The 107,045-nt window shown below is 41.5% G+C and overlaps 3 protein-coding genes across 12 annotated transcripts; 2 read left to right on the top strand and 1 right to left on the bottom strand.

The window, feature by feature from the left end:
• Positions 1-12,733: 12,733 nt before the first annotated feature.
• col18a1b (collagen type XVIII alpha 1 chain b) lies at positions 12,734-55,978 on the top strand. 3 transcript variants are annotated; one of them, XM_028955133.1, is made up of 39 exons: positions 12,734-12,874; positions 24,725-25,257; positions 25,519-25,608; positions 27,233-27,310; positions 27,861-27,903; positions 28,259-28,323; positions 31,500-31,526; positions 31,631-31,837; positions 32,464-32,490; positions 32,878-32,940; positions 33,497-33,580; positions 33,702-33,752; positions 33,844-33,957; positions 34,039-34,083; positions 34,167-34,211; positions 36,199-36,339; positions 36,633-36,701; positions 36,778-36,804; positions 36,888-36,986; positions 37,070-37,105; positions 37,685-37,777; positions 42,698-42,733; positions 42,850-42,909; positions 43,012-43,089; positions 43,235-43,270; positions 44,866-44,919; positions 46,477-46,542; positions 46,690-46,755; positions 46,850-46,883; positions 47,089-47,105; positions 47,199-47,324; positions 47,833-47,989; positions 51,836-51,897; positions 52,021-52,146; positions 52,227-52,256; positions 52,339-52,569; positions 53,391-53,588; positions 53,745-53,860; positions 54,345-55,978. In XM_028955133.1, the coding sequence occupies exons 1-39, from the start codon at positions 12,796-12,798 to the stop codon at positions 54,544-54,546; spliced, it is 3,711 nt and encodes a 1,236-aa protein (XP_028810966.1). In that variant the 5' UTR covers positions 12,734-12,795; the 3' UTR covers positions 54,547-55,978. The 3 variants fall into 3 exon arrangements, with proteins under 3 accessions (XP_028810966.1, XP_028810965.1, XP_028810964.1); XM_028955132.1 differs by lacking the exon at positions 12,734-12,874 and adding an exon at positions 19,705-20,110; XM_028955131.1 differs by lacking the exon at positions 12,734-12,874 and adding an exon at positions 20,174-20,725.
• Positions 55,979-56,307: 329 nt separating this feature from the next.
• On the bottom strand, positions 56,308-79,449 carry slc19a1 (solute carrier family 19 member 1). 6 transcript variants are annotated; one of them, XM_028955138.1, is made up of 12 exons: positions 79,101-79,449; positions 78,511-78,561; positions 78,382-78,421; positions 77,262-78,147; positions 77,073-77,170; positions 67,913-68,014; positions 66,593-66,987; positions 65,780-66,279; positions 60,656-61,373; positions 57,527-57,719; positions 57,100-57,241; positions 56,308-57,011 (listed from the first exon to the last, which is right to left on the bottom strand). In XM_028955138.1, the coding sequence occupies exons 8-12, from the start codon at positions 66,032-66,034 to the stop codon at positions 56,811-56,813; spliced, it is 1,509 nt and encodes a 502-aa protein (XP_028810971.1). In that variant the 5' UTR covers positions 66,035-66,279; positions 66,593-66,987; positions 67,913-68,014; positions 77,073-77,170; positions 77,262-78,147; positions 78,382-78,421; positions 78,511-78,561; positions 79,101-79,449; the 3' UTR covers positions 56,308-56,810. The 6 variants fall into 6 exon arrangements, with proteins under 6 accessions (XP_028810971.1, XP_028810970.1, XP_028810972.1 ...); XM_028955137.1 differs by having other exon boundaries at positions 67,930-68,014; XM_028955139.1 differs by having other exon boundaries at positions 66,593-66,984; positions 67,930-68,014.
• On the top strand, positions 79,133-93,301 carry fam171b (family with sequence similarity 171 member B). 3 transcript variants are annotated; one of them, XM_028955135.1, is made up of 8 exons: positions 79,133-79,442; positions 82,105-82,338; positions 82,560-82,652; positions 82,804-82,962; positions 85,252-85,422; positions 89,762-89,878; positions 90,057-90,174; positions 90,312-93,301. In XM_028955135.1, exons 1-8 carry the CDS (start codon positions 79,295-79,297, stop codon positions 91,510-91,512), a joined length of 2,241 nt encoding a protein of 746 aa, XP_028810968.1. In that variant the 5' UTR covers positions 79,133-79,294; the 3' UTR covers positions 91,513-93,301. The 3 variants fall into 3 exon arrangements, with proteins under 3 accessions (XP_028810968.1, XP_028810969.1, XP_028810967.1); XM_028955136.1 differs by having other exon boundaries at positions 82,560-82,691; positions 90,111-90,174; XM_028955134.1 differs by having other exon boundaries at positions 82,560-82,691.
• The last annotated feature ends 13,744 nt before the right edge of the window (positions 93,302-107,045 follow it).

Below are 107,045 nucleotides of genomic sequence, written 5' to 3'. Positions count from 1 at the left end.
AAGACCAAGGTTCAAATCCCACTTACTACAATTGTTTCCCTGAGCAAGACACTTAACCCTAAGTTGCTCCAGGAAGACTGTCCCTGTAAATGTAAAATGTAAATGTATCTCTCTAGTATTGAAGTAAAGGATCTAGGATCTCATTGATGCAGGTCTCTCATTCGATTTGCATGTAGATAATATCACTAGGATTGCATTCTTTCACCTTAGAAATATTGCAAAAATAAGAAACATCATCTCAATGCACAATGCAGAAAAGTTGGTCCATGCCTTTACATCAAGGTTAGATTACTGCAGCACATTGCTGTCTGGATGCTCTAGTAGGTGCATGAGTAAACTCCAGCTAGTACAGAATGCTGCTGCCATAGTTCTAACTAGAACTACCACATCACCCCAGTCTTACAATCACTGCACTGGCTACCCATCAAATTTAGGATTGTCTACAAAATCCTACTTTTGACCTATAAAGCTCTAAATGGTCTCGCCCCAAAGTACCTGAGTGAACTTTTAGTTATTTATGACAAACCACGCGCCCTGCGATCAATGGGTGCAGGGTCACTACTGGTACCTTAAGTACAGAAGGTGACAGCTGGGAGCAGATCCTTCTCATATAGAGCTCCGCAATTGTGGAACCGCTTGCTGGTCAGTGTTCGGTACTCAGACACAGTCTCATGTGTTTAAATCTAAACTGAAAACACATCTGTTTTCTCTGGCCTTTTCTTAAAGTCACAGACACAGTGTCAATTATTAGGTCCACTTTATCACACAGTCACCCTGTTAAGCACAGACAGTGTTAAATTCACCTTAGTTAGGCTGTCCTATTTAGGGTACCGGACCACTATTACACAAATATACCACTATAACCACATATATCAGTATCAGTCGTACAATGCCACTGTCTGCCGCTGCTTCTGTTTGTTTTCTCCGAGACACTGAATTTTACATTTACATTTACAGCATTTATCAAATGCCCTTATTCAGAGCGACTTACAATCAGTAGTTATGGGGACAGCCCCCCCCCCCCTGGAGCAAATTAGGGTTAAGTGTCTTGCTCAGGGACACAATGGTGGTAAGTGGGATTTGAACCTGGGTCTTATGGTTCATAGGCGAGTGTGTTACCAACTAGGCAATACCTGATGCTTCAGGAACTATTTTATAGAGGCGGTGGTAGCCTAGCCGGTATGGAAATGGACCTGTAATCAGAAGGTTCAAATGCCGATCCGCCAAGGTGCCACAGAGGTGCTACTGAGCAAAGGCACCATCCCCACACACTGCTCCCCAGGCGCCTGTCATGGCTGCCCGCTGCTCCCTCAAGGGATGGGTTAAATGCAGAGACCACATTTCACTGTGTGCTGTGCTGTGTCACATGTGACAACTAATCACTTTCACCTACAGTTTCAAAAAGACATTTGAGGTCAGGAGCAGCAAGTACAATGCAAGGGATTTCATAAAAATGAATGTATTCTGACCGAAATTGGTCAACAATAATTTTGCAATTCCACGGCAGTTCCATTGAGGGAAACAGCACACTGGAGACACAACATCTATGTTCGAAGTGGGTGTGGGGAAGGTAAGATTGGCTTAAACTTTGGCTTCCGTCGTGACCCTGACCTATCTCCTTAACAAAGTAGGTCCGCAACGCATCTTGCTTGAAATCAGTGGCCAAGGTCTGCATGTGCTTGGACTAGGTGCATGAATAGATAAACACATCATTCCAAAAGGTCTTGCACTTCTGCACCCCAGCAAGCACTTGTAGTAGGATCATTACATAAGCCAAACAGCATCACAACATATTGCAGGAAGGGGTCCATTGTGACAAATGTCAGCAGCTTGGGTTGTTAATACCACTTGCCTATAGCTACACAGGAAGTCTAGTCTTCCATTCTTGGAAATTCCGTCTTAGTAATTGCATTTATATTCCTCTAGGCCATACAAAAACAAAATGTTTTAGAAATTAATGGACATCATTCCATCTGTTTGTGTCCTTTATCTTTCTGGACATTTTTTCCATCACATCACGAGATCACAGGCTCATAGTCATTTTGCCATAGTCATTCTCTTAGGCTGAGCAATATTTAAAATGAAATTTCTATAGACTGTGTCTTTTATTTACCCCTAGTTTGCTCTAAACATTATATGGCTGTACTTGTATGTTTCTCCAATCCATCTTCATTTATATAGCACATTTTAACAACTAAAACAGTTTCCAAAGTACTCCACAAAAAGACAGAAAACCTGAGTAATATAAACCTGAGTATCTCTGTCCTGGACTCTCTTTGAGTTTAACATTTACATATGTCTAAGCTTTCCCATGATTAACATCCAAATGTAATTGGATTTCATCTAGCAAGAGCTGATAAGTCCAAAGTTCTTACAAAAATTCAGGAGTATTAAGGAGTTGAAGAAGCAGGGTTTATATTATTCCCCTGAACAATATTACATTGCTGTCATGGGTAAGTTATTTTTTTGTACTTAACTCTTCTTTTGACATTGATATATTCAAATCAAGCTCTTTATTTATCCTGTAAAGGTCTCAGAACCTGAAAGGAATAATGGAAACCACACAATGGATCACTACCTTCTTTACACACAACTTGTGTGCTTGCTGTAAAAAGACTGTGGGAAGAGAACAGAGTGTAAAAAACTCTTTCTCCCTCCACACAAAAGCACTGTATTCAACCACTCCAACTTGATGTTACCTGGCAGAAAGAGGCACGGCACAATAGAGGTTAAAAATGAACAGTTTCTAATTTATTAACACCAGTAAATTATTATTGCAGTTACATGTGAATATTGTATGTAAAAAGGTACCAAGGTTACAGAGAAAACAAAAATGTGAAGAAAGAGTAAAGGGAGAGAGAGAGAGAAGCCATCAGAAGAAATGAGATGATAGAGCAGACTCGAAAACGGGAAAATCCGGTTTCGATGGAAAGCCAGCTGGGAAAGAAAAGAAGTCCCTTTCCCACATGTGAACAGACCTTTATAGCCCTGGCCTACAGGAAGTTGTCACAGACCAATCAGAACCTGTTGTTTCTGATGTCACGCCCCCGGTGCCTCCCATCTGGGGAGGTCAAAGAGAGTGGGCGGTCCCGACGGCCAACACCTCACACGTTTGGCTCGGGGGCCTCCCGTCTGGGGAAGGCTAAGAGGGTAGGCGGTCCCAACGGCCGGCAGCTCACACATTCGGCTCGGAGGATGTTGTAGTGCAGTTTGACAAAGGGATGCAAAAACTGAGGTGTTGAATCTCTATGCACAACAAAGGCACAGGAATATAATGTCTCCAAGACCCTCCCTGGTCAGTTGGGAATTCAAATGTAGCCGATAGTGGTGGTTCTGTGTCCTTTATGATCTTCAGGCGTCTGATATCACCCTTGCAGTGAAACCTGCCTTCTTGACATAGATCAAACACAGCAGCATACATAGAATATTCAACTTGATCAAAAGCTTTACACACTTGGTTGGGTTCTTTGTCTGGAGTCTGAAGACTTGGTGGGGTTCATTGTTCGGAGTCTGATGAAGTCAAAAGGTTGTAGTTTTGCATACAGATTGTACATGTAGAAAAAACAGTGTTCATTGTACATTAAAACCAAACCAGAAAAACAAATGACAACAATGACCAGATATTGTAATGCAAGAACGTGTAAATATAGTGGGAGGCTAAAAATGATATCAGGGAATTCATAAATCTGCGAATTAGCATCGACTGACCGAGTCCAATCAACAACAGTGGCCGGAAAAATAAATACAAATAAAAAGTCCCGCGTGTTGTCATGTGATTAGAGAAATACACCTTTATCACTAAAAGTTATTATTTGAGTTTATGGCGTTGTTGAGGTGTTCAGAGAGAAAAAACGTTTCACATAAATATAAATTCTGATCCTAAACATGTTGATCATACTGAACAAAGTGTAAACTATGAATTTTAACAGTGCAATTTCCAATCCCTGTTATTATCAAATTGTTCACCGTGAGACATGGTTTATGATGTTCAATGTAATACCGGTAATCTAAAATGTCACAAATCTTGGTTATTACTGGTTACAGTTTGGTTTGTGAGTTCATCTATTGTGCCAGCCATAACTACATGCTAAATTGTTAGTGATACAGTAATTAGTCTATGTTCATTTTATACTTGTCGGAGTGAATCTGGATTTAGAAATGCCTTGGTTTCTACGGTCCTGGGCTTTTTAGGATATTTAGCACAGAGATTCTATTCCTCGCTATGCAGTAAAATTCAGATAAAAAGACTATAGATCCAAAGTCCCCTACACCACTACCCATCAGACCTCCGTCCTTATTCAATACCACCCCTGCCTATGTCCAACCTCATCCACTGTCACAGTGGAAACCACCTCTGCTTCTACTGCACCTATGAGCATGCTCGTATGCAATAGTCATTCTTACTTTAGGAGCAAGTACCCATCCTATAGTGCAATGTCTCTTTAAAGAGTGATATGTTTATTGTGATATTTTAATAATGTAGTAGTGGAATCCTAGTTGAAATGTCTCTATATAATGCCATTTTATCCTCCTGGGAAACAGCCCATTGACTGATTATGGGGCTGCTTCCTTAACAACTAGGCCATCACTGCCTCCCATTAGGCCACCAGTGCCCCAATTAATATATTAATAATTTATTAATATATTAATAATAATATCAATACATATTTTTAATCCTATGTATTTATAAACGTTTCTATCGTGTGGGTCATTTATGTATTTGTGATTGAGTGGTGTGTGTCCTTGTGTTGTGTTTTGTCCTGTGGGTCATGAGGAGGAAGAGGAATTGATTGTTGTGTTGTACATTTGCACTTCTTGGTGAGTGCAGCGAGGTATGTTTGTTTATTTTCAAAATGTATGGTTATATGTGGATGTTTGCGTGCGTTTTAATACAGTTTTCACTATGCTATATAGGAACATATATTGGATTTTTTTTCATGAACTTTGAATAAAGCAAAGAAAACTTTAAGCATCTGTCAGGATCCAAGGGTAGCTACACATCCGGAGGAAGAGGCTTCCGGAGAGTGTAATAAAGGCTTCTCCAGTGTCACCTTCTGCTGGACCCATTCACCTTTTATCGAGTTTGTAGGAGAAGTTGCTGATGGATTGGGGGTCCACAGCAAGTGTTGTCCACGTTTGTTGGAAAGATTAAAAAGGCTGAATTTTGGCATCATTGTGCAAGCATCTTTGATTTCTCTATAAGATTATACAGTGCAAGACAACAGAGAACTTGACCTGGCGACTGGATAGCTGAATATGGCATTCCAGGCATATTTAATGCTTCTCTTAAGAACATTCCAAAAATCTATGCATACATGGTGAATCACTATATCTCTCTCAGGTGAACACAGGCCTCAATATAAGCTTTAAAGTTGCAACTCATGCAATTTGTCAAAACAAGACATCTGTTTACTTTACAAGGAGATCTGGATTTATTTCCTCCCATTGTTCACCAACATTCAGGAACTTCAAGGCCATCTTCAGTTATACCTACATCGAAAAAAGTACCAACAATCACCAGGGAGAAGAGGACACCATCTACAGCTGAGAGAAGGTTCTAAACATGATTGAGTAAGATTTTGAACATAACAGAATAGAGTGTCAATATTTAAGGCACATACTTTCCAGCCAAACATTCCATAACAGTTAAACCCACATAAACTATGACACTATGAAATCATCTAATCTGTATTGGTAGACCACTGGGTCCATTGTTGATGTACACAGACATTCTTCCATAACTACTTGAGCCATCCAATCTGTCTCTGAGCTACTCTAGTTCCTGGTTCATTGTATGTACCAACATGAAACTTACAAAAAAGGGCCAGCAAAGCCACCAACACCATATCACTGAAATGTCAGCGAGGAAGTGCAGTGGCAAGGAATGCACATGCTCAGGTGGCATAACCCTGGTTTCTGTCACCATGTCACCATAGTGCCAGAGTGCCTCCACCTGTGTTTTTGCCTTGGAGGGGGACTCTGTCACAGCTTGGTGCTGCTTTGCACGATCAACCTGACAAGGGGCAGTGGTGTCCTAGCTGTTAAGGAAGCAGCCCCATAATTAGAAGTTTGCCGGTTTGAATCCCGATCTGCCAAGGTGCCACTGACGTGTCATTGAGCACTGTCTAGTGCATCTCTACATTCGTGGCCAAAGGTTTTGAGAATGACACAAAGTTTGCTGCTTCAATGTTTTTGAATCTTTTTTTCTGTTTTTTCTGCAGTGCATTGATGTATAATACAAGCATTACAAATTTTTAAAAACATTTTTTTCAAGACCTCTGTGTCACGACTACGGGCTTATGGGGGAAGGAAGCGCAGAGGTCTGACATGCTGGTAAGGGGATTTTATTAACAAATAAACAATAAAACACAATAAAGAATGGCGCGGTGGCCGAAAACGATTTAACTTAAATGAAGAACGTAAACAAACCCGTAGGCGTGTGGCGATTGCCAGAACTCAAAATACACTTGAACCAAAACCAGGTCAAGTTCGTGCAAGTGAAGTTCACGAAAATGCCGGAGACCCAGAAGGGGCGGAAACTTCCGGCATTTATGGGGCGTCAGGATTGGAGTCAGGTGTGGAGCCCAGCTGCAGGCAATCCTGACACTCTGCAATTCGCCTTGGCATGTTTTCAATCAATTTCTGTGACAGATCCTGACTGATGGCAACCCATTCCTCCATAATCAGTTCTTGGCATTTTTGTTTGTCTACGGGCCTCCTGAGGATTGACCACAAGTTCTCAATTGGATTAAGGTCCGGGAGTTTCCTGGCCATGGATCTAAAAATGTTAATGTTTTGTTCCTCGAGCTACTTAGTTGCCCCTTTGGCTTTATGGCACTGTGCTCCATCATGCTGGAATAGGCATTGTTCTTCACCAAACTGTTCTTGGATGGTTGGGCGATATGAAAGGTCTCAGGATGCTTTAGGGTTGGCACAAAACAGGACTGATGGCAGAAAACATCTGCCAGCTGGTCTGCACCATCTCCGAGAATCTTCCAGCCTTTAAACTGAGACCAAGACAGAGCAGAGACCAAGACTGAAATCAGATTAGGGCTAGAATAGACGTCACATTACTCACCTGTAGAGATCAACTGTAGAGAAAAAATGCATTGGTGTCATTACTCATTAAATATAATTCATGCTATCTTTTCAATTTAAAAATCCATTTAAAATCTCCCAGATTTGTCATAGTTACAAGGCCTGATGGAAAATAATTTTCTCACCAATCCTCTCGAGAACTTCAACACTAGTGAGTGCCATGTATCAAATCTTTTCTGCCACATGTCTGAGCAATTAATAACAACAAAACTCTACCATAACATTACTTCTCGAAGAAGGTACTGCAGCATCAGAGCCAGATGAAATGAGGTGAGATGTCTGTCATTCATTGCTCAGTCATTATTGCGATTCCTATCATTCAGACTTGGCCGATCCTCGTCTGTTCCTGTTATTTCTCGTCTCCATGGTAGTTGTGGCTTGTTCATATAGAAAAGCGGTGTAGATGACAAAGTTGACTTCAATGTGACTTTGAATAATAAAACTCAAACAAGACAATAACATCATCACGCAATGCAAAATGTGCCTGCCCTATTGAACAGCGCTGTCAGCTTTTAAAACGTCCGCATCAATTCTGCAAAAGCATATGGTGGTAAGTAGAGTATCCTATATATGCCTTTTTGCTCTTGTATCCCAAACATTACATTGCTCACACTGAAAAACTTAGGGAAACTAACATTTATTTTTAAATTGAAATGTACAAAGTATGCTGAAGTGAAAGTGAAGTGATTGTCATTGTGATACACAACACAGTACACGGTGCACACAACAAAATGTGTCCTCAACATTAACCCATTGGTGAGCAGTGGGCAGCCATGACAGGCACCTGGGGGGTGGGGATGGTGCTTTGCTCAGTGGCACCTCAGCGGTAAGCCTTGTTTGAACCAGTAACCTTCTGATTATGGGGTCATTTCTTTAACCGCTAGGCCACCACTGCTAAACATAGAAGGGAACAATGAACATTAATGAACATTATTAATTTAATTTTTAACAAACCTCCTTGCTAAAAAAAAGTCTGCAATCTCACCCTGCATACCTTTAAAATTATATACATATTTATAGTTTATTCCTGCACACAAAAAGGTTACCACTAACCCTTCTTCCTTTTCAAGATTTTAATTTGTATAAGGATGATATATTCAGGAATTTTGCGAATCTCTCAAATGAATTCCATATCTCACCCTCTCATCTATCTTGGTATTTTCAAATTAAGCACTGCATCAGATCTCTGTTCTTGTCCTTAATTACCTCCTACTGTAACCTGGGACAAGGTTTTCAACATAGATCCTTACCAGAAGTCACTTTTTCTAAGATTTGCAATATACTTTTATCATTTTAATTTCATAGCAACAATTTCCAGCTCACCAGAGTTAAGGTTGCTGGGAGTCTGAAGTGGAACTGGAAGAAATGTAAATGTGGAACCTCTTTAGTGTTTTATCTAAGATTCTCTCCAAGACTATAACTAACTAATTTCTGTTCTGCCCCTGCTAATAGGTGTGTGTCTAGCTTGGCAGATAAATAACAGGATCCCAAGAAAAAGCTGTGTTCCTTCCAAAGCTTTACTGGAAATCACTGTAACAAACGTAAAACTGGGTAGAATAGAGTAAAAAACTCTCTCTCTACACACAAAAGCACAGTATTCAAACCACTCCAACTTGATGTTACCTGGCAGAAAGAGGCATGGCACAATAGATGTTAAAATGATAAACAGTTTCTAATTTATTAACACCAGTAAATTATTATTGCAGTTACATGTGAATATTGAATATCTGGTTTCGATGGAAAGGCAGCTGGGAAAGAAAAAGTCCACTCCCCCACACGTGAACAGATCTTTATACACCTGGCCTACAGGAAGCTGTCACAGACCAATCAGAACCTGTTGTTTCTGACGTCACACCCCCGGTGCCGGGGAGGGCCGGCAAATGTTGCAATGCCGATCAACAAAGACATGCAAAAATGGAGGTGTTGAATCTCCATGCACAACAAAGGCACAGAAATGTCATGGCTCTGCGACGTCCCATCTTACACAAATATAGAACATATGCAGCATGATAAATTCACTTGGCACAATTAAATACAAAAAATAAACACAAAATGCTTACAGACAAATGGCTTCTGTTCATACAACACACGATAAGAAAATTTGCTCATTCAGTTACTTCCTGCAGGGTGAAGAAACTACCGCATCACAGAAAGTACAAACAAATCCTAAATAAGACATCATAGACCACTAGAGGTCAGCCTCATCCCATTATAGAACTTCTCCTCATATTCCCATATTTGGTATCCCCAAAGATTACTTTTAGCATAGTAATGCCCTGGCTTTTAATTCTTTACTAGTGGGACTTTCTTTTCTGTTGGAACTTCTACAACAACAACAACATTTATTTCTTATATAACCTATAATCACATACAGTATGTGTCAATGGGCTTTGACAGGCCCTACATTTGACACCATCTGCACACAAGTGAAATCTCCACAGAAAAAAACTAGGTGGCTAGATGCCATGTCCTTTCTTAAGCTAGAGAAAAATAAATATTCAGTGAGTGGTAACATTTCTAACAAGTGTCAATCCTTCCTAAACTTCTAGAGTTCTCTTTCTTCTTTGTCCCACTCCCTATTAGTATTATTACATTATGTTAATTATTGTTATTGTTGTTTTACTTTTTTTTTCTTTTGTTTCATGTAAATATATACTTTTTAGAACATTGTTTCAGTTATTGCTTCGTTATTTTTGTCAATAACGATCAATAAATATATTATTACAAAAATTCTGGCTGCCCATGTCAGGATTGACTGCAGCTGGGCTCATCACCGGTGGCCAATCCTGACGGCGCATAAAAGCCGGAGATTTCCGCCCCTTCATCAGCGCCGACATTCTAGTGAACTTTCGTGGACCTGAGCATGAACTTGAGTTTCTGTTTGGTGTTTTGAGTTCTGGCAATCGCCAAACGCCTGTGGGTTTGTTTTAGTTATTCCCCTTTATTTCCCGTTCCCGCCATTGTTTATTTGTATTTATTGTTTATTTCATAATAAAACCCCTTCCCAACATGTGCCTCTGTGCTTCTCTTCCCCATCAGCAAGCGGTCGTGACAGCCCACATGCTGAGCACGATTTATGTCAGTGGTTCTGAATGATCAAAGCCCTTCACATGCACCCACACTCACATGTCCTGTGCTTCTCAAAACCCACCCTGAATCCACGGCAAGTGGCCATGTGTTGGTTGCAGTCAAGGCACTACACTACAGCAGTGGAATTACTTACCTCAGGCCATTTGGTCACAGAGTGTGAAAAGATGTGGGAAAGAGGGAAGACAGACAACTTCTCAATACTCAACAAACAAGGACCCTGGCCACACTTCTGCTCTCTCTGGTAATCAGGTAGGGAAGAAGATGAAGAATTCTGCCATTCTGGTCTTGCCTTGCAGTGTCATTAGAATTTCAGAAGGTCTGTGATAAACAAAGCATTAATGTGACACTATTATTACTGTCAACCAGTAACAATATGAATACTAAGTATATTCAACATTTCAAACACTTTTTATTAGCTAAACATTCACTAGTTTTAATTTATGCATCTTATGAGTTCTTCAGCCAAACTTGCTGTCACATGATTCCATCCATGTGCCTGGGAGCAACACGGAAACAAGGTAACGTGACTCCTATAAATTGGCAAGTTGGCTACTGCCAGCCACTTAGTCATTGATTGACACACATCAACGAGACTCGGCTCCACTCTTTCTTCGAAAAATAAGACCGCTCCTGACCTAATCTTATCCTCTCTCCTGAACTCCTTCCTCTCGTCCTGTCCTAAATTGTACTCTAATACGACCACATCCGTGTGGTGTTGCGGCTTACGGCAGTTCGCGTTCGCGTAGTAAGTCGGAGGGAACTTACCTGCCTCCTTGCATCCCACTCACATTCTGGTTCCGTGGACCGTGACAAAAACATGTTTTAGTTATTTCACCTTTTTTTGTTAAGTAAATAACGCCACATGTGTTCATTTATAGTTTTGATGTCTTCAGTGAGAATCTACCAATGTAAATGGTCATGAAAATAAAAAAAAACACTAGAAGGTGCGTACAAACTTTTGGCCTGTACTGTATATGGGGTGGTATTAGCCTAGTGGGTAACACACTCGCCTAATGAACCAGAAGACCTAGGTTCAAATCCCGCTTACTACCATTGTGTCCCTGAGCAAGACACTTAACCCTAAGTTGCTCCAGGGGGACTGTCCCCTGAAACTACTGATTGTAAGTCGCTCTGGATAAGGGCGTCTGATAAATGCCGTAAATGTAAATGTAAATGTATATGTGAAGAGGGCAATTTAGGGTATTGCAAAAGCTATTTATATTTTCATTTCTTTATTTTAATCACTCCAATTTGAAGACAGTATTCCCTAAATTTCATAAAAACATTCTCTGTCACACCAGAGGAAACAAAACCCTGGATCAAGTTTATACAAACATGGCTGAAGCATATGCTGTGACCCCCCTCCCCCACTTCGGACAATCAGATCACTTTTCTTTGTTTCTCACCCCCAAGTACTCCCCCCTCATCAACCGTGTGAGGCCATCAGTGAGGACCATCAAAGTGTGGCCAGCGGGGGCTGACATCACACTCCAGGACAGGTTCCAACACACAGACTGGAGTATGTTTGCTTCACAGGCCACCTGTGGCTCTCACACGGACATCGACATCTACACCTCCTCTGTTCTGAACTACATTAACACCACTATAGACACGGTTACTACTCAGAAACAGATCACCACATACCCAAACCAGAAGCCTTGGATGAACAAGGAGGTGCGTCTCCTGCTGAAGGCACGCAATGATGCCTTCAGATCGGGTGATGCACAGGCCTACAGCATTTCCAAGGCAAATCTGAAGAGGGGCATCAAAAAGGCCAAGCACTGCTACAAACTAAAGCTAGAGGAATACTTCTCCAATGCTGATCCTTGACGCTTGTGGCAGGGCATTCAGGCCATTACAGACTATAAACACAGCAACTCAGCACCCACAACTACAAATATCCTCTTTCTGAATGAGCTTAACGACTTTTATGCTCGCTTTGAAAGAGACAACAAGCAACCTGCTGTCAAGATCCCCTCCTTTACCAACCACTCGCCCATCACATTCACCTCCTCAGATGTTTGCACTGAGCCGGATCAATGCGCGCAGGGTTGCTGGACCAGACAGCATCCCGGGCCGCGTACTTAGAGCATGCGCAGAGCAGCTCGCTGGTGTATTCACAGACATTTTTAACATGTCCCTCTTTTTCTTGTAAATATGTTCATACTTATTTTCATACCATCTCCTGCACATATCACTTTATGTATATACATAACTTATTTGACCGGTATCCTGCACTTGCTGCTTATTGCACTTCTGATTAGACCTAAACTACATTTCGTTGCCGTGTACTTGTACATGTGTAATGACAATAAAGTTGAATCTAATCTAATCTTTAAATAATTTGGTGTTCTATTAATATAATTTTTATTTGTTTGTATAATTAATAAAAATATATATTTAATGATATATTTATTGATTTAAATATATATTTAGTGATGAATTGAGAACACAAAGAACTGAACATATCTGGTGTTTAGGACCCAGGGGATTATCTGCAGTTAACAGCCCCCACCTCACACATGAAGACCAGCTCAAACTGAACATTATTCAAAAACGTTTAACATTTACACAACAATGATATAGTATTACAAATATAAGACTAAAATGCTTAATTTCTTCAAATATTTGGTGCTGGCATTGTGTCCCATGCTGATGGTATCAACTTCACCATCTCTGCAGACAGGTAAAACATGCGCAGTATTTTCTCTATATTTATATATATATATTTATATATAAAATGGCTTTGACTACTCCGTAAAATGAAATAAAAAAAATTTTAAGACAGAGGTAAGAATAATTCATTTCTCTTCAACAATGCACAGTTGAATTTTAATTAAGTTATTTAAATACATTAAAGTAACTTATCTTATCTTAATTCTTATCTTAATTCATGAATTTGTATCTGGGATAACAGTGTTTTCTGGTTCAGGGTAAGTAGAAATTTTGTAATTTGTTCTTATTTCATAAATATAAATACATTTTAATAAAAATGAATTGGTTAGTTGTTAAGTAGCAACCATAGTTTTTGTTCAGAGTTTCTATGTCTGGAGAGCAGTGGGTGTACATGATATTGCTCCAGTTATTATGAACATACACACAGTCTGTAGTGTCTGCTTCTGTCGTTGTGATGTTCAAATTACGTTTAATGTTTAGATTTATTGCTGAGTTTTCAGTGTATTGACTTGGAACTTGTACCTATACTTGGCCTGTATGACTCAGGACTGTTCAGATATTTTTACCATCCTGCACTATTCTGCCCGATCCTACGATCCTGTGTTTTAGAAGTTTTGGTAATATAATAAAGAGTTTATCTCTAATCCTGACAGGTAATGTGATTTTGATGAGGGGAAGATTGTCCAGTCTTGTGCAGCTTTATCCTAGGCTATGCCATAGATTGTTTTAGCTTGCATGCATTGTTAGTGTATCATTAGTGAACTCAACAAAGGAACAGATTTGGCACACAGATATCAGGAGGGTACATCAGTGGCATTCGCACGGAGGAACCGGTCTGTGTACCACAGGCCACTAAGTTCTGGTCCCCTCCCATTGGCATAAAAAGCCATGGACGGCTAATGGAAACTTACAGTTAATTTCCCTCAGACAGAGCAAATTCTCCTCACATCGAGAGCCAGAGATGATGGCCTAGGGCCAAAACTGTTCCTCTGAAAAGGCCTTTGAGAGCAGCAAGGTCAATTTTGTGGTTCAGAAGCTGAATGGACAAGGCTGTAGGTCTCAGGGCCTGCTGACTATGTAGGATGGGCATGATTGCATGGACACACACACTGTGATGTTAGCTCTGAATAAAACAGATTAACAGCATTGTTGCTTCCTTTATAAAATAATAATAATAAACTTTTCGAAACTTTTATTATTATTATTTTAGAAAGGAAGCAACTTTACTTGTCATTTACTTGTAATCAATCCGATGCCAAAAGTTGTGTAGCAGCATTACTGCTCTGTGCTTTAATTTAAAATTTAATTATCAGTCCTTCTGAACTACTACAGGATGGAATTGTAAAATGTCTGGTGATCTTTTGCCTGAAGATATTAAACAGCTGCCTGTCTCAAGACCACAACAGAGCAGTGGCCGCTCTCCCATTATCTACCACAACAATCATCTGATTGTGTCACTGTCCTGCTACCAGGCTTACTCAGACAGTAGTCACGTGTCACTCATTTTTAAAACAATGCCATATTTCAGTAAAGAAAGCAAAAAACCCCACTCATAAATACCAGCATATTTACCATAATCACATTGACACCGATGGTCTGGGGAGATCCCTGAAGGGTCACACATACCATAAATTAATGTGACTGGTCATAAACCATACAACATGGAAATAAAGACCGGTCTCAAAACCATTTTTTGTGGTCTTGTTTTATTTTGTCTGTCTTCTCTTGGTCTTGACTGGACAGTTTAGGACAGTTATGTAATATTTCTGTATTTAACTAAAATGTATTTAAGAGTGTCAGTGAACATTTGAGAGACAATGTCCATTGTCTATAATTCAAAGCAAGGGATCATTACATTGCCATTTTCATAGCCTGCCTGAGGCCTCTATTTGTGGTATAAGAGACTTGATATGAACCTCTTTCTGGTAACTCCCATCTCTTATTTTTTTCCATCAGACTTCATAACTGAGAAATCTGGGGGATTACAAATGAGAGACATATGGACAATATAATTGAAAAGATAAGATGCATTATATTTAACAATTAATGACACTTTACAGCGATACCTTTTGCTCTACAGTTGATCTGAGCAATGTGATGTCTATTCTAGCCACAGTTTGTTTTTGGTTTTGGTTCTGGTTTTGGTCTCAGTCTTGACCAGTCTTGGTCTCGGTCTCACCTTAATGTGGCTTGGTCTCGGTACTCTCAAATCTTGGGAAGTGTCCTGGTCTTGATACCCTCTGGTCTCAGCAATTTCTTGGTCTCGGTTTAGGCGGCCTTGACTACAGCACTAATGAAAATGAGACGAGGAATTATTTCCTTTCATTTAATTGCATTATTATTATAATGCAATATTTCTGTTTCCAGTGTCTCCCATCCGGTTGCACAGATGATGTCACATCCTCAAACCCAATTCACAGCATTATTTAGATTTCTGAATACTTAGCAGATGACTGGGAGAAAAAGACAAAGCAACCTTTGGACTGGGGACACATTAAACAAATGTCCTGCCCCCTTACATCAATTTTTTAGACATTGAGAATCATAAATAACCCACAAACTGAATATGGACAAGACTGTCATGGCTGCCCACTGCTCACTAAGGATAATGGGTTAAAAGCAGAGGACACATTTTGTTGTGTGCACCGTGTGCTTTGTTGTGTATCACAATGACTTTCACTTTCTTTTTAGATTTACTACAGTAGCTCTGTTTTTGAGCAGATCCATCCAGTTGCTGTGTCAAGTTTCTAAACTGGGCACACACTACGCAATTTTGCACTCGTGCAATAACTGTGGAAGAAACAAACAAATATTTTTAATGTGGTCTTGCCTACTTATCATGACTGGGACAACATTGAGAAAGTTAATTATAGTGGTAAATCTCATGAATGTTTGTGATTCCCACCTTTTAATTTATTTATTTTTTCTTGCATGTTTTGCTTTGTTTAGCATCAACTGTGATGTGAGTTCTTCATAATGCTTCTGTAGTGTGAGCAGTTGGGTCTCCAGGCATCAGACCATACAGTGTGCACACATAAATCGTGAGCTTTTTTTCCACATGCGATGTGTTCATGCAGTTTGAGCTGGGTGTTTCCCCATGACAAGATAACGATCCAGGAAAGTATCATTGTCAGCTTGTCTGTTGTATAGACCCAACTGTAGGACCCAGACACAAACTAAAGCTTATTCACTTTTGTCACGAGGCAAATTCGTTGACACACTTACAGACATACTGTGAGTGGGAGGACAAGCCGTCGTACAGGGAGAGGACACTGTATGAGCTAGGGAGGAGGACCGGAGGAGTTTGGTCTGTGAGGGGGAGACTGGTGGGGAGTGAGGATGGAGAGGAAGCCGTGGACATGCCACAGCACGGCGGGGAGTGAGTTCTGGATCTGTGGGAAGTACCGGGGCAGAGGAGAACTGGAAGACGGCGGTATTCAGGATGGTCCGGGAGTGTGGACTGGACGGGAGGATGTCTTGGGCGGCAGGAAGGTAGGGGAGCATGGGTTCACGTCTTAACACAAGGGGCTGGCAGACTCAAGGTCAGGGACAGGCAGAAGTCGTGGCCAGGTAGCTCAATTCTGAGTTCCGGTGTGGTTTCAAGGGGGTCAGGTAATTCTCAAAGTCGGGGGCAGGCGAATTATTTACATTTATCAGATGCACTTATCCAGAGCGACTTACAATAAGTAGTTACAGGGACAGTCCCCCCGTGGGGGATATTTAGGGTTGCCTTGCTCAGGGACACAATGGTAGTTTGTGGGATTTGAACCTGGGTTTTCTGGTTCATAGGCGAGTGTGTTACCCAATAGGTTTCTACCGTGTAAGTGAGCTAGCAGCTCTGGTGAGCGGACGGCATCTCTTCGGGGTCACCTGACTTTTATACTCAACGCTGCCGCTTTCATTTCCTCTTCCGGGTCGTTGTCTCCCTGGCTGGTCTGGCGCTCTCTGGTGGGTTGGAGGTGTGTTGGCCATGACAGAGCCCCACTCCTAGGCCCGGACCCTGGCGGTCATGGAAATCCAGGAGTAAGGCCGGATCCAGGATATCCCGCCGGGGACCAGGGCAATTGGGGTAGAGGGAGGAAAAGGCCTTGTGGCTTCTGGTTGTCGATTTTATGTGCTGCACAGGTGGAACAGGTGGTGGTGTACGCACACACACAAAGACAGACAAAAGTGAAGGTCTTCTGGCTCCCTCTCTGGGCTCTCCTGGACCTGCTCATGACCCTCTCGCCACCCGTCAGTGCTGTGTTCCACACTGTGGGGTCTTCCTGTACTGGCTAGTTCTGGGTGTGGGGGTGGGGCAGGGTTCGATCCATGGCTCGGGCTCTGGTCGATCACCCTCAGCAGTAGTAGTAGCCTAGTGGGTAACACACTCACCTATGAACCATAAGTCCCAGGTTCAAACCCCACTTACTACTATTGTGTCCCTGAGCAAGACACTTAATCCTAAGTGTCTCCAGGGGGACTGTCCCTGTAACTACTGATTGTAAGTCGCTCTGGATAAGAACATCTGATAAATGCTGTAAATATAATGTAAATGTAGCTCCAGGAAGTCCTGGATCATCAATTCCCACAATGTTGCGCAGAAAGATAGTGGAGCAATATAAAAATTGCGAGGTCTTTGCATCTATCATCAACGGTGCATAACATTATCCGAAGATTCAGAGAATCTGGAACAATCTCAAGGTCGTAAAACCATATTGGATGCCCGTGATCTCCAGGCATCCAATGACACTGCACCACAACCAGGAATGTTCGAAGTTCCTTTTGGAAATATGGCATGCCATGTCATCCGGACCAAAGAGGACAAGGACAACCCAACTTGTTATAAATGCTCAGTTCAGAAGCCTGCATCGCTGATGGTATGGGGTTGCATGAGTGCGTGTGGCATGGGCAGCTTGCATGTCTGGAAAGGCACCATCAATGCAGAAAAATAGATTCAGATTCTAGAACAACATATGCTCCCATCCAGACGTCATCTCTTTCAGGGAATACCCTGTATTTTTCAACAAGATAATGCCAGACCACATTTTGCATCAATCGCAACATCATGGCTGCGTAGGAGAAGGATCCGGGTACTGAAATGGCCAATCTGCAGTTCAGATCTTTCACCTATAGAGAACATTTGGCGCATCATAAAGAGGAAGGTGCGACAAAGAAGGCCCAAGACGATTGAACAGTTAGAGTCCTGTATCAGACAAGAATGGAAGAGAATTCCTATTTCTAAACTCGAGAAACTGGTCTCCTCAGTCCCCAGACATCTGTTGAGTGTTGTAAGAAGAAGGGTAGATGCCACACAGTGGTGAAAATGGCCTTGTCCCAACATTTTTGGGATTTGTTGACACCATGAAATTCTGAATCAACATATATTTCCCTTAAAATGATACATTTTCTCCGTTTAATTTTTTTTCTGTGATTTATGTTCTGTTTTGAATAAAAAATTAGAAGTTTGCACCTCCACATCATTGCATTCAGTTTTTATTCACAATTTGTATAGTGTTCCAACTTTTTTGGAATCCGGTTTGTAAATGCTGTAAATGTAAATTTACGGTTCAATCGGCCAAGGTGCCACTGAGGTACCACACAATACTCCCTGGGCACCTTTCATGGCTGCCCACTGCTCACTAAGGGTGATGGGTTAAATGCAGAGGACACATTTATTTGTGTGAACCTTGTGCTGTGCTGCAGTGTTTCACAATGACAATCACTTCACTTTCACCTAACTAGAATTGCAATGTTTAAAAAAGAGACTTCATTTACATTTATTTCATTTATCAGACACCCTTATCCAGAGTGACTTGCAATCAGTAGTTACAGGGACAGTCCCCCTGGAGACTCTCAGGGTTAAGTGTCTCTCTCAGGGATACAAAGTGGGGTTTGAACCTGTGACTTTGTGGTCTTCTGGTTTATAGGCGAGTGTGTTACCCACTAGGCTAATTCTGACTAAAATGCTCAGACCTTTAGTCAACTGAATCTTTACTAGACTAAAATGTGTATGGCCAGACAAAAAAAAATAGACTAAAACTAAAATGAACACAGACAGACTATAGAATCTATGTTGTTGCTTAATTCTATTTTACACAACTGCAGTTGGATGCAACATAAAGAACTTATATACTGGTGACAGTCAAAGGGGTATGTCCCAAAAGAAGGTCTGTGCTGCTTATCCAGAATTTTTAGTTTTTTTCCAGTAGCCAAGCCAAGCAGACCCCCACCAGCAGAACAGCTGCAGACAGAGAGTGCCAGTGTAGGCACAAACTGAGCTCTGGATAATTACCAGAGTTTTGACTGATGAGGTAACTCATCTCCATGGAGTTGTAGGATGAAGCATCTATCTAATCAGACACACTCTCAGCTGTTTCCCCTCATTCGCACTCGCAAGACCAGCTTACACCACATGAATAGACATATTGTAAGCAAGAAGGAAATCCTTGTGCTGAAATGCAGCAGTTGTTGAGAGAGTGCATCCACTTGGGTCCAGTATGGTTTCTTCCTTGCCTGCAGCAGAATTGTAAAGCATACATCTTAATTAAATTAATACTAAGTTATGGGTATATTGTAGCATAATAGTTACTTGTTACAAGGTCAATTAATGGACATAGTTAGTTTACTCTCTTTGTCTGGGTTATTCCATTCTGCACTGGTTTCTGTATAGGTTTGTTTAGTTATAGATCCATCAGCATTTGTAATAACAGTTTAAATTGAGGCTGTTTGGCTGTTTTAATGGTAACTATGATAACATGTTCTGAAACTCACCAGCATTTGAGAGGTGGAATTTTGGAGGAGGGATGTCACTGACAAATAATTGACCAATACTGGCCTCCTCCGGTTCTTCCCCTTCAGTGTCTGTCTGGATAGTGTGTGTGAATCAGACCATGCAAGTGTGAGTCTGCAAGCTTAGCTCTGAGCTTGCAGAAGGAAGAGTGCTGCCTGAAGACTTTATGCAACATGCAGCTCAGTCTAGGATTCTGCATTCTTTTGGCTCTATACACATGGCCTCTCCATTCCTGGCAAAGTCCAATGGCTCAATCTTCAAGCAAATCTATCAACACTTCAACTGAAAGAAAAAACGGGGCTTCAGCTGCACAAGTTAAGCGGTCTGTCCGTGATGGAGGAAAGTTTAAGGAGGACATCACTGGGGTAGGTGAAGAAATCATGGATGATGCAACAGGGGTCCAGAAGATTGTCCAGAACTGGAATAAAAACCTGAGTAAGATGCCAACCAGGGAACCAGGACAAGCCCAGACTGGTAATCACACCTCACAGTTGAGTGGGTCCTCAGAGTGGGGAAGTTTGATTAGGTCTGAGTCTGTGTTTGAGGAGTCAGTGTTGGAAATAGAGTCAGGTGGAAATCTCTTGGAATCCCTACCCAACAATGGTAGGGTTATGATGGATACAGAGTTGACACTAGGTGTCAGCAGTTATACACTGAAATGGAGCCCTCATTCTGCCAATGTGCCCAACTGGATGATGGCTGGAGGGACAACCGCAGAGCCCCCTCTGTGCCTGCCCCGCCACCTTGACTGGCCCTTCTGTGTATTGCAGGCCACATCTGGGTTTGCAGTGCCTAACTTTCTCAGTCACAACAGCGCTGAAGAGGTGGGCTTGGTCCTACAAGACTGGGCATGGCTCATAGGCTCAGGGTGTCATCGTGATTTGGAACAGTTTTTCTGCCTGCTCTTGGTGCCCCAGTGTGGTCCATTGGGTCCACCTCCACTGCCCTGCCGTGGCATGTGTGAGGCCATTCTGGATAGTTGCTGGTCTTCTCTGGACGAGAGGGGTCTGCCCATCACCTGCCTCTCTCTACCAAACAGTCTGCCCCATGAGTACCCCTGTGTATCTCTGTCGAGTTGTAACTGCAAAGGTAACGTGGTGTGTTTAGTAACTGATGCATGTGGTGCACTGCTGAGGGCAGTTTGGGCTGAGATTCATGTGGTCAGTGGATGCTTGTTTGGCTTTTTTTTCATTCTGCTTGGAAAGACAAGTTTGGGAGTTCAAAAGCATGTGTTGGCTGCACATGATAGAGTTAAGTTGCTTGCATGTATGAGAGTGCATGTTAGAGTGCTTATGTATTTACTATAACAATGGAAAGCCATCAAACATACACATTCTCTCTAATGAAATGTGAGCACTGTATGAACTGAATGTATATTTTACTGATTGTTCCACAGCAAAGTGGTAATTTACTGTAAACTAGGTGTTAACTTGCTGTAAATTTATGAAATGCTAGCAATGCCAATAGTGGTGTAGAGGCATTAGTTAACATGTAGGAGCATTGAGTATTTAACTGACCAAAATAACACAAGAGATAAGATATTGGAACAGGCAGGCCTGGTCTGCCTAATTTGCATCAACCGATGCTGATAGACACATCACCTTTACTGGTAGACTTAAATAATCTAGCCACAAAAATCATTTACATGCTTTCTTGCTGAGGCACCCCAGTGTCCCACAGTATCAAAAACAATGACTTTTACACAAAGTATTATTTTGAGTAATGTTTTTTATTTTCAAAAAAGTGAAGTGATTGTCATTGTGAACACACATGGAGCATTTAACCCATCACCTTGGTGAGCAGTTGGCAGCCATGAAAGGCTGAGGTTTGGGGTTTGAACAAGTAACTTTCCACCATCTCTCTCCCTATAATCAAATCAAGTATTTTTCTATTTACTCTAATTGTTCTTACTCCTGTACATTTAAGTAAAAATTCATCTAATCCTGTAATGTATCCAAGGGCTGCCAAACTATATCCTGCATGGCTGTGACACCTCTACTTAGCCTATAGTCCCTTTACCCTCAGCTTTGACATCATGAATTAATGAGGCTGTATGCATTGTGTTATGTGCAGACTGGAGGAAAGTCCAGGCCTCTGACACAACAATGAAGCCACTTAGCCTCTGCAGACCAGAGACATAAAAAAGGCGCCTATCCTTTACCACAGACATGCATGTGAATAGATGAATAGTGTTAGAACACAGTTTTTTTGCCAAGCACTGAGCTCATCTTTCAGTGGGGGAGATCCATGTCCTGATTTTATCTGTTGAAAATATAAATATTAGGCAGTAATGCTGGCATTACATTTGAGAGTTTTTATGGGCATAAAGTAACTTTGAATCTGACTCTACCAGGAGAGCCTATAGACCAGATCAGACAGATCAGCTCCACAGATGTCAAAATGTTTCCAGAACTGGTATGTTCCACTTCTTGTCTGTCTCTGCTGATTGAACATGCCCAGCTGTTACATCTGTGAGGGTCTATGAAGGGTCTAAGGGTCTATCTGGACAATCTAGAGAATCATTGTTTTGTTTCTGTACTGTCTATGTACTGTAGCTGAAATGACAATAAAGCTCACTTGAACTTAAATCAGTATAGCAGAGGTGTCCTCTTACATGACTGAGGGGGTTCTGCTTAGTTTTCACAAAGTGACTGCTTGTAGTTTGTAGATGTACAAACGTAGGTAGATGAATGAGTAAAATGACTGCTGTTTGTAAGTTGGAGGGGTATACCAGGTAGCCACTGAATGCTTGTAGAGAATTAGCCCCATTATTGGTCTGAAAACCTGACTGATTCTGACACAATGTAATACTGTATACAGTATATGTTGCTATGTGTAGTACACTGCATGTGAAAAGTTTGGATTCACCTACTCATTTATGAGTCTTACATTTAAAAAAAAACTAAAGACACATAACACATATGAAATAACACATGTGAGGTAATGTAATAAACAAAAAAAGCAAACAAAGCCAACAAAATTTTACATTTTTGGCTCTCCAAATCAGGGAGCTTTTAATGTGATGGCAGCATTTCACACTATTGTCTTTGCTTCACCGCCTTAAGGTAGACAACAAGGGTTTCCAACACTTCAGTTTACTCTGAAAACAATCTGATCATTCATTCATGTAAATTAGCATCTCATGAAGTGGCTTTTGATGATGACATCAGTGAACAAAGCAGCCATGAAAGTAAAAAGAGGCAAAAAACCCCATTAAACATACTTCACTTTCTCCTGATACAAAAATAGTATTTGATTTAGATTTTTCAAAATGGCTCCATATTAGTTTCCATAAGGCCTCCAGTACTGCTCGCCTGGTCTCTCCATCGCTAAAGGTAAAAGGAAAAGATTCATCTAAACTCTTCTTCGTCTTGGCCCCCCCGGCGGAATGAACAGCTCAGTCACTGAGAATTTTCAAACGACAGCTCAAGACCTTCCTCTTTAAAGAATATTTAGATTAACTTGTAACTTTTCTTATTGTCGAACTTGTGTACAGAATCTACAACAGAGTGAATAAAAAAAGATTGTATTCATAGTTGGGGGTCCTAGTGAACCGGAATTGATCTCTTCATCGATGGTAACTTGAAAGCATGTTGTAAGTCACTCTGGATAAGGGCATCTGCCAAATGCCGTAAATGTAATTGTAAATGTAGTGCAATCTTCTGACTGGTAGTGTAGTATATGGCATGTAGAGTCAGTGCTGCTGTTGCAGGTGTCAGGCCTGTCTTGAGAGACTGTGAGTAAAGACCCCCAGAGGGACTCACATCTGGACCACATAACCAGCAGGATAAACTTTCTCAGCTGCCTGTGCATACAAGAGTGTGTGTGTCTGTGAATGAACATGACAGTGTGTTTACGTGCTTGAGAAAGGGTGTTCATGCACTTGTGTTTGTAAGAAATCCAGAGAGAAATTGTGTGTGAATGGGTGTTGTCATGACTGCAGTCTACAGGAACGTGCTGAATGATTTCTGGGAGCGAATGGGGGATCAGGTCAGCTGCAAAAAAAAGTTGCCAGCCAGTAAAAATGGACATCTCGTTCCCACACAATTCCCAAATCAGCAATATGATTCATGGGAACTGACTTATGACTGAGTCGCTAATATACACTGTGCAGCATTAGTTTTTCTCCTTCCAGAGTAGACAGACATCAGGTGTGAAAAGTAATTTTAACAAGACACCAGAGGGACATAACCAAAGCACTGGATGCAACACTGTGTGTTGTTTTGGATGTGTTTTTTGGTGTATCTGTATTTCCTTGTTTTTTTATATTAAACACGACTGTTTCACTGACAGAAAAGAACAAATGCACTCATAAAGAAATTGATGATCATTATCTGTTTCATGTAACTGTTAAGTAAGGCACAATGGTGTAAAAAATGATTGTAAAGTAATTAACCAAGCAAAGGCTTTTGCCTTTTTGCTGGCAGTGTATATTCCAAAATTTGGGTTTTTTTTTCTGCTAGATCCTGTTTCACAAGGTTTTGTTGTATTTAAGCTTGAAATTGGCCCTCCCTCGTGGGGCTGAATATTTTTTGCAGAGTGTGGAAATGTGCACTATTAAATTTTCCCTCAGCCCCTGGCTATTTTGGGGTAACCTCCGAGAATTAGATGAGAGCTGTCTCATACATCTTGACTTGTACGCATCTTTGCATTGTACTACAGAACACTTGAGCTTGATGGCACAGAGAGCCTGTTATCACTCCCCTCCTGACCTGCTGTGTGGAGCTAAAAATAAATAAAAATGTATATTACCCTCCACCTGCAAAGTTACCCATCTAACTATTAACCATGCATTACTGTAAATACAGGCTCAGCTGGAGGTATAATCATTATATTAGCAGTATAATCAAGGCATCTGTTTTTCACACCCTAAAATGTTACAGGGTGCAGTCTATCTCCCGGCCAGGATGTGGGATGAAATATTAAGATCTGAGTGAGTTTTTTGGCTGTAGTGCAGGTAGGGAGTGGTCTGCCATCTAAACACCTGTAGACAGCAGAAACTGACCACAGTTAAAAACAGGGAAATGGAAATCTAACAACCAGGTTCTATATCAGTGAAGCTGACATGATGCTCTGCTCCACCCTCAGATCTGACACTGCTGCAGCTGGTGAAGGACCCCGAGGCAGTGGGTGTGGAGCAGGTGCAGGATCATGATGATCATCACCCCACACTATTGTTTAAAAGGAAGTCCAATGTAAAGCAGCTGGCCTCCACTGTGCTTGAGACCCCTTTCCACCGCGACTTTTCGATGCTCTTCCGACTTCGGCCAACATCCACTAAGGCTGCAACTCTGTTTGCTCTTACTGACGGCTCACAGACACATGTGCGTCTAAAGGTGGCGCTGTCAGCTGTGCGTAGAGGTCTGCGGGATGTGCTGTTCTTTTACACAGAGCCTGGAAAACCGGACACGCCGGTGGCCAATTTCTCCATTCCTCACCTGCCCAACACCTGGGTGCGCTTCGCCCTGTCTGTTCTAAGCAACAAGGTGGGCTTCTACACCAACTGCAGTCCCAAACCTGAGCTGGTGACATTCGGCCGCTCCTACAAGCCTCTGGATGTGGAGTCTGGTGCTGCCATCCTAGTGGGAAAAGACATAGCTTCCAATCAGGACAAGTACGAGGTACACGTTTCCTTTGTGTAACCACAGTATTTTCTGGAACAGATGTATTGACAGCATACAAGCAGATGTCCAGAGTAATTTGTGTATTACTGTAGGGATGGTATCAATATTTCTTTGTGTGTCTGTGTGTACTGACATCTATGTTATCTGACATATATTGAAAAAACAGGGCATTTGCAATAAATACAACATGATTTATTTATGATGATTCCTTCTTAAATTGCTGTTTTGTGCATGCTTGTTCATGTGTGTGTTTTACAGGGCTACATCTCAGAACTTAAAATCAGTGGAGACCCATATGCAGCAGAGAGGCAGTGCTACACATCATCAGATGATGAAGATGATTACAATGTGAGTTTACTGTGTTAACATTTTCCAGAGATCCTTCTAAAGTACTTAAAGTTCTTAAATCTGACATGTATCTATGGGAGGGATCATATTAGATGGCAGGCACATTTAACCTGCCATTGTACACCACCAATGGGGAATGGGGAACCTTCTTTTTAGTAGTTATGGGGAAAAAATATGCAAGAAACATATTTATTATTTTTATATCAGTTTTGAATCAGTTCGTTTGATGGATCTGAGTTTGTTTGAGTCACCTCTTTTTACCATCATGGCTGCTTTGTTCACTATTATCATCATCAAAAACAGCTTGAATGTTCAATAACATGAGTGAATGATAAGAAAATGTTCAATATAAACTTTCAGGACTGTTCGAAATCACCCTCATTGTCTAGTTTTGTAAGTACCCACCTATCAGCTCAACGACTGAAACTGATATGACATATGAAGGACTTGGCATGTATGGTGGTTCTCTTTCAAACATTTGCTCGGTATCTCACTATGGGCGTTTCCCATAGTGAGATACCTCACTCATGTTATCAGAGAACTGGGGTTATGTCGAGTAACCTCACATTCTCTTTCAAACATTCGCTCGGTATCTCACTATGGGAAACATCCATAGTGAGATACCTCACTCATGTTATCAGAGAACCGGGGTTACGTCGAGTAACCTCACGTTCTGGATGCTAAATTAAACAATGAGTAAACAACTCAGTATATGTAAGCTGACTCCAATATAGCTACCTAGGTTACTTATTTATATAGATAGTTGCAACGAAGAGGTTAATTGGAAAGAACTTGGGAAGAATGCCAAACTTTATATTTCGAAGTTATGGGGAATCTAAGAACTTTCCACCATGCAGATTTGCACTCTCTGACAGGTTGATCGCACCAGGGATAAAATAACTAGAACTTATAAGTCCTCTGCTTTTAACCCATCAGCCTTAGTGCGCAGTGGGCAGCCATGACAGGTGCCCGGGGAGCAGTGTGTGGGGACGGTGTTTTGCTCAGTGGCACCTCAGTGGCACCTTGGCGGATCGGGATTCAAACAGGCAACCTTCTGATTACAGGGCCGCTTTCATACCCACTAAGCCACCACTGCCCCTATAGCAGGAATGTGATATTTTAGATTTGTTCATCTTATGTGATAGAAGATATTGAGTTATTGGGAGTGAGATCAAACATGCTTGTATGTGTTGTCTTGATACATCAATACACACTGTACCCAAATCAATACTCTAATTTACTTTAATTATTATTACATAACCTTGTGTGTCTTATTTCATAGTCCTCTGTCTTTAATTTTGTTGTACAATGTAAAAAAGCCAAGACCCATAAATGAGTAAGTGTCCAAATGTTTGATTGGTAGTGTATATCGCACAATTACAACAGGGTTTCATGCAGCGTTTCCAGACATCTGGAATATTTTCTCACCCCAAATTATCTAAAAATGCACCAAAGCACACCCTAAAGTAAGAACATTATCTGAAAAAAATCTTACTGTACATAGAAAAATTATTTTTTCTATCTAAAAATGTAAAAACTTTAAATATTGAATACAGGTAAAAATGTAAATTTCCATTTTAGCATCTGTCTGTGTTTGTATCTGCATCTGTGTCTGCTCCTCAAGGCCTCAGGAAGTGGCAGTGGCATTTGGAGTGATTCTGAAGATGGAAATTATGAATCCTCTAGACATTCCAGACCTGATGTGAGCCTCCTTCTATAACATCTCTCACTCACTTTGTCCTGACTGCCAGATTCTATCCCAGGACACTAGGAGCAGGGCAGGGTCTCACACACACACACCATTTACTCACACACTTACAGACAATTTAGAGTCGTTAACTCAGCAAGTGTGCAAGTTTTTAGGTGCTGGGAGAAAACTGGTGATCTCGGAGGAAAACATCCGGCAGCACAGCCAGAGCAGGGATTCAAACTCACAACTTTGGAGGTCTGAGGCCCCCTTGTTAGCCACTGCACTAATGTGCAAACCCTTTTATTACATTATATGTAATTACATTATATTTTTGTATAAAAATATTTATAAAAAAACTGGAAACTAAATTCACATGGGAAGAATAAACATTTAAAATATTTACTGCAATTGATTTATGGCCCTTCAGTGGACAGTGTGGGAGAAACACATCACACACCCATTTTGTGGTTTGGAATTGTGCACCAGTTTAGCAGTGCTCCAAATAAATATGACAGAAATTTTTAATTACAAAAATTGTTTTCTGAAATCTCTCCCACTTTAGCTCAGCACTGTGCCCACCCTTCCCCAGCCTTCTCTGGAAGCAGGTGAGTCACCTGCTCTCTGTCACCATTGGCATGATTAAGATACTGTTGTAAACTAAAGAGTAAACTCTATTAAACTATACAAAACCTACTGCTCTAGAAGAGACAGAAATGCTATCTTGATCTTAGTCAAGACCAGTCAGCTTCTGCATTTCATGCTGAATGGTTTTCTTTTATTTGCACTATTTTTTAAATGACTGGTTCCAAGGAGTAATTTCATGATTATTTCGTAATTTATTTGGATCATAAGACGATGTTGGAGTGAAGAAGAGCTGTCAACTGAAGGAAAAAAATCAATGTAAACAGAATATATTATATTGCTTCTGGTGTCTGAACATGAGGTTGATCATTTCTGCAGGACCACCAAGAGGAGAAAAGGTGTGGTCAAATGGGACAAAGTGCTTCATATGTCATGGAGAAAAGGTGATCTTTTTACACAAATATTTGTCTAATGAGCACCTAAGTAAAAAGTATGAAAGTAGGAAAGTACATTTTATTTACCTTTAAATTTATTTACTATTGTCCAAAATACAATTTAAAAATGTGTATAAATGATGTGTGAAATATACTACAGAAAAAACATAATAAACAGATAAATTAACGGCAGCTACAATATAACAAAATGCCTGAGTAATTTAAGCCTTTTTTTAAAAACCTGGGTTAATGCTTGCTGGCAAGCATAGCTTTGGTCTCAGCCTGCAAAAGTAGGACAACTAAATTATGCTTACTTGATGACCTGAGAGCTCTGGCAGCAGACTGTGTGCGCAGAAGATTTGTAATTAATAAAGAGGCTTGTCCATTTAGTGCTTTAAAAACAAAAAGTTAAATCTGAAACTTAATCCCATAATTGACTAGAAGACAGTGAATATATGTAAAAACAGATGTCAGGCTGAAATAGAAGGAGGCTGTCTTTTCAGCCCAGATGGTCAGAACTGGAAGAGGTGCAGAGTCTGGTGCTGGCAACTGGTGCTATGGTACTAGGGAAAAAGAGGAAGACGGAGCCAGGCGACATGCAGCTGAAACTGGATCAGAAACAGGGCAACCCCACTGGAGCTGTAAACTCAGACTCAGGTAGAGTCAGGTGACAAGAAGGGACTTAGGGAGTGCAGTCAATACATAGACCAAGGAATGAAGAAGTGGCCTCAGGAATCATTGTAAGAACCAGTGGGTGGAGAAACTACATTGGGAGCTCTGTCCTTTTGAAGACACAGGTGGCATCTTTGGAGGCATTGTTTTTGTGGACATAGGCTGGTGGATATGATAGAACATGATGTCTAGTGTCTAGTGCTGGTGAGAAGTCTAGCATTCTGTTCAACTTGATGACTGATTCATATCAGTGTACAAAGCTATAAAATCCACAAGGTGGCACAATTTCCTTGTCTTGTCCTGCTGCTTAATCTCCTGTTTTTCTGCTGCCCATTGTTGCTTGTCTTTTGTGAATAACCTTGTATCTATGTTAGCTGCTGTTGCCATTTATTTAGACCTGAGGGTATTACTCCTTAGTTGTTTTTTAGGCTCCCTTGCCTGTTTTTGTTGTATAATAAATATCATCATGATGTGATATCACCAGGGGTGATAGTAGCCTAGTGGGTAACACACTCGCCTATGAACCAGAAGTCCCAGGTTCAAATCATAATTACATTGAGTCCCTGAGCAAGACACTTAACCCTAAGTTGCTCCAGGGGGGACTGTCACTGTAACTACTGGTTGTAAGTCGCTCTGGATAAGAGCGTCTGATACATGCTGGAAATTATGTGACCTTGTGCCTTTAGCATCCGACTTTGCAGTAATTCAGAAGTGAGGAATTAATTATGTGCATGAATAACTTATTTCAAATCATGAACCTCATTTCAGAGATTAGTATTAGATGAAAGAAAGCTGATTTAACTGTTAGATTGTCCTGGTGAAGAGAGTCAAAGATGGTTGATGTTGTCTATGTAGATTTAATTAAGATGTTACATTTGGTTGTCCGTGTCTCTTACACTCCTCACTCTCATAGTTTACTATCTTCTGTACCTTGAGCCAGCATGGCATGCTTATCAGACACTGTATCAGAGCTTGGCCTAGCAAGAAGAATGTTATTCCAACAAAGGACAGAAACAGACAAGAGCTTAGAGCTAAAGAAATGCTAAATGAAAGTAGGAAACCTACAGTGGGTATGGAAAGTATTCAGACCCTGTTAAATACTTCACTCTTAGTTATATTGCGGCCATTTGCTAAAATTATTTATTTTTTTCTCATTAATGTACACACAACAGCCAATATTGACACAGATTTGTAGACATTTTTGCATATTTGTTGACAAAGAAAAACTGAAATATCACATGGTCCTACGTATTCAGACCCTTTGCACTATATTCAGTAGAAGCACCATTTTGCACTCATAAAGCCATGAGTCTGTTTTTACACACCTGGATTTCGGGATCCTCTGCCATTCCTCCTTGCAGATCCTCTCCAGTTCTGGCAGGTTGGATGTAAACATTGGTGGGCAGGCATTTTTAGGTCCCTCCAGAGATGCTCAATTGGGTTTAAGTTAGGGCTCTGGCCGGGTTACTCCTTTGTTATTTTAGCCTTGTCCTTAGGGCCATTGTCTTGTTCAGCAGTCTGAGGTCCTGAGCACTCTGGAGGAGGTTTTCATCCAGGATATCCCTGTACTTGGCCGCATTCATATTTACCAGTTGTCCTGTCCCTTCATTTGCAAAACATCCAGGCAGCAAGATAAAGCTACACCATGCTTCACTGTTGGCACTGTATTGGACAGGTGATGAGCAGTACCTGTTTTTCTCTACATATATTGCTTAGAATTAAGGCCAATCTTGGTCTCATCATACTAGAGAATATTACTTTTCACCATCTTGAAGTACTTCAGGTTTGTTTTAGCAAACTCCATGCGAGCTTCCATCGGGCCACCCTGTCATAAAGCCTGGACTGGTGGAGGGCTGCAGTGATTGTTGTCCACAACTTTCTCCCATCTCCTGACTGCATCTCTGGAGCTCAACCACGGTGATCTTTGCATTCTTCTTTGCCTCTCTCACCAAGTGACCTTGGCCAGAGCTGTCTGTAAGGTCTTATATCAAGTCAGTATATTCAAGTCAGTATAATCAATCACAGCTGGACTCAAATGATGATGTCAAACCATCTCAAGAATGATCAGAAGAAATGGACAGCACCTGATTTAAATATATAACGGTCACAGCAAAGGGTCTGAATACTTTTCTTTGTTAATAAATCTGCAAAATGTGTTTCTGTGTTTTCTGTCAAAATGGGGTGCTGAGCATACATTATTGAGAAAAAAATTAATGTATTTTAGCAAATGGCTGCAATATAAACAAAGAGTGAAAAATTTGAGGGGGTCTGAATACTTTCCGTACCCACTGTTTATACTGTATATATGTAAAATAATACTAAATCCATCCAAAATAATACTAAATCCATTAGTTGGAGAAAACTAAATTTGAAAATAAAATTTCAACAATGCGCTTGGCTGGCTGGCATACCTGTAACTTGCATTTTTCTGAACCTCTGGTGTTATATAGCAGTCCTACTAACTGGTCATATGTACTGGATTTATCATGTGGTTTTAACTTTTGTTTTCTCAGGGCGAACGGGGAGAAAAAGGCATGAAGGTACATTTGTGTCATGATCCCTGAATTTCCACTGTTACATTTATGAAACACTTCATGCTATTCAACTAAATCCAGTGGCAATAATTTCTGCATTCCTTTTCAAGGGTTCTACGGGGACGGGCTATTCTGGTCAGAAGGGCGACACTGGACCTCCAGGACCTCCTGGCCCCCCCGGTCCCCAAGGTCCTGTAACAGAGACTGTAGGTGTAGGGGATGGGAAGGTGATACAGCGAGTGGAAGGGTCCCGGGGTCCTCCAGGATCTCCAGGAATACCTGGCATCCCAGGGTCACCAGGCCGTGATGGCACCCCAGTGAGTGTAGAGAAGAACTGGAAACAGGCTCTCTGCCTCAGAGATCACATTATCTAAGACAATGTACTGTACAGTCCATGCTTTGATCATATCCCTTGAAAAATACAGTAGTATTAGCTTAGTAAGATACAGTCTATTATCAACCACATGAATAGTGAAGTGAAGTGAAGTGATTGTCACATGTGATACACAGCAGCACAGCACACGGTGCACACAGTGAAATTTGTCCTCTGCATTTAACCCATCACCCTGAGTGAGCAGTGGGCAGCCATGACAGGCGCCCGGGGAGCAGTGTGTGGGGACGGTGCTTTGCTCAGTAGCACCTCAGTGGCACCTTGGCAGGCAACCTTCTCATTACGGGGCCGCTTCCTTAACCACTAGGCCACCACTGCCCCGAATAAAGCACATGTTCAAGAAAAACTGTCCCCTTTATCAACATACTTTGATCCAGGGGGAATTAACATGGAATTACTCACTGAATAAAAATAAAGGTTTTTATTGTGTTTCTATTCTATTCCCAGCATTATGTGCATTCATGCATAAATGAAGGACATAATGCATCAGTATTGTATTCGGTTTTGTATTTATTGGATATGGTGTAAAATATGGCTATGTTTTGATTCTAGGGTCAGCCGGGTGATGAAGGCAAAAAGGTGGGTTTTGTTTTGCAGAAACAAAGTAGAATTTGAGAGTCTGAGAAATCCACATCTCTAATGCCCTGCACCACCTCTGCTGCAACACATCCGACACACACTCGTTCGATCATGTCACCTGAGCACAAGCCAGGAAATCACTGGCAACCACACCCACCTAACACACAGCCAAGCACCTGTTCACTGTCTAATCGCACATTCATTTGGACCTCACACTCCCATCAGTCAGTGTCTGGTCTTATGTTGCATGTTTCTCTGTTGTTACTAAAAAGATTGTTATATTATAGTTTTCGTCCCAATGTTGTTTTGTTTCTTTTGTTTTTTATAAAATATAGTCTGTGTTGTTCTGCACATGGGACTGTTCAGTTCAAATACCTATCTCTTTAGGGTGCAGCAGGACCACGTGGTTTCACAGGAAATCCTGGGAACCATGGCATAAAAGGCGAGAAGGTGATATATCCAGTTCTCCTCTTCCTTCATGAACAATTATGTGATGGGAAAAAATGTGGTGGGTGAATCGTTTTGCATTTTTAGAAGGAGTGCTTTAAAACAATTACTGGGCCTGAAGCACCCTGAGAAGCAGAAAATCACCAAGTCCAATTACTTTCTTTAATTCCAAGAATGAGTTTGTTATATCGTAAAATATTGTTTGAACTGTCTGTTGTGAAATTGTTGCCCCTTGGTTTTAAGTATTGCATTCAGGAATTTTGGTACAGGACACATTATGAATAATTCTACAGAAATTGTTTTATAAGTTTAAATTGTTCACTTGTATGGAAAAAAACAAGAAGAGTACTAAACTGAAAATAGTCTTCAAAGACAGTCATCCGATAGACAACTGCTTCTCTCCATTGAACTTATTCAAAGTGTAGTCAGTCAGCAGGAGGATACACCTTCCTCTCCTCTCTAAATGTCAGGTACTTCCATTTGGTGCTCAATTGAAGTGAGTACTTGACCAATAACGTGTATTTAGTTCATTCCTTAGTTTTTTTTTTACCCTCTTTAGGGTGAGCGTGGTGAGGGAAAACCTGGACCACGAGGACCACCTGGGCCTCCTGGACCCTCTGTGTACTCAGAATCTGATAGACCAGTAAGTTCCATGTATATTTTCATTTCAAACACACATTATGTCCATCAGTATGCATATCTTATCATCTGAAAACGTAAGATACCAGTACTCTGATGAACTGTGTGTCATCACTTCCAAACAGACCTTTGTAGATTTGGAAGGCTCAGGATATGGTGATATGAGCAAACTCCAAGTATGTTGAATTAATATTGTTTGTTACACAAGTTACTATTTCCACAGGTCATTGTTTTAACAATTTTCAGAATAATTACTGACTTTTTAAGGGTTTTCGTGGACCTCGTGGACCTCCTGGTCCTCCTGGCCCGCCAGGTCCTGGAGTATGTAATTGCTCTATTGGTTTTGGCTATTCAGAGCAAAAGGGGAAAACTCGACTGACTGTAAGGACACTTTCTCTGAATGTATTACATATTTAAGTGGGAAATTAGATTCAGTATAGATAAATTAGATTATATTTTTAGGGACCATCTGATGTCCCTGGAGAACCAGGTCCAAGAGGAGAAAAGGTAAAATAAGTGTGGTGAAGCCTTAAGAACATCTCCCTACATATTTGCCAGAGTTAAATGCATTTTTTTCCTCTCTGATTCAGGGGGAGAGGGGTGCAATGGGATTTCCTGGAACTGTAGGGTCAAAGGTGAGTGCTAAGCCTTTGTGCAGTGGTGGCCTAGCGGTTAAGGAAGCGGCCCCGTAATCAGAAGGTTGCCGGTTCGAATCCCGATCTGCCAAGGTGCCACTGAGGTGTCACTGAGCAAAGCACCGTCCCCACACACTGCTCCCCGGGCGCCTGTCATGGCTGCCCACTGCTCACTCAGGGTGATGGGTTAAATGCAGAGGACAAATTTCACTGTGTGCATCGTGTGCTGTGCTGCTGTGTATCACATGTGACAATCACTTCACTTTATTCACTTTATTACACTTTATTATTTGTCAGTAGGTCACTATTACAACTTAACAATTACAACATGAAGTTTGGGAGTGGTTTGATGAATAATAATTACATTTAGAAACAGAGAAGACATAGATAAATTATTACAAGATGCCCCATGCAATCAAGACCAGTAGACTAGTACAATATGCAATATATTATGCACAAATCAGCCATAACATTTTTGCAGTTGTACTGCTGAAAAAGGCCACTGCCATCTGCAAATACTGTTTCCACAAATTGGTGTTCTTGGTGTTCTTGGTCCCAGCAGCATAGGTGGTACATGAAAGTACAATCCACATGCAGCATCCCACAGGGCTTTCATACACTTTCTGTCAAAAACAGCATTAACTTTTTGAGCCTGTCAGTGTTCCTTACATGCTTCACTGAACTTTAACCACATACGACCCATTCATTGCTACATCCATTTTCATTACATTTAAATTTGGGGAATTTAGCAGATGCCCTAATCCAGAGTAATTTATAATCAGAAGTTCTAGGGACAGTCCCCCTGGAGACACTCATGTGTTTTGCTCAGGGACACATATGTAGTAAAGTGGGGTTTAAACTTCTGGTTCATAGGCAAGCGTGTTACCGACTAGGCTACTACCACTTAGTGATTTGTTAAATGTGTGCACCATTTTAATGGCACCATACACATTTTGTAATTGACACCACCAGTTACTAGGGTGATGAGATATAATCAGAATCTTCCCGAGGCACCTTTTTGAGTCATAGTACTCAAAGCATATGTGGTTTCAAAACCAGGGCTACCCCAAGTTCTGTTGTCGCACCACTGAGCTTTAGGTGCTTTGGGTTACTCTCATTAACATTAGAAATATTTGTATTAGTCTCATTGTCAAGGTCTCATGATCACATATCTAAAATTCTAACACAATAGAGTTGAAGTTGAAGTTTATTGTCATTTCACCTATGTACATGTTAGACAGTACATAGTAACACGAAATTGAGTGTCAATGAGACACTCAATGAGACAGACAGTGCTAAACAGGTGAAATGAATAACACATGTGCAAAGTAAAACAGTGCAAATATTGCTGTGTAAAATGGAATGGGGAGCTGCTGACGTTGACTAGGGCTATAGTCGGGCGGTGGAAGGAATACTTTATGGAGCTCCTCAAGCCCATCAACATGAATTCCTAGGAGGAACCAGAGCTGGGATACCTGGGTATGGATTGTCCAATCTCAGGGGCAGAAGTTGCTGAGGTAGTCAGCTACACAGCAACACAGCTAGATAGCAGCGGAGCCCCGTGGGTGGATGAGATCCGTCCTGTGTATCTCATGGCTATGGATGTTGTAGGGCTGTTGTGGTTGGTTTAAGTATCTCTGGGTCTTGTTCACGGGTGAGGGAAGAAGGGAGCAGGAGACCAACAGGCGGATTGGGGCAGCATCTGCAGTGTTGAGGATGCTGAACCGATCTCTCGTGGTGAAGAAGGAGCTAAGCCAGAAAGCAAGGCTCTCAATTTACCGGTCAATCTATGTCCCAATCCTCACCTATGGTCATGAGCTTTGGGTAATGATTGAAGGAACGAGATCGCAGATACAAGCGGCCGAAATGAGTTTCCTCCATATGGGGACTAGCCTTAGAGATAGGGTGAGGAGCTCGGACATTCGGGAGGGACTCAGAGTAGAACTGCTGTCTGCAGTCTGCAATGTGTCTGTATTCTGCCTCTCAGGGAGCTTCTGGTCCACCAGGGATCCCAGGAAAGGCTGGACTTGCTGGACCACCAGGTCCCATTGGTCCACCTGGCCCTGAAGGACCTCCAGGGCCCTCTGGACCTCCAGGTCAACCAGGCCCAGTTTCCCACATTACTTATGTAAGTACCAATCTGGCAACATTTTAAATGTGATAAACAAATCTTCTTTCTTTACAAGTCCTCTTTAACACTGAAATATATTTTTTAAATAGTGCAGTCTTGCACTTGCACTTTTGTATGCATTACATTATTTACAGTATATAAAATAAATCCCATTGGAGTTTGGAACCAGGAATCAAAAAAGGGTGTACAAGTCTGTTGGTGTTGTTAAAAGGGTGAACCTAGAGGAATGGTTTGTGAGGCATTGCAGAATGCAGAGTCTACTTTCTATTGTTTTGTTTTTTTTTTTGCAGGAAGGCAATGGTTCTCGAGTGGCCTATGTTCATGGTATACCAGGAGACATAGGACCCCCAGGACCTGAAGTAAATATGACTCCCTTGTGCTGTCAACTGACAAATTGTATGACTCACAGTGATTGATAATTTTTTTTTCTTTCAGGGTCCTCCAGGATATCCTGGACTCCCAGTAAGAATGACTGTTGTTCTGATTTATATTTCACATAATTTCTAATGGCACATGAATACGGTCATTTATTCACCTATTCTCAGGGAAAACCAGGATTGCCAGGTATTCCAGGTGGAAAAGGCAGTGAAGGACCACGTGGCCCAGAGGGCTTTCCTGGAATGGATGGATTTCCTGGAAAAACTGTTGGTCTAGATTAAATATTTAGTTTTATGCTAGAATTTTTTGGGATATTTTTGCTATATGTGTTGTTTCTTTCATATTAAAGGGTGAAAAAGGAGACAGAGGCAGAAAGGGTGAAAGGGTGAGTACAGGAACTATTTACTAATTCAATACTGTACCCAGCATTGATGCTGAAAAATCCTGAATGAGCTGGGTTTGATGCTAGTACAATTTGTAGAGGGGAGCCTGCTTCAAGTAACACTAGCAGTATTAGTCACTATTATATGACTGTACAATACTATACAAGCATTTACTTTTAATTTGAGTCTTTTAATTCATATGGAATATGCATGTCCGTGATGTCTACAAGAGGTGAAAACGGGAAATGTATCCACACAAGGTGAGGGAGAGCCAGGTTCAGTGGTGAGTTTTGGGAGTGGGGTTGTGGAATGAGGGCTTTGGTTTCCATGGAAGGAGAGAACAGGAATGAGGCTAGCTTGAGTACAGTCTGGGGCCGAGCGGGAGGTTCAGGTCATTCAGGCATCAATGTACATAAGGGCATAAGAAAAACTCGTGGTCGATTAATAAGGCAAGGCTTGGAGATCAAAAGGCAGTCGATACGAAAAAAGGTGGGTGTCAATGAAAAAATGATTATCTGGTGTATTCATTAAACATTGATTTGACATGTTAACTCCTACTTACTGGTTTTGTATGCATGCAGGGAGACCCAGGTTACAACGGACTCCGTGGGTCACCTGGGCCCCCAGGCCCTCCAGGTCCAAATGGACACTTTGTCTACAACACTACTGACAGCGTGAGTTTGAATAATGAAACAAATAACCATACGCATACAGACTAAGATCCTGTTCACCACTTCGGTTAACATTTGATCATGGGTGGAGAGCTCTAGGTAGCCGCACATCATTCATTGAAAATATTCTGTGATCCAGTTGCTCAGAACACATTTATTTGGAATTAGATCTGTACATAAAGGTGATGTAATTGGTAGTATTGGTAGTAGCCTAGTTAACCCTATGTTGCTCCGGGGAAACTGTCCCTGTAATTACTGCTTGTACTGCATGTAAATGCATTTGCATAAAAAATATTAATATTCCACTGACATTCATTGATATTTAAAATACTTAGAAATACTTTCAAGTGGACCAAATAAAAATGATTTCAGAACTTTTAACTACAACTGACGTACATTGGACATCAATTGAATCAAATCTACAGATTAATCAAAACTGTAGTTGATACAGTAAGAGAGGACAGGTTTGGTGTAAACCAAAGGCCACTTCTGAGCAAAAGTACCTTATATGAATAGTGTAAGCCAGTGGTGGTGGCATCTATGCCGGTAGCCCAATGGATTCCCATAATGGCGGCGGTGTGTGTGGCCTTGCTGTCCTTGTCCCCGCTGGCGTGGGTTGATTCTGTAGAACCTCTGGCCTCTATGCCGGGCTTTTAGGATAGCTAAAGACAAGGACCCACCGCTTGCTGATAGGTTTGGCCTGATTAATGCAAGGTCCCTATCCTGAAGGATCTTTTCACATCGCATGGGCTTGATTTTAATACCCATGTGTGTTGTCCTTATATGCCCATGGCAATGGGCTTTTTAAATTGTATTGATTCTTTTTAATCTTGATCTTGACCAATGACTCTCATTGACTGACTGTATCGACTCCTCACCTGCAGCCTGTGTAAATTTTTTTAACCTTTTTATTGAGAGGGTCTCTTCCACTAGGGCTCAAATCTCTCCTTCTGCTCATGGCCCCTCAATCTCTGTTCCCGTTCACTGCCTTGCTGTCTTTGAAAAATTTATAGCCTGTGACCGTGAGCCTGTGACCAACAAGAGATTGTTGGTCGTTTGAAGCCTGCAGGGTCCCTCTTTGACTGTTGGACCAGTGGTTCTTGAATTGATCAATCAGAGTTTGTTGTCAGGTGTGGCAAATAAAAATTTTAAACATGCAGTAGTCCAACCTCTGATCTAACCATGGGCGTCCAACTAGTGTGGTGGGAATTTTCCCATCTGGGGAGCTGCAAATGAGTTGTCAAATGAGTTGATTTTCCAAGTTTATTTCACTGTGCACGGGGGGGACTCACAGTTTTTGATACCCATTTGAATCTCTTTAAAATAAATTTTAGTTTAAAATTATTTTATTTGCCTTTAAAGCCCTCCATGGCCTTATCCCATCCCATCCTATTTCTCTGAGCTGCCCCAGCCTTATACACCCTCTCGTCCCTTAGGTCACCCCATCAGCTGCTCCCGAGTATACCCAGAACCAAGCTCAAATTTAGAGGATATTAAAGGAGTTTGGACACAGGATCTTGGCGCTTACAAGAATCCAATTAAAGTTGGGCAGTGAAGCATGTTATGTCATGGTTTGAGGCTTTTTGATGCAACAGGACCTATTTAGGTCACCATCAGAGAATCCAGTGTGAATTCTTTATAACATCACAGGGTGCTTGAGGACAATGTGATACCCTCTATCCAGAAGTCGGTGTAGACCACAAAACAGGGATGTCAAGGGAGCTACTAAAACTCAAATAATCAAACAAAGAAGCAGAAACATCAATGACTGGACATGGACATGACACCGCAGAGTATGTTTATACATGTAAACACCAATGCAAAGAAGCAAGTCATCAAGGCAACATTAGACAAACACAAATCTCTGGAACATGGATGTAAAGGGCAAAGCACTGTATTTAAAACTCACTCATCTCATGTTACCTTTCATGAAAGAGGCATGGCACAATAGAGGTTAAAAGAATGGACAGTTTCTAATTTATTAACACCAGTAGATTACTATTGCAGACTTCCCATCTTACACGGAGCACCCAAGAAAGTCAGGTTCAGAGCAAACCTTTTGTTCCACTGGGCATGATAAGGGAATAATTTAGAGTCCCTGACATATTTACTTATTTGTTTGTTTATTTTACAAGAAATGGCTTGTTTTATTCCCAACAGCTTTTGTAATAATGTTTCTGTCAGGATTGACTGCAGCTGTGCTTATCACCTGTTCCCAATCCTGACAGCGCTTAAAAACCTGCATTCTGTCACGACTACGGACTTACGGGGGAAGGAAGCGCAGAAGCAGGACATGCTGGGAAGGGGTTTTATTATAACAAACAATAAATAAATACAAATAAACAATGGCGCGATGGCCGAAAAGGATTGTAACACAGGGGAGAACTAAAACTAACCCGCAGGCGTGTGGCGATTGCCAGAACTGAAAATACACATTCACATACGTGCACTAAGTCCACTTAAATGCCGTGCCTTCCGAAGGGGCGGAATTGTCCGGCCTTTATGCGCTGTCAGGATTGGCCACTGGTATTGAGCCCAGCTGCAGTCAATCCTGACAGAGCCCCCCCTCCAAGGGCTACGTCCTTGGAGCCCCAGCAGTACCATCAGTGGAGGTGGCGGGGTGGAGGGCAGCAACAACAGGGCTCCTGCCCTGCTGTAGCCTCCCCTTGGAGGACCCGGTCCCTCGGGCTGTCTCTCCGGCGTGGTCCCGCTTGGCGGCCCCGGACCCTCGGCCTGGCTCCCTGGCTCAGACTCTGACCGATCAAACTCTGCCCTCAGTCTCGGCAGGAAGTCCCGAAAACTCCTTCCGTCTGTCTCTCCCTGCTGCCAGAGGGCTGCGCCCCAGCCCCATGCTGACCCAGACAGACATGTGAGGATGGTGGTGATCTCATCAGTGTCTGCTGCCCCACTGAAGGATCCCGGGGCCATTGGGCTGTCCCACATGGGGCTGGGCACGTCGCTGGAGATGGTGGTGGGTGTGTGGCATGGAGGCGGGTGGAAGTCCTGTCCAGCAGGCGGGGGCGCTGGTACTGAGCTGCCATTTCGCTGGGGAACGTCCGGCAGAGGGAAGGCAGGTCGGCGACCGGAGCTGGGAAGGCGTAGTCCCCGCAAGGCAGTCCCGGCAGCACAGTTGCTGGCTGGCGACCTCCCGTCGCCCTCTTCCACCAGTTGTCCCCACACTGCTGGGAGGGACGTGGGGCTCCACGGACCTTGTGACGATCTGGGACGGGCACACTGTCTTCGTCACTTTCATCGTTGTCATCCGAGTCTCCCTCGTCTTCCTCATATCCCCGGAAGTCAAGTGGGTCATCACGGATGTCGCGACGATCTCGGACGCACGCAATAGGCGGAGCCATCCCAGCACCGACCGCCCAAAGAAAATCCACGTCATCGCCGCTTTCGTCATCCGTGTCCTCCCACCGGTGACTCCGAGGGTCGTCCACCCTGCGGACATCCTGAACCCATGGCGCGATCAGTTACCATGGGCAGTACTCTGGCCATTCGGGCTGGAGCCTGCCCATCTCCTCGCTGGAGGAATGCTGCTGTGGTCATGGACGGGCGCGATGGGCGGAGCCCAACTCGCGTCTCCCGTGCTGTCGTCGTCGTCATCGTCCGTGTCGTCCCAGTCCACGGGGAGCCTGGCCAGCAGAGCGCAGAGTTCCTGGCTCGACATGGCGAAGATCGTGGGGGTCGCATCCTCTGCTCTCGCTGCCTACGTCACTTCCTCGCTGCTGCCGACGCCACCGTCTTCGCTCCGTCCACTCACCTGCCGACGTTGTCGCTTCCGGGTTTCGCGAAGTTTCCCGGGGGTGACGTCGTCACGCGTCACCACGTACCATGGCTTATCGGGGAGAAACCGCTGTCCGCGTTCGTCGCGCCGGGCTGCGTCCTTCGCGGCGTTTCTTCTCCTCTGCTTCTTTCCTCTGCGCTTTTGTCGGGAGGGACGGCATTCTGTCACGTCTACGGACTTACGGGGAAAGGAAGCGCAGAGGTCTGACATGCTGGGAAAGGGGTTTTATTTATAAACAAACAATAAACACAAAGAAACAATGGGGCGGTGGCCGAAAACAGTTTAACTTAAATAAAGAACAGAAACAAACCCATAGGCGTGTGCCGATTGCCAGAACTCAAAATACAGAACCGTGCACTAACGTCCACGAAAATGCCGTCCCTCCCGAAGGGGTGGACATCTGCGGTTTTTAAGCGCTGTCAGGATTGGGTACAGGTGATAAGCAATAATGACTAATAATGGATCAATTAGGTCTCAGGTGTGTATAAAAAGAACCCCAGTACACTAGACCTTCACATCAACTGCAACTAGACCTCTGCAAACATGCCCAAGATTCACCCTGAGACTAAAGTGTTGATTATCAAGAGGCTGAAGACCAGATCCACTGCTGATATGGCAGACACCTTCAATGTGTCTCAGCATCAGGTACAGAGGATAAAAAAAAATTTGGAGATACTGGAGACATTTTTGACAAGCCCAGGTCAGACAGACTCTGCAAGACAACTGCTTGAGAGGACCGCATGCTGGCTCAAAAATCCACGAGACCTGGTCACCTGAAGTCCCTCTCTCAACCAGAACAGTTTGTCGGATTCTTTTCAGAATATTCTGTTGAATTACACCACAGTTGCCGAAAATATTGCAGGAGACCTACTGGAGCTAGCATGATAAGCAAGACTTTTGTCAGGGACTGTAGTGAGGAAGCTTAAATATAGGCTGGTAAAGTAGGATATTTAAGAACTCATATGGATGACAATTAAGGCTGACAAGTCAAAGAACAGGTTGTTACACTTTGTCAGAATACCAGATACACAATTAATCAGTAAGTATGCCTAGGTTGCATATTTAAATAAATTGCATATGTACACTTTTTAGCATTGATTACATGTAATCTCTTGTATTCCAATGGTTTGTAGGGTCATCCTGGTGTTTCTGGGCGCCCTGGTTTCCCAGTATGTATTTTCAATGACATCCCACTCATTTTTCAGTGTTCTGTGTATTTAATGTTTGTTATATGTGACACTTCAACACTGCATAAAAATGGAATCAAATAACAATATACCAACAGGGACCTATTGGACCAAAGGGTGACCAGGGAGAGCAAGGCCCACCAGGTCTTTCATTTAAGGTACAGTATTCTCTCACTGGTTCCCTGAGTTATATGTCACTGGGCTTGTGAATATTGGTCAAACCAAGCACATTATTTTATGGTGCATCCTTTCATGTGTAGGGTCAGAAGGGGGAACCTGGTGTAATTGTGGGAACTGATGGCTCTCCCCTCTACCTGGAAGGCTTGAGAGGACAATTGGTGAGGAGGTGGTCTCTGGATCACCTGTTGAGCCACAGTCACACCAACAAAATTTTATGTTTATTATGAATATTTATCTATATTTTATAATCTATATAATATAATTAGCACTTAAAGGCATTCTTGCTCTTTTGATCTTGTGTAGGGTGAGAGGGGACCACCAGGACCTATGGGACCTTCAGTAAGTCATAACAGAGAGCCCCTCATGTCATGTCAAACTGCCAGCATGATTGGAATGACGTAGATCCTTCTTATTTTATTATTATTATTAGTTATAATTTTCTTGTTGCAAACTATGAGTCATTTTGGATAAAAATACACTACATTTGTCACTTTGACAAATGTAATGTAATGAAATGTAACATACCATCCCCTGGGCACCTGCCCACCATAGAGTGCACACACACACACACATACATAATTCACTCACACACACCTACGGTCAATTTAGTCACCAATCCACCTAGTGTTCATGACTTTGGACAGTGGGAGGAAACCATTGCTAGAGCATGTAGAACATCCACACACACAAGGGCCGAGCCGGGATATGGACTAGGTCTGAGGCCACATTGCTAACAATCACACAACTGCTCAGCCAGTGTACAATGCATGACAGGGGGCTCATGGGAAAAATTGAAATTGAGCATGGTGGATTGTCACAATAGAGCCCACTGAATGTGCCTGTGTGTGTGTGTGTGCGTGTGTGTGTGTGTTAGGGGGTAATTTCTCATCCAGATCCAAATTTCAGTGAATAAACAAGTTTCAAATTATAGAAACAAAATAACCTCTTATACCACTTTGGCGTAAGTTAACTACTTTCAGTGAGTACATAATGATATAGTGTGGAATGTCAGTTTAGACAGTGTTAAAAAGCTCAGGAAATCTGACTTCTTTAATGTTACAGTTGAAAAGCATCGTTCCCACACACTGCTCCACGGGTGCCTTTCATGGCTGCCCACTGCTCACTAAGGGCGATGGGTTAAAAGCAGAGGACACATTTCGTTATGTGCACCGTGTGCTGTGCGGTGTTTCACAATCACTCCACTTCACTACTTCATACATTATAATATATACATAATATATCCAATTTGATACAAATGATAGTTCTAAAATACAGTATGATCAGTAAACTTGTCTTTGAAAGACATGAATATATAATTATTTAGAATATCAAATTTTTGCAATGTAAAAAGCTTGCAAAATGGATTGCATTGACCTTGTTAATCTGACTCCATTAATTATTATCAATATATTTGAACTATGTTACCTGGACATACAGAGGCATGGTACAATAGAAGTTACAGGAATTATCAGTTTCTAAAACAGGTAGATTACTATTGCAGTTACATGTAAATATTGTATGTAAAAATGGCACCAATGTTACAGAAAAACCCAAATTAAATCAAATGAGAGAGTTAGAGGAAGACAGAGAAAGCTAGGAGGGATGGAGCCTGGACCTGGAGAAGTGGGGGGGTGGGGTGGGGGGGGTGGGGGGTATGCCACAGACCAATCAGATTGGACTTAGATGTTTCTGCCTTGTCCAAGCAGAACTTCTGATACACAAATACAGTGGTCATCCACTCTCCACAAGACTTTTCCTGTCATGGCACCTCAGGCCATTTGTTGGCCTTTTGGCACCTTGGTAATACTTGTTTCTGAGCGGAAGGCCACAGCTTGGAGATAAAATGGGTGGTCTTGATGAACCTGGAATTTTCCATCTTTTTCCCCAATTATTGCTATTTTAAACCATAATTGATTTTGTCTTAAATCTAACAGGGACTGATCGGCCCCTCAGGAATGAAGGGAGAAATTGGAATGCCAGGCAGACCGGTAAGAATTTTAGCACATATAGTCCCTGACAAAAATCTAGTTGCTTGTGCACAAATTGACCTCAAGTGCCGTTTAAATATATTTCACATCAACTGCAACTAGACCTCTGCAAACCTGCCTAAGATTCACCCTGCCTAAGATTCACCCTGAGACTAAAGTGTCTAGGCTGAAGACTAGATCCGCTGCTGATGTGGCAGACACTTTCAATGTGTCTCAGCGTCAGGTACAGATGATAAAAAAAGATTTGAAGAGCCTAATAGACATTTTTGACAAGCCCAGGTCAGGCAGACCCCGCAAGACAACTGCTCAACTACTTCCATCTCCACATCAAAGTTCCTCAAGGAGAAGAAGATCAAGATGCTCTAGGATTGGCCAGCCCAGTCACCAGACATGAACATCATTGAGCATGTGTGGGGTAGGATGAAAGAGAAAGCATGGAAGATGAAACCAAAGAATATTGATGAACTCTGGAAGGCATGCTTTCTTTGCTATTTCTGATGACTTCATCAATAAATTGTATAAATCCTTGCCAAACTGCATGGATGCAGTCCTTCAAGCTTATGGAAGTCATACAAGATATTTAATTTGAATCTCACAGCACCACTATTTAATTTGCTGACATTTTTGTATTTGCAGTAAATTTGTTCAATTGCTGCATAGGTGACATCTTTTGATTAAATGATAAATCTTTTTTTCAGTGAAACTAATTCATTTCATTGAACATTATTTGGTATGGTTTTAGCTTTTCATATCATCTATTTCTAAAACCAGTCGATTAAGTAGCAGGTGTTTCTACAAAATAGACTTTTGTCAGGGACTATACTACCTGTTTTTCACTTTTTTTTGTATTTGTCTGTTGATTATCATCTATTAACTGTTCTCATCATAATCTCACCATTGTTCATTGTTCAGTTATCAAAACAGTGACACATTACTGTTAACACAAGATAAGAGTTTTTCCTCAAAACGGTTCATGCATTCATGACTGAGAGTTCTCTTGCTTTGATACAATTGTGCAATGGATTAGTTAATCAAATTAATTTAAACTTTCATGTAGCAACAATATGTATTACTTATTTAGTCCAAAATCACAGACAGTATGTCTCAATTGACTTTAACAGGCCCTGCAGTTGACACTCCCCACCCTTTCTGCACCCAAGGAAAAAGGAAATACTAAACTTCTGGGGTATAGTGAGAATGCAGTAGTTGTCAGTGCAGGGTTTGTAATGATTTGTCAAAGAGAAACAGTTTGTAATGGCAAGATTGTTAATTGAAAGGAATCTGTCCATGTTTGGAGGCATTAGACAGTGCAGAGTAGGTTATAGTCCAGTGTCCTGGTCCACAAAATATGTCAGTTGTGATGCTACATCACCATATTTTCACCCAATGTGGAGTGTTTGCGCCTCCATCTTTGCTGTGGCATTTCAGAATGCAGGACTGACTTGAGGTTCATCCAACATCCAAGGCATAGACAGCAATGATCAGGGAAAATCGTGATCGTGAAAACACGACTTTAAATATATATGATGCTCTGCCATTTTTCCTTGTTGGATGTAGGGTCGCCCTGGATTGAATGGGAGGAAAGGAGAAAAGGGCGAGGCAGTCAGTGGCTATGTCCTGCCGGTTAGTCCTTTATTTTACACCACTATGATTGATACACCACTACGATCGATCAATCGATCGATAGATAGATTCATTCATTCATTCATTATTTGATTGATTGATTGATTGATTGATTGATTGATTGATTGATTGATTGATTAACTTTAGGGACCTCCAGGACCTCCTGGCCCACCTGGACCTCCTGGGCCCACTGTGCCTCTTGAGAGGTTACATGTGAGTCAACACATAAACAAACAAGATTACTGTTGTGTTTCAGTGTATGGATTCACTACTATCACCCTGTTTTCTTTCACATCTGCCTTTTCAGAGATATGAGGATGATGCATCAATGTATTACAAAGGTAAGCTTTTTCCCAATATTTTTGCTCATCCCTATTCAATTCCTGTACAGTGACCAGTTTTAACCCTCCCCACTGGTACCATAGCAACAGCTCTATCAAATTGTCTGATGCAGCTGGTGTGTCTGACTATAATTCAACATCTGGTTGTTGTATTTGCCTATAAAACCATCTTTATCTTTTTGTCTGGGTCCCCTTGGTTATGCAGACATCTACACTTTAAAGGTATATCTGCCTGTTCTTTTTTTTTTTTTTTTTTAAGAAAGGAATATAAAACTGCAGGAGTGAACTGCTATGTGTATTTTTGGATGCCTGCAGAACCAGTTGAAAGGTGAAAGGGGAGAGCTTGGTCCTAAAGGGGAAAAAGGAGAGCCAGGTGAAACCTACTACAGCCCTCGATATGGCACAGTAGGACAGGGTCCACCAGGTCCCCCTGGACCTGTGGTGAGCTGGTTTTTACTTTCAAATAAAACCAATCAAAATATTTATATACTGCACCAGGGTGGTAGTAGCCTAGTGGGTAACACACTCGCCTATGAACCAGAAGACCCGGGTTCGAATCCCACTTACTACCATTGTGTCCCTGAGCAAGACACTTAACCCTAAAATTGCTCCAGGGAGACTGTCCCTGTAATACTGATTGTAAGTCGCTCTGGATAAGGGCGTCTGATAAATGCTGTTAATGTACCATACATTGTTGTGAATGCAACTTTCATTCAAATTTTATTGCATATGTTGGTGAACGTGAAAGAAGAGGAAGTCTAGAAGCCTAGTCTCTGCTTGTTTTGCTCTTTCTGCATGTGTAATCCTGCATGTTTGTCATAAACTTGTCATAGCTAAAATTGGACCAATCATCACTTGGCATAGGTCACAAGCTAAATTAGTGTATCACAGTAATCATAGTGAGTGTTTGATTAAAAAGGTTGTGAGATGATATCTCCTTTCCTTGCAGGGCCCAAAGGGGGATTCTGTGAGGGGTCCTCCAGGTCCTCTGGGCCCACCAGGATCTCCTGGAATTGGTTACAATGGTCTGCCAGGAAAGCCTGGCCCTCCAGGTCCTCCAGGGCCCCCAGGGACATTACTTCCTGGAGCATATCGACCTTCACATAGTAAGTCATACTAAACATATAGTCATATGAAAAAGTTTGGGAAGCCCTCTTAGTCTGCATAGTAATTTACTTGTCAACGTAAATCAAAACAGTGGTATTGTGACGCCCAGGGGCTTCTGTGCTCTAACATCCGGTGCTGTTGCACCTGATTAGGGAGTCCTGATCAGTCCAAGCTGTTGCCAACTAGGCGCGATTGACACGTGGGACTCCTTAAAAAGCAGTAGTAAGCAACAGGTTGTTCCTTTGGTTTTTTTCATCCCTTTGTAACTTTTCCACTCTCCTTCGGGTTTGTTTCTGTTTGAATAAAATACCCTTTTCATCATCAAACTTCACAGATGTGTCCAAACATGAGAAAAGTCACTTTGTCTTAATCTGAAGATTGACAGCATGAGATCATTAAAGCAAGTGAGAAGATCTAAAAATAAACATTGTTCTGTTTCATGGTTTGGAGGAAGGAACAAAAAGATGTCAGTGGTTTAAAATGATTCATTCCTGTGTACTCCTGCTTGTCCCTCTGGATTGTGGGAAGGATGGTGTTGAACGCACTGCAGAAATCAAAGAACACGATTGTCACAGTTCTCTGATCTGGAGACTGTTGGGAGCTCTGTGAGAATTATGTTCTTTGATTGCTGTGTGTCGGACACAGTGCTGCAGTACGAGATCCCCACACACTTTTTTCTTCACCATCTACACTGCATACTTCACAACCCCACCAACTGCTTCCTACAGATGTTCTCTGATGACTCTACAATAGTCTGCCTCATCACAAAGGGGAATGACAAGGAGTAAAGATATCTGAACCTGGACTGTGTGGACTGGTGCCAGCAGAACTACCACCAGATTTACATTAACATTGCTTTCATGTTACCATCAATGAAGTACATTTACATTTATGGCATACATGTGTGTGTAAAAACCAAGACCTTCTGCACATACAACAACAATAAACCATGGTTCAGTCCCAAACTGCAGCATCTTCGCCAGGCCAAGGAGGAGGCCTACAGAAGTGGTGACAGGGTCCTGTACAAGCAAGCCAGGAACACGCTGACCAGGGAGATCAAAGTGGCAAAAAGAAGCTACTCTGAGAATCTGAAAGAATGTTTCTCAGCCAACGACCCTGTGTCAGTCTGGAGAGGCATGCGAGAGTTCACCAGCTACAGACAACACCCACCCCCTGCTGCAGCAAACAAAGACCTGGCAGAAGAACTTAACACCTTCTACTGCAGGTTTGAGAGGGTAAACAGGTCGGTGGATGATGTAGTGAATATGGGGCTGCATTACATCCTGCAACATCTCGACCGCCCGGGAACCTACACCAGGATCCTGTTTGTGGACCTCAGCATGGCGTTCAACACCATTGTGCCTGAACTCCTCACCTCCAAACTCTCCCAGCTCAGCGTGTCACCTGCTACCTGCCAGTGGATCACCAGCTTCCTGACAAACAGGAAGCAGCAAGTGAGGCTGGGGGAGATCACTTCTGGAACACGGTCCCTCAGTACTGGTGCCCCTCAAGGATGTGTCCTCTCCCCACTGCTCTTCTCCCTGTACATCAATGACTGCACCTCCAGAAACTCAACTGTGAAACTCCTGAAGTTTGCAGACGACACCACTGTCATTGGGCTCATCCAGGATGGTGATGAGTCTGCACACCGATAGGAAGTTGAGCGGCTGGTACTCTGGTGCAATCAACACAACCTGGAGCTGAACACGCTCAAGACTGTGGAGATGACGGTGGACTTCAGGAGACATTCCTCAACATTGCCCCCCCTCACCATATCAGACAACCCGGTGTCTATTGTGGAGACCTTCAAGTTCCTGGGCACCACCATTTCCCAGGACCTGAAGTGGGAGACCAACATCTCCTCTATCCTGAAAAAGACCCAGCAGAGGATGTACTTCCTGAGGCAACTGGGGAAGTACAGTCTTTCACAGGAGCTGCTGATCCAGTTCTACACTGCGGTCATTGAGTCTGTCCTGTGCTCCTCCATCACCGCCTGGTATGGAGCAGCCACTAAACAGGACAGGATCAGACTGCAGCGGACTGTACGGACAGCAGAAAGGATCACCGGTGCCCCCCTGCCCTCCATCCAGGACCTGTACCTCTCAGGATCCAGGAAAAGGGCAGGGAAAATCATCTCAGACCCCTCACACCCTGGTCACAGGCTCTTTCACCTGCTGCCCTCTGGCAGACGTTATAGAAGCCTGCAGTTTCTTCCCCCTGGCCATCTCCCTCCTAAACAGCTGATACTGTAAATCACCTCCATCATTGCACACTGCACTTTATGTTCACTTGTATATAAGATTTAGTTTGATTTTTGCCTATTTATTCATAAAAAGTAGATATAGCTATTTATAAATCACAAACAATCCACAACTTGGACAATAACACCACACCCTTGCACATTGTTGTTATTGTTGTTGTTGTTTTTTTTCCAACATTGTACTTGAGAGACACCATCTACTGGAATCAAATTCCTTGTATGTGCTTGCACTTACTTGGTCAATAAATATGATTCTGATTCTGATGTATCAGACGCCCATATCCAGAGCGACTTACAATCAGTAGTTACAGTCCCCCTGGAGCAACTGAAGTGTCAAGGTTAAGTGTCTTGCTCAGGGACACAATGGTAGTAAGTGGGATTTGAACCTGGGTCTTCAGGCAAGTGTGTTACCCACTAGGCTACTACCACCCTGTGGTAGTAAAAAGTTTTGGTTCACTAGGAGAGTCCAGATCAACACTGGAGCTGGTGGTAGACTTCCACAGGCACAAACATTCTCCACTGCAACCACTAAACATCCAGGGTATGGACATTGAGGCTGTGGAGAGCTACAGGTACCTTGGTGTTGCTGAAAAATAAACTGGACTGGACTCACAACTCTGATGCTCTCTACAGAAAAGGGTAGAGTAGGCTTTACCTGCTGTGGATGCTCAGGTCTTTTGGCGTGAAGGCTGTAGAGGAAATTTTCTCCACCCAAGGAAGGAAGGTGCGTACAACGGAAGAAGTTTCCAGATGAGTTTATTGAGAAGATCTCTGTGCACGCTGCAGGATGTTCTGAAAAAAATCTCCTCTCTGTTCTCTTTTTATTGTGGGCAAAAGTGTGTGGCGCCCTAACCCTAACCCTAACCCAACTCCAAATAAGGCATGGAGTTTCACCAAATGACAACCTGTTTAATCTCAGATAAGAGATGAGAGGGGGGTTTCCCGGCAGGTGGACTAGTTTTGTATGCACACAGAGATAACAGAACTCTACTCCTCCTCACATCTGAACTTTGAGGTCATATGCAAATGCAGCCCAACATTGAAATACTGCACACATAGTATATATTAAAATAACATAATTCCATATAAGCATAACTAATTTTCATTGATGTAGACACTTTTCCTTCACAAGGGCCCACTCCTGAAGACCTTTTATGACACTGTGGTGGGCTCAGCCATCTTTTATGGTGGGGTCTGCTGGGGAGATAGCATCTCTGCTGGGGACAGAAAGATACTGAACAGGCTGATTCGGAAGGCCAGCTCTGTTGTAGGATTCCCTCGGACTGAGGGATACTGAGAATGATGAGTGGGAATGGGACTACCTGTGGGAAAACTTCATTCAGCTGAAAGACAACAATGACTGGTGTGATCTGAAATAAATGACTAAGGTGGATGAGGAGCTTACGTGGGCAAATTCTTCTGGTCCAATGCCTGTTTGTCTGTTTACATTTTGTTCATTACATGTTTTGCACTTGTGCTTCATCAATGGCAAACTTTTTCATATGACTGTACAGTACATACATATATAGAGCCACTCCTAGTATGAAAATACTTGTGTATTAATGAATTCTCTCCTGTGCTCAAGCAATCAGCATTCCTGGACCTCCAGGTCTCCCTGGACCGCCAGGACTTCCTGGACTAAGTGGTGTGAGTTTTTAGGTCTCTGCCTCAACTGGGGGAGGATCAGCATTTCAGTTCTCATTTTCAGAAATTTTCTCTAAAATATAGAAAATGATGTATATATCATGTCATTGTGAATATCTTCCTTAGGTCATGGTTCTGAGAGACTTCAATAACATGCATTCCACAGCACGCCAGCCTGAGGGCACACTGGTCTATGTCATTGAAAACACCAACTGCTATATTCGAGTGCGAAACGGCTACCGTCAGATCCTGGTACAGTGTTCAGCCCAGTACACTTGCTCTGGGTTTTGTCAGTTAAAATTTTTTTAACATGGCTTTCCTTTTCTTTGCAGTTGGGTGATTACCAACCCTTTTCCAGTAGTGTAAGTCAGAAAAATTATTGTTATCAAATGCATTTTGCCTATACTCAGGCAAATAATGATGACAAAAGCTGTCTACTCACAGATTGCAGCATTCAATCCACCACCTGTACATGTGGGCTCTGCAACCAGAATCCCATCTCCGGCAACATTTCACCCTGATGGCCAGCAGCCCATTCCGCATGATTACACGTGGTTGGCACCACCCCCAGACCACAGGGGACACCTTGATCTTCACCAGCCAAATACCGCTTACCACAGGCCCAGCACACCCCAACTACATCCCCAACAGCACAAACACTCAGCAGGACCTGCGGTGAGAAACATTAATTTCCACGTTCATTAAATCACCCATTTATGCCAAATCCACCCAAACTCCAATTTCCAACTTCCAATTTCCCACCAAGCACCTGCATGTCAACTAAATCCAAAGACCTTCCTCTTTTCTTCATTTTCAGTATCCTTCGCCCAACACACTCAGTGTCTCTTTTCTGATTTGTCACCCTTACTGCAGACCTCACACTGTCCTCATACATGTCCTGCACCACTTTTACATACTGCTCTGCCACTCCTGACTTACAAAACCACAGCTCCTTACTGGGTAATCTGGTATATGCTTTCTCCAGTTCCCAAAGACACAGTGCAGCTCCTTCTGACTATCTCTGAACTTCCTTATCAACACCCTGAGAGCCAACATAGCATCTGTTGTGCACTTTCCTGGCATGAAACCATAATGCTGCTCATTGATTATCACTGCTCTTCTTAACCTTGCTTCTTCCACTCTTTCCCATAACTTTATGATATGGCTGATTATCCCCCTGTAGTTACTGCTGTTCACTTAATCTCCACTCATCAGATGTCCTCTCACTTTCCAATTTGGTTATCCACTGCCAGCTCTCCTAAACACCTTAATGCTTCCACAGCCTTTCCATTCTTTACCTTCCTCAAAGATGTTTTTACTGCCTCTTTGTAAATTTCTGCCTCATCCAGGCTTTTCTTTCTCTCATTTTCTTCACTAATCAGCCATTCAAAGACCTCTTTCCATCTGCTCAACACCCTCTCCCTGCTTGTGAGCACATTTCCAGTTATCACCTGCTGCATATATATATATATATATATATGTTTTTATATATACAGTTGCACCTGATTGCCCTAAACTCCCCCCAGACGGGTGACTTAGGGGGCATCAGGGGAGTGGACCACCAGTGCTTTCTGCAGGCACAGGCTGCCGGAATGAAGGGGACATTCCGGGCTTTCCTGTCCTCCCGGCTGCAGGATCTGTACAGCATTGTGCGCAGGACTGACCGAAACCTGACACCCATTGTCAACCTGAAGGTCAGACAGCCAGGTTATTTTAGTGAACATAGCACATTGTACACAATGTGCACAAATCTTAAATATAGAATAATCTCACCAGTTCACCAGTATAAACTTGCTGTTTCATGAATCCATAATCTACTTTGTTAATATCAGTTTATTATCTTGTTTTAGGATGAAGCGCTTTTTGACAGCTGGGAATCCATATTCAGTGACACAGAAGGCAAGATCAGGAAAGACGTGTCCATTTACTCATTTGATGGAAGAGATGTCCTCACTACAGATGCCTGGTGAGTCAAATTTCATTAATTCATCCCATATTTGTACAGATGTGAATATTTAAAATAATAATATAGAATATAAATATAATGTGGTCCTGTGAAGTGAATAATATAGTGCAGCTGACAGTGAGTGGGATATATGAGGCGGCAACTTTGACAAGGGCCATGTCAAAGTTGACTAGATGGCAAAGTGATGTCAAGATGGCTCAGTCATTGAATACTTCAGAAAGTAAAAAAAAAAATCTTAAGGGGGAAGTACATTTGGGTGGTGTGTTTCTATACAGTCCGGTTAACATATAGGAGTGAGGGCCACTGAACGATAGTCATTCACAGACCTTGCCGTTTGTTTTTGAGACAGGAATAATGGTGGAGGATTAGAGGCAGGGAGGGACTGTGGCCTGTTCCATAGAGATGTAAACAGGCTGTTGAAGACTGCAGTCTGAAGACATGTACATGTGTAAATGAATGAGTAATCATTGTGTTTTTATTGAAGGCCAGACAAAATGGTGTGGCACGGCTCAAGCGGCCGTGGTCAGCGACAGACTGACAACTATTGTGAGACGTGGAGAACATCTAACCGGGCAGTGACCGGCATGGCTTCATCTCTCCAGGATGGCCAGCTTTTACAGCAGAAGTTTCGTAGCTGCTCTAACTCCTATGTGATGCTGTGCATTGAGAACAGCTTCAGCCCCTAGCAGCAAACATGTCCTTTCACATGTCTATCAGAAGGCCAAACCCTCTCAACATTGCATCTTGTGAAGTTCTGTCTGAGAGTCAGTATTCTTCTTGAAGGTTATCTATCCTGGAAAGGGCACACAGTGTCCCCACCTAGCACTTCATCCCAGCAGATCTCTGCTGTTTTACTGTCCACTGAGTGTATGTGTGAGTTTAATATGACATAGTGCTCTACATATATCCCAATGGAGAGAGTTCACCAATGAACCCAACACTTTTCAAATTTTTAGGAAAGTTCAGTGCATCTAATTTGTAGATTTCTATTTTTATGTGTAATCACCTACATCTATCATCTATTTATATTGATATCCCTTTACACTTCTGTGAAACAAATTTTACTGAAAAATTGTTCACAATTTTAATATTGTAATTAATCTTGGCACATGGCACATCCTAAATTCCTTAACATAATACACCTTTCAGTGTCTAATCAAAACCAATCAATTCACCACACAGTTTAGTTTTCCCTGGACAGTAGTGTTGTAAACTTTCAGATTCAGTGGTTCACTAATGAGAACTTAGTCTCATGTCTTCTGATACCCTGGTAAACAAGGTACACTGTTTACAGGAGAAAGGGAGGAGATGGTCATTGTTATCACTGGGTGTGTGAGACATATTGTAAACAGTCCAGACAGAAAATTATTTTCAATTAAACCATTATAGTTCATCTAGTTTTCAGAAGAAAAAAAAGAAATTACTGGGCTGTAGTCGTTTTCTCTTCTCGAAGATACATAACAATTTGACAGTCCTCTTGTTTATTTCTGTAAATTCATTAAAAATATCCTAACATTAGTAAACATGCTACAAGAATTATGGGAGTAGATTTGGCATGAAATCTCTTGCATGAGCATGAGAGCTTGCATGAGAGTTGGACAGACAACTACACATGATCTTAAGTCCTGTATTTGCACTGCTGTACACAGTGGATTTGTGTCATGTGGTTTAGGATTATTAAGGAAGTAAACTGACAAGAGCTGCTATGGAACCACTTTTTATTAAACAAAGACTTGTGTAACCTCCAATATTCAACATGATTGGTGAGCCATTGGACCATTATTCATTTACTCCAGAGGGTCAGTTATGAAGCATGAAATGTTTGATGCTGTGTGAGTGTCTGTAGAAAGAATCAGCTAAAAGAAACGATGATGCCTGCAGCAAGAAGATGGCCTAGGGTGGCAGTGACATGTCCTATGTTAAAGGATGAGTCGGGTGGTTATAGCTGGGTTCAGAACTCATTCACCATGTGAAGTTTTCAGTGGTGATGTTGTCTAATGACCAAAGATACAGGCCTGTGTTTTTTTTTTTGGTTTTAATATAAAATTAAAACCATGTTAACATACTTAACTCTTTGTTTTTTGTGTCTTCATAAATAAATGTTTTAGATGGAAAGTATTTTGGTTTGGTGTGCATTTAATACTTGTAATACTATGTGCTTATAGCACAATTTAATAATACTGAGTAATACTCAGGATGGCATTTACCTTGAATTTTGACTTGCAGTTGCACTAGTTTCAGATTAACGTCAAGTTCATATTTACCCAGTAAGTAATGTACTTTTCATCCTGATGAATATGACCCCCAACTTTACACTTAATACACAAATCAACAGCACTTCTGATGCTGAAACTATACCTGACCCTAGTGTTTAGTCAATCCTCAGGTCAAACATACTCTTCACTAATGTTTCAATTACTAAAGGTGTAAGATAATAAACGGCAAAATCTATTTAAGTGCTTTATTACGTAAAAATGTAAAAATACTATTAATCAGTGCGCTCATACTTGTTCATATTCATAAAAACAGAGATACAGTTGTAAATATTAGAGATAACCTTACAAAAATTACCATAACTAATACATTTTTTAAATCAATGGAACAAAATGGAATTAATTAACAAAATGAGTTAGTAGAACACAACCTGTGTGAATAGGCTTGAATCTTTAACAGATTACAGTGCTGAGTGAAGATCTTAATCTAGTGATGTCTCATGCCACTCTCACCATCTTGGCATTTGCAATTAAACAAATCAGTAAGTTTGCTCCAGCCAATAGTTCCATCAAACCTGTCCCTTAAACGTCTTCACAAACGTTTCATTTTACCTTCTTTCTTCACAAATAACAAAACTCAAAACAAAATCTTGTTCAACTCCTACATTCATTTAATACACTGATTATCCTATGGCCAATACTGCAACTGTCCAACCAGCTGTGGATGTTGCGAGATCTCATGCTTTAACCCCACTTCCATTTGGGACAGCTTCTGGCTCCTGGGGCTCTCTCGCCATGGGGCATAACTCTGTAGGCATGGCCTCAGGTAGAGGGCCACCTGATTGTCGCTGATGACGGAAGTGTCTGGTGATGACAAACACTGAAGCCACAAGGTAGCTCAATGTCAGCAAGGCAAAGTAGAAGAAGTAGACGAGAAACTAAAGAAGGGGGAAAAACAGGTTTAACAGGAATAATAAGGTTTGTTACATTTATTGAAGATGCTGAGATGTCTGTCTGTTTCAATACCTGGGAATCCACTGGTAAAGCAAGACCTCTCTTGTCAGCGACAATAAGTGTGATTGTGGACTTCAGGATGGTGGACAGGAAGGTGTTTATTCCAAAGACCAAAGCACACAACTCTTTGGTAAGAAAGGAGGCAATCTGAAAACTGAAAATGACAATATGAACCAAAATTATCAAGCAGCTAAGACCAGCAGGAAACAAAACAGAGATCCAGGCAGTCCAAACACAAGTTCATTATCTCCAACTGAATACAACACTGGATCTTAAATGCCTTTCAGAAACATCATCCTAAGGATCTGCATCCCTTTGAGGAATCATTCAACAGCACTGAAACTGAGAATTAATTCAATTGCAAATTGGCACAGAATTTCAGAAAGACATGATGACATTTAGTAAATTTCAGCTTGTCTTATCTATGTCATTAACTTACATAGCAATGGGCACAAGGAACTGGTAGAAGCCCCTGAACAGGATATAGGACAGGTAGCAGACCCAGATGTTTGTGGTGGAAACCATCACAATCAGGAGGGCACCCATGGTTGCTGTTATCACACCGATTACCAACTCGGACCAAACATTCCAGCGGATCTTCACATAACCTGCTGCAAATGACATAATTGCACCTGCAGCGAAATTCTGCAGTTTAGTCAATCTTTCACTCATGTTTAAAGTTAAATTGCATTGAACAGAAAGCTTTATCCTGTTCTGCCAGATCATGATTCTCATGTAGGACGCATAAATCATTAATGCAATAAAACAGCACACACAAACTTACCTGCATTAAGTTACACACACTACAGCGGAGAATGTGATTCCAGCTTTTAGGTGCTAGACTGTTGTATAATATAGTGTGTTCCAAGAAAGAGTCCCTTTGGGCTGAAGAGGCAGTTGAAGAAGCATCATATACAGTATAGTTATTTCTTCTTTATGTTTGTAATAATGACCGGAAGGAGCAGTAAACCCTGAATCACATCTCAGGCACAAGTGAGGCCTAGCAAACTCGCTGCATCCATGCTATCTGCTGCCGATTCCCCACCGGCTTCACCTAATTCTGCTAGCCTCTATGCAGCAGGTGATATTACATTGAAGCTAGAGGTTTTAGCCTTGGCGGACGTCATTAAATCTAAACTTCAGAAGATACCCACCGAGGCTCTTACAGCTATCATTCCCGACCTGCAGACATTGATACCGGAATGGACTGCAGACAAGGTTGGAAGTACAAATGGCGTTACTGAAAGAGACTGCAGGAGATGTGGAGCACACCCTTACACTTACTTACGATGATATCACCTCCATTAAGATACAAGACCTTACAGCTACGGTGTCCCCAGCTGGAGAATAAATGTGAAGATTTAGTGGCCAGGTCAAGATAGAACAACATTAGAATTCTCAGCGTGCCAGGAGGCCCTAATACTGCCACCGCTGCAGCAGATGCGGCCCTGATAAAGGAAGCCCTGAACTTGGAAAAGGAACTCTCGACCAGTCCCAACACAACTATATCAGACCCAAAGGCAATCCGCAACCCTGTACGTTTGTGGCCAAGTTACATAACTAGAGTGACTGCACTGATATTTTGCAGCATGCCAGGCAGCAGCGACCGTAACAATTAAGGAGGTGACCATCCATACATTCCCTGATTACACTGCAAAAGAAGCCTGTTCACAAGCAGATTTTGTTCATAAATGAGGGAACCAGCGGGAACCACCTTTTTTGAATATGCATTTGTTGATTCTGGGAGGTGATCTAAACCGTGCTCTTGATCACTTGACCACTGTCGTCCTTGGGCTCTCTCTCAATCAGCCATGTCTAAGAGGTTTTCTGAATTTGTGTCACAGTTTAGCAAAGGAATCCTACTTCCAAACAAGCCTGCAGACAAGGTCGGATTTATAGCCATGGCCATAGACAAGGCGTCACGGCAGATTTCCAGCAAACCACCCAGCGGTTTTTGTAAAATAAAAATAAAATAAATAAATTTGATCTGAAAAGTACAGCTCAGACCTCAGTTTTCATTTAAGACAGTCTAAAATGCAGCAGCACTCGAGAAGCTGCAGCTTATCACGCTATGCCACAGACTCAAAGAAAAGGAATACAGCAAATTGGCATGATGTGGGTAATCCCTTTCACCTGCTGGTTATGGGCAATTGAGACACGCCCATGTTAACTTGTGTTGGGTCACATTTTAATCTAGGGCCCTATGCTTTCAGTGATGCAAATAAACAAAATCCGGCCACTTACAGTCAATAACTCATATCAGAAACAGAAAAAAAGACACTGAGCTCTAATCAGGCCTAAAAAGTTAAACCCAACCCAGACTGACAGAATCCAACCTGACAAGTACAGCTAAAATACTTCTAGACATTGCTCAAGTAAACACTGGGTCATCCAGGTAGCCAGGTGAGGGGCTGCCGGTGAACCAGCAGATACAAAACTGAAATGTAATTATTGAAACCAGTGCTAATTGGTATCAAAGTTGATACTAAATTTTAGTATCTATTAACATCGGAGAATTTATTTTGACAACTCAACAAGCATGGCAATATTCTCCACATCATCGTTCAAGACTGAGATCAGAAAACGTAAGCATGCTCACCTTTAAGCTCTTTTAATTTGTGAATTATTAAAACGCTAATGTAAACAGGTTTAACATTATTGTCACTGTATTTAAGTTAAGGATTTGGGCAGCAACAAATGAGCTGTTGTATACAGCAATTTCTTTTTATTTTATTTAAACATTTATACTAACTTTCTGAAAAGCTGCAAGTTGAAAACCTTTATATAATATGTCTGTGTGCTTTATAAACACACCTCAGAGAATTACTTGTAACACAATGTAAATCCAAGTCAAATCGAACTGTCCACTTACGAAGAACCACTGATTGACAATCAATTTCACATGCTGTTGTGACAACAGGTGGAAACTATAGCCAATTAGCAAAATATCCCCAATAAAGGCGTGGTTCTGCAGGTAGTGACCACAGACCAATGCTGATGGTGCTTGGACTCTAGTGGTGACCACTAGAGACTGAGTCTACAACCCACACAAGTGGTTCAGCTCATCCAGGATGGCACATCAGGCAGATGGCAGTCAAGGTCCACACATCTAGTAGGGATGGTTATGGCCTACTGATGAGCGGTGCCTGGTTTCCTCCAAATGTGATGCCTGGCATTTATATCAAAGAGTCCATTTTGTTTATCATGCTCTGAGAGTCCTTCAGGTGCCTTTTGCCAAACTCCACTTAGTGGAGTTGGCTGTTGTGCCCTTTATTAAGGAGTGGCTACTGTCTGGCCACTCTACCATACCGGTCTGATTGGTGAATTGCTGCAGAGATGGTTGTCCTCAGTCCACAGATAACCATCAAGTTCTTGTCTTGTCCTGGCTATGGTCTTTCTCCCCCGACCGCTCCCCAATAGGCCAGTATAATCAAAATCTCTCGTATTGGCCAAATTTATATTGCATTCTGTTTATACTATGCAGTTCTAATTACATCTAAGTAAACAGAAACTTAGCAACATAGAAATGACTCGGCGAAATAAGGGTGTGGTATACAATCACGCTCACCTAGTAGGTTGGAAGCAGCCTCCACTCCACCGTTGTAGACCTTGTTGTTCTCAGTCTTCTTGTTCCATAAGATGTGAACATAGAAAACCACCAAGTAGTAGCCTGCAGAGTTTAGCACCCACCAGATACTCCAGAGTCTCAAACTGGGCACCCGAGGCACATTCTTCAGCTCCTTCAGCATTTCCATGAATGCAGTGGAACGAGTGCCTCCACTAGGAGACCCTAGCTTTACCTGGCCCAGCTTTTGGTGCTCCTCACGGCACTCTTTATTGAAGAACATACTGCGTTTGGGCCACGGCAAGCAAGTGGACTGCAGCAAGGCCACAATGACAAAGCCCAGTGACACAGCGCTCAGAGTCGTATAGCTTACGTTTCCCAGTGAGTAGCACAGCTGTCCCATCACCGAACTAGTGAAGACACCCAGGAGCACCGATGAACGGGAATATCCAGCCACACGCTGGTATAATGATGCTGGCACCAATGAGAAGATATAAGAGGAATAAGCAACACGGGCAGCCATAGTAATACCATAGAAGAACTCCATCAGCTGCATTTCGAGAAGTGTTTTGCCCAGCAGCAAAATCAGCCAGATGGAGACGTAACTCATGCTCTGCAAGATAAGGACTGGCTTGTAGCGCAGATAGTCGGTTAGCAAGAAGATGGGAACCAATGCCACCATGTAAGAATATGGCAAGACTGGGCTGATCTCATTGGTGACCTAAAGAGAATTAAAAAAAAATTAATAATTTTTTAGTTCTTACAAAACCATCTCACTATCCTACAATCCAATATAACATCTGCTATTCAGAATTTTGTGTATATGTCAAATGTACAGGTGGGTGGGTGAAATTCCTTTTCAATAAATATACAACAAGCAAATAGAATGTTTTATGACACAAGCTTTTGGATACAGACCTGAAAAAATAAATTGGTGTCAGTTTGAATGTGATTATTTGGCACCTGCAGCAGCTTATGTTCAAGTGGAAAAAATTGGGGAACCAGAACTGCCACCAGTGTAGTGGGAAATGTGTATAAAACATGTACTATAGATCAGCATTGCATAAAAAAACCACCCACAACCCCCACACATGTGCATTCGTTTAGACAGATAGATTCCTGCTGCTTCATAGACTACATTCACTACAACAATTTTCAACAGGCACTGCAGTGTGCAGCCGCTCCCTCCAGCCACCTGGAGGATCCAATATTTACATGAGAGACACCCTTTAAATATGGCAACGGTGAAAGCAGCTCCAACATTAATTCTATAGCACCAAGCTTGCTAGAAAATCTAAAAGTGCAAGAGTACTATATAAAGTATTTTGGAACGGGAAAAAACTAAAATATCTGGACAAGCCTGTTTGCAGGAACTACTTTATAGTTGTCACTATCAAAGTGAGCAGCAGGACAGGTATAGCAAAGCATTTGAAAGTTTGAGAAGGGAGTAAAGTTGTTGTTTAAACATAATATGAATATTTTAAATGCCTCTGAATACTGAAGTTAACTATAAGAATGGCCCTGTATTTGATTCTCTCCGCATTTTACAATTACGTAATTGCACAATGTGCATATAAAAAATATTCTTATTAAAAGGTACCATCCTTAGTATCAGAATATAGTTTGAAATTTCAGTAACGTGACAAGCCTGATAGTGTTACTAGTTACTCAAGTAACATTTTGAAAAACTGTCTTACTCTAAAAATATGTTTACAATGCCATTCTTACTTCACCATTATACAGCACCATTGTGTAACACTCGACTTGTTACTTTTTTAAACCATTTATATAAAATCACATGATATCATTACGGAATAAAAAATATCATGTTCAACTGTCTCAAGTGTTAAAACCAAAGGTTACAGAAAGAATAGAGAATCCCTGTCTTTCCTATTCACCCTTTTAGTGTTCGTAAACATTTTGTTAACTGGGGCAATGCCAAATAGACTTCTTTACATTTTCTGTAGAGGAAGGCATTGGTTGTTGTTTTATTTAATATATCAATGTTAATTAATTAGCATATATAAGATACACTGAGATTAGTACAAATTCTACTTTAATAAGTTATTATTATTAGGAAATACCAGAATTAGCAAATTCATATTTTTGTCGGTTTGAATACATTGTTTCTGAAAACAAGCAATAAAATTATTTATATATAAATATTATGATTAACGCTATTCATATTTGAGAAAACAAGCAATACATTTTTTATATATATATTTTGATTAACGCTATTCATATTTTTTTTGACTACCCACTAGGGGTGTTGAGAGGGGTGTGGACAATTCTGCATTGATGCTGTGCAGAACACAATTGATTATATCATAATGACATTGCTTGGTAATTTTGTCGTTGCGGTATAAAAATTTTAGTTAAACAGTAGTGACTGCGTGGTCTGAGTGCAGCACAATCAACGCAAGCTAGGGTTCAGTTTGTGCCTTCGAAACACACACATGCACACACACAAAGCAGGAACAGAGGAACATTAACATCTTACCGGGAGCTTAGAAAACCAGGTCTATATCTTGCGCCGACCTTTAGGTCTGAAAGCAGCCACCTGAGACTACGAATGTCTTAACCAATGTCTTTTTATGCCGTTGGTGGCGCCGGGTTAGCACAGACTGAACATGGTAGTTTTTCTGTTCATTGGAGCAAATCGAAGTGTGAACTATTTTTGCAATAACCTTGTACCCAATTTGAATAGTTTACCTAAGTTTATAATATCCTTTAATTTCAATGTATGTATTTATGGTGATTCTCTGGGAAATGAAACAAAAATGCAAAATTTTATTTAAATGCATTTAAAAACACTGATGGTTTTGAAGACATTTGAAACTTAGTACTGGCTATCATAGGTTACAATTAACAACTTTTAGACCATTGTGATCCCATGAATCACACAATTTGGTCATTTTAGTTGCAAATATTGGTATTGCATTATTTTAGTTGACACCCATTATACATTGAAATATTTGGTGCAATAGTTTTGTCTGAATGCTTCTAGAGTTCACAGATTTTTATTGTTGGTTTTAACAACTAGTTTTCTGTCCCGTGCATCACATGGCAAGTTTTCAAACTGCTTGTATAGCTTTTGTCATAACTTTATATAGAACTAAACAGCATGACAAGCACTAAATAAGTCACACTTGTTCATTGTTCTGACCACTAGATATGGGGATAAAGCATATATATATATATATTATTATTTTTTCTATTTAATAATCACTATGAGCTGAAGTGAAACCTGGAAAATTCTTAGCGTAGTGGCACCTTGGTGGTTCCTTCTGATTACGGGACTGTTTCCTTAGCCGCTTGGCTTGCACCACACCACAGCACACAGTGCACACAACGAAATGTGCCCCTGCATTTAACCTATCACCTTTGTGAGCCGTGCCCACTCTTGCTGGCCTGCATGCATGACCTTACGAGTCATACGAGTTCTCGATTAGGTTTGTGATCTTGGTGGGGATTCCATAGTGTTCCATTAGTTGCCCAAGTCAATAAAGATCATATACTGGGGTGCGTTCCATTCGATAGACTGTTCAATGATGCTGCGTACTGTTGCTTTGTGATCTGTGCATAAACAAACTTTTCTAAATCCTGCTTGCTGGTCCAGGAGCCTCTGGTCTGTATTTTCCTGAATACAGTTATAAATGACCCAATTAAAGACCTTACTTGTCTTTACTGGTATCAATCACTAAAAGAAATACTGTAAAGCCACCACTTTACTTTTTCCCCCCCATTTAATGCATGGCACACTAGGCTTTTAAATTCCATATCAAAGATGGTACTCAATACTATTTTCGATACTACATGGGGAGGAAAAATCAACACAGGAACTTTTTAATAAGTTTTTAATAAATGAAGAATATATTTAGCATATTTTTCAAAAAGGTCAGAACGCCATATAAATATAATATAAAATTAATAAATAAAAAGATAAATAGATACCAAACAAATTAATAAATAAGTGAACTAATACACTTAATACATTTATTTTAATGTTTTTGAGTCAAAAATCACCACTCGTCAATTCTCATGCCACAGAAGTGAAAAATAAGTGCAATTAAAGCTGCAACCGAGCCAGAAAATTTAGGTTTGGTCCAACAATGAGGCCCAACAAGAAAAGCTTTCTAAAAGCCTGGCTTTCTTTATGAACTTTTAAATAATCGCCCATGGTGAGCAGTGGGCAGCCATGACAGGGACAGTGCATTTGCTCGGTGGAACCTCAGTGGCATCTAGGTGGATCAGGATTTGAAGTGGCAACCTTCTGATTATGGGGCCGCTTCCTTAACCGCTAGGCCACCACTGCCTATGAGCACTATACTCAGTTTCACATCCTCAGCACGTTCACATTTCTCATAAAAAAATTATGATTATGATTGTTGTGTCTCTCGTGTAAACATACAATCCTCCAAGTAGCCAGGTGGTAGGGGCTCCGCCCGCAAAGCCTGTTGAAAATTTCTGTGAAGCGCAGAAGCAAAACTGGAATTTAAGTATTGACACCAGTACTAATTGGTATAAAAATCGCTACTAAATTTTAGTATTGATTAATATCTGAAAAAATATTTTTTACAACCATATCGCACACTCAATTTCAGTAGAGTACAAAGATGCAAAGTATTCATAACTAATGAAACAATTTGACAATCCCTTAAATTTCACCCCTTTTTGAAAATCCATTCTGAAGACAAAAGATTAAATGTTAATGACTAAACCTGCAGCACAGGGCTAAGTCTGCCTTGTGTTGCTTGGCAGCAGGTTTAATCCAGTCACTGCTGACCCGATTAACAGGAATGTGTTCCCTGTGCTCTGACAGACTGACCTTTAACCCCCAGTCCTTCCAGCTGAACTAATAAACAACAGTCCCAAAACACATTTTTCAAACAGAACTTGCTAATGTATCTTTTTTTTTTTGTTTGTTTAAATCCAATGTGATTGTTCTTTCTATTATTAAATCAAGAGAAAATTGATAAATCTATTAGAATCAGACAAATGCTAACTCTACTGATCAGGAGTAAAAACAGATGACTGCAGAATGATTCAATGTTGTATTGTGATATAACCTCATAAGAAATCGATTGTGAAGATATGAGACTAGCATGATGAATGTACAGAACCTACCTGAGACTCTGTAAAGTTCTTCTCAGGGCTGAGAAGGTATGGGGTGATGAAAGGCTCGCCAGGTTTCAGCTGCACCATAAAACCATAGAAGCACAGTAATACCACTGACCACTTCCAGGCCTGTGACTGTGTGCCAGGGTCAGGTTTGGATGGAACTACGACAACCTCCTCTGTATCTGGTAAGCATCCAGGATCCTCTTTATTAAGCTCCATGTTGGATTCATCTCGGTCATCACCTGACACAGCTTCCACCATGTTCTACACCACAGCTAGATCACACAGCAGTAACAGTCACTTCAGCAAGGTCTTCAGCTTTTAAAACACCTGCCTGTTCACAGTGAGTCTTTCAGATTTCAAGACTAAACAGCCTACTCATCATATTCAAAACTGCAGATGAAAGTGTCCAGATCTGGGCCAGTGGTGCACCTATGGTGTTAACCTTTGGTCCAAGTAGTGAGAAGAAATGTTGAGGACAAGGATAAGCAACCGAGCTCATGTACCTGAAAGACACGACAGAAATGCTGGATTACAAACAGAGCAACACGCGATTTGGGAGAAGAAGAAAAAAAACGACAGCGTAGAGCACACAGGGAACAAGTAAATACGATGTGTGCTGAAAAGCAGGATTATTACCAGTCATGTGCGCTCCTACAGCGCGGCCACATAGTTCAACCCTAGTTATACTTTTGGCTGGGGACGTGAACACGTGGAACACAGAGCCCATCGGACAGGCCAAGTGGACGCTCGGGAAATGCTTTCATTAGTAAAGGTGAAGCAGAGCGATAGAAAGCAGACAGAAATCGGTTGCGTTACCGGACTCCTTGATCCTCTGCTCCCGCTCGGGTCTGGTCAGCTCAGCATGGCGCTGCTGCCGCTGCTGCTGCTGCTTCTGTGTCATTCCGAGGCGGAGCTTCCTGGCACCGCGAATGACCGAGCTCAGAGACGCGACACTGTGCGACTAGTCTCTCGTTAATTTTCAAGAAAGGCGCTCAAGCAAACCTGGCGTCACGTGCCAGGCGTGTACGCGTGGGCCACACGTGGGTGCTTAATGGCGGAGCTGCGCGCCGCCACGCAGAGCACTGACGTACGTGTTGCAACGTTCGCTACTTTTGGTGGGGGGGACGCATCTCCGGGGTGGTGGGTGTAGTTCCGAAAAGAGGTCGGCAGCCGCACTGGGCATCAACAGGATGGTTACGAGATCCTCCCTACTGATGTAGAAAAGAAGGGCAGCAGAGAGCGGAAGAGTAAAAAATCTAGTGCCACCTAGAGGGAGCACTTCAGTTTTACACGTCTCAATGTGATCCTTATTTAAATAAATTCTGAAAAATTGTCCTGTAGTAACCAGTGCGATCCTAGTCCGTTTGGTGCCGGACTTTTGCGCCACGTACGGCTGTAACACCGCTGACCATATAAAACGTCTAACATTTTATATATAGTAACATATTTTATTATAAAAACCTGTTGTCGAATTAAAACAAGTAATGTTTTTCTTGTCCATTTCCTATTTGTTAATTTTGCACTCCAGTATCAACGCCCATCCTCCAAACCGAGGATCACCCCAATGTAAATGAATAGACACTTTAGTGCACACATTCGGTTTGTATTTTATTCTGTGGTTTCGCAAAACCCATAAAAGATTAATTGACATAAAGGGCTCGTATTGACAATATTATGCATATGCATGTATGAATGAAATGTGCTTTATTTGGATGCATGAGGGTGCCCTTGCTACCCGCAAATAGAGGGAATAGAGGACCAATTGGTGGCCAGGCAATCATGAGCATTATGGGCGCGCACAAAAAAAATTGGTGATGCCAATTTTCTTATATTCTGATATTAACAATGGATTGTCCTTTCAGATGAAACATGTTTCACTACAATTTAATATACATACCTATTAATTATTTATTTGCACAAGCTACATACTATTTAAAATTTATTTATTAGAAAGTCCATCACTCCTCTTTGATCCGTCACCTTATCGTGGTGGAGGAGTTTGAGAGCCCTAATGATCCAGGGAGCTATGTTATCTGGGGCACTTGGTGCCCCTGGTAGGGTCTCCCATGACAAATCGGTCTTAGGTAAAGGGTTCAGAAGACCTTTCATGGAAGGAACAACAAAGAGCCAGTGTACCCGGCCAGGAGGATTACCGGGGTCCCAGGCCTGGGGTTGGGGCCCGTGAGCGAGCGCCTGTTGGCCGGAACGAGATTGTTGATACAAGGTGTCTGGGAACACCTGTAAAAGTGAAAGTGAAGTGATTGTCATTGTGATACACAGGAGCACAGCACACGGTGCACACAGTGAAATTTGTCCTTTGCATTTAACCCATCACCCTGAGTGAGCAGTGGGCAGCCATGACAGGCGCCCAGGGAGCAGTGTGTGGGGACGGTGCTTTGCTCAGTGGCACCTCAGGGGCACCTTGGCGGATGGGGATTCGAACCGGCAACCTTCTGATTCTGGGGCCCCTGCCACAGATTGCCTCCCTTGACGTCATCGCTCTTTTTAAAGGCGTAGTCACTTCTTCAGCGCAACAGAAGCTGCCGCTCACTGTCACTTTTTTCTTGCTTTAAGAGTACCCAAATTACTTGTTTGTAGTGGTGTCCCACAATTAAAACCTTAAGATCACATTAACGAAAACCTGTATGTCGTTACAAATGTGACAGTGAAAACTTCATTTGAACGCTACGGTACTGCTTTTCCTTTGGCCAACGCTCGATTCTGCAAATAGTCAGGCAATTGATTTACTTGAATGATGTTTCGCACACTTTGCTGAAGTCATTTGGCGGAAATATTTCTGCTTTTCTGTCGTCTTTTAATATAAAACGGCGATTAATTTTATGGCAGGCTGCTGTGCCACAGAATGCCCCCCCTGCCTAACTCTGGCTGGGAATGTCCTACAGACACCAAACTTGCACCACTTACTCATATCTCTTCCTCATTGATGCTACAGAAATTATTTTGAGCTGGGCTGCAAGGAAAACAATCTAGGTGAGGGGGCATTTCATGGCAGGCTGCTGTGCCACAGAATGCCCCCCCCCTGCCTAACTCTGTCTGGGAATGTCACAACTGTGATTGGAATTTACTCTAAGATTTATATGAACTAAATAAAACAAATACACAGAAATAAAAAAATGCTTTTCCAATAACTTTGTTGTTAAGATCAATACAATTTACAATATCATCATTGTAAGAAACAAATTTTGTACAGTAATAATTAAATTAACACTTCAGTTTTTTTTACAATCATTAAACAGTTAACACAAAAATAATTAAGGAAAAAAAAAGTTACATACTCCAAGCAACAAAACAATAAATAACAATAATGTGCAGTTATTATAAATTAAATTTTTTAAAGTGCTCATGCTATTTACAAGTTTCTACAGTCTTGATTGCTAATGGCGGGTGCATTGCACACTAATCAGCTGCATGCTGGGCACAGGTACTCCTTGTCCACTGGAGGATGCTGGACACAGCTTACATGAAACCACCGTTTACAACTGTCACAGCAAATCTGGAAAATAAGTTTGAAAATAAATAAATAAATAAAACAAAAAAAAACATTTTCTGAGATGTATTGAAATCTGTGTCTACTCTTTATACAGCAGAGTTGATGTGTACACTAATAGTATACCATGACTGAGGTTTAAAGAATGTATTGCAGAGAGTACCCTGAATTAGCAAAACAGTTGTTATACATATTTACACACACTCGCAAACATACATATTTATGTGCGTTTTAATAGCATTTTGGTCTGCATTACACATAGGGAAATGGAGAGTGACAGGAAATGGGAGGGAGAGACAGGGTGGGATGACATGCAACAATCGCCACCCAAGTTTTTACCCATTGTGAGTCATTTTACCCAAGTTACCCATTGTGAGTCTCTATCCTCACTACCACAATAATAGCACATGCTGCTGAGATTGTCTGCAAAAACAAGAAGTATATTGTAAACATTTAATACTAATAAATGTTTATTAATTATTATTTCTACATACTCTATTAAAATCCTAGATTGTATTAAGTTGGTTCTTGTTAATTTATGTCTGAGATTTAGACAGAATGGGATAATCTATGACAGAGAAGAATACATACCAGATTCCCGGAGGAGGGTGGTGGCTATATCCAGCCTCATTTTGTTTACCTCTTCCTCGGTGGTGTCAAAACTTAAAGTTTCACCGATCAGAATTTTTTCTGCAAACTGAAGAGAAGTTTGATTGGTATAACTTAGAAGCACTGAATAACAAAAAAACTTTAAAAACTTAAATACTGTACTAACCATTAATGCCAGGACACCACAAGGTACTGTGTCTTGCTGGAGATAATGAGGCAGGGTGCTGCATGACCACCTTGAAATGTTGTGGCCCCTTCTTCCGCATAAAGGCTCTGACAAATTAATACAAAGTGAAACACTTGTGAACATGCTGTCATATGATAATTAGCTTTTGGCTTTCATTAAGGCACCAGAGAGAGCCAAATTTACCTTGTTGTCTCCTCACATCTTTTCTGATTAGTTGCTGTTTTTCCCAAAGGATCCAAAAACAGGCATCTCTTCTCATGTGGATACAGAACCTGTGTTTGTAAAATTTGAATATTACATTTTCAGGCATTAACAAACATTAAGGTTTTTACACAAAGACCTACTAAATAATTCCTTTTTCACATTTTTAGGAAATATATCTTCCTGCAAGAATGCTGGCATGTACATATGGTATTCTTCAAAGCTCAGAAATATAGGAAGATCTAGCCAAAACACTGACTCCCTGTGGAGGGTGACAAAGATATTGTAGCTATTGTATTGCAGTACCCACTGCCAAAAAATCTAAGAAATCATGATTGCATATGTTCAACTGATCAGCTAGGTTTTTTCATGTGCATGATTTATTAGCTCTGTATAAAGATGGATTAAATACCCATCCCAAAATCTAAATGTCCTGTCCCTTGTAATCTGTTGCATATCTCATAAAGCATTGAAAAGGTGAAAAAAATTCAAATATTGTCATCAATTCATTTATCTAATAATAAGATATGACTGAAGCAAACTGAGTATCTTGTTTCATCTACACTAACTGAGTGATACCATTTGAGACAGTGTAATTCACAAATGGCAATCTTACTATCAGAATCCAGTGATGGTTGATAAACCCCACAATTACATCATACTTCATTGGATCCATCTAAGATTTGATGAAAAACATCATTATTCTTGCCCTCATTGAAAACAAAATTGCAATTGCTCAATCATGTTCCACTACATACAGTCTGGACAGGTTTCTATCCCAAATTGCTGTCATGGCAAAGGAATCGATGACAGCTGCCTGCCATGAAATGCCCCCCACCTACAATTTCTTCCTTGCAACCCAGCTCAAAATAATTTCTGTAGCATCAATGTGGAAGAGATATGAGTAAGTGGTGCAAGTTTGGTGTCTGTAGGACATTCCCAGACAGAGTTAGGCAGGGAGGCATTCTGTGGCACAGCAGCCTGCCATAAAATTAATCGCCGTTTTGTATTAAAAGACGACAAAAAAGCAGAAATATTTCCGCCAAATGAGTTCAGCAAAGTTTGCGAAACTTCATTCAAGTAAATCAATTGCCTGAAGGTGGCTAAAGTATTTGCAGAATCAAGCGTTGGCCAAAGGAAAAGCAGTACCGTAGCGTTCAAATGAAGTTTTCACTGTCACATTTGTAACGAAATACATGTTTTCGTTAATGAGAACTTAAGGTTTTAAATGTGGGACACCACTACAAACAAGTAATTTGGGTATTAACTCATAGTCTTAGAACCAAAAAACAAAACTGACTCGCCAGAGCCGAGACCAGGCAGCAGACAGACCGGCTAAACCGAGCATCTGCCATTTGCGTAGAGTCGCCACCCAGCGTGTACAATATTGACACTGTGTCTTTACCTCGCTCTATTAAAACAAGAGATTATAAAAGAAACATTAATAATAAAACTCATAAATATGCTGACACTGTGTCTGTTCCACGGGCTGGACGGGGTGTCTGTTTCAGCAACTTACTACCCGTTACTATCATTCCTTCTGAACGTACCACCAGCACCCCCGGTATAAGAATAGGATTATTAAATGTTAGATCCCTTACAACTAAAACGCTCAACCTCGCTTAACTGGAAGAGGAGGTGGCATCGCAGTAATTTATAATGATAACCTCGGTATTACTCATAAACCCGGACATGGATTTAACTCTTTTGAGATCCTACATACCAATATAACTCATGTAGTCTCACAAAATTAAAATCCTAAATTCATTCCATTGATTACAGACCCCCTGGACCTTATACTGAGTTTCTTAGTGAATTTACAGATTTTGTCTCCAAATTAGTTGTATCTGTCGGCGACTTTAACATCCACTGTGATAAATTAGAAGACTCAATAAGAACAGCATTCCTGTCTTTATTAGACTCAGTTGGAGTTAACCAACATATAACAGGACCTACTCACGAAGGTGGTCACATGCTCGATCTTGTACTGACCTTCGGTTTAAACATAGAAGATATAGTTACTCTTCCGCAATCTGAAATAATCTCAGATCATTTCCTCATCGCTTTTGAAATATGTATCAGAAACAACAAACTCAACCCCCCTCATTATAGAGACAAACAGACAATTACATCAAGTACAGCACAGAGGTTTATTAATACCTTACCAGATTTATCAATGCTGATAAACTCACCGTCAGACCCCGCTGAACTCGACCAAGCAACCAAATGTCTAGAATTAAAACTGTGTAGTACGTTAGATAAAGTCGCTCCCCTCAAAAGGAAGATAGTAAGAGATAAAAACTTGGTATAATGATCACACACACTCGCTTAAGAAGACCACCCGGAAATTAGAACGTAAATGGCGTCGAAGTAAATTAAACGTATTCCGAATAGCTTGGAAGGAGGGCCTACTTAACTATAAGAAGGCTCTTAGCGTGGCTCGATCAACGTATCTGTCCTCGTTAATAGACAAAAACTAAAATAATCCTTTATTTAAAACTATAGCCAAACTAACCAGGAATAAGACAGAAACAAATACTACCACTCAATATCATCATAGTAGCGATGATTTTATGAATTTCTTTAATACTAAAATAGTCGCGAATAGAGATAAAAAGCACAGCAAATAGCTCCGCCGATATTTCTATGGAAAACAATATTCAAATAGCTGACCACCGATTAGAACACCTCAACCTTATTAAAGAGCATGAATTAATTAAATTAATCTCATCGTCAAATCAATGTACTTGCGCTTTGGATCCGATTCCAACAATTTATAATTATAAATTCTATCCTCAAAATTGTTAACTCGTCGTTTAGCACCGGCCACGTACCAAGTTCATTCAAGGTAGCAGTCATTAGACCCCTGATTAAGAAGGCTGATCTTGAGTGCAGTCATCTTTCAAATTATAGACCAATATCCAACCTTCCGTTTATATTAAAAAATCTTAGAAAAAGTTGTAGCCCAGCAGCTGAGCGCATACCTAGACAGCAACAATATGCACAAAGTATATCAATCAGGATTTAGACCTTATCATAGCACTGAGACAGCACTGGTTAAAGTGGTTAATGTCCTGCTGTTGGCCTGTGATCCTGCTTGATCTGAGTGCAGTGTTTGACACTATTGATCACGCTATTCTCCTTGCCAGGTTAGAGAATGTTATTGGGATTAAGGGATCAGCCCTTGAATGGTTCAGATCATATTTGACCAACCGATATCAGTTTGTGAACATCAATGGTGTTTTGTCTTCACTTTCATTGCTACGCTGACGACACACAGCTGTATCTGTCAGCAATGCCAGATCAGAGGCCACAGCTGAACAAAATAGAGAATTGTCTAAAGGACATTAGACAGTGGATGCACACCAACTTTCTCCTGTTAAACCCTGACAAGACAGAAGCTCTTGTACTTGGGCCTCAAGCAGCCAGGCATAAGATGGCTGACTACATCATAACTCTGGATCGTCTTTCTATTTCACCAAGTATTGAAGTAAAGGATCTAGGTGTCATCATTGATGCAGATTTCTCATTCAATTCGCATGTAGATTATGTCACTAGGATAGCATTCTTTCACCTTAGAAATATTGCGAAAATAAGAAATATCATTTCAATGCATGATGCAGAAAAGTTGGTCCATGCATTTATTACATCGAGGTTAGATTACTGCAATGCATTACTGTCTGGATGCTCTAGTAGGTGCATGAGTCCAGCTAGTACAAAATGCTGCAGCCAGAGTTCTAACTATAACTAGGAAATTTGACCACATCACCCCAGTCTTACAATCACTGCACTGGTTACCCTTCAAATTTAGGATTGATTACAAAATCCTACTTTTGACCTATAAAGCTCTAAATGGTCTCGCCCCACAGTACCTGAGTGAAATTTGAGTTATTTACAACCCGCCACACCCCCTTCGATCAATGGGTGCGGGGCAACTACAGGTACCAAGGGTACAGAAGGTCACAGCTGGGAGCAGATCCTTCCTAGAGCTCCGCAGTTGTGGAACGGCTTGCCAGTCAGTGTCCGGGAAACTGAGTCTCAGTGTTTAAATCCAATCTCAAAACCTTTGTTTTCTCTGGCAGAGTCCCCCTGTTAGACACAGACAATGTTAAATTCACCCTAGTTAGGCTGGCCTAGTTAGGGTACCGGGCCACTGTAGCACCAATATACTACTATTACCACATATTTCAGTATCAGTCGTACAGTGCCACCGTCTGCCGCTGCTTCTGTCTGTTTTCTCCGAGACACGGAATCAAGCGCCCAGACTACTGGCAGACCCCAGTGAAGAGACCAGCAAATAAATCCTGGTTCCTGACAGCTGATAAAAGAGGACATAGCATGAAACGAACCAGAGGGTCACCACAGCCACCACCACCATTACAACTACAGCTTCAGGGATCTTCAAGTGGACCAGTAACATCATTATGGACATGTAATCTAGACCATGACACTGGACTACATTCTGGACTTCTCCAACCCTACAACTGTAGGACTTATTATTATATTGTACAAATCATCACCAGCTCTGCACTGACACCATTTGCAGGCTCACTCTACCCTGGAAGGGGGTCCCTCTCTGTATCACACCTTCCCAACTTTTATTCCTTTCTTTTTTTCTCTCTCTCCTAGAGTTTTTTTCTGTGGAATTTTTCCTTGTGGGCAGAAGGGTCAAGTGTGGGGGGTGTCAACTGTAGGGCCTGTCAAAGCCCATTGACAGGTCAAACAGGACATAACTGGACAACATGTAGGATGCTTGTGAGTGGATAAGTTGGATATTTCAAACAAAACACACAAGACAAGACACACATGTGCAAAATTAGTTGAGATGTGCAAAGATCAGGTGCATAAGGCTGGAAGTGTATTGTTGTTGAGTTTATCAGTTTTTTGGTGATGGCAGTGCATTGAGAGCATTGAGAGCTCTGACTGCTTGGGGGAAGAAGCTCTTGAAGTGTCTGGCAGTTACAATTCTGATGCTGCAGAACCGTCTGCCAGATGGTAGGGTGGAAAAACATGGCATGTGAGAGGGGTGGGGACAGTCGGTTTCTTCCTGAACAACCATCTCTTTGGTCTTGGTGACATAGAGAGTGAGGTTGTTGCTCTGGCACCAATCCACCAGATGTTTTATCTCCTCTCTATAAGCAGACTCATTGTTGGTGGTGATGAGCCCCACTACTGTTGTGTCATCTGTGAACTTGATGATGTGGTTGGAAATGTACTGTGCAGCAAAGTCTTGTGCGAGCAGAGTGAACAGCAGTGGGCTGAGCAGCATCCCTGTGGGGAACCTGTGCTCAGTCTGAGGACCTTGGAGGTGTTGTTTCCTATAAGTTTAAACCTACACAGTTTCCTTCTTTGGCACTGGGATGATCTTGGTGGTTTTGAGGCAGGTAGGTACCACAGATGAATTCAGCAATGTGTTGAAGTTATCTGTGAAGAGTTTTGCATGCTGGTCAGCACACTCCTGTAGCACCCAACCAGGAATGTTGTCTGGTCCTGCTGCTTTCCGTGGGTTGACTCTGCACAGGGTCATCCTGACGTCTCCCATGGAAAGACAGAGGACCTGGTCGTTAGGAGAGGGAGTCGTTTTCCTCGGGGGCTCCCTGATCTCTGCCTCAAACTGTGCAAAGAAGTCATTCAGCTCATCTGGCAGGAAGGGGTCACTGCTGCAGGCCTGATGTGTCCACCCTTATCCCCTGCCACATGCGCCGTGTGTCATTTGAAGACGTGAAGTGGCTTTTGATTTTCTCTGCATAAGCACATTTGCCTCCTTAACAGGTTTGCTCAGGCTGTAGAATAAACCTCTTTGTCTTTGGACTGGAAGGCAGAGTCCCTGATTTTCACTTAGCGGAGAACCTGGGTTTATGGTTTGGACAGGTGATGACGGTCTTGGAGACGGTGACATCCTCAACACACATGCCAATGTAGCTGGTGACTGTGGTTGTGTACATTTACATTTACAGCATTTTTTTAAATTTACATTTTTACATTTACGGCATTTATCAGATGCCTTCATCCAGAGCTACTTACAAACAGTAGTTACAGGGACTTAGGGTTAAATGTCTTGCTCAGGGACACAATGGTAATAAGCAGGATTTCAACCTGGGTCTTCTGGTTCATAGGCGAGTGTGTTACCCACTAGGCTACTACCACCCATTACACACAATGCTGCACACACAATTAGGGTACCTGTTACCCCAGATAAAAAAAAAAAAAAAAGGTTGAAGTGGTTGTATTACAATTTTTAGTTGATTCAGTGGCCATTGATTCACTAATAGGAGAGGGAGAAGTTACCCATGAGTAACCCCCTCACAAAATAAATCAAGTCCCTGAGCCACAAACTGTACTAATGAGAACAGAAAATGAACAATGTAAAGCATTTTCACATGAGGTCACATCCTTGTATCAGAACTTCAGACCTGTGCCCAGTTCCAAAAGGCTAGTTCTCAATGTAGATTATTTTCTGCCATGTCTAATGAAGGAATATCAGCTTTTTTTTGGTCTAATTTTATTTTATTGCCTATATCTGGGTTTATTCGTATACACACTGCCCAGTTAGCTTGTTGGGGCAGTGGTGGCCTAGCAGCTAATGAAACAGACCCATAATCAGAAGGTTGCCAGTTCGAACCCTGAACCACATAGGTGCCAATGAGCAAAGTATCATCATGTCATGGGAGTACAGGATGGATCGTTGCTTGCAGAATTTGATTAAGTGTAAAATATGACATCTTAAAGGTCCCCTGACAAGAAATTATTGGTCTTGTTGTTCCCCTAATACTGTATCTGAAGCCTCTTACCAAAATTCAGGCCTGGTGCAGAATTACAGCCGCTTTGTTCCAGTCCCCCAATCAGATTTCCCCAGGACACGCTGTTTCGGTTTCTGTAGCTTTAAATGCTAATGAGAAGGAGAGAGGCGGGACAATGAGGAGAGCGGCCTATAGAAGTTGATGGGGAATTTGCAGAAATTATCAACACCCTTCACCCACCACAATGTTTGGCGCTGACAGTAAATCGTGTTGACATTTTTCAAAAGAAATTCCCCTTGTGACGACATATGACAGCCTGAGCTGCTTCTCTCTGAATGGCAAAGCAATTTCTAGTTACTGCAAGATCATAGACAGGATAGGGGAACTTGTTTAAAGTTACATAATCTCACAAAGTCAAAAAGTCAAAGTATCTAACAGTCAAAAATAATGATCATGCTGCTCAGGGAGCTGGTGCTCCCTACAGAACTGTGCAAAGGAAATTAGATCGAACCAGAGAGTTCAGCTCAGCCTACTACATGCTGATTGGCCACCTCAACATGTATAGAGACCTTAACTTGTGTTCAGGATGTCTGCTACAGATCTTGCCTGGTGTGGTTATAGTTGCTTTGTGTGTTAAACCCTTCTACTGTGTGTGTTTTGATCGGTTTTGATCGGTCTTTAGAGTTGTTAATAGCCATGCTTGTTTATGGTGTTGGTTTTGTTGGTTCTGTGTTGGTTCTTGTTTTAAATAGCATCACTGTAAATAAAAGCACTGTTTGTACTGTCTCTGCACCACCACAACTGCACGCCCTGCACACACTCACACCTGACCACCATCCCTGGACTACTAATCATTGAATCATCAGCCGCCACAACCCCTTTACACAGAGCACCCATTCCTGATCCAATCACGCCAGTTACAAATCCATGAGACGCCAGTCAGTGGGCACCAGTTCCTCACCCTACTCACCTGTTATTCAGACTGACTGTGAGAAAGACAAATAGAGTGTTTACCGGGCATTGTCCTATTTTGTGTTTTTCTGTTTGTGATTTCAATGAAACTTATCTGTTTCTGCATCTGGCTCCTTCACCTAATGGTTGTTCCCAAGCTTCTGGGTTATTGTATCTGAAACACATAGGCTGTATAAATTGTTTGTGAGAAATATTCCATAGATTTACAGGTAGTTTGTACTGTGAGTGTTTGTAAATAATCTGTATAACAGCAAGGCTTATGTTACTGTGAGACTGTTTTCACTGAACAGAACAGAACAGAACATTATTATATCAACATTTACACTGAGTCATTTTTCCAGTCCAGTTATCTCCTGTGTTGCAGGCACTATAATAAGTTGATCCTTACCTACATTTAGCATTCTGGCAGACAGCTTCTGGCTCTGGACCTAAGTAAAATAAATCCTGGTGAATTGTCCCTTCCTAAGCAGCTGTATTTATCTTCATTTGTACAGGAACATTCCAGATCTTCTCTCACCAGGAAGTTCATCAGTAAATGCAGTGACATCCTGTTTTGTTTTTCCTTCACCTGTGACAGATAAAATACGATAAGATGATCTTTTATTAATCCTACAAGCAGGAAATTTAAAGAGCACAAAACAAAGCATAAGTATGTATGTATGTGTGTGTGTGTGTGTGTATGTGTGTGTAATTTCCAAAACAAGTAATCAGTAACTAATACAAGTAACACTGCCTCATCACAACAAGACCTCTTTTTTCAGATGTTTTATAACGTGCACATGCGAAAGATGAGGTTAGTACTACATAAAAAGCACTTAAGACTTGTTGTTATCTACACGTTCCCACCATAGTTGACCTAGTGCTGTGCATTTACATTATGAATTTTCATAACCCACCAGCGGGGGACGCAGATGTAACGTTTAAGGTAGGGGGTTACGTTGCCAGGTCCGCCGATTTCAGTCGCAATATTAAACACAAGAACCGGATTTCTCTCTAATGGTAATAACATGTATATTTAAATGTTGTACGTGTCTCTCGTCACATCATTCATCAATCTACAGGCCACATACAAACAGAATAGATCGAATATAGACAATCGCGTCAAACCTGCATGAGGGTTTCTCTTCCGCGATCTGGCAACAGTGCCCGTGTCTGCCACCCGTCACGACAGGGCTGCTTTTCACGCGACGCTGTGGAACGTGCAGACCCGCATGATGCTGGACGTCACATGGAGAAGCGCGTCGAAATAATTCCGCTCCTCTCCGTCCTGTAACGCGCAGTTATGTCAGCTTCCTGTCGCCATGGCGGATCTGGCATCTTTCACGCTCCTCACGGTGTTGTTGATGCGCTTTGAAGATGGGCGCGTGAGCGGGGCGGAGGCTGGTGGCCCTGCCCTGCTGATGGAGGGCGGCGAGGACGCAGCCGCCGTCAGGGAGCCGCTTCTGCCAGGTAGCGCCTTTCTAAATCCGAGGCCGTGGCGCTACATGCACTGTGGGAATAATTCATGTTTCGGTAGGGAATCGGGTAAAGGGGATACGGGCCCTATAACAACAAAGAGTGGTGCAGTGGCCAGGACCGATACAGGCTGCGTATAACCTGCGTGAAATTAGAACAGATCACGGGAGTATATATATAATATTTTATTATTCCAAATTCATACCTGTTTTACATCACCATCAAATATCTATGAGATTATGCAACCATTATCAATGTTAAAGTAGGCAGCGTGTTCTACTCTGCTCTTTTTTTGAATGCAGCTTCATTATTGTTTCATTTTATGGGAAAGATTACCACTGTTATTCCACATCAGAGTAACAGACAAGCGTGGCTGAAAACAGAATCCCTGAGGGTGTATCCTGTTCTGAAAAACTCTCACTGAGTGTATTGGGTTATAGTGGACAGACTGGAGTAGAGCAACTCTTCTTGAGACAAAATCAACAACAGCAACAACATTTATTTCTTATATAGCCCAAAATCACATTCAGTATGTCTCAATGGGCAGTTGACACCCCCCACACTTGACCCTTCTGCACACACAGAAAAACTCTAGGAGAGAGAAAAAAAAAAGAAAGGAAGAAACCTTGGGAAGGAGTGATACAGAGAGGGCCCCCTTCCAGGGTAGAGTGAGACTGCAAATGGTGTCAGTGCAGGGCTGGTGATGATTTGTACAATATAATAATTAGTCCTATAGTTATAGGGTTGGAGAAGTCCAGGATGTAGTCAGTGTCATGGTCTAGATTACGTGTCCATAATGATGTTACTGGTCCATTTGAAGATCCCTATAGCTGTAGTTGTAATGGTGGTGGTGGCTGTGGTGACCCTCTGGTTTGTTTCATGGTATGTCCTTGTTAAGCAGTTGTCAGGAACCAGGATTTATTTGCTGGTCTCTTCACTGGGGTCTGCCAGTAGTCTGGGTGCTTGATTCCGTGTCTCGGAGAAAAACAAACAGAAGCAGCAGCAGACGGTTGCACTGTACGACCGATACTGAAATATGTGGTTATAGTGGTATATTGGTGCTACAGTGGCCCGGTACCCTAACTAGGACAACCTAACTAGGGTGAATTTAACTTTGTCTAACAGGGGGACTCTGTGATAATCTGGACTTTATAATTGACACTGTGTCAAAATGAAGTGAAATGAGGGTCTAGGACTTTAGCAAAAAGCCAGAGAAAATAGATAGGTTTTGAGATTGGATTTAAACACTGAGACTGTGTCTGAGTCCCGGACACTGACAGGCAAGCTCTTCCACAACTGCGGAGCTCTATAGGAGAAGGATCTGCTCCCAGCTGTGACCTTCTGCAGCTTTGGTACCAGTAGTGACCCCGCACCCATTGATCGAAGGGGGCGTGGCGGTTCGTAAAGAACCAAAAGTTCACTCAGGTACTGTGGGACGAGACCATTTAGAGCTTTATAGGTTAAAAGTAGGATTTTGTAGTCAATCCTAAATTTGATGGGTAACCAGTGCAGTGATTGTAAGACTGGGGTGATGTGGTCAAATTTCCTGGTTCTAGTTAGAACTCTGGCTGCAGCATTCTGTACCAGCTGGAGTTTACTCATGCACCTACTAGAGCATCCAGACAATAATGCATTGCAGTAATCTAACCTTGATGTAATAAATGCATGGACCAACTTTTCTGCATCATGCATTGAAATTATATTTCTTATTTTCGCAATATTTCTAAGGTGAAAGAATGCTATCCTAGTGACATTATCTACGTGCGAATTGAATGAGAGACCTGCATCAATGATGACACCTAGATCCTTCACTTCAATACTCGGTGTGATAGAAAGGCTATCCAGGGTTATTGTGTAGTCAGCCAGTTTATACCTGGCTGCTTGAGGCCCAAGTACAAGTGCTTCTGTCTTGTCAGGGTTTAACAGGGGAAAGTTGGTGAGCATCCACTGTCTAATGTCCTTCAGACAATTCAAAGTTTAAAGTGAAGTGATTGTCACATGTGATACACAGCAGCACAGCACACAGTGCACACAGTGAAATTTGTCCTCTGCATTTAACCCATCACCCTGAGTGAGCAGTGGGCAGCCATGACAAGCGCCCAGGGAGCAGTGTGTGGGGACGGTGCTTTGCTCAGTGGCACCTCAGTGGCACCTTGGCGGATCGGGAATCGAACCTGCAACCTTCTGATTACAGGACCGTTTCCTTAACTGCTAGGCTACCACTGCCCCCCTTCTCTATATTGTTCAGCTGCTGCCTCTGATCTGGCATTGCTGACAGCAATGAAAGCTAATACCGTGTTTGCGGATGACGTTGCCTAAAGGTAACATGTATGAGAAAAAAGACGGACCTAGGACAGAACCTTGGACAGAACGGACCTAGGACAGAACCTTGTGGAACACCAAACTCGACTTTACTATGTGAAGACGAAACACCATTGATGTCCACAAACTGATATCGGTTGGTCAAATATGATCTGAACCATTCAAGGGCTGTTCCCTTAATCCCAATAACATTCTCTAACCTGGCAAGGAGAATAGCGTGATCGATAGTGTCAAACGCTGCACTCAGATCAAGCAGGACAAGCAGCGAGAAATCTCACTAGTCCAGTGCTGCTTAAAACCATGGTAACAGAAAGTCTCCTCTCCCTCTTGACAGAGCCTCCACTGGTGCTGAGGGTTTGGGTGAAGGACAAACGGAGCCAGCGTTACATCAGAGGTGCAGTGGTTCAGGTGTTTGTTAATGGTACCCGGACCCACTCAACCCAGACACAGGACAATGGAGAGGCTCTTCTCATGGTCCCATTTGCACTGGGAGAGACCGTTATGTTATTGGCCAACATGGACGGCTACCTCCCTGCACAACTGCCCTGGAAGACCAGACGGATGCCTAGTGAGTTGCCTGGTCAGCGTTATTGTGGACTGGTCATGCTTTATTAAAATGAAAGTAGTCTGGACAATTAATCCAACACTGACACTGCTCTCAGACCCATTCAATGTCTCGAAGAAGTTAACTGGGGTTTTTAAATAACAATAAATATATCATACTAAGATATCAAAATGTTTGTACTCATTGGACCTGTTGAATGTGTTGCATGTTAAATGTGTTTGCAGTTTTCTCATCTGTGACTGTCCTCCTGCTCCCACAAACACAAGGCAACATCTGGCTGTTTGAAGACACTGTTCTGATTACTCGGAAAACATCTGGTATCTGTCGCCCTCACATGGCGTTCCATGCTTTTCTCAGTATGAAAGACAGGAAACTATTCATTAGTTATTATAAACAAACAACTTTGGGTGTTTCTTGATCCGATACATTTCAGAGAAAAGGTCTTTATTTTTCTGTTTTTATTTTCAGCTTCAGATTTCACTTCGCAACCATGCGTTCAGTTTCCCAGAGGTCTCCTGGAGCTCCCAGTCTCCACCAACGTCTCCATGCTGACAGCTTATCTGACCACACCCCAGCTTCCTATTGATTGCCATTTGTGTACCACAGGCCTGGCCAGTGGCCGATCAGGTAGGTTTCATAAGGAATTAATTGGATTTAATCTGTTATTTTAATAGACAGAGAAAGAATGTCAACCAAAAATCCAGCAAAAATGAACCAAAAACAAACAGTATCCTAGTTTGCAAGCACAGTGGTAAAACATGTCGTAGTTTATTTGCTTGTTGCTGTCATGCTGGTAGATGCACCCATGGATCTCCTGGTTAAGGAGGTTCATGCATGCACTATACATTTGCACCTTACTATGTTGAAATCGTTCTGAATCATAAAGTGTAGTGATTGTCACATGTGATACACAGCACACGGTGCACACAGTGAAATTTGTCCTCTGCATTTAACCCATCACCCTGAGTGAACAGTGGGCAGCCATGACGGGTGCCCGGGGAGCAGTGTGTGGGGACAGTGGCACCTCAGTGGCACCTTGGCAGATCGGGATTCGAACCGGCAACCTTCTGATTATGGGGGTGCTTCCTTAACCGCTAGGCCACCACTGCCCCACTAGGCCACCACTGCCCCAAATCAGCCCCAAATCATGATGCTTCAACCTCCATGCTTGACTGTATGGATGGTGTTCTTGGGGTCATATTCAGCATGTATGCTTTAACTAAAGAGCTTGATTTTGGCCTCACCTTCCAAGCCTTCTTTGAATAAGATGTCCACTGATGAGCTTTTCCGTGAACTTTCTTGACCAAAGGGGCGCTTAAGAATTTCAATCCATTATGGTGTAGTGTGTTAACAATGGGGTTGTTGTGCTCATTCCAACATATAGATGCACAAAATTGGTTCTGAAGTAGGTGAGAACCTGTCCTGCAGGAGCCATCTATGCTCTTCAAGACTATTTTGAGTACACTGACTGGCACAAGGGTGGTAGTAGCCTAGTGGTTAACACACTCGCCTATGAACCAGAAGACCCAGGTTCAAATCCCACTTACTACCATTGTGTCCCTGAGCAAGACACTTAACCCTAAGTTGCTCCAGGGGGACTGTCCCTGTAACTACTGATTGTAAGTTGTAAGATAAGGGCATCTGGTAAATGCTGTAAATGTAAATGTACAACATCAGCCAACAGCTAAATCAGCAGATGCACTGATGATGTTTAGTCATCAAGTCTATACCAGGAGCTGCAAAGGAACAATGTGGCACTAAGAACAGGGACAATGTGGCCCTAAGAACAACGAGGGCCAAACTGTCTTGAGCCATTAGAGCAGCAAAACGTTCAGCAAATTCCAGGACAGTGGAGAAAAACGGCATGTGGCAAGGCATCCAGGCATCACCTATTACTGGATGACAATCTCTGGCTATGACAGATGTCCAGATTGGGGAACAGCATCTCCTGCATCAGAGTCCAATGCTGTTCACTCTGCTGACCCACGATTATGCAATAATGCACAGCCCCACGTTATCCACGTTATCAAGTTCACAGATGACACGACTGTGGTGGGTCTCATCAGCAAGAATGACCAGTCAGTGTACAGAGAGGAGGTGCAATGACTGCCGTACTGGTGTAAACTCAACAATCTGTTTCTGAACTGGAGAGATGATTGTTGAATTCAGAGGAGAAAGGAGGGACTACTCCCCACTGAACATCAACAGATCTTGTATGGAGATGATCAAGAACACAAAGGTCCTTCATGTTCATCTAGAGGAGAATATCTTCTGGTCTCTCAACTCCACCTCAATAACCAAGAAATCCCAGCAGCATTTTTTCCTTCTTGTAAAGGCTGAGGAAAGCCCATCTGCCACCACCCATGCTCACCACATTCTATAGTGGAATTATTGATAGCATTCGGACCAGGAGCATCACTGTCTTGTTTGGGAACTGCACTGTTTTGTTTCATTATGTACTGTCTAACATGTATGTAGTTGAAATGACCATTAGTAAAAGTGAAGTGATTGTCATTGTGAAACACTGCAGCACAGCACACAGTGCACACAACGAAATGTCCACTGCTTTTAACCCATCACCCTTAGTGAGCAGTGGGCAGCCATGACAGGCGCACCAGGAGCAGTGTGTGGGGACGGTGCTTTGCTCAGTGGAATAAAAAACTTTATCTTTGTTGTATTGCTTTAGACTATGAACTATTTGTAGAATGCAAAGTAAGGCTGCATAAGTAATCATCTTTAATTTTCAGATGGAACAACAGTATTTTATATTTGGAAAGTCAGTGACACAAACTGAAAACCTGACTCAGTAATGCCAGCCTAAAATGTAACCCTCATTAACATATCATGGCTGCTTCAGTTGTTGTTTTTTAATTATTTATTCATGATCATAATCATTTTAGGTGTTTTCTGTTTCAGGCAACAGGAGTGTGACTCTGAAACCAGTAGCAGCCCTGAGTGTACAGCTGTTGGCCAATGGGGATGAACTCCCAGTCAGTGGGTCCATAAAGCTGACCGTGCCTCTGTTACACAGCAGTCACCTGCTTCCATCCGAGTCTGTGCCCGCCTGGGCCTTCGACAAAGAGAAAGGTAGGGCAAATACAGAGCATGAACTTAACAGGGTTTTCAGCAGTCATAAACTTATGTAAACCAAGTCAATTAATATACAGTGACTCTAAGTGAGTCTTTGGATTCAACTCTATTTATGTGTATATTTCAAAGCTTATTTGATCATGATCTTATGTTAATGAACGGTCACATTTTTAACTTGGAACATTGTGCTTGTCTATATTGAATACATCATTCAAACATTAAAAGTATAATTTTGAATAAGTGAACTCATGCAAAAGCTATCTCAACAAAACAAAAGCTTACTGGAGTAAATGCACTCAATACTTGCTAACTCATCAATGAAATGTGTGTGATGAGGAGTTGAGCTTGTTTGCTTTGTAACAAAAGTGTTTGAATGTTTAAATGTTTTGTGGACTTTTTTTGTGGAAACTAAGTTTGATTGGTTGGAGAATATGTTTGAAATACCAACATGAAAAATCATCCCAACAACGAAGGACAGTGCTTTGAACCTTTTCTGAAATGCCCCAGAGGCTGCAATACCACTGAGCAAGAAGCAACACACCACGAAGAACAAATCATGGACAACGTTGTTGAGAAGTACAAGTCAGGTTTGGGTTATTAAAGAATAACTCAGGGCACCATCAAAACAATCATCTACAAATAAAAAGAACATGATACCATAAACCTGTCATGTTACCAACAAACCTGCCAAGAGAGGGCCGCCCACCAACTCACAGACCGGGCAAAGAGGGCATTGATCAGATAGGTAACACAGAGACCAAAGGTAATCCTGAAGGAGTTCCACCACAGAGACTGGACTGGAAGATTGACCAGAGAAAAACCATTATTATTCAGTTTTTAAAAAATTAGACCACTTTTTGAGTCTGCTTGGGCATGTGGGTGACTCCCCAGGAAGGAGCTCTAATCAGATGAGAGTAACTGAAGTGATTGTCATTGTGAAACACTGCAGCACAGCACACGGTACACACAACAAAATGTGTCCTCCGCTTTTAACCCATCACCCTTAGTGAGCAGTGGGCAGCCATGACAGGCGCCCGGGGAGCAGTGGGCACCTCAGTGGCACCTTGAACTAATTGAACTTGTTATTCACTCGTGAAAATGTCTGGTGCAAACTAAAAAAAAAAACATCACCCTAAGAACACCATCACCACAGTGAAACATGTTGAAGGAAAGGATAGATGATGCTAAACACAGTGATATCCAAGATTGAGGTCTTGAAGATTGCTGCTCATAAGCGAAAACCATCCAACATGAAAGAGCTGGAGCAGTGTTGCCTTGAAGAATGGGCAAAAATCCCAGGGGCAAGATGCATCCATCCAAGTGACTTGCAGCTGTAATTGCTGCAAAATGTGGCTCTACAAAGTAGTGACATTACGGGTAAACAGATATGCATACTGAATTTTTTTGTTATTTTTGTTTTACAAAAAAATATAAGTATTATGAAAATGAAACAGAAAAGCAGTTGTACACTTTTTTTCTAAAACCTAAATGACCCAGGTGCAGACATTTTTTAATGACAGGAGGTACAACGAAGCTGGATTTAGCTGTTATCTGCAACTACATAAACGGACCTGAAAACTGAAAATCTCGGAACAATTACTTAGGCTGACACAGGAACAGGCAGTGCCACACAGGTTGGTCACAAAGCTGCTGCAAAATATTCTGGATGAAACAATTAAGGAAAATGTTAATAGGATCGTTTAATAGAGCTGTTGGCCTTGTTGTCAGTCAAGGAGCAAAGTCTGCTGTAGTTTGGAACCAGACATTGAACTGAAAATATCAATGGACTAATTAGAAGCGGATTTTGCAGAAACGTTGGAATAAGCTTGTGGAGAGCATGTGTAATCAGAGCAATTGAACGAGTACAACAAGCTATGCCGGGGGAGGATTCCTTTTGACCTAGGAATGTGAGTACACGCACTGCAAATATCGTCAGTGACGCTGCCAAACTGTCAATAAATGAAAATACTGTAGAAGTGTGCATCACACAAAATACTCATCTCAGCAAAACTGAGAAGTCATATATTTGAGTCACATAAAGTCGGATTTTAGGACCTGCTGCAAAAGCTGTTGCTTGACTAAAAATCACCAACGTTAATCTTGACGAGGCTAAACATGCTGGAGCAGAAATTTGGCAGGAAGGAACTTATTGTGAGTGCGCACATGTCCAAGTTATTGAATCTGATTCCCTGGTCAAAAGGTCTTCAGACTTATGAAAATGGCGAGATAATATGTTTAAAACCACAACACATTGCTAAAGACTGCAGGACCAAAAATATAACATGAACAAATAGTGAACAGCCAGTAGGCCCAAAGGCTGCTGAAGAATCAAATGTTTCCACAGGCACCTGAAAGGCATGATGCAGTACTCTTGTAAACAGTTATCATTTGGACTGGAATGTGTGCGCTGCCTGGTAGACTGTAGAAGCCAATGCAGTTTCATCCATGAGAAATGTTAAGGGTCTGAGGCTGCTGATTATTTGAAAGGAGATACTGAAGCTCCATGCATTTGGATCTCTGAAGCCAGCAACTGTAGAGTGCAATGTAATAAAGCTTTTTCTGCAGAATATCTGGGATTTATGATGCAGTGCAGAACTTTTTCTGCTAATTATAGCAAATCACAGCATCCACACAGTGTACAGTTCTCAGTCTGTACACAGTCTAAATAGTCCCATCTGCGTCATGTGAAATGGGATGTTTAGTTTAATTGAATATAAAAAAATGTAATTCTGTTCTGATCTAAGATGTTACAAGAACGTCAGGGTTGGATTTCTTTTTACACCTAGTATTGCTGTTCACTGTTTATATTTAAATAACAGTTTTGACACGCAACTGTTTACCAATTTTTACCCGAATTAATAATAAAAATAATGTTAATAGAAATGTATTACACATTAAAATAAATTATTGTTCTATAAATCGGGTCTAGTTACATCAAATTGTTTACAATTACAAATGTTATTTAATTTAATCTTGACAATAGAGGCCTTGAACGGAATCTTTGTATTGTTCTCTTTTAAAGTGATTGCCTGTAACCTTTTTCCAAAGAAAACATATTTTCTATTTCTGTGCTGTGACTGAGCTGATAAAACACTAAAATGTACACTTTTTCTCTCTCTTTTGGGGGAAGAAAAGGAAAAAAAAGAATAAAAAAATTACATTTACATTTAAGGCATTTGGCATGCCCTTATCCAGAGCGACTTACAACGTGCTTTCATGTTATGAAATTAAGGAAGAGCACTTTTTGGATCCATCCTGGGCCTCTCTTTTGATTCTGCCGCCGTACATCCTGCCACAAGGGGCAACAATCAATTCAAGACCACTCACAATTGTTTACAATTGTGTACAATGATGTGCAATACAGCAGCAACAATATCATAACTCTGCTGTGCCATTTCTCACTGCCGAAGTACAAAACATCAGGTCATGCACTGCTTCTAATGTGGAGGGTGGAATCATTTCAGCGCTGAATGTCCCAACTGACAGGCCTGGGGGGTTCCGCCGTGGTCGCCGTGACACAGCCAGACTTGCAGGAGGCATGCAAACGAGTGTCATGAGTGTCCTCGCTCTCGCCTACGCTCCCAGTCACTTCCCCTTACCTGCTGCCACAAAACGACAAAAGAAAGAAGCAGCTTTGCACCCCTTTTTATTTTTTTTAATAATTCAACAATTTAAATCTATAGGTGTGGACATGTTTTAATGACCAGAAGTTGTTTGGTCTCTGTATTCCCTACAGATGGTTGTGTGTCAAATTCCCTCTAGAAATACTACTTTCTGAAATACTTAGACCTGCCTGCATGGCACCAACAACCATGGCATGTTCAGAGCCACTAAAATTATTTTTCTTCACTAATCTGATCCTGGTTTGAACAGCATGTTGTCTTCTCAGGGATGTGACACTTCTCTTATGATCCAATTGAACTTTCAAGGAAGATGGTTAAACTGGTTAAAACTGTAAATAGTGTTTGCATTCTAATTGACTATGGTAGATGGAAATGGCTGTTAATTAATGGAATATCTGCATTCAATAGAGACCTATTGACAGTAATATGTAATCTGTACTTTGAAGTTTAATTAATCTTAAAAAAAAAAACATTTTCAATTATATAAGTACAACTGACAACAGGTGCACTGATTGAAGATTCTTCATAATTGTGGTTCTGGTTCATCAGAAAATGTGGGTTCAACTACATTTATCATTATTAAATATTTTCTATTGAAATTAATTTCATGTCGTTTTTTTCCTGGACACCAAGGAAATTAACCTTCAATTCAATCTAAGTGTCTTGGTGTAGGATTTTAGTTGGTAAGACATCTTACTTTTCATCCCTCCCAGGGACATGGCTAAATAAAGGTGTTGGTACCATTAAGATGGATGGCACCAGGCTTGTCTGGACGTATGTGGCATCTCATCTTGGAAATTGGATCGCTGCCCCATTGCCTTCTGTTAATGGTGACTATGGAAACTGTTTTGCACATAATGCTGCATATACTTTAAACAACAAGATTTATTACCTTATTCATTTCAGACTTCATAGTTAATGTATGTGCTATGAAGAATCTTTCACAGTTCATAATGTTTGAGAATTTGAGAACATTAGTGTTACTTTTTTTTTCTTTACAAAATCTAGGTTACGTAGGGACCTCTGTGGATATCATTTCATATCACACCTACCTCCTCCTAGGGATTTTGGCAGGAAGCCTGTTTATAGTTATTGGGTTCTTGTCTGTTCTCTCATGTCACTGCAGGTAAGATTGGATACACCATTTTTAATTGTTACGTTGATTTCTGTCTCTTGTGAATTGATGTACTGTACTCTAAAAGATCCATGCATTATTTTTACATTTCCTTTCCAACCATCTTTTTGTGTGGCTTCTTGTTGTAGAGATGCAACTCGAAATGCAGAGAAAAAGAGGCAAAGGAAGACCTCCAGAGCAGTGCTTCATAAGGACCAGACAACATCAACCAGATGTGATCATGATGAGGAGGCCTCATATCATCCTGAAGACCGGTCATTTCCACTTGCAAGACAAGGCCCATCCCAAGATGGTTTTGTCTCCCCAAGACATCAGGCCAGCTACAATATGGAAGATGTTGGCCACCCCACAGCCAAACTGTATGAAAACATTTGCGCTATGCACCCTGAAAGCATGAAAACTTCTTTTCCTTTGGTATATGTTCATAGTGAGGAAATGGCAAGAATACGGGAGCTCTCAGACCAGAAAAAGGTGTACCAGGATTCCAGTGAAAATGTTATCTTCCCAGACAAGTTGTTCCACATTTACAACCAGTCTGTGGCCATCATTCAGACACCAGAGCACCCCCAGAGTGACTCATTCAGCTGCCAGTCAGCCACATTCCCAAGGAACAGTGCAGAGTATGGAGCACAGTCAAAACGTCAGTACAAAGATAGCTTCACCCAAACACTGCCCAAAATTCCAGTCCAGGACAGTCATGAGCAGCCATCTTTAGAGACTCGCATAAATCCAGGGGTATGGGGCCGCTATAGCCACTTGCTAGAGTCTGTTTCTGTCCCAGGAACATTGAACGAGGCTGTGAGAATTGGGCCATTCCGAGGTGAGCTACAAGGGATCTCAGAGCAGACCCTGTTGGAGCTGTCCAAGGCCAAGCCCTCACCTCATCCTCCTAGGGCCTGGTTTGTTTCCCTGGATGGGAAGCCTTTGGCTCAGGTGCGCCACTCCGTCATTGATCTCCAAGGCAGACACCGTCCTGGCAGCAGCAATGACACCAGCCTGGATTCAGGCGTGGACATGAATGAGCATCAGCAGCCACTGCTAAAAGGGAATAGGGAAGGGCCCTCCTTGTCAGCAATAGCCAAAACAGGTGGCACAATGGAGCTGGACCACAGCAGCAGTGAAGTTGGAAGCCCAGAAGATGTTTCCATGAGGAATACCAGCAGCCTGACAACTACCAGCATCTCCGAGGAGCCGGATGCAAGCGAATCGTTAAGTGAACTTCAAGCCATGCCACCCCCTCAATGGCCACACAAGGTGAGAGAAAAGATACGTGCAGACAAGAGGAATGAACGTCATGCTTGTGAGAAAAAGGCTCGTGTTAAAAGATAAGACATCTGCCTGGAGTAGATACCAATCTTATGTTTGCTCTTTATTAGGGGTGTGACAAGACACACAGTTCTGGTCACAAGATACATGATAGATATTAGACTCACAAGAATGAGACGAGATTTTTTACCATGTTTTCCCGTGACAGCTGGCCATGTTTGTACTTGTGTGAGACTCAAAAAGTGGGCGAGTCTGCACTACAACATTTACCATTTCTCAGTAACTATTGATTGTGCGGTGTGTTTAATCTAATTTTTAAGCATCAATCTTTATGTTCATGTTTTCTGCCTCTTTAAAGATCTGTACAGCCTTTGCCTTGCTCTCTTAGTAAAGGTCTGGGACCACAGTGCAAGCAAAATACACATGTGAGGCAGGTCTGGCATTATACAATCGTGATTAGTTATTGGGATCAAAAATGTAGGTCTGTTACAACGATCAACATTGGGTATATTTACTCAAGATGCTAATCAGAGTTTAGCTGTTGCTCTATTTATATTGTAACTGTACGCTCACAAGTACGTGTCACATAGAAAACTAAATAAAAGCCAAGGACAGCAAAAGTGATTTTGGACAACGTGGAGTAGTCATTGTTGACTAAAATGTATTGTTTCTGATAGGGGTCTACTTATTTCAGTACTTCATGCTGAACATCACTTTTTTGATGTGCAAGATCTAGTCACACACCTACTTTTTGTCCATCTGATCTATAGCATGTTGAAAGGGGGCATATGTCCAGGTCTACTGTTTGTGTGCAAACGAAATTTTGCAGTGTGGTCATTTGTGCTGGGATTGATGTAGCAATGTAACACAGAAAATTACTTTAACCTGAATTACTAATGTTGCTAATATTCACTTCACAATTGACCAAGCAGTCTTTTTAAAATGTTTCTTTTTTATTTTGGTGTTCTTCTAGTGAAGGGGATTATTCCATTAATCAGAAAATAATTCATAAGGTTTGTTTTTGGCTGTCAAGTGCCCCTCAATTATTTGGTGTGTGTTTTGCTCAATACAATACTCATGCTGTGATTTTCTGTAAAATGAATTCATTGGTAACATGTTTTCTACAAAGTCATGAGCAATTGGTAAAAAAGTAATTGAATACATTTTGATACAAACAGTTGTGAGGCAGTGATGAATACACATTTAGTGTATGTAGATTTTAAATGTGTTTCCTTTATTTATGCCCAAAGTTTCTTCCTGAGACATTCAGTTCAATAAAGTCCTTGTATATTTTGGTTATTGGCTCACAAAAGAATGAAAAATGTTTGTTGAGCCAGCTCAGATTCTCAAAGTAATCTGGACTATTTGAGGACTTATTATTTAGTGTATGTTGTATATGTTACCTGATGTACAGGCTTTGCATGTGTTTTCACTGTTCACTAGTTTCTGCTTCAGTTCTGACGTGTGAATGATCACCACTGTTAAGTGTCAGGAGAGCTCAGTATAGAATACCATGTGATTGTGGAAATGTAATGATTTGTATAGTTTACTTAATGAACCTGATTAACACTGTTGTTCACATTAAAATATATTTTTTGTTTTTGTTGGTTATCATATTAACACAATGGCAATTCAGAGTGTCACATGTTTATATCAGAGTTAGAGAAAGTGAGATGCATGTGTATGTAGTTTATTTATTTAGCTGTTTGTTTATTTATTTAGGCATTTATGTTGCACGTTCCACAAATGGAATTCAGAAGGAATGTGACATCTTTTTCATGGTTATTTCAGCAGTTGTATTTCATGTGCTGCCTTTTCTGCAAAACTTATGAGAAATAAATGAAAAACAATTGTGGAGTTTTTATTTATTTATTTGCATATATAATTCCATAGACATATTTTATTCGCGGCTATGGCTTCACATTTCAGTTTGTAAATTGCCCTTTGTACACCATAAAAAAATATTTTATTTAAATTTCAGGAGCTTTATAAAATACATTTGGAAAATATACCAGTATTATGTATTAAGCCCTTCCTTAGATATGATATACACAATCATGATTTGATATGACCAAAAAAAACATCCAATATTCAGTGACAGAGTATAACATGTAAAATATGGTATGTTCTGTATTAAAAACACTCATCTGATGTTACTTGGCATGAAAGAGGCATGGCACAAGAGGTTACAAGAATGAATGGTTTCTAATTTCTATTAACACCAGTAGATAACTATTGCAGTTACATGGAAATATTGTATGTAAAAAAAAAAAAAAAAATGAAGGAAGGAAGAGATAGAGGAAGAGAGAGAAAAGCCAGGAACCAGGCTTCATAGAGTCAGCCTGGCCCAGGAGATGCAGGGAGAGAAAGAAATGCCCAGAAACTCGGGGGAATGAAGACCCCAGCTCCCAGTGGAGGAGGAAGAGAAGCCAGCAGCCCCCAAGAGAAAACTCTTTTATCCATTTGACTCCCAAGAAGGTTGCCACAGTCCAATCAGGATTGTTCTTTGATGTCTCTGCCTTGTATTTCTCGTCATGAGACCTCAAGCCATTTGCTGGCTTTTGACACTTCTTATTTGGGAGAGTTTGATAAATATGCAAGTGTGGGACAAACGCACAAAATGCCAAGGACCTGGAATTTCCCATCTTACAACCAATGCTGCTATTATAGGTTGCTATAGCGGATCAGCTGGTTGGGTTGTTGCACAATATCCCTTTTTAGCTTTACCCTCTCCATGTACCTAGATTCTCTGACACACATTCCCTATGGCAAAAACCAGCCCCCAAAAAGTCCTTCACACTGAAAATATCCTACACTTTATGCATAGGTCGGGGATGATGCTTTTAGTTTAGGGGAGCCTTACATACTTACATACCATAATGTGAAAGTGAAGTGATTGTCATTCTGTGTGGGGACGGTACTTTTCTCAGTGGCACCTCAGTGGTACCTTGGCAGATCAGGATTCGAACCTTCTGATTAAGGGGCTGCTTCCTTATCCGCTAGGCCAACACTGCCCCACGTACAGTCCCTGACAAAAGTCTTGTTGCTTATCTATTTTGTAGAAACACCTGCTATTAACCTGACTTTTTATTAATCAATTGGTGTTTGAAATAGCTGATATGAAAAGCTAAAACCCTACCAAATGATGTTCAATGCATTGAAATTAATTAGTTTCACTGAAAAAAAGATTTATTATGTAATCAAGACAGAAAGGTCAAATTTTGGCAAGACAAAATTTTTGTCGCCTATACAGAAATTGAACAAATTTACTGCAAATACAAAAATATGTCATCAAATTAAGTTGTGCCGACTGTGGTGTAATTCAACAGAAGATTCATCTGAAAAATCCTCCTTCTGCCACTTTTCCAGCATCCATCCTTATAGCACGCTGTGGGCCTTAGCTAATGCCACTGTGGCTTCTGGGCACTGATTTGACCATGAAAGCCATCTCGAGACAGAATCTGACAAACTGTTCTGGTTGAGACAGGGACTTCAGGTGACCAGGTCTCGTGGAGTTTTGTTTTGTACTTAAACATTATTACAAAAGCTGTTGGGAATAAAATGAGCCATAGATAGTATTATATTATATAAATTATATAAATTATAAACTTTATTTGATAATTATCATCTCACAGAATTCTAAATTCTGTTGTAACTTCTAAATAGGGTGGTAATGGGTAACACACTCGCCTATGAACCAGAAGACCCGGGTTCAAATCCCACATACTTCCATTGTGTCCCTGAGCAAGTGTCCCAAGGGGACTGTCCCTGTAACTACTGATTGTAAGTCACTCTGGATAAGGGCGTCTGATAAATGCTGTGAACTTAAATGTAAATTTCTGTTGTGAGAAAATGATTACTTCAAGTTGAGCTTTATTGTCATTTCAGTTACATATATGTTAGACATAACATTTCTCTGGAACCAAGTGCTACACATGATATTCAAACTTACAGTTGAAACCAAAAGTTTACATACACTGTATAAAAAGACTTTTTTTTATTGTCTGATATTAAATCATACAAATGCCTTTCAGTTTTAGGGCCCATTCTTTTATTACTTTCTTCAAAGCCAAAAATTTACATACATTTGCTTAGTATTTGGTAGAATTGCCTTTAAACTGAATGACTTGACTTTGGGTATCCTTCCACAAGCTTCTCGCAACAGTTTAATGGAATTTTGGACCATTCCTGGTGTAATTGAGTCAGGTTTGTAGGCGTCTTGCTCTCACACATCTTTTCAGCTCTGACCACAAATTTTCTATGGGATTCAGATCAGGGCTTTGTGATGGCCAATCCAAAACATTGACTTTGTCCTTAAACCTCTTTGTAACCAATTTGCTTAGGATCATTGTCCATTTGGAAGACCCATTTGCGCCCAAGCTTGAACTTTCTGATTGATGTCTTGAGATGCTGACTATTTCAACATACTGTTCTTTCTTCATAATGCCATCTATTTTGTGATGTGCACCAGTCCTTTCTGCAGAAAAACACCCCCAGAACATGATGCTGCCACCTCCATACTTCACAGTTGGGATGGTGTTCTCCCAAGGCTTCCAAGGCTTGAAGGCTTCCCCCTTTTCCTTCCAAATATGCCGATGGTCATTATGGCCAAACAGTTTTGTTTCGTCATACCACAGGACATGTCCCCAGGGTCTTTGTCCCTGTGTGTATTTGCAAAGTGTAATCTGGCTTTTTTTATGTCGCTTTTTCCTCGCTGAGGAGCCTTTCAGTGCATGTCGGTAAAGGACTTGTTTCACTGTGGATAGTGATACACTCTCACCAGCTTCAGCCAGCATCTTCATAGGTCTTTTGCTTTTGTTCTAGGATTGATACGCACATTCTGCACCAGAACACCTTCATCTTTTGGACTCGGGAGCCGTCTCCTTCCTGAGCGGTATGATGGATGGACATTCCCATGTTGTTTATACTTGTGTATAATTGTTTGAACAGATGAATGTGGCACCTTCAGGCATCTGGAAATTGCTCTCTGGGATTTTTTTCCCCCAGCCTGTCAGTAAGACAGCTGACTGATGAAAGTGTGTTGGCATATCTGTGCTTCCATCATCTACAGCATTTTTGTTTTATTGAATTATAAAATTTTAGATTTTTTATTTAACTTGCTGTAATCATGACAGACAAGACCAAGGGACAGAAAAAAGGAAGAAACACGCCAGACAGATGCCCAGTTCACAGTAGTCTACCCTGTGCTTTTTCGTGGTCTGACTACTTTGTTGTCTTGTGTCAATACTTTGAATTGTAGATTTATTAAAATGACATTGTTAAAACGTGTGGCTTTTCCCACCCTCTTTCTGATTATTTACATTCCTCACCTAGACCAGGACTTAATAGCAAACAAACAGAGGGTGATCTGGTCAGAATGCTCTCAATAGTAGAAGTTGGTGAGGATGTGTGGTGTAGATTATGTGAATTATGTAAATTAATATACATGAATGCTAAAATGTAACTAGTTCAAGCACTTTGTACTTTTACTTGTGCTTTTAGTTGCCAATTCATGACTGCCCACTGTTGACAACAGAGGACCCATTTTGTCAGTCAGTGACAACCACTTCACTTCACCACTGTTACAGTACTTGTATGGCCAAATTTTCAGGACCATGTCTGAGGGTTTGAGTATCACAGACATCTAGTATTGATTTTCAGCCTTGTATATGACATTGTATTTCTTGGAGCTGGTTAGTCCGGGTAAAGAATGGTTGTGTCAGCAAATTGATTTGAAATGTTTTCTATGTGCTATTGTGAATAATGTCTTGATTACTGAATCTTTATTTGATTGGTTGACCACTAGATGGCAATGTTGCCAAACTAGTGCTTGGCCCTGGCTGATAATATATAGATACACACACACAATACAGGCCAAACATTTGGACACATCTTCTCATTTAACCTGAAATGGTTTTCCAAACAGTCTTGAAGGAGTTCCCGGAGGTGTTTAGCACTTGTTGGCTCCTTTGCTTTCACTCTGCGGTCCAGCTCACCCCAAACCATCTCGATTGGGTTCAGGTCTGGTGAGTGTGGAGGCCAGGTCATCTGCTGTAGCATTCAATCACTTTCCTTCTTGGTCAAATAGCCCTTACACAGCCTGGAGGTGTGTTTGGGGTCATTGTCTTGTTGAAAAATAAATGATCGTCCAACTAAACGCAAACCGGATGGGATGGCGTGTCGCTGCAGGATGCTGTGGTAGCCGTGCTGGTTCAGTGTGCCTTCAATTTTGTATAATTCCTCAACAGTGTCACCAGCAAAACACCCCCACACCATCACACCTCCTCCTCCATGCATCACAGTGGGAACCAGGCACATCAAATCCATCCGTTTACCTTTTCTGCGTCTCACAAAGACATGGCAGTTGGAACCAAAGATCTCAAATTTGGGCTCATCAGTCCAAAGCACAGATTTCCACTGGTCTAATGTCCATTCCTTGTGTTTCTCGGTCCTTAGCAGTGGTTTCCTGGCAGATATTTGACCATTATACCTTATACACGCAGTCTCCTATTAACAGTTGTTCTAGAGATGGGTCTGTTGCTAGAACTCTGTGTGGCATTTATCTGGTCTCTGATCTGAGCTGCTGATAACTTGCAATTTCTGAGGCTGGTGACTCGGATGAACTTGTCTTCAGAAGCAGAGGTTACTCTTAGTCATCCTTTCCTGGGTTGGTCCTCATGTGTGCCAGTTATGTAGTAGCGCTTGATGGTTTTTGCGACTCCACTTGGGGACACAAGTAAAGTTTTTGCAATTTTTATGGACTGACTGACCTTCATTTCTTAAAATAATGGCCACTTTTTTTTCCTTTAGGGGCAGTGGTGGCCTAGTGGTTAAGGAAGCGGCCCCGTAATCAGAAGGTTGCCGGTTCGAATCCCGATCGGCCAAGGTGCCACTGAGGTGCCACTGAGCAAAGCACCATCCCCACACACTGCTCCCTGGACGCCTGTCATGTGCCAAGGGTGATGGGTTAAATGCAGAGGACAAATTTCACTGTGTGCACCGTGTGCTGTGCATCACAATGACAACCACTAGTTAGCTGATTGGTTAACCGATTGGTTATCTAGTTAGCTGATTGTTAAGGAAATTCAATTAATTAACCCTGATAAGGCACACCTGTGAAGTGAAAACCATTTCAGGTGACGACCTCTTGAAGCTCATCAAGAGAATGACAAGAGTGTGCAAAGCAGTAATCAGAGCAAAGGGTGGCTATTTTGGGTGTGTGTGTGTGTGTGTGTGTGTGTGTGTGTGTGTGTGTGTGTGTGTGTGTGTGTGTGTGTGTGTGTGTGTGTGTATGCGCACTGTGCTCCCTTCAGGTCTGGGCTTGGGTCAGGGTCTAGGTACTGCTTAGTCTCTGAATTTATTGTCCAGAGTTGGCAGTGGAAACATTTCTCCAATGATGTTTGAGAAGAGCTGAGCCAATGAGTGTCTTCAGGATGATTAAAGACTTTTCCACAAAGTACCTGGATAAGCAAAGTCACAGTCTATAAATACTCTACATTCACTGTATGTAAGTTGACCTTGATAAATATTAATATATATATTTATATACGAATATAAGGACAAACAATATAATGTAAGCAACACTTAATAATAATAAAATAATATAATGTGACCAACAACCAAATACTAATAAAACATTGCTTAGAGTTGCCTGCCATGTGATTGGTTTTTCTCTGTCTTCACCATGGTCAAGTGAAGAAAAATCACATAACCAGAACCAGAGCCACACTGAATGAATTAAATTTCCCTGCTGTTGTTGGCGCAGTTGGCTCACTGACCACTGTTTCACATTAAACTATGACTGTGGGAGGTCGAGAACAGAACACATGATATGGACACACAGAGAGGTCACTGAGCAATATCCTACTCCCATAGGGGATTCCATTCAAATGAGGGGAGCAAAAAGAAGTCTCATTTACGTCATTGTGAATGACTTATACTTACCCCTCACCATTAGGTTACACAATCAATCTGAGGACTGGCTTCTAAATGTTGGCTTTCTGTGCACTCTGGCCAGATCAGGGAGTTGTTTTTGCAATATCAGCCATGCTCTAAAACACAAACACATTTGGTTGTTTAAACTTAATTTAAACTTACACTACTCACAATAAGGTAGGGGATGTCATACATACGGTGTTTTTTTCACTTCAGATATTTATGGGATAGGGAGGCAATTGTGTTGGGGTGATAGACACACCTAATTTTGGGTCTTAATGTGGCATCAGTTTCAACATCCTGTCTGTATAAAAAGCTGGTATTGTCAGCAAGTCATTCCAAGTTCATAATTCAAACAGCCATGAACCCACAACGTCACTTAACAGCATCACCTGGCCATGGCGTGCCGTCAAGTTGGTGGCAGGCAATCAGATGTTGCTTGTGAAATTGGTGTGTCTCAAAGTGTCATCAGCAGATTTGCATCAAGACACAGAACTACTGGCAGAGTTCATGACAGACCACTAGAGTGAAAGCACCACCAGCATTCATTGACCAAAATATCAGCCAGAAAGCATAGGAATTGAGAATCACCACCTGCAGAACCATGCCTTTATTGGGGATGTCTTGCTAATTGGCTAAAATTCCAACATCATGTGAAATTGATTGTCAATCAGTGTTTCTTCCTAAGTGGACAGTTTGATTTCACAGAAGTGTGATTGACATGGAAATATATTGTGTTGTTTAAGTATTTAAGGGGCTCGGGGGGTTCTCCACCAGCTTCTGGTCCTTTCTCTTTCCCCCTGATTCTCTAGGGCCAAAGTGCCTCTCTGAAGCTTGGTTCCTGGCTTTTCTCTCTCTTGTAACTACATGTAACTACAATAGAAATCTACTCATGTTAATAAACTAGAAACTGTTCATTCTTGTAACCTCTATTGTGCCATGCCTCTTTATGTCCAGGTAACATCAGACACATCAGAGTTTTAGTACAGTGCATACATATTTACAACTGTATCAATTTTACAACCCATCCATTTTTAATTTACATCTGTCCACCACTCTATGCTTACACAGATCACTAAAACTGTCAGAAACACAATCAGTAACTACGACTAACTGGGCTGCAGGAGGAATTTCTCAGAAGGTCCAGGCTGTTAGATCATTGCAGGACATCAAAACACATAAACACAGTTATTACAGGAAGAAGATTAGGGGGGAAATGAAACTATTTAAATCCGCATTTCAGTTGTCCTACATGGTGGTGCCAAACTGGTCGTAAACTGTGAGAAAAAAATAAAAACAGTTATTTGGGTGGGCCTGGAAACAAAAGAGAACCATGTGCAGCTACAACTTAAAAAGAAACATATTCTGTGTAAAGACAAGAATGGGATCAATCATCTGAGACAATGGGTGTATGTGTAAGACAGACTGAGGAATGAGACGTATGATCATCTTATTTCAGTCTCATTTCTGTTGTTTAGAGCCTTATGAATAATATTTTTTGTCATCGAAGAATTAATTACTGAAGTTGCCCATAAACAACAGGCTACCTGTGGATAGAGAGAACAGATTTGTCCCACAGCAAAGCTGGGCACAGTCACGGCAAATAGCCACCACAACCCAGTAAATGTTGAGACACAGTCTAGACATCAGACAGCAGAACTGAGGAATGCAGGGGGACAGGCAGACACCACCCATCCTTGAGTGGAAACAGGATAACAAACACATAACACTGACACTATTTTCTGTCTCTCCTTCAGCATGATAGTACCAGTTCTATCAAGATGTCTTGTATGTTTTGCAAAAATACTAATTTAAAAATACTCATTTGCTTTTTCACTTCAATTCACTTCAAAGCAGTTTTAGTTTGATGAACTATTTTTAGTTGAGTTTTTATTTAATTTGTTTTAAGATATATTCACATTGAAAAAACATAAGATGGAAAAATCTTATCTTATCTAATAGTGTAAGGTATAATGGAATAATCCAATAATCTAGGGTAATAAACCATTGGTTATTTAAAGGCACCCAAGTGAGGACATATAAGCTGTCAATACTGTATTTAGTTTTTTTAATGCCAAACCTTATCTGCCTTCTGTTTTGGCTCCTAATATTCAGAGATCACCTGCATCTGTTTGTTCTTCTTGGGCCTTACTGATTTATTGTTTGAGATCAATAAATACTCTGCACCATTTTGAGTAGAAATTGTTTGCACATGTATAATATTGATGGATTAAATAATGCAGAATGAAGAAATAATTATACACCTACTTCTTAATAGTTAATCTGTTGCAATCTGTTTTACCTGATCTTTAATTCTATCCTCCTTGGATGGTTTTCCCTGTACTTTAATATAAACCTTGGTTACCATTTAGTTTGAAACTATTTTCTTCAGTTTGAACTACAGAGTAGCACACACTTTAGGGCATCATACAGTTGACGCTTAATTATGGAACATTTTTCTAAACTTCATCTTAATGTTTGCGCCATTGATAAAACTTGCATTCAAGCATTCACCAGTAATATCTAGTTAGCTTTTGGTACAGTTGGTAATATAAAATACACTTTTAGGATTGCTTTATATCAAATATAGTAAAATGGGGTGACCAAAATATTAGCTCAATGTGAATGTTTTAAAACCACACCTCAATTGGATTCCTAACAACATTCAATCAACATAAAAATACTTCAAGGATCAGGGCACTTGAACATATTGAGAGGGACTAATGTTACTATGCCAGAGACAAAGGAAATCATTCTGGAGCTCAGAAAGAAGTAGAGTAGAAAATAGTAGAGGCTCATGCTAAGGGGGAAGGTTACACTGCTATCTCCAAGCAATTCACAGTGTTTAGAACTGCTGTATGTTGCATAAGTGCCAAGTATGAGGAGACCAATTCTATAAGAAAACGGACCTGGCCATGAACGGTCATAGCATGACTGGGGTTTGCCCCTGAATTTGAAAGGTAAAGATGTGTTTTTTAAGTTTGGGCTTTGGTCTGATGAGACTAAACTGGAACATGAATGTTGCTTATGTTTGGCAAAGAAAGGGAGAGGCCTTCAACCCTAGGAGCACAGATGAAACAGTTAAACATGGCGGTGGGAGTATCACAATGTGAGGCTGTTTTGCAGCCTCAGGCACATCTTCTTGTAGTCTAGGCTTAAGCCATCGCTGGGTCTTCCAACAAGACACTGACACAAAGCATTCATGAAAATGAATCAAACAGTTCCTCAAGGATACCAAAACCAAAATCCCTGAATGACGTGCACAGAGCCCAGACCTCAAACCTATTGAGAATCTGTGAATGGACATTCTTTTGTCAATGAAAACAAGTGACATTTTAATCAATATTAGTCAATGAACATACATATATATTATATTTATTTTTCTCAATTTAACCCAACCAATATAATATAAGCTCCTAGTAGAAAAAAAAAAAAAAAAAAAAAAAAAAGCAACATTTTTCAGTCAAAAAAAAAATTAAAAAATTCATAAATAAAACAATGGTATATTTTTATTTGTCACATCCGCAAGCTGACAGGGAAAAGAAGCGCAGAGGTGGGACATTATGAAAAAATGATTTATTAAAAATAAAGAAAAACAGCATGAGGAGAAAAAGGAGAAAACACATTGCCAGAACTGAAAACACATTGCACGGTCCACAGAAATGTTGCAGCCCCGACTGGCTGCTCCAAAGTTCCTTACAACCAGCCCTGCAGATTGGTACCAGGTCCGTCTCCAGGTGCACCCAGTCCTGACAGACCCCCTCAGTAGCTCCAACAAGTTCCGATAACCCATCTTGTCTGTCTCTCCCCGCTACCAACGGGCTACGCCCCAACTCCAAGTTTACCCAGTCAGGCACGCGAGTATGGTGGTGATTTTCTCATCGTCTGAGAGCAGCAAAGTACACACCACAGGATGTTAAGAAGGGATGGCATGTACCTGCTGCTCCAGAGAAGGGTCCGGGTACAATGGGCATATCCCACAGGGGGCTGGGGGCGTTGCTGGAGATGGTGGTGGCCGTGTGGCATGCAGGGTGGTGGACGTCCTGTACAGCAGGTGGGGGCGCTGGTGCTGTGCTGCATTCAGCTGTTGAAAGGGTAGGTGTGTCAGCGACCGGAGCTGGAGAGGTGGATTCCCTGTGAGGCAGTCCTGGCAGCGCAATTGCTGGCTAGCGACTTCCCGTCACCCTCTTCCAACAGCATGCCTGGGCGCCTGTGTCTTCCTCCTCACTGTCAGGCTCTCCCTCGCTGTCCTCACAGTTACGTAGGTCCCCACAAACCTTGCGACGATCGCGGACATGCGCGATGGCCATCCCGGCCCCAACCACCCACCAACTCACGTCATCGTCCATGTCATACGAAGTCCCATGGTTCATCCACCCTGTTTACACCCTTGGGCCAGGGCGAGATTAGCTCCCATGGGCAGAACTCCAGCCATTACGGCTGGAGCTGGCCCATATCCCCACTGGAGGAACTCTTCCATGTGGATTACCCGGGGATCAGTGTCATACCGCAGCGCTCCTCGCCATGGCTTGAACCCCGAATCACCAGGAAGAAACCGCTCATACCGTATGTGGGGCATTTACCAGATCTGAAAACAACACATTGCACAGCCCACAAAAATGACGCAGCCCAGACCGGCCGCTCCAAAGTTCCTTATAACCAGCCCTGCAGATTGGAACCAGGTGCATCTCCAGGTGCATTATTATATTATTCAGGACTAGCCCTAACAAATTTCGAGCCCTAGGCAAGATTTTAGGTGGCACCCCTTGCATCACAGTAAATTTACTCACAAAATAAACCAATTGTAAATGTAAAAAAAAAAACTTGAGTTTGTTGACAAGCCATACCCTCAAGTTTCAGGTAAAGGTTAATTAGACAGAGGGCTCTCAAGTTTTGAAGACAGGTAAGATTGACATTCCACTGAACCAGTGGCGGTGTTCACTGGTGAACCAGTGAAATGTCACTCTTACCTGTCTTCAAAAGTTGAGAGGAATGGGGGTGTCTCATTAATAATTATATTATTCATGTTGTTGTTATTAATTGTTCAGACTTGATTTGATCCATGACACAGACAATTCAATTAGATTGTTTAACCTATTTGGAGAGAGACATGATTGTAATATCAGAATATGTCAGTCATCCTGTAGCAAAAAAAAAAAAATGCCATCTAGACTATTTCATCTTGTCATTGAAAAGGCTGTAAATGTTTAGGCTACAGACACTGAGCAGTGATGCTAATTAACTGGGCAGTTGTCAAACAAGTTGTGAATATGTTGTAACATTAAAACACGCTTGTTTCACAGTGAGAGAGCCCTGTAGACAGAGGAGGGGGGCCTCAACGCAGAAAGTTACGTTTTGTTATTATTATTATCACTACTACAACTTAATAGGCTTTGCTAAGCAGGTAAATTCATATTAAAACATATTAATACCAATGATAGTCGAGGCCAAAGGTTATGAGAATTTACCATAGAGATGTTTTTTGGGACTAAGCTTATTTTATTGCAAAGAGGGACTGTGCAATTAATCTGATCACTCTTCATAAAATTCTGGAGTACATGCATAAATCCATAATGAAATGGAAGTGGCATATTTTGTTGCCAAGTAAAGTAAAGTAAATATTCTCCAAACGTTTGGCCATGACTAGTTTTAAGAATAGGGCAATGTCTTTCTTCCTCTTATGTCTTTCTTCCTCCATTTGTAGTGCCCCCTGGATGGATGGCTTAGCATTTGCCTATGCTGCCTAATGGCATGGGCCGGCTTTGTGTGTGTGTGCACCTCTCTCAGAGGAAAGAGCATGACAGGAAAAGCAAATGGACAGAGTTCACACAACAGATGTGGTCAGGTCACTGCCATATCCCATAATTGCTCACATACACAAATACACCATCCTTCAAGAGTGATTTGGTATATATGACAAAAACAAAACAATACAATTGGTAGAAAATTGTCAGGTATTTTATGATTTTGAGTGATCCAGTTAATCCCATTTGAAATTGCAGGTTGTGTAAATGATACATGTCCATGTGGAATAATGGAACAATGGGGAAAACATTTATGGTGCATGTAATATACTTTTAAAAAGAAAAAGAAGTTATTTTTCTCATTCAAATGCTCCATAGAGGGTGTCTCCCTGCAATTTGACCAAACTAAACAATTCGGTATCAGTGAGTGAACAGGAAGCAGCTTGTTTTCTTTAGAGAGGTTCCTGGCGGATCTAGAGGGAACCCATAAAGCAGCAGAGAAGACGATTGGGAATTTGTTTCTACATAGCACCATAGCTGTTGTTCTTTTAGCTTCATTTATTCTTTATTACAAGGTAATAACAAATGCAAAGCAATTAAATGTGTTAAATACAATGTACTCACTCAGTCACTTTCAGTAGCTGTTTAATTCACAATGGTGTCTATTCTGGGTCATCACACAGACTACTGTGCCATTGAGTATTGATTTTAGAGAAATGACAAATCATATGGACCCTAATTTGAAAGACTTAAGTCATATATGAGAAATTGGTTCATCAACACATTCTGAAAAATATCTTTTGACCCATAAAAATATTATTTTATTTCTTTCCCAAAAGTGCATAAGAACAGTGCAAGTGACACAGAATATATATTCAGAAATTAGAAGTATATTTGCAAATTGATGAAAATTCAAGTGTAAATTCAACATTTTAATAAAAACACTGCAGGTGAAACAGATCCAATTGTCTTTTTGATCGTTGATCTTCCACTGCCTTCTGGAATAAGTAATGTGTTTTATGTGACAAAATTACAGATTATCAGAATGCGTCAACTTTTTCTTTACATGAAACACCACAGCAAAATTAATTCAAAAGCAAAATGTTTCAGATGTTGGAGGTGATTCCTGACCTAATGATTCTTTAATTAATGACAGTAGTAATATATTATTTCCACATCCAGTAAGACCATTGGTCAGGGTCGCTTGGTCAAGGGTGGCTAATGTTGAAAGACCTGTAACACCAAAGTTACATCACTGATGATGCATCCCATTGCACCCAGAAAATGTGTCTTGAACAACAACAAAAAAGAATCTATACTAGAGATTGGCAAACTGTGGCTTGTATAAGTTTTGGCCTGCAATTCTGTGCTGCTAATTTCACATTGCACTTAAATAACTTTCATTATGTAGAAAAAAAGGTTGATGTTTAAAGATATATGGTCAGAGTAATATTTTGCATGTGCTCTGGAAAGATCTACCAGGAAACTATTGCCATAAAAATCACAAGTAAAACACAATTCTGAATGCAGTGGATCATTAAATAAATAATGGGTAATTAAATAAATAAATAAAAACACTCAGAAAGCTAGCAATAACGTAACTTATCACTGTGTATGGAATGCCCATTTTATAGAATGTTGTAGGAAAGTAAGGAAAATGGTAGACTACCACCACATATGAATTCTGCCAACATTAGTGTATTGTCAATCAAAAGTGATTGTGTCCCTGAGCAAGACACTTAACCCTGAGTTGCTCCAGGGAGACTGTCCCTGTCACTACTGATTGTAAGTCGCTCCAAATGCCGTAAATGAAGTGATTGGTTAAAAGCAGAGGACACATTTCGTTGTGTGCACCATGTGCTGTGCGGTATTGTTTCACATTGACAATCACTTCACTTTCACTTTTATTGGTTAAAA

This window comes from Denticeps clupeoides, chromosome 15 (genome assembly GCF_900700375.1).
Source record: "Denticeps clupeoides chromosome 15, fDenClu1.1, whole genome shotgun sequence".
In the NCBI taxonomy this organism is placed as follows: domain Eukaryota; kingdom Metazoa; phylum Chordata; class Actinopteri; order Clupeiformes; family Denticipitidae; genus Denticeps; species Denticeps clupeoides.
Note: the sequence above shows the minus strand (reverse complement) of the source record. Positions and strands in the feature narration are given on the sequence as shown.

Excerpts from the sequence above, each read along its gene's own strand:
- col18a1b (XM_028955131.1), top strand. The coding sequence starts at position 20,248 with ATGATGGATACAGAGTTGACACTAGGTGTCAGCAGTTATACACTGAAA. Across the intron at positions 28,324-31,499 it reads TCATATGTCATGGAGAAAAG|GGCGAACGGGGAGAAAAAGG; the intron begins GTGATCTTTTTA and ends TTGTTTTCTCAG. Across the intron at positions 37,778-42,697 it reads TCTACAACACTACTGACAGC|GGTCATCCTGGTGTTTCTGG; the intron begins GTGAGTTTGAAT and ends AATGGTTTGTAG.
- slc19a1 (XM_028955138.1), bottom strand. The coding sequence starts at position 66,034 with ATGGTGGAAGCTGTGTCAGGTGATGACCGAGATGAATCCAACATGGAG. Across the intron at positions 57,720-60,655 it reads GGCTGCTTCCAACCTACTAG|GTGCAATTATGTCATTTGCA; the intron begins GTGAGCGTGATT and ends ATTTCGCTGCAG. Across the intron at positions 57,012-57,099 it reads CTTTACCAGTGGATTCCCAG|TTTCTCGTCTACTTCTTCTA; the intron begins GTATTGAAACAG and ends CCCCTTCTTTAG.
- fam171b (XM_028955134.1), top strand. The coding sequence starts at position 79,295 with ATGGCGGATCTGGCATCTTTCACGCTCCTCACGGTGTTGTTGATGCGC. Across the intron at positions 82,692-82,803 it reads GGCGTTCCATGCTTTTCTCA|CTTCAGATTTCACTTCGCAA; the intron begins GTATGAAAGACA and ends TTTTATTTTCAG. Across the intron at positions 90,175-90,311 it reads GTTCTCTCATGTCACTGCAG|AGATGCAACTCGAAATGCAG; the intron begins GTAAGATTGGAT and ends TTCTTGTTGTAG.